At 43.0% G+C, this 144,179-nt stretch overlaps 1 protein-coding gene and 1 pseudogene across 1 annotated transcript; both read right to left on the bottom strand.

The window, feature by feature from the left end:
- Positions 1 to 57,637: 57,637 nt before the first annotated feature.
- TMEM244 (transmembrane protein 244) lies at positions 57,638 to 111,130 on the bottom strand. Its single transcript, XM_088451279.1, has 6 exons — positions 111,051 to 111,130; positions 108,393 to 108,478; positions 92,513 to 92,586; positions 80,695 to 80,820; positions 76,918 to 76,962; positions 57,638 to 57,732 (listed from the first exon to the last, which is right to left on the bottom strand). Exons 1-6 carry the CDS (start codon positions 111,081 to 111,083, stop codon positions 57,638 to 57,640), a joined length of 459 nt encoding a protein of 152 aa, XP_088307405.1. The 5' UTR covers positions 111,084 to 111,130.
- On the bottom strand, positions 73,166 to 74,973 carry LOC148543016 (uncharacterized; annotated as a pseudogene).
- Positions 111,131 to 144,179: the final 33,049 nt, after the last annotated feature.

Below are 144,179 nucleotides of genomic sequence, written 5' to 3'. Positions count from 1 at the left end.
CCTGGCAGAGCATCACCAGGGATGAAACCCAGCGTCTGGTGATGTCTATGCCTTCCAGACTTAAGGCTGTAATTGCCTGCAAAGGATTTGCAACAAAGTATTAAAAAGTGAAAGTTAGATTTAGGATTGTTTAGTTTGTCCCATTACTTTTGGCCCCTTAAAAAGTGGGAGGCACATATAGAAACCGATGTAATTCCTACACCGTTCACCTGATTTGGATGTAATTACCCTCAAATTAAATCTGAAAGTCTGCAGTTAAAGCACATCTTGTTTGTTTAATTTCAAAGCCATTGTGGTGGTGAATAGAGGTCAAAATATGAAAATTCTGTCAATGTCCCATTATTTATGCACCTGACTGTATATATATACACACAGTGTGTGTATGTATATATATATATATATATATATTAGTATCTTTAGCTATACAATAATGAACTTCAATAGCAATCTTACACACTAAACATTAATTTAACATGGATGATACAATATTTATGTTGATGCATGTAACAGAATAGTGTTTGAACTAAACATTTAGAAAACATTTGTAATGGACATGCCTCAATTATTGTAAAGTGATGTTAAAGACGAGGGAGGAATTTACTGCACGCATTACATCTTCGAATATGGGCCCGATTCAGTCCCGCTCGTTAGGCTGCGTTTGCACATAGCCTGCCGATGTTTGCAATCTGCGCATGCTTATAAGATGCATTGCGCGTGTGCGAATCAGTCCATGCAATCGCGAAGTGATCGCTCCTTGTATATAGACGTCTCGCCAGAATGAATGACAGGACAAGCCGTTTGTGGGTGGTGACAGGGGTTGATAGACGGAAACAGGGGTGTGGTGGTGCAAATGCAGGCGTGTCTGTGTGTCTTAATGCCATTTCAGAGGCGTGCATAATTAAGATGCAGCATCATAATACACGTCACATGGCTCATTCAGACCTGGTCGTTAGATGCAAGCGGTCGCTCTGATTGAGGGCGGCCACTTGCATCTTGAAGTGCGGCCTCCTGGTCGCTAGCTAAGCTGTGGGTTACCACCTACAGCTTAGCGACCGACCAGGGTGATGGTCGCGATGGTCAGGACCATCGCAGCCATCGGGGCTTGCGACAAGATGAGACCCTAAGGTTGGGTATCGGCACTTGCAAGCCCCAGGGAGCTTCCTGCTCTGATCGAGCAGGAAGCTCCTAACTGACATCATTGCTGATGTCAGTGGGGCCGCCCCCAAATGGCAAGCGTTCCGTCAGGAACGCCTCCATTTGGCCGGCCACCCCCCCGGCCCGCCTTCCAAATGGGGTGAGCTGTCAATCAACATAGACAGCTCGCCCCCTTTAGTGCGAGACCCAGAGTGACGGAGCGGCCGTCGCTAACCGGGTCTCGCGCATGCGCACGTCAGAGCCGGCACCGACATGCACATGCCCAGTGGGCAAACATCGACCCGGTTGTGAGCGCTCAGCACTTGCGACCGGGTCTGAATGAGGCCTTCAGTGCTTGCGGTAGGGTATGGTCAGCCACAAGTGCTGAGTATGGGTCTGATGTTACTCGATGTTACCGATTGTTGAATACACTTCCTGGAGATGACGTGTATTACTAAGGGAAAGTGGGCGTCTTAAGAAAGGTTGTTGGTCACCTAAATACACACTGCGATCGCACGCCAAGACATAGTGGGCGTGCTAATGCTTTGCCATGCGATCGAGGGATTTGCATACTTTGGCAGCTGGTGGCTGCGTGCGAACACATCTAGAGAGTGGGTCTGAATTGGGCCCACTGTTCCAAGACAACTTTGTTAAAAACCTGCATGCTTTTTATCCTCTCTCATAAACCACACCTACAATACTTTAATCCTTTCACCACATTAAAGAACATTCAACTCTCAATAAGCTCTGTACAATAGTTATTGTATCTAAACTGTGACAAAAAACAGAATTGTATCCGCACAGACTAGTATTCATTACAAGGTCAAATATGATATTTCCTTCCTATCCTATAATAGATATATATCTCTTTATTGTGGAAGGGGTGCACCCTGGAATAAAAATAGACTCAAAGAAAAACAAGAAAAAATGTATTCCTATTTGGGGCACTCATAAGATCATATATTATATTAGTGTAATTAATTAATCCTCTTGAGTATAAGAATAAAGACTACTGCTCAAGTAACATAAAATATAACTTTTATTTCATATTTATTTTAAAAAGCAAGCGAAATATTAAAATTTGGAAAAAATGAAAAACTCAAATGGTGATAAATTATCTTGTTTGTGATATAATATGTGAGATCTCTATCTAAGATCATATGTTATACTGGGTTTTTAATAAATTTCATGAAAATCCACAGATACAGATATACAATAATTAATAAAATTGTTGAGATCTGACTGATCTTATAATATTCACAGATTTCAAAATGTTTGTGACTGGACTATCCTATCGTAATCATTGGTAACATGGGTCCACGTTTAACAAATGGTCACAATACGACCATCGCAGCCAGAGAAATATACAACACATATGTGTCCTCCGTGGAGACTCAGTTATCAGTTGTCTCATTAAAAGGAATACTGTGGAGAGTCCAGAGAATCTCTACTGGAGTTAATGTACCATAATTACTATATCCCCCAGAGATACATAAAATCTCCAACAGTGCACAAGTCGGAGTGATACTTATAATAATCTGCACAATTTTGTGCCTCAAAACGGGATTGTATATAGCCGCTTAAATAGTTTTAGCTGCACCTCTGTTAATTAATCTCATATTCACCATATGGTTAAATATATTCATGTGTCTAGTTGTCATATAATAGTTATAAGTAGTATAATATTATTACTGTTCATTCAGAGGTATTTCAATTTATTAAAGGAGAATCAGTTGTAATTGCTTCCTGTTATACTGTAGCAAAAATAGCGCAGTATATCAATGTTACCACTATTCACATAAAGTGTCTCCTTATTCTTTGGGTATAGATATTAAACCCATTTAAATTCATGTGTCCCTTGTGGGCATTTAATTAACCCTCTATAGGATCCACACAATTAGACACAGTTGGACAAACCACGTGGAGTGATTGGCGTCTCTCCTCAGTTTCTGTATCTAAAATACGGACATTCACAATAGCAATTCTAAATATAAAGCCCTTGTGGCATATGGTTAAATATAATCCTACTGTTCATTCAGAGGTATTTTAGTATCCCTAGGTATAATGTAATACTTCTCACATAGGGTAATTCACATCTCTCCCTAGTATTTCTAATTGGATTGTAAAAGCTGTTATTCACAAATCATATAGAGTTGCACTGTTTTCAATTTATTAAAGGAGAATCAGTTGTAATTACTTCCTATTATACTGTAGCAAGAATAGCGCAGTATGTCAATGTTGCCACTATTAACATAAAGTCTCTCCTTATTCTTTGGGTATAGATGTTAAACCCATTTGAATTCATGTGTCTCTTGTGGGCATTTAATTAACCCTCTATAGGGTCCACATAATTATACACAGTAGGACAAACCACGTGGAGTGATTAGCGTCTCTCCCCAGTTTCTGTATCTAAAATACGGACATTCACAATAACAATTCTAAATATAAAGCCCTTGTGGCATTTCAAAAATAACCTTAGTCGGACCCAATAAAGCCACTAAACATATATATATATATATTAGGATTAGAAATACCTCTGAATGAACAGTAATAATATTATACTACTTATAACTATTATATGACAACTAGACACATGAATATATTTAACCATATGGTGAATATGAGATTAATTAACAGAGGTGCAGCTAAAACTATTTAAGCAGCTATATACAATCCCGTTTTGAGGCACAAAATTGTGCAGATTATTATAAGTATCACTCCGACTTGTGCACTGTTGGAGATTTTATGTATCTCTGGGGGATATAGTAATTATGGTACATTAACTCCAGTAGAGATTCTCTGGACTCTCCACAGTATTCCTTTTAATGAGACAACTGATAAATGAGTCTCCACGGAGGACACATATGTGTTGTATATTTCTCTGGCTGCGATGGTCGTATTGTGACCATTTGTTAAACGTGGACCCATGTTACCAATGATTACGATAGGATAGTCCAGTCACAAACATTTTGAAATCTGTGAATATTATAAGATCAGTCAGATCTCAACAATTTTATTAATTATTGTATATCTGTATCTGTGGATTTTCATGAAATTTATTAAAAACCCAGTATAACATATGATCTTAGATAGAGATCTCACATATTATATCACAAACAAGATAATTTATCACCATTTGAGTATTTCATTTTTTCCAAATTTTAATATTTCGCTTGCTTTTTAAAATAAATATGAAATAAAAGTTATATTTTATGTTACTTGAGCAGTAGTCTTTATTCTTATACTCCAGATGATTAATTAATTGCACTAATATAATATATGATCTTATGAGTGCCCCAAATAGGAATACATTTTTTCTTGTTTTTCTTTGTATCTAAACTGTATAAGGCCCATAATTGAGCAGGGTAATTTTGTGCCCTGTGCCAGCTTCGCCCTCGAACACGTAATGTCATTATGTCATTCCGAGGCAGCACAGCTGGCACCAGGCAATACAGCACTGCCTGGAAATCCTTAGGATGCTGAAGATGGCTATACGGCTGCAGGGCACTCTGGGCTGCAGGTTATAATTCCAGGCACCCTGCAAGTGAAATGCAGGTGCTGTTGGGCAGCGAAGGTGCCACTCCCAGGGCCCTGCATTCTGGATGACGACACTGCTTTCACATCCCTAGTTACAGCCCTGTACCTGTATGACACAGTAACTTTAGCTATACAATAATGTAACTTTAATAACATAATCTTACAAACTGAACATTCATTTAACATAGATGATACAATAAGTATGAATAGGTACTTTACTTTCTATTATTGATGTCTTCATACTGTCAGTCATATGACTGTTATCACCACATATATTTGTATATTTCCCAGGTATAAACCTTGCAACATTCCATTACTATGCTGTATTGTATTCATTGCAAATCTTTCCATGGGTGATATGGGTTTGGTATATTCTGTCTCCATTCATCATGTTAACATTCATAACGTTTGTGTAGCAGATATCACGAGATGTGCAGGCAGTCAGTCTTTATATATATATCATAAATTAATAGTAACAGTTGAATCTTAAACTGTAGAACTGCAGAATATGGAGCTGGAAATCATTTGTAGAAATGCATCAGCAGGAAATGATAAGCAGAATATCATTTGCAGAGCATCTAATGCATAATATCATTTGCAGAGCAGAATGTCCCAATCACAATGCAGTAAAAAAACAGGCAGATGTTATAGTGGTAGAAACTCACGGTATAAAATCAACAACATAGCAAAGTCCTGTATTATCCAGTACCTAAGGCAGACTCATAGCCCCTCAATATAGCTGGCCAGAGACCCCAACACAAGGTAAGTATACCATAAATTCTTACCACTCTAGGTGGATAGCGAAGAAACAAAGGGGGTCATTCAGACCCACTCGCGAGCGGCAGTACGCTTGCAAGTGGGTCGATGTTCCCCACTGCGCATGCACACGACGAAGGGAGCTCCGTCGTGCGCATGCGCGAGACCCGGCGAGCGAAGGACTTTCCTTCGCTCGGAGTGTCTCATCAAAGGGGGCGTGCTGTCGATGGTGACTGACAGCACGCCCCCTTTGGTGGGCGTGCCGGGGGCGTGCCTGCCAGACGGAGGCGTTCCCATGGGAACGCCTACCGTCTGAAGCCGGCCCCACTGACATCACTAGTGATGTCAGTGGGAGTGATTTTGGCTCTGATAGAGCCAAAATCACTCCTGGCCTTGCGGTTGGGAAACCCAACCGCAGGCTTTCACTCGCAGTTCCGATGGTCGCGATGGTCAAGACGATCGCGACCATCTTTTTGCACGCTCATATATGCTGTGGGTGGTGACCCACAGCTATACAAGTGTCCAGGAGGACGCTCCATTTTAATGGAGGTGGGCCCTGATTCAGAGCGAGCGCTCTGGTCAGAGCGTCCGGCTCTGAATCAGGGCCATAGTTCCAAACCCAGTCAGACCTGGGACAGATCCCTTTTCCAATGTTGTGCCTATCCGGGTTATTCCCGGATCTGCGCCATTCAAACTGCACACAGGTGCAGTTCCGGCGCTTGGAGATGACATCATCTCCTTGCGCCAGAATGCGGTTTTCCCTATGCTGTAAATGGGTCCCGGGTCAGATGACCTGGGTTACCCATTTACACTGAGCCTTACCCGGTCCTTCCCGGGAATAATCCTGCTTGCTAGCAGGGTTGGCTTCCAGGGTGACAGGACCTGGATGGAGTCATTTCCACTTACCAAAATACCAGGTTGATGCACGCTCACATGCAATAACCCAGTATTTTCAGGGTAGGGGAAAATGGGTATGTAAGGGGTATAACTCTGCAGGATTTGAATGCTGAGTACATGGCAGCCGAATAAGAAACACAGATGGTCAATCAAAACAGCCCAGCCAGGAGACAGAACCCGGAATAGCAGTAGGTACAGCCAGGAAACAGAACCTGGATTTATAGCAGCTATATCAGGAAACCTAGAGCAACAATATGAGGAATCATACAGCACAGGAACCAAGATGTTACCGCTGCAAGTAGAGATGAGCGGATCCGGTTCTCAGAGAACCAGAACCACCCGAACATTGCAATTTCAAGGCGGATCCAAGACCGGCTCAGGTTTTCCCACAAGACTCTGATCTCAAAACGAGGCAAAACATCATCCTCCCGCTGTCGAGTCAGCCATGGGTTTTGGATTCTATAAAGGTCCTGGTGTTGCTGTCACTATCTGTGTCAGTGTGTTGTCCAACTTGTCCTGTCGGGGTCTGGGGCTGAAGGCTGCTGCTGTGTTGTCCATAAAGGGGCTGGGGCTGCAGTATATAAAGGGGGACTTCAGTGGGTGCTGCAGCTGCTGTGTCACTTGTCCTGTCAATCAAGGGGCTGATGCTGTGTTATACATAAGGGCTGGTGCTGTGTTGTCCTGTCCATCAAGGGGCTAGGGCTGCCATCCATAAAGGGGTGCTGTGTTGTCCAGGGGGAGTACTCTGTCAATCGAGTGCTTTTCCCCAGTGTAAAAAAAAAATCAAAGTGCTTTTTTTTTGTGCGTTAGCAACTTAGCTGCGCTATTATTGTTTAGTGATAAAAACCGCAGTTTATCGTCCACCTATTTGTGATTCTGCAGGTGGTCTGTCCGCTCTTGGCAGGGGTGCTTTGTTGTCCATAAAAAAGGGGTGCTGTCTGTGATGTTCATCAAGGGGTTGCTGCCTTGTTCAGGGGTGCTCTTCCCCAGTGTAAAAAGTATAAAAGTGAAATAAAAGTAATATTATCAATCCACAAAAAAAAAAAAGATATTTTGTGTTACTAAAAAATTAATGAAAAACTAATAATCCTTCCGTCCTTTCCCTGTCTTCAGCCCATAATTGTATTCCAATTCCCTCACGTCTCTCATCTAGTTCTTGGTTAATGAAAACATTCTTGGTTTTTAAATATCCTATGGGTCGTATAGTTTATTAAACTGCCATCCTGTCTACCACTGCAGTGCCATGTTGGAAGCTGAACTGCCACATGTTAGTGCCGCCCTCTGCAGTTGCTTAGCTTAGTCAGCCAGCTAGCTGGATGCAACCTTCTGGCCTAAACTAGATGAAATCAATATTGTGAGCTGTGAGGTGGTCAAAATTGACTAGAAATAAATGTTATTGAGGTTAATTTAGAAAAAATACAGATCCAATACCAAAACACCCAAGGGGCGGTTTTGGCAAAACCAAATCCAGCTCCAAAACCCGAGGAAGATACACATCCAAAACCAAAACATGGGGGTCGGCGCACATCCCTAGCTGTAAGTAAACTATACTTGTCGACATTCAGCTCCCTTCTTCTGGGAGGGAGCTGAATGTCTGTTTACGCAGGGGGTTTGGCTGGGCAATGATGAAGTATTGGGGGCAGGGCTGGGAGCAGGGCTGGGGCATGACCATGCAATCGCATCATCGTGGCCCCGCCCCCTCTTCACAATGCCGAAATTAACGGCATTGTGAAGAAGGCAGGGCCACGAAGATGCAATTCAGCGTGAATCATGTCACCTGCCCCCCTCCACTGTGGGGGTTTCTATCTGTACTCTGGGGGGAGCTGAGAGCTGCACCCGATATTCTGGAGGCTCCAGGCCAAATCAGGAGGGTAGTCAAGCCTGAAGTAAGTGGGGAAGAGATTATGGTATACTGTTAGTCAGGGAAGGTAAAAATTATATGAGGGTTGAAGGCCCTGTTTGTGAGAACTTATAGTCTAATGGGGAGGGGTAGACAGACACAGGTGAGACAGGTGAACAATGAGCATAGAGTGGTGGGTAAAGATGAGAGCTGGAAGGCTATAATAAATTTGTGGCTCTTGAGAGCTCATCTGGACTTTTGCAGAGCGGTGGAGAGTCTCATATGGAGAGACTTTCAGTGGTGGGGAGCAGCACAGGCAACATTTTGGAGGTCGGAGTGGGAAGAAGTAATCAGTTTTGAGGAGAGGCAGCATGTATTTGTGGTGCCAAGTGGGTGGGCAGGAGTGTGAAGGGACATAAGGTCGGAGATGTAAAAAGGAGATGATTGGGTGAGGGCTTTGTAAGTTAATGTGAAAAGTTTAAATTGGGTTCTAAAGGGGAAAGGGAGCCACTGTAGGGCTTGTAGAAGAGATGAGGAAGATATAGTATGTTTAGAGAAGAAGATGAACTGATCAGCAGCATTGAAGACAGATTAGAGTGGAGAAAGGTAGGAGATAGGGAGGCTAGACAAGAGAAAGTTGCAGTAGTCCAGTATAGATTTGAGCAGTGAGTGGCTGAGGGTCTTAGTTGCATCATGACGTCTCTCCCATAGTGCGCATGGTGAGAGCCGGAAGCTAGAGTTCAGAATAGAACGCCAGCCTCCGGCTAATGCGGCACTGCAGGGAAGGAGCCTGGCGCCCTCTGGTAATAACATCTAAGCGGGCATCCGGCTTAGACCCTCCCTGAGGTGCCGGGCTGGAGGTCACTGATGCACCCGGCGCCAGTGACCTCCATTCCTGGGGGTAATGGATGGACAGCTGGGCATGCAATGATTCATATGCATGCCCGGCTGTCCGTCCATTACCCCCAGGAAGTTCAGTTTTGCCCCAAATGGGGTAATTTACCCCTGTTCCCCGACCACTGGTATAACTGGACGCTCGCTCAATCCCTCTTACTGCTAAGCATAAGTTGGTACTGGGGTTTGGTTTCTCTGGTTTTGAGTTTCTAAACTGGGGCTGTTCCTGAGATTCACGATCCAATTCCCTGGCTAGGGTGGGCTGCAGCTTTCAGGTTTGCCTGGCTGGTTCAGTCAGGGATTCCGGGTGCCAAATCACCATTTGTGGATTCTGAGTTCTGAATTCTGATTCCAATGCCAGGCCTGTGAATCGGGGTGTGAGTTCCAGGGCAATTCAACTGTTGTGGTTGTTTGCAAGAAGGGCCTGTTTCAGCATGGAATGCAGTTGCAAAGACGCATGCAATTGGTCGATTGTTGCATTCTGCGCATGCGTATGCGTGGCAGTGCGCATGCACAAACTAGCAATTGCAAACATAATTGCAATTGCAGAGGCCACGCAGATCCAGAGCAGAGTGATTGACAGGAAGTGCCATTTGTGGGTGAAGGGGGGGGGGGGGGCAAATGCAGGCATGTCAGTGCGTTTCAATGTACTTGCAGGGGAGTGCATAAATTAGCCACTGCATATTAGCAATTTCTGAGTAAGGTCAGGGCTTGTGCAAGTGTGTCTATGGGTCCGATGTTACCGATGGTTTTGCTATGTTGCCCTAGTATACAGATGCGAGTGAGGGGAAGTGGGCGTCCTTATGTCTGGCTGCATTCGCAATGTGAATGCACACATTTAAATAGTTCCACTTCGGTGCGTACGTATAAGCAGAATTTTGCTCCATAGTGAATCCTGAGTTCCTTCATTCTGACACAGGTTCTGATTTCTTAGTCTCTAGACTCTAGGAACCTCATTCAAAGCCGCTCGCAAAAAGTGAGCGCTCGCTCTGAATGAGGGCAGCCGCTTTTTTTTTTAAGCCGGCCTCCTGGCCACTCACTAAGCTGTGGGTGACCACTCACAGCTTTTGCGAGCAGCCAGGTGATGGTCGCGATGGTCACGACCATCAGGCTTGCATCGAGACCCTTGTGGTAGGGTCTCGTCTGCCGCAAGCCCCAGTGAGCTTCCGGTTCTAATAGAGCCGGAAGCTCACTACTGACATCACTGGTGATGTCAGTAGGGCCACCCACAAATGGCAGGCATTCCTCCAGGAACACTTCCATTTGTCCAGCCACCCCCCCCCCACCCCACCTACATAACGGGGCAAGCTGCCGATCAACATCGACAGCCGCCCTGTTTGTAGCAAGCCCCGGAGCGAGTGAATTTCTCACTTGCTACGGGCTTGCGCATGCACAACCTTCGACCCGTTTGCGAGCGGGTCTGAATGAGGTCCTAGGTTTGGTACTATGCACCTGAGTTTCTCCAATCATGTTAGACTGAGTTCCTAGTAGTGGGTACCAATTTTTAGCTTCTCTGTTGGGATCTGGGGTTGAGTTTCATGCAAATAGCTACAGGCCCTCTTGGCTGTGGTTCCAGTTCTGTATGCTTGTGCAGACTCCAGTCCAGAGTTCCAACCTGTGTGTTTGGGTTTAACATGGACACCTGAGCTTGTCAGCTATAGTCCATATCTCCATGAGCAGACCAATCATCATATCTCCTAGTTTCACCCACACTCCTGCTTCAAGTTGGTCCCAATGATCCCAAGACATATCTGGAAACCACAAGTCCCATGACACAGAGGGAGTAAAGATTTTGCAGGAGGAGAGGGTTGTCCCCAGTGTCAAAAGCAGCAGAGAGGTCAAAGAGAATCAGCAGTGAGTAGTGGTCCTTGGATTTGACAACAAGGAGGTTATTGCTGACTGTAGTGAGGGCAATTTCTGTGGCATGAAGAGGACGAAAGCCAGACTGAAATGGGTCAAAGCAGGGATTGAGAGGAAATAAAGATGGTAAGACAATCCGTTCAAGGTGTTTGGAGTCAAAGGGGAGGAAAGAGATGGGGCAGTAATTTGAGAAAGTGTCAGGATCAATGGTGGGGTTTTCAAGAATGGGGAAGAGAAGGGCATGCTTGAATGCAGAGTGGATAGTGCCTGATGAGAAGGAGTGATTGAAAAGACAAGACAGGAACAGCCAACATGAGAGAAGGAACAGATGAGGCAGGAGTGGATTGGTTCAAGGGTGAGGTGGAAGGTGGGGGGGGACCAGATTAGGGCCATGACTTTATTTACAGATATTGGGGAGAAATTCAGAGGGTAAAATGGTTCACAAAAGGACCTACAGCCTCCTGCTGCAGTTCCTCTTACCTGCCCCTCTGGGTACTGGCTCGCCAGTGTAGGGATGACCCGAGTGGACTGCTTTGTTTGGCCGCAGCCATGCCATCTGTCTTTTCAGTCCATCAGTGTCCTTGTGCAGGAGGTGCAGGTTGTATGGACGTCGTATGTGCAGTGATTCCCGCAGGCTACAGTTTCTGAATGCCACCATATTGGTCCCGATCAGGTGACCACAGATACTCCAGTCAGAGCCTACTTCATGGCCACCTGACTCCAACAGCCATTCTCTAGTCAGCATCTGCTATAAAATGACTTCCTGGGGCTTCTGCAAGTTGCCAGGCCAATGTCAGTCACAGCCTGCACTGTGTGAAGACTACCTGTGCTCCTCAATGTGCTACATTAGTCTCTACATTGATCTCACCATTATACTGCAATTCTGCTTCCAGCCTGGATCCCAGTCAGGCCTACTGTAAGTCTGGTTCCAGCCCGGTTTCAGCAAATATCAGTCCCAGACCGGTTTTCTGCAATTCTGGTTCCAGCTGGGATTCCACCAATACTGGTTCTAGTCAAGTTTTCTGCAATTCCGGTTCCAGCCCGAATTCCACCAATACCAGTCCCAGTGCAGTTTTCTGCAATTCTGCTTCCAGTCTGGATTCTGCTTCCAGTACTGTTCCCATTCCAGTTTCCTGCAATTGTGGTTCCAGCCCAGATTCCACTAATACCGGTTCTAGTCCAGTTTCCTGTAAATCCAGTTCCAGCCTGGATTCCAGTCATTTCAGTACATAGTCCTGTTCCAGAAGATCCAGTTCCTGTGACATTTCAAGTTGCTTCGCATTGAAAACATAGAAACTTCCAGCGGTTCAGTCCTAGCCGAATCTCGACTTTATTCCCACTGATCTGCAAGTCTATATGGTATATCCAGTTATTTCTACTGAGCTCTTTTCTTCAGTTCTGACTCAGCATCCAATGAGAAGGAATTTCATTAAGCTGCCCAGCATTGTTCAATCCAGCTCCAGACCGTTCAAGTTGTGACAAATGGATGGAGAAAAAAAGGAGGGAAAGGATAGAGAAGAGAGGTATGGGGTGATGAGGTCTGGTGGGATGTGATGTCCTTAAGTATAGATTCAGTTTTAGAGGTGAAGTGGGTGGTGAAGTCAAGAGCAGAAGAGAGTGAGGAGGGAGTTGAAAGTGATGAAGAGAAGAAAGGGTTGGAGGACTGGAAGGGAAATGGAAGAAGTCTGCACTGCAGTGTGATTTACTCAACTGTCCCTCTGCAGTTTGTAAACACTTTTGCAGGTATCTGGAATACCAAGGTTGAGGTGTGGATCTGCTAAGGTGAGTAATTTTATGATAGAGTGCTCTGTGTTTGTTAATAAAGTTTATGTAACGTTGTTATGATAACGGCACTCACTGTCTGTATTCAGAGCCAGCGTGACCCACATGACACCTGTGCTCCGTATGACCTCATTGCACCTGCAACAAGAAGTTGGATTGGGACGCCGGGTGGCTTTGCATATGGGGTGAATGTTTTATAAAGTAAGCTGGTTTATATTATTTGGGTGGGGTACGGGATGCCAGAGCTTGGGATCCCGGCCGTCAGAATCCCGACGCTGGCATCTCGCCAGGGTTAGGATACCGACTCTTGTCGGTCAGTATCCTAACCCTCTCCCTACCCTAACCCTCCCCAGCTGGTGCCTGAGCCTAACCTCCCATTAGTGCCTAAACCTAACATCCCCCTCCCCGCACCCTAAACCTAACCCTTCCCCTTAATGCCTAAACCTAACCTTCCCCCTAGTACCTAACCCTCCCCCTAACCGCAATACTTACCATCGGGATGCCGGTGCTGGGATTCTGACAGGTGTCGGGATTCCAGCGCAGTCATTCTAAGCGCCGGCATCCTGACTGTTGGGATATTGACTGGTTTGCTATTATTTGTATGGTTAAAGAAAGATGTATTAAAACGTCTGAAACCTATGGATGGTACTGTCTGTGTATTTTGGAAAGTCAGGGAGTGCTGCCTATATTTGGAACTATATATAGTTCCAAATATAGGCAGACAACATGTGTTTGGTTACCCCTACTCCATAGAAGGATTTTTTATTTATTTTTTACTAATATTCACATTTCAAAATGTTAGTAGAGTATTCATGAAATAATACCAATATCGCCTCTGCTGTATAGCAATAAACTTGATTATAACCTGAGCTATCTAGTGTTTTTGGACTGAAATGATAATTGTTCCAGCTTCATCCATTAATAATGATCATCCTTTTACTCACACAGTGAGCGTATATTATAAAGTAGGAATGACCAAAAGAGACTGACTAAATTTAAATGTACAGTAAATTATTAGCATATTGTATTTTTATTAATGGAATAAAAATACGTATCTACTTCCGGGATAAACAAATGGCATACTAGAACATTTTCTCTACTGCAGACAATAATTGATAAAACACTTACAATTTAAATCAAGAATTAAAACTACATAAATTTAAATCGCATCACATGGTAAAATAGGATATAATAATGAATATACCTAAATATAATGCATAAAATAAAGTTAACAACCACAATTAAATTGTGAAGTGTTTTGTGGCATCCATTGCCTTCCACAGGCAGTTGAACACTGATTCACTGTACAACTGCCTGAGGAAGCAGGTATTTTCAGTGGCATATTTCTTAAAGATTATTTGCAGGATTTTCCCCCAAAACATACATTTTCAGGGGTACCCACAAATACTATAGGATCCCTAGGATTTAGCATGGAGGGACTGTGGTAATATGCCCATTAGTACTAGATCCAAGGGAGAACGAATGGGGGTTTACAGTATCTAGACAAATATCAAGCAAAGAGTAATCCATAGTGATACAATATAATGTAAATAAATCTACACACACAATACACAGAACAGTGGAATTTCATTTTTCCAAACATAACAGCTGCTAAAAATAACATAAAGAAAAATGGTACTGTGCAGCTGACCATATGTACAGCATAGCAAAACAATCCACGATTGAATATTGGGCCTGATTTAGAGATGTACACTAACCCGATGGCTAGCGCACATCTCCAATTGTTAAAGGACTGCGAATGCGCAGGATGTGTACTGCGCATATGCAGCCCTCCAGCTGCGAATCTGCTCGCAATGCCTCCCGGCCACAGCCTGATTGATTGATTTAGGAGGCAGTGAGGGGATGTTCCTGGACAGCATTCCCAGAAATGTTGCCCCCTGCAACATGCTTCCCTGCTATCCTATACACCCAGCATGCATATATATATATATATATATATATATATATATATATATGTGTGTATGTATGTACATACATATATATATGCAGTATATATATATATATATATATATATATAAACAAATGGATTGACTGACTGACTCATCAATGCCCTCCCAAACCCCTGGACCTGGAAACATTAAAATCAGAGTGTATATTCCTCCCATGACAAAGGTATCCACTAAGCAGGCATTATTCAAAATTCAAATCCTAAGGGGGTGAAAAGGGGTTGGGTACGCAGGCATACTGACCAGGTTAGAATGCAGACGCTCAAAGGTAAGTGCATCTAACCCCTAACCCTCACCACAGCCTAAACCTAACCTCCCCCCTAGTGCCTTAACCTAACCCTCCCTCCTCGCAGCCTAAACCTAACCCCCCCAGCAGCCTAACCCTAACCCTCCCTCTAGTGCTTGCCACCTACCCTAACCCTGCCTCTAACCCCAGTACTTACCAGCGGCATTCCAGCAATCGGGATGCCGGTGCCGGTATTCTAACAAGTGTTGGGATTCTGGCAACGGCATTCTGATTGCCAAATTTCCTGCAGACGACATTTTGACCATATCCTGGTGAAACAGGCTAAAATTTTCCTCCCTCTGTGCGATGTCCTTACTGACTGACTCATCGTGGCTGTAGCACAGTTCAGTTTCCAAACACCAACTGCTACTCCAAGTCCTGCCGAACATCACTGGCAGTTTGTGTGGCTCCCCTATTTGAATAGTAAAGGAAAGGGAATGCGTTACAACATGGGTGAGGAAGAGAAATGTGTTACTACAGGGCTGAGCAGGGGTAATGTATTACTACAGAGGTGAGGGAGGGTAATGACTTACTATAGCAGTGATGCATTACTATAGAGGTGAAGGATTAATGTGTTACTGGAATGGTGAGATGGAAATGGAAACAGTTAATAGCTAAGGTCCACTCGGGTGAAACCGGGTACATCAGCTAGTAAATGTAATAATATTAATCTTTATTGGAATTTGTCATATGTACTGTTTAAAAAAAATTATTTTACTGAGTATTATTTTAGTGAGTTTGATTAATTGGTTACATGCACTAACTAAAGAAGATTTTGCTAATTGCCTACGGAATGTAGTCGGCATCCCAGCATGCGGCATGCCAACGGTCTGAATACCTGCGCCAAAATCCCGACAGTTTAGTGTTGGCTATACACCTGACACTACTGGGTATCAAACTATATTACACTGCTACTAATTGTTTTGATGTGATTATACATTCTGAGGGATAAGAGAGAATAAGTTATTAGCAATCGCAATTATCAATAAATGTTTTTCTATCTATCTTGTCATTGAATGGTTCAATAAAATTAGACATGCATTGATATAGAGGACAGATCTTGATCACAGTTCACTATATCTGATTTATTATTAATGTATTATTAATTGAGATATAGGAATGCAGCTCAGGAAATAAAGCGCTACAATCACAGGTTATTAGACAACATGCACATATTATTTATTCTTGAGGCTAGTTGCAACATTTGTTGCAATAATAGCAAATCACTGGTGACAGAAGGATTCAGTCTTTTTGAGACCAATTTATTTGTGATAGGACTATTTATTCTAGTGAATATAGGCCCTCATTCAGAGCCGTTCGCTATTTGCGGTCGTTCGTTCAAAAACAAGGGGTGGCTATTCAAATGATCCGTTCGCAAATTGCAGTCTGTTCACACCTCTAAGTCTGAACGAGCGAGCAAAACATACGCTCGTTTATTTGTTAAAAACGCCCCCTGGCCGCTCGCACCATACGTCATGTCCGCTATTTATTAGATTAATCGAGTACATCGACCAGCGTATGAACTGCTCGCTATTCTTGTGGTTGGTGTTTGCTACCACAAATTTGCGAGCAGTTCTGGCTATAAAATAACCCAGTGACGTGGTCAATGACGCTGCTGTATTAATTATGCACACCCATAATACGCCCGTTTTGACCTTTAAGCACGCCTGCGTTCGGATCTCCACTCCCCATTTTCAAGCACCTTCCCCTGTTACCACCCACATACGCCTCATTCTGTCACTCAAAATAGCAGGCACTCGCTATATAGCGTACAAACGATTTTTGGCCGCACTGACTGGTTCGCGCATGCGTACTAAAAACCGTACGCATGCGCTGATGTGCAAACATCGCTCGGAACGAGCGTACTGCCGCTAACGAGCGGCTCTGAATGAGGGCCATAATTCATTATCAGTGTATTGTTGTAATAATCCTGCCACGCATTTTAAGAATATCTTCTAACCCTACTTGCTTGAACCTTATACAATAAATGTAGGGTTATATTGGTGTTATGATTTTATCAATTATATTCATTTTTAAACAATAAAAGTTCTATTTTAATTTGTTGTGACCTAGTGCACCATCAAACTATGGACCTGATTCAGACCTGCTCGCTAGATGCGTACGCTCGCACCCAGCATATACAAATTTGGGAAGGCCTATGTCTTGGCGTGCGATCGCTCACTGTATGCAAACACCCACCAGCCTGTTTTAAGATGCCCACTTGCGCATGTCATCTCCTGGAAGTGTATGCAACCATTGATACATCGGGTACCATCGGATGCGATCGCAGCGCTTGAGGCGGACCATACCCTACCGCAAGCACAGCGAGCACTTCAGTGTAATAATGAATTAAACTTAACCAGTAAATGGGGAAAGCTGAAAAAGAATCTTTAACTAGGTGCACACGGGCAATATATCAGATATTAAAATATAGCTTTTATTATATCATATGGTAAAATATTACTCAATATACTACATTAATAACACATGAGAAGCAAGTGAAATAAAACAAAAATAGAAAAGAATGTGCAAAGAAATGAAAAAGTATTTAAAATTTTGTTCCGCTGGTGTTTGTAATTGTTAGTATCCCAACTATTTTAGTGCTGTCACACTATAATTTATAACTCATTTATACAAAAATGAAATGTTCTTGGTATATCTTATTCAGCTGCTGCATCAATATCAGTTTTCATTGATTTCACAATATGATGTTTAACCATAATTCTAAATTACTTGTACAATATAAAGTTCTAATGTGATAATTAGGTAGTATAATTGTTACAGAACTTCCCCTATGATCACAACAATGTTGTTATGAAGTTGTTACATAGAGTACATAGTAGTGTATTACACTGTTACATGTACATGATATTCAATTTGTCTGATAATTGGTACCACAGTGATTATAAGGAAATTGAACTGACATCCTGTTATCCTTGATATTAAAACCTTACAAAATGATATTTTACACTGATATCAGTTGTAATATTATCCTTTCACCTCCATTAATTATGAATGATATTCGGTGTGAATTGGAAACCTCATATATGGTAAATCAATCATATATCATTTTGAGATAAGTGGTTATGTTATGCGACTCCTCCAATTACTGCAGTCAGGGACCTGACACACAGCAGAATAAGTGTGTCATCAATTATTAGATGCAGTAGTGTGGGTACACAGTATACTATTCTAATGGTGAATCCCCCCGTATAGTATATAACTAGCAGCAGCCATCGTTCCTAGAGCTGTGCATAATCTGAGTAATTCTAGTCTCCCACAGCACAGCATCTCCATGTAAGAGGTAAGTTAGTGTGATATTCTCAGCATGTATTATTTGTAATGTGGTACATACTGTAGCATCAGCTGAACAGCTGAAGCGTGTTTCGCTATACAAATAGCTTTGGCCTGTGAGAGGGGCACAATGAGACATACTATAGGATGGAGGACAAAACAAAAGGAAATATTGCATGCTGGTAGGAGTTTGTGTACCTGGACTGGCTTCAGAGGTTGAAGTAGGAGATGATGCTGTGTGAAGGAAACATGCTGACTTCATAAAGTTCGAACGCATATATTGGAAATGACTAACAAAAAAGTTGGTGCTGTTAGAGGAGCATTAGCATAGAGTGTGCAAGAACATAATGATCTGCAACTGAAAGGCACTGACTAGTTGCGACAAGCTTTGGCCCAACTGAAATTTTGGGACTGATGAAATATTCGACTGATGAAGGTTCAAGATTTAGAGTGTGGAATTAATGGCTGCAGAATAAGTAGAGCAGTGTTTCAAACTGGACTTATGTCCAAAATTATTTGAAGCCGAACTGGAACCAAAATCACAATGGATAGGACTGGAACTAAAATGGAACTGAAGCGGGCTGGAACCATAATTGCACTGAACCGAGATGGAACTGGGATGGAACCGGAATTGCACTGAACCAGACTGGAACCTGGAATTGCACTGAACCGCGCTGGTACCAGAATTGCACTGAACTGGGATGGAACCAGAATTGCTCTGAATCAGGCTGGAACCGTTGTTGCTCTGAACCAGGCTGGAAACAGAATTGCACTGAATCGGGTTGAAACCAGAATTGCTGGATACAAGGTAGATACTTACTTTCCCAATGGTGGACTCAGAGTTATAATTCAGATGAGCACAGAGGGTCTGGTCACAGGGCTGCCTGTGAAAGACGTTGCACTGACAATTGACCAGCACTTCTAAAAGTCCCTTTATAGGTCCTGCTGGCTCTGGATTGGTTGGGATAGTCATGTGCCTTGATCCAGTAACCGCATTGGTGGTGCAGCAGTCACCACCTTGAACATCATGGTGGCTCCCACACTCACGCTCCGGCAGGATCCCCACCATGAGCAAAGCCGGCACACTCCCCACATGCAGCAGCCAATGGGAACACAGAGGACCAGCAGTAGCTAGCAACCGACAAATCCCCAACATGCCACAGAAATTACCTGATAGCATCCAGACAGGTAAGTGCCAGGATCTGTGACAGGGTCTCTGAAGCCTTATGTGACAGTAAGAAGGAAAGCATAATGTAAATAGAATATATATTATGAATGTAATAGTAAGTATAGAGGCTGTTGATCCAAATATATAAACCCTGAAAATCTTACAGAGAAGGTCAATTGGGACTATAGTCTGAATTCATAATGGTCAATTATTATTACTGGACCCCATTTACATTCTCTATGAGATGTACATCCATGGGGCCATTGAAGAATATGACCGTGTCTGTCACCAAGAGACCAAGAAGCAGCAATATCTGTAGCCTGCGTACAAGGCTTTGGCTACAATCAGATCAGCGTTGCATTCCAGAAGATATGTGGAAGAAGTCCTGGTCAGAGAAGGATGGGAGGAAACAAAAACCTTGCCAGCTGGTGGAGAAGATTGGTCTCCAGTATCCAGGACTGTATCACATCAAGACTTTGCTCAAGATCAGTTAAATGATGGTGCCTCCTAAGTCCCCCGGGGGGGTGCCTAACCCTAAGTCCTGGGGAGACTTAGGGTTAGGCACCCCCCCGGGGGACTTAGGTTTAGGCAGCGGGGAAGGGGAGATTAGGGTTAGGCACTTGGGGAGGTTAGGGTTAGGCACCCCTAAGGAGGGTTAGGGTAAGGGGGGTTGGTTAGGTTAGTTTATACTTGCCTTAGGGACGATCGGGATTTCCAGCGCTGTCGGGCTTCCGCTGCCGGGCTCTACTGTTTTGTCGGGCTGCCGCAGCCGGGAATCGAGCTGCCGGTCATGTGGCAGCCGGCTTTTCATACCGAATGCAGCTGTACATTTCTAAGGTTCCTGGCTATCTGTTACTGTATATCTGTGTAGTGAGTGTGTGGCTAATTACAGATCTTTCTGGATGGCTTCCATTCTTTACCTGGGTACAGCTGGAGAGCTCCTGCTGCCCCCCTGCCCCACTGCTCCTTCTTCAGGCTACGATTGGCAAAACTCTCTCCTTCAGCCAGTAGCTTCTTCTAAGGTAAGACCTAATTTGTTCACCATTGCTTACTAGCAGGTAAGGAATATTCAAAATAGGGCCAGGTAAGTGCAATGCTAGGATGTATGAATCTGGAAACATTTATTGGTTCTCCTATCTGGTCATAAGCGAGGACCAGACTAATACACTTGGGCCTATTCACATATTCTTGAACAATACCACCCTCACTAGCAACTAGAGGGGACTCACACTCTATTGAAATCCTTTCAACTTCTATCCTCTGGATGGAATCAGAAATCTCACTATTCCCATTAATTGACAGCTCCATTAGTACTTCAATAGCAGGAGTTTGAACAGTAACATCTATTGGTGTAGCAGCCTGACTAGGACCTGGTTCCCAATAGTAGTATCCCATACTATTATTTTCTTCCTCAGACTCTACCAGTAACTTAACCTGCTGACTACCCTAATGGCTGACTGCTGCTGCCTTATGAATGTAAAGAGAAAGGGATGTTTCATCCTGCTGGGTCTCCTCTCTGCAGCTGCTGCATATAGTGGACATGAGATCTGGCTACATGCAGTATCTACTGCCACCAGCTCTGAGCAGCCTATGAGGAGTAAAGAGACACACTTCAGCACTGGGCACACATTAGTACTGTGCACCACTGGGCACACCATAGAACTGTGTAGAAGTGAGCACACCATAATACTGTGCAGAAATAGGCACACCATAGTACTGTGTTGCACTGGGCACACAATTGTACTGTGCAGCACTGGGCACACTATTGTACTTGGCACACTTTTACTGTGCAGCACTGGTTACACCATCGGTGACCAGTGACTGGTGGGTTGTGACTAGCAACATTGTACTCAGTTACAGACATGTCCTCCTCTGATACATGCTCTATGGACCATTATCTAGGCTCATTTCTCAAATATCACAATCTCAGTAACTTACTGTGATTTTGCCTTTGTGCACTGCTGTTACAAGTCGCGGTCACGACTTGTAACAGTCGTGACTCTAGCAGTTTACCTTCTCATGATGCTGTCTTTCCTGTTCCTTCAGTTGCTAGGCAATTTGCATGCCTCAGGAGGTATCACGTGTTATCCACAGCACGGCGTGATTGGTTCCTCCTCCTATTTGTGCACGCTGGCCTTTTGCCGCCTCGCCAACTATAGTGTTCCTGTAGGTTCTCTAGGCTCAGCTACATGGTCAGTATTCCGTTTCTCCTCGTGGTAGTGTATTCTGGTTCTCCAGCTGAATTGCCTTGCCACTGGCTCCCAAGCTTCTCTGTTGACTCCCTAGCTGCACCAGCAGCTTCCGTGCTGCCACCGGCTCACCAACCACTCCATCAGCTCCCTAGCTGCACTAGCAGCTTTTGTGCTGCCACCGGCACAATAGCCCCTACATCAGCTTTCCAGCTACACCAGCAGCTTCCGTGCTGCCACCATTTCCCAAGCCACTCCATTGGCTTCCCAGCCACACCAGCAGCTTCCGTACTGCCATAAGCTCTCAAAGCCGCATCGCAAGTACACAAACCTGTGTAATGGCTCTCAAGCCGCATCTAAAGTACACCTACTTGTGCACTGGCTCCCTATCTATCTATATATATATATGTGCGTGTGTGTGTAGAATGCGTTCGGCATCTCAGTGGTTTGGATGCCAATGTTTAACTTCCCAGCACTGGTCAGAAACCCGATGCCGAAGGTAAGTAGCAGGGTGGGGGGAAGGGTTAGGTTTAGGGGTTAGGGTTAGGCACTAGGGGGAGGGTTAGGCTTAGGCACTAAAGGGGAGGGTTAGGTTTAGGGTGCTGTGAGGGGGAGGTTAGGTTTAGGACTAGGGGCAGGTTAGGTTAGGTTCAGTCACCAGGGAGGGAGGGTTAGGGTAAGGAGAGGGGGAGGGTTAGCATATTGACCACCATCGGTATGTTAACCCCGTCGGGATCCAGGCTTCGGGATTCTGACCACCTGGATCCCATCTGTCAGTATTATATATGGGTTCCATGTGTGTAAATATATAATACATCAAGTTCCAAGCTATATGCACTCCTCCTTTAAGTTCATAAATAAGGGTGCCTTGTACTGTCCCAACACAAATGACTGAAACCACAAAAATCTGTTTCAAAAACAGGGTACCCACCAATCCACATGACATTTAATTACTTTAATAATTTTCACCTTTAAAAATTTCTTAAAAAAAAATTGCAGGCTTTTGTTATTCATTCCACTGTGTACATCATCACCACCACATAGGCTTTTACAGTGGGTCAACATGTATGTCGTCGTGTCAGACCACGTTCAGTCCATTTTCAAAACCTCTAGCTTCACAGCAGCCGCCTTTCACATGCAGCATCACCATTAAAGGGAGGAGGGTATGAAGGGTTTCATAATTCTAATTAAAATGTCATAGAATGATTGTATGGCAGTATACAAAACCCAGAAAGTTATGTGAATGAATTTCAAAGGAAAATAAATAAATGGAAGAAGTGATAAATAAAAGCAGCGTGTTACATTGTCCATGTAGGGAGATAGTGAATGCACTTTCTGGATATACAGATTGTTAATTGTAGCTTTCAGATATTCAATATTTATTGACCTAAAGTTGTTTATATGTGATTCCTCATACCTTCGTAAAAAACAAAACGTGACTGCATTTACATCAAGCAACTGCATCTAATAGTCTAGACTGATTCTAATAGTTGTTCCCATAAATCCGGGGTGGCCAAAATGTCGATCGCGGTTGGCCTGGGAGCAGCCAGCAGCAGCCAATAAGAGTCAGGTGTATCACCAGAGCCAATAAGAATCAGTGTGATTCTAATTGGCTGCTGCGCCAAACTGAAGCCGCGGTTAGCTGTACCTGCGGCTGATTCTAATTGGCTGAAGCCAGGGTCGGGCTGGGCTGGGGGCAGGGTGCCATCTGCACCCTGCATGGCTGGTTATCCTCTTTGTAACAAAATGAATGGCTGGGGAGCATCATCTGCATTTCTCCTGTCTGCCAGACATCAGGGACATGCAGTCAGGGTAGGCAGGGAGGCAGAGATTCCCCTGTCATACGCCTGAGATTTGATTTAAAAATGATTAGAAAAACACAAAGAAGATAATTATAATTTATAAACAACTTTTTTTATTGTAATCATTTTTATAGTTAACACTGAGAGCCGGTGGTGCGGCTTAAGAGCCGCAGATGCAGCATTGTGAGGAGGTGGTGAGGCTTTGAGAGCCAATGCTGCTTGAGAGCCATTGGTGCGGTTAGAGAGCTGGTGGTGTGACTTGAGAAATGGTGGTGCAGCTTTGTGAGCAGGTGTTGAGGCTTAGAGAGCCTATGGGCTCGATTCTATTCAGCGCGATGTAAATGGCTCCGGGAGTGAGCTCCCGGAGCTATTCAATACACCGCGCTGACAAGTCCGACTAATGATTTCTTCTCTCATCCCTCCAGGGATGACAGAAGAAATCCGACAAAAGTCCCGGCGCGAGGCTGTTTTCTGTCCTTAGCGCTGGGAAAACAGCCTCGCGCTGGGAAGTTAGGTCGGGGAATGCACGTTATCGCGCCTAAACACCCTGTTTAAGGCGCGATAACGAGCCTTCCCCGACCTAACAGCGTGATGAATTGAATAGCTCCGGGAGCTATCTCCCGGCGCTATTTACATCACGCTGAATAGAATCGAGCCCTATGAGGCTTGAGAGCCGGTGGAGCAGCTTGAGATGGCGTGGAAGCTTGAATTGTGGCTTGGAAACCGAAGGAGCAGCCTGGTAGCTGGTAAGTGAGGGTCCGCTTGGAATAAGGAACAAGAACAAACACTGACCATGCAGCAGAGGCGAGTGATCCAAAAGGAAATGCTATAGTCGGTGAGGCGGCAAAAGGCCAGCGTGAACAAATAAGAAAAGGATCCAATCACATTGTGTTTTGGTTCATATGTGACATCTGCAGTGTCCGGATCGCCTAGCAAATGACTGAAAGACTTCAGGCAAAATACTGGCAAATGATGGTATATTGCTGGAGCTTGATTCCCTCGACTTGTAACACAAGGGTGGGGCAGAGAGGGCATGTACCCTCAGCGCCACCATATGTGGGACGCAGTGACCACGTCTTGGCGTGCATGCCAATCATCCCCCTGGCACTGTGTTGTCACAATCACCAGGCCCTATCTTCCCAATACAGCCTTTTATATTTACACTAACTCAATCTTAGTCTACCCTGCCGGGGCAAAGTGTTTTGTACTTTTCTGATTCTACATACCTGGAGAAGAGGACCAACCAGCGTAAGGGAGTAGGTAAGTATGTAGTGTCAGTGCGGGTGAGTGAGTGAATGTGTAATAAAGTGATTAAACATTCGGTATGTGTGTACTGATGGTTTTTTTTATATTGTTTACACAGTGAGTGTACAGGTGCCAGCAGCCTGCTGACACTTGTGGCTCTACAAGTGTCGCAGTGCAGGCTGGCTGGGACCTGCAGTTCCACTGTGAAGTACAATATTATTACTATAATTAACCCATTTCCCTTTCACTCACCGCCACCAAGGGTGCAGGGAAGAGCCCCACATTGTGTGTTTCACTGCTGTAGTGTAAGCCAACCTGATGGTTCAGCCCAGTGCTGGTTATAGGAATATAGGGGAAACCATCCCAGTTTTTTCCTTGATTTTCCTGTCCCAGACCAGGCTCAGAGGTCCAAGGCTAGTTATGCTTTTGGGGGGACCCCACCTATTTTTTATATTTTTTTAACCCTTTATTTTATAGCGGACAGAATCACTGCATAGATCACAGTGATTTAAACTTCTATTTTGGTCCGAGACTGCTCCATTTACAATCATGTTTGCAGTCACAATTCTTGGTAAATCCCCATTACTGTATTTCAGTCTAAGGAAAGTGCTTGCGAGTTGGTTTTATGGTGTTTTAACTTCTATTTGTGTGATCAGCCATGTTTTGTAGAGAGAATCGTGTTTTTACACCCGTGTTTGCCTTTAGTAAATCTCTGTGTTTGAAAATCAGAAGAAACTCTCATGGGAATGCTCACTTGGACAGACACAATTCTTGGGAAATTTACCCCTTTGAGTTGGAAAGAGATGTGTGCTAGTTTCATTCTTAATTTCTAAAAACAAAGCTACCCAGTTTTTGTCCTCTAGATGCAAAAGCAGTCAGTATTTTCCCTGAAAGCAAAGTAAATGCATTTGCACCTTTTGCATTGCAACATAGTTTGTTTCAATAACAAATTACTTCTATTTTGATGATTTTCTTTTAATTTTCTCCTAACTCTGAACAAGGCCCTAAATGTTTTATTACATATGTAATATGTAATAAAATGTTTCTAATAGTGCATACACAGATTTAGGTATGTTTGTTATATTTTCTGTTTTCCTGATTAAATATGTCAAACATGTTAGCCATTTATTACACATCAGCTAAAAGCAATGTTGAAGACAAATGCCATGGCTGCATAACGGTGGGTTTCGTTCTGATCGGAATGAAATAGTACACATGTGACCAATATGAGTGAGTACAAATAAACACACTTTATTTACAAGTAACAAACAAACAATAAACAAACAACATACAAAGTATAGAGTATACTCAACTTTTGTCTATGTATTCAGATGACACCGGTAAATCATCATCTTCAGCATAAGATGTACTTCATCTTATCTTCTCTCTGGGGAGCCCTCGTTTTCCAACGCCCAGATAATTCAATTTACATTGCAGGCACCTCTACTGCAGAGTCTTAGGTCCATACATGAGCTAATGGGTCCTTTGTGTACCTCTGGTTTATATACCCTAAAATGGCGTGTTGGCTTGCCGGATATTAAGCCCATATCAATTACATACAGTGCTAGGTATCAAGCACTCATTGGTCCAGCATAGCATTGACCAAACTTATCTCTATTGCACATGCTCCGTAAGCACTAAGATGTTCAGACAAAGAGAATACAGTAATGACGTATCCTAATGTCTGGAGATGAACTCTATTTCAAGGCTCCTTTGTATAGAGTCTGGACATCACTGTTAATTACCCATAATGCATAGCATCTCTACAAATCTTAGAGTGGAATGTGGTTCACTACTGATAAGAACATGTAGGCTATGAATGGCTCATTATACTTATAGTTGTAGAAATGGCAGGTGGGAGCTAGGCCTCAATTTATGTCTTCTTTGACCCCAAAAGGTCATTTGACCATTCTATGGTAAAACAGCAACTGTATTAAGACAATCTCATTTCAAACCTCAAAGAGGCCTAGCAAGGGGTATAGGTGTGTGTTACAACTTATATGCCTATGTAGAAATTAACTATTTCACCACTGGTAACATTCCACCCTTTGATTTCTACATATCAAATATAAGGAACATGATCCCCATTGCATAATCTAAACCTCCATTGAACTTTCACTACTTATCCTAACACACTATGTAACAACATATAATATAACAAGGTTAGTACTATGATTACATATAACAAATAATATAAAATCACTAAAGCAACATTTCCATTCAGGACTTGACCACTCTGGCTGTATTGCAGAATCCTGGCAATAAGCATCACTGAACTCTTGTTTCATTTCTAACTCTCTACATATATATATATATATATATATATATATATATATATATTCCTATATATCATGTGAATATTCTAATAAAACAATGAAGAATACATATGATTATATCAAATATATGTTACTTATGAGATAATATCAGTAAAGTAAAGCAAAGATCAGTTCAGTTAAATGACATATTGAAAAAGTCTTGAGAATATTGGTGAGTGTGGATCCAACCAATATAAGGCACAAGTTCAGTCTTGCAGAATACACATAGATGTATGTAATGGTTGTGCTGTCAGATCTTATAACTCTTTTATCCTCTTGGACTCTCTCCTGTATAAGAAATCACTCTCAGGTCATCGCCATCCAGCGACGTTCTCTCACCTCCAGCGACGATCATCAATCTGTTGGCTTAGACAAAGAAACAGTGTGAGATAAACCATAACAACAACACAAAATAAGCATTTACTTATCCTGCTGCAATTATCTATTACACCTGTCTCTATTTCTCTTCCTACTAAACATTTCTTAACAACCTCATCATAAGTGTTTGTGTCTGTGCACCAGATATCTTACTTAAAAAGTTCCACCTTTTACCACCCTCCGGTTAACAAAATATATATGTACTGTGCACAGCCTGCTCTAAACACCCAACATTGTATATATATGAACATTCCTGTTTCCTAAACAACACATTCACTCATTCAATCATACTGATGTCAGAAAACCAAATACACTCCATGTTTCTGTAAAATGGGCGTCTTTGTCTGCTTGAATCTTCTCAGACATCCCATAATATCAACAAATCAGTCTGTGTCACATGTTCAGGAAAGTCTCTTATCTTGTATCACTCTGCTTGAGACAACTTCACTCCTGACTGACAGTGTTCTGTAGCTGTTCAGTACAACACTCGTCCTCCATCTTCTTGGTGGCAAACGATGAATTCAAATTGCCAGACTTGTGCAGTCATTTCACAGTAAATTATGCCTTCAGTAGCAAGCAAGGTAGGCCACATGTCCAGCTGTTGGCAAATGTAACAGGTTTTTGCAAAGTCTCTGACCATGGTTTGGATATAAGGAATCCCATTGATTTGAGCTTGCTCGAATGCAGCGTCAGCTCCGTCATGGCTTAACAGCATTAGCACCATCAGTGCTGTCTTTGCGGTGAATTGCACACCATCTTCTGTGCTCAGTTCACTTGTGCACACACCATTGAAGCTGTGGGTGTGTGTATCAGCATGTCCCACGTCGATCTTTCAGCTTTGGACAGCAGCAGTCCATGTAGACTTTGTGTCAAATGTCCATTTCTCAGTGTGAAGACTTACAGGGCATCCAGTCTTGTCAGTGACTTGGAAAACAGTCATAGATGCAACAAGTTCTCTAGTCCCTTCTTCTGTCTGTCGGCTGTCAGCTTGTAAAGAAAGCTGCTTTGCTTCAGCAAAAATCCACAACAGTCCTGTGTGGGTGCAGATAGCACCATAGTCCATGAACCAATAATGCTCTCTGTCTTGGAAATCTTCCCACCACCGTGGAGCTGTGATCATAAAGAAAACCAGTATGGACAGTTCAAACATTGGTTTAAATTTCACTCGGCCAGCAAGTAGTGCTTTGAACTCCTCAATTAGCATGAGAGTTTCTGCCGTTGTCGTTAGCAACTGTGTGTCTTTCAGCTGCTTCAAAACCTTTGGCTGGTAAGGCTTTGTAAGGAAATACACTGGGATGCGAATTTCATTACCAAACACAAAATCTGCAACTTTGTCACTACACAAACCCACAGTCAGTGTGTCTGTACTGCATGTATGCCCCTTGTGGTTAGTCAGTGTGTACCCACCAACCCCTCCTTCACAATGAACAAGTAAACCATGAACACCATTTGCAATGGATGTTTCATCAGAAAACACATCTTGTTCACTTTTTGTATCGTTAAATTCAACAATGACACGTTGATCATGCCATGTAAAAGTAATGTTGTCATGGGGGAAGTGTTCAGTCTCAGGGGCATGGTCTATAACTGCAATCCTGCCCATTTCCCACCCCTTGGCTTTGGGCAATGCCCATGTCTCATTGGGCAAGGCAAAAGGCATCATCACCACCCCTTCACTCAGCGACACCCCTTCGAATGGCCATGCAAACACATCTTTTTTTTCAATCAGTTCACAGTGTATAGCAAACGGGACAGTCCTATACAATTCAAGCATACCATCATTCACCTCAAGAGTATCACTAACCAATGGCATGTTATCAGAAACCTCATTTGCATTCAATTTTGAATCTGATTTCTGGACATATTCCCTGCATTCATGGATTTCAACATTTTGTTCATATTTTATGAAATCATCAGAAATTTTAATCACACAATCACTGCTCTGATCAAATATATTTTCTGTAGTGTGAATACATTGTTTAATTTCTGTTTCAAGTTCTTTCTGCGTAACTTCACACACTTCTCTTTGTATTTCAAGCTTACAAATTTCTACACTTTCTGTGTGTAATAAATCAGCACTTATATCTGCGCTAGCTGGCATCTCAACTCTTGCTTGTGAGGATTCCCTCCTCCCCCCTATGGAATTTCTCAAAGGCAAACTTTGAGAAATCTCAGGAACACATAATTGCAAAACTTCATCATCTGATGCAAAATCATTAGCTTTCAAAAACCTCATATCACTACATTGTAAAGGCGTCCCCAAACATGTTGGATTAAACTGAGATTTTTTAACACATTTCTGAAATTTCACCAACTTTTTCTGTAATCTACCCTTAGCATGTTTCACATGTTTCAAAAGTTTGCAAAGCATTTGGAACCAAAATCACAATGGATAGGACTGGAACTAAAATGGAACTGAAGCGGGCTGGAACCATAATTGCACTGAACCGAGATGGAACTGGGATGGAACCGGAATTGCACTGAACCAGACTGGAACCTGGAATTGCACTGAACCGCGCTGGTACCAGAATTGCACTGAACTGGGATGGAACCAGAATTGCTCTGAATCAGGCTGGAACCGTTGTTGCTCTGAACCAGGCTGGAAACAGAATTGCACTGAATCGGGTTGAAACCAGAATTGCTGGATACAAGGTAGATACTTACTTTCCCAATGGTGGACTCAGAGTTATAATTCAGATGAGCACAGAGGGTCTGGTCACAGGGCTGCCTGTGAAAGACGTTGCACTGACAATTGACCAGCACTTCTAAAAGTCCCTTTATAGGTCCTGCTGGCTCTGGATTGGTTGGGATAGTCATGTGCCTTGATCCAGTAACCGCATTGGTGGTGCAGCAGTCACCACCTTGAACATCATGGTGGCTCCCACACTCACGCTCCGGCAGGATCCCCACCATGAGCAAAGCCGGCACACTCCCCACATGCAGCAGCCAATGGGAACACAGAGGACCAGCAGTAGCTAGCAACCGACAAATCCCCAACATGCCACAGAAATTACCTGATAGCATCCAGACAGGTAAGTGCCAGGATCTGTGACAGGGTCTCTGAAGCCTTATGTGACAGTAAGAAGGAAAGCATAATGTAAATAGAATATATATTATGAATGTAATAGTAAGTATAGAGGCTGTTGATCCAAATATATAAACCCTGAAAATCTTACAGAGAAGGTCAATTGGGACTATAGTCTGAATTCATAATGGTCAATTATTATTACTGGACCCCATTTACATTCTCTATGAGATGTACATCCATGGGGCCATTGAAGAATATGACCGTGTCTGTCACCAAGAGACCAAGAAGCAGCAATATCTGTAGCCTGCGTACAAGGCTTTGGCTACAATCAGATCAGCGTTGCATTCCAGAAGATATGTGGAAGAAGTCCTGGTCAGAGAAGGATGGGAGGAAACAAAAACCTTGCCAGCTGGTGGAGAAGATTGGTCTCCAGTATCCAGGACTGTATCACATCAAGACTTTGCTCAAGATCAGTTAAATGATGGTGCCTCCTAAGTCCCCCGGGGGGGTGCCTAACCCTAAGTCCTGGGGAGACTTAGGGTTAGGCACCCCCCCGGGGGACTTAGGTTTAGGCAGCGGGGAAGGGGAGATTAGGGTTAGGCACTTGGGGAGGTTAGGGTTAGGCACCCCTAAGGAGGGTTAGGGTAAGGGGGGTTGGTTAGGTTAGTTTATACTTGCCTTAGGGACGATCGGGATTTCCAGCGCTGTCGGGCTTCCGCTGCCGGGCTCTACTGTTTTGTCGGGCTGCCGCAGCCGGGAATCGAGCTGCCGGTCATGTGGCAGCCGGCTTTTCATACCGAATGCAGCTGTACATTTCTAAGGTTCCTGGCTATCTGTTACTGTATATCTGTGTAGTGAGTGTGTGGCTAATTACAGATCTTTCTGGATGGCTTCCATTCTTTACCTGGGTACAGCTGGAGAGCTCCTGCTGCCCCCCTGCCCCACTGCTCCTTCTTCAGGCTACGATTGGCAAAACTCTCTCCTTCAGCCAGTAGCTTCTTCTAAGGTAAGACCTAATTTGTTCACCATTGCTTACTAGCAGGTAAGGAATATTCAAAATAGGGCCAGGTAAGTGCAATGCTAGGATGTATGAATCTGGAAACATTTATTGGTTCTCCTATCTGGTCATAAGCGAGGACCAGACTAATACACTTGGGCCTATTCACATATTCTTGAACAATACCACCCTCACTAGCAACTAGAGGGGACTCACACTCTATTGAAATCCTTTCAACTTCTATCCTCTGGATGGAATCAGAAATCTCACTATTCCCATTAATTGACAGCTCCATTAGTACTTCAATAGCAGGAGTTTGAACAGTAACATCTATTGGTGTAGCAGCCTGACTAGGACCTGGTTCCCAATAGTAGTATCCCATACTATTATTTTCTTCCTCAGACTCTACCAGTAACTTAACCTGCTGACTACCCTAATGGCTGACTGCTGCTGCCTTATGAATGTAAAGAGAAAGGGATGTTTCATCCTGCTGGGTCTCCTCTCTGCAGCTGCTGCATATAGTGGACATGAGATCTGGCTACATGCAGTATCTACTGCCACCAGCTCTGAGCAGCCTATGAGGAGTAAAGAGACACACTTCAGCACTGGGCACACATTAGTACTGTGCACCACTGGGCACACCATAGAACTGTGTAGAAGTGAGCACACCATAATACTGTGCAGAAATAGGCACACCATAGTACTGTGTTGCACTGGGCACACAATTGTACTGTGCAGCACTGGGCACACTATTGTACTTGGCACACTTTTACTGTGCAGCACTGGTTACACCATCGGTGACCAGTGACTGGTGGGTTGTGACTAGCAACATTGTACTCAGTTACAGACATGTCCTCCTCTGATACATGCTCTATGGACCATTATCTAGGCTCATTTCTCAAATATCACAATCTCAGTAACTTACTGTGATTTTGCCTTTGTGCACTGCTGTTACAAGTCGCGGTCACGACTTGTAACAGTCGTGACTCTAGCAGTTTACCTTCTCATGATGCTGTCTTTCCTGTTCCTTCAGTTGCTAGGCAATTTGCATGCCTCAGGAGGTATCACGTGTTATCCACAGCACGGCGTGATTGGTTCCTCCTCCTATTTGTGCACGCTGGCCTTTTGCCGCCTCGCCAACTATAGTGTTCCTGTAGGTTCTCTAGGCTCAGCTACATGGTCAGTATTCCGTTTCTCCTCGTGGTAGTGTATTCTGGTTCTCCAGCTGAATTGCCTTGCCACTGGCTCCCAAGCTTCTCTGTTGACTCCCTAGCTGCACCAGCAGCTTCCGTGCTGCCACCGGCTCACCAACCACTCCATCAGCTCCCTAGCTGCACTAGCAGCTTTTGTGCTGCCACCGGCACAATAGCCCCTACATCAGCTTTCCAGCTACACCAGCAGCTTCCGTGCTGCCACCATTTCCCAAGCCACTCCATTGGCTTCCCAGCCACACCAGCAGCTTCCGTACTGCCATAAGCTCTCAAAGCCGCATCGCAAGTACACAAACCTGTGTAATGGCTCTCAAGCCGCATCTAAAGTACACCTACTTGTGCACTGGCTCCCTATCTATCTATATATATATATGTGCGTGTGTGTGTAGAATGCGTTCGGCATCTCAGTGGTTTGGATGCCAATGTTTAACTTCCCAGCACTGGTCAGAAACCCGATGCCGAAGGTAAGTAGCAGGGTGGGGGGAAGGGTTAGGTTTAGGGGTTAGGGTTAGGCACTAGGGGGAGGGTTAGGCTTAGGCACTAAAGGGGAGGGTTAGGTTTAGGGTGCTGTGAGGGGGAGGTTAGGTTTAGGACTAGGGGCAGGTTAGGTTAGGTTCAGTCACCAGGGAGGGAGGGTTAGGGTAAGGAGAGGGGGAGGGTTAGCATATTGACCACCATCGGTATGTTAACCCCGTCGGGATCCAGGCTTCGGGATTCTGACCACCTGGATCCCATCTGTCAGTATTATATATGGGTTCCATGTGTGTAAATATATAATACATCAAGTTCCAAGCTATATGCACTCCTCCTTTAAGTTCATAAATAAGGGTGCCTTGTACTGTCCCAACACAAATGACTGAAACCACAAAAATCTGTTTCAAAAACAGGGTACCCACCAATCCACATGACATTTAATTACTTTAATAATTTTCACCTTTAAAAATTTCTTAAAAAAAAATTGCAGGCTTTTGTTATTCATTCCACTGTGTACATCATCACCACCACATAGGCTTTTACAGTGGGTCAACATGTATGTCGTCGTGTCAGACCACGTTCAGTCCATTTTCAAAACCTCTAGCTTCACAGCAGCCGCCTTTCACATGCAGCATCACCATTAAAGGGAGGAGGGTATGAAGGGTTTCATAATTCTAATTAAAATGTCATAGAATGATTGTATGGCAGTATACAAAACCCAGAAAGTTATGTGAATGAATTTCAAAGGAAAATAAATAAATGGAAGAAGTGATAAATAAAAGCAGCGTGTTACATTGTCCATGTAGGGAGATAGTGAATGCACTTTCTGGATATACAGATTGTTAATTGTAGCTTTCAGATATTCAATATTTATTGACCTAAAGTTGTTTATATGTGATTCCTCATACCTTCGTAAAAAACAAAACGTGACTGCATTTACATCAAGCAACTGCATCTAATAGTCTAGACTGATTCTAATAGTTGTTCCCATAAATCCGGGGTGGCCAAAATGTCGATCGCGGTTGGCCTGGGAGCAGCCAGCAGCAGCCAATAAGAGTCAGGTGTATCACCAGAGCCAATAAGAATCAGTGTGATTCTAATTGGCTGCTGCGCCAAACTGAAGCCGCGGTTAGCTGTACCTGCGGCTGATTCTAATTGGCTGAAGCCAGGGTCGGGCTGGGCTGGGGGCAGGGTGCCATCTGCACCCTGCATGGCTGGTTATCCTCTTTGTAACAAAATGAATGGCTGGGGAGCATCATCTGCATTTCTCCTGTCTGCCAGACATCAGGGACATGCAGTCAGGGTAGGCAGGGAGGCAGAGATTCCCCTGTCATACGCCTGAGATTTGATTTAAAAATGATTAGAAAAACACAAAGAAGATAATTATAATTTATAAACAACTTTTTTTATTGTAATCATTTTTATAGTTAACACTGAGAGCCGGTGGTGCGGCTTAAGAGCCGCAGATGCAGCATTGTGAGGAGGTGGTGAGGCTTTGAGAGCCAATGCTGCTTGAGAGCCATTGGTGCGGTTAGAGAGCTGGTGGTGTGACTTGAGAAATGGTGGTGCAGCTTTGTGAGCAGGTGTTGAGGCTTAGAGAGCCTATGGGCTCGATTCTATTCAGCGCGATGTAAATGGCTCCGGGAGTGAGCTCCCGGAGCTATTCAATACACCGCGCTGACAAGTCCGACTAATGATTTCTTCTCTCATCCCTCCAGGGATGACAGAAGAAATCCGACAAAAGTCCCGGCGCGAGGCTGTTTTCTGTCCTTAGCGCTGGGAAAACAGCCTCGCGCTGGGAAGTTAGGCCGGGGAATGCACGTTATCGCGCCTAAACACCCTGTTTAAGGCGCGATAACGAGCCTTCCCCGACCTAACAGCGTGATGAATTGAATAGCTCCGGGAGCTATCTCCCGGCGCTATTTACATCACGCTGAATAGAATCGAGCCCTATGAGGCTTGAGAGCCGGTGGAGCAGCTTGAGATGGCGTGGAAGCTTGAATTGTGGCTTGGAAACCGAAGGAGCAGCCTGGTAGCTGGTAAGTGAGGGTCCGCTTGGAATAAGGAACAAGAACAAACACTGACCATGCAGCAGAGGCGAGTGATCCAAAAGGAAATGCTATAGTCGGTGAGGCGGCAAAAGGCCAGCGTGAACAAATAAGAAAAGGATCCAATCACATTGTGTTTTGGTTCATATGTGACATCTGCAGTGTCCGGATCGCCTAGCAAATGACTGAAAGACTTCAGGCAAAATACTGGCAAATGATGGTATATTGCTGGAGCTTGATTCCCTCGACTTGTAACACAAGGGTGGGGCAGAGAGGGCATGTACCCTCAGCGCCACCATATGTGGGACGCAGTGACCACGTCTTGGCGTGCATGCCAATCATCCCCCTGGCACTGTGTTGTCACAATCACCAGGCCCTATCTTCCCAATACAGCCTTTTATATTTACACTAACTCAATCTTAGTCTACCCTGCCGGGGCAAAGTGTTTTGTACTTTTCTGATTCTACATACCTGGAGAAGAGGACCAACCAGCGTAAGGGAGTAGGTAAGTATGTAGTGTCAGTGCGGGTGAGTGAGTGAATGTGTAATAAAGTGATTAAACATTCGGTATGTGTGTACTGATGGTTTTTTTTATATTGTTTACACAGTGAGTGTACAGGTGCCAGCAGCCTGCTGACACTTGTGGCTCTACAAGTGTCGCAGTGCAGGCTGGCTGGGACCTGCAGTTCCACTGTGAAGTACAATATTATTACTATAATTAACCCATTTCCCTTTCACTCACCGCCACCAAGGGTGCAGGGAAGAGCCCCACATTGTGTGTTTCACTGCTGTAGTGTAAGCCAACCTGATGGTTCAGCCCAGTGCTGGTTATAGGAATATAGGGGAAACCATCCCAGTTTTTTCCTTGATTTTCCTGTCCCAGACCAGGCTCAGAGGTCCAAGGCTAGTTATGCTTTTGGGGGGACCCCACCTATTTTTTATATTTTTTTAACCCTTTATTTTATAGCGGACAGAATCACTGCATAGATCACAGTGATTTAAACTTCTATTTTGGTCCGAGACTGCTCCATTTACAATCATGTTTGCAGTCACAATTCTTGGTAAATCCCCATTACTGTATTTCAGTCTAAGGAAAGTGCTTGCGAGTTGGTTTTATGGTGTTTTAACTTCTATTTGTGTGATCAGCCATGTTTTGTAGAGAGAATCGTGTTTTTACACCCGTGTTTGCCTTTAGTAAATCTCTGTGTTTGAAAATCAGAAGAAACTCTCATGGGAATGCTCACTTGGACAGACACAATTCTTGGGAAATTTACCCCTTTGAGTTGGAAAGAGATGTGTGCTAGTTTCATTCTTAATTTCTAAAAACAAAGCTACCCAGTTTTTGTCCTCTAGATGCAAAAGCAGTCAGTATTTTCCCTGAAAGCAAAGTAAATGCATTTGCACCTTTTGCATTGCAACATAGTTTGTTTCAATAACAAATTACTTCTATTTTGATGATTTTCTTTTAATTTTCTCCTAACTCTGAACAAGGCCCTAAATGTTTTATTACATATGTAATATGTAATAAAATGTTTCTAATAGTGCATACACAGATTTAGGTATGTTTGTTATATTTTCTGTTTTCCTGATTAAATATGTCAAACATGTTAGCCATTTATTACACATCAGCTAAAAGCAATGTTGAAGACAAATGCCATGGCTGCATAACGGTGGGTTTCGTTCTGATCGGAATGAAATAGTACACATGTGACCAATATGAGTGAGTACAAATAAACACACTTTATTTACAAGTAACAAACAAACAATAAACAAACAACATACAAAGTATAGAGTATACTCAACTTTTGTCTATGTATTCAGATGACACCGGTAAATCATCATCTTCAGCATAAGATGTACTTCATCTTATCTTCTCTCTGGGGAGCCCTCGTTTTCCAACGCCCAGATAATTCAATTTACATTGCAGGCACCTCTACTGCAGAGTCTTAGGTCCATACATGAGCTAATGGGTCCTTTGTGTACCTCTGGTTTATATACCCTAAAATGGGGTGTTGGCTTGCCGGATATTAAGCCCATATCAATTACATACAGTGCTAGGTATCAAGCACTCATTGGTCCAGCATAGCATTGACCAAACTTATCTCTATTGCACATGCTCCGTAAGCACTAAGATGTTCAGACAAAGAGAATACAGTAATGACGTATCCTAATGTCTGGAGATGAACTCTATTTCAAGGCTCCTTTGTATAGAGTCTGGACATCACTGTTAATTACCCATAATGCATAGCATCTCTACAAATCTTAGAGTGGAATGTGGTTCACTACTGATAAGAACATGTAGGCTATGAATGGCTCATTATACTTATAGTTGTAGAAATGGCAGGTGGGAGCTAGGCCTCAATTTATGTCTTCTTTGACCCCAAAAGGTCATTTGACCATTCTATGGTAAAACAGCAACTGTATTAAGACAATCTCATTTCAAACCTCAAAGAGGCCTAGCAAGGGGTATAGGTGTGTGTTACAACTTATATGCCTATGTAGAAATTAACTATTTCACCACTGGTAACATTCCACCCTTTGATTTCTACATATCAAATATAAGGAACATGATCCCCATTGCATAATCTAAACCTCCATTGAACTTTCACTACTTATCCTAACACACTATGTAACAACATATAATATAACAAGGTTAGTACTATGATTACATATAACAAATAATATAAAATCACTAAAGCAACATTTCCATTCAGGACTTGACCACTCTGGCTGTATTGCAGAATCCTGGCAATAAGCATCACTGAACTCTTGTTTCATTTCTAACTCTCTACATATATATATATATATATATATATATATATATATATATTCCTATATATCATGTGAATATTCTAATAAAACAATGAAGAATACATATGATTATATCAAATATATGTTACTTATGAGATAATATCAGTAAAGTAAAGCAAAGATCAGTTCAGTTAAATGACATATTGAAAAAGTCTTGAGAATATTGGTGAGTGTGGATCCAACCAATATAAGGCACAAGTTCAGTCTTGCAGAATACACATAGATGTATGTAATGGTTGTGCTGTCAGATCTTATAACTCTTTTATCCTCTTGGACTCTCTCCTGTATAAGAAATCACTCTCAGGTCATCGCCATCCAGCGACGTTCTCTCACCTCCAGCGACGATCATCAATCTGTTGGCTTAGACAAAGAAACAGTGTGAGATAAACCATAACAACAACACAAAATAAGCATTTACTTATCCTGCTGCAATTATCTATTACACCTGTCTCTATTTCTCTTCCTACTAAACATTTCTTAACAACCTCATCATAAGTGTTTGTGTCTGTGCACCAGATATCTTACTTAAAAAGTTCCACCTTTTACCACCCTCCGGTTAACAAAATATATATGTACTGTGCACAGCCTGCTCTAAACACCCAACATTGTATATATATGAACATTCCTGTTTCCTAAACAACACATTCACTCATTCAATCATACTGATGTCAGAAAACCAAATACACTCCATGTTTCTGTAAAATGGGCGTCTTTGTCTGCTTGAATCTTCTCAGACATCCCATAATATCAACAAATCAGTCTGTGTCACATGTTCAGGAAAGTCTCTTATCTTGTATCACTCTGCTTGAGACAACTTCACTCCTGACTGACAGTGTTCTGTAGCTGTTCAGTACAACACTCGTCCTCCATCTTCTTGGTGGCAAACGATGAATTCAAATTGCCAGACTTGTGCAGTCATTTCACAGTAAATTATGCCTTCAGTAGCAAGCAAGGTAGGCCACATGTCCAGCTGTTGGCAAATGTAACAGGTTTTTGCAAAGTCTCTGACCATGGTTTGGATATAAGGAATCCCATTGATTTGAGCTTGCTCGAATGCAGCGTCAGCTCCGTCATGGCTTAACAGCATTAGCACCATCAGTGCTGTCTTTGCGGTGAATTGCACACCATCTTCTGTGCTCAGTTCACTTGTGCACACACCATTGAAGCTGTGGGTGTGTGTATCAGCATGTCCCACGTCGATCTTTCAGCTTTGGACAGCAGCAGTCCATGTAGACTTTGTGTCAAATGTCCATTTCTCAGTGTGAAGACTTACAGGGCATCCAGTCTTGTCAGTGACTTGGAAAACAGTCATAGATGCAACAAGTTCTCTAGTCCCTTCTTCTGTCTGTCGGCTGTCAGCTTGTAAAGAAAGCTGCTTTGCTTCAGCAAAAATCCACAACAGTCCTGTGTGGGTGCAGATAGCACCATAGTCCATGAACCAATAATGCTCTCTGTCTTGGAAATCTTCCCACCACCGTGGAGCTGTGATCATAAAGAAAACCAGTATGGACAGTTCAAACATTGGTTTAAATTTCACTCGGCCAGCAAGTAGTGCTTTGAACTCCTCAATTAGCATGAGAGTTTCTGCCGTTGTCGTTAGCAACTGTGTGTCTTTCAGCTGCTTCAAAACCTTTGGCTGGTAAGGCTTTGTAAGGAAATACACTGGGATGCGAATTTCATTACCAAACACAAAATCTGCAACTTTGTCACTACACAAACCCACAGTCAGTGTGTCTGTACTGCATGTATGCCCCTTGTGGTTAGTCAGTGTGTACCCACCAACCCCTCCTTCACAATGAACAAGTAAACCATGAACACCATTTGCAATGGATGTTTCATCAGAAAACACATCTTGTTCACTTTTTGTATCGTTAAATTCAACAATGACACGTTGATCATGCCATGTAAAAGTAATGTTGTCATGGGGGAAGTGTTCAGTCTCAGGGGCATGGTCTATAACTGCAATCCTGCCCATTTCCCACCCCTTGGCTTTGGGCAATGCCCATGTCTCATTGGGCAAGGCAAAAGGCATCATCACCACCCCTTCACTCAGCGACACCCCTTCGAATGGCCATGCAAACACATCTTTTTTTTCAATCAGTTCACAGTGTATAGCAAACGGGACAGTCCTATACAATTCAAGCATACCATCATTCACCTCAAGAGTATCACTAACCAATGGCATGTTATCAGAAACCTCATTTGCATTCAATTTTGAATCTGATTTCTGGACATATTCCCTGCATTCATGGATTTCAACATTTTGTTCATATTTTATGAAATCATCAGAAATTTTAATCACACAATCACTGCTCTGATCAAATATATTTTCTGTAGTGTGAATACATTGTTTAATTTCTGTTTCAAGTTCTTTCTGCGTAACTTCACACACTTCTCTTTGTATTTCAAGCTTACAAATTTCTACACTTTCTGTGTGTAATAAATCAGCACTTATATCTGCGCTAGCTGGCATCTCAACTCTTGCTTGTGAGGATTCCCTCCTCCCCCCTATGGAATTTCTCAAAGGCAAACTTTGAGAAATCTCAGGAACACATAATTGCAAAACTTCATCATCTGATGCAAAATCATTAGCTTTCAAAAACCTCATATCACTACATTGTAAAGGCGTCCCCAAACATGTTGGATTAAACTGAGATTTTTTAACACATTTCTGAAATTTCACCAACTTTTTCTGTAATCTACCCTTAGCATTTTTCACATGTTTCAAAAGTTTGCAAAGCATTTTTCTCAATTTTCTTTTTTTTTAAAAAGAAAAAGACAAAACAACATACAGTGTGATTTAAGCTAATTCACAATCTTCTTTCTCATAGGAATGAGACAGAGAAAACACAATGCAATATACAGGTCAGCAGAGAAAAAGCAAAACATCATTTTGCACTTTTTTTTTTTACAGAATCAGTCAATTGGTCACAAACTAATTAACCCTTCCGATCCCACTTCTCGACACCAAGTGCATAACGGTGGGTTTCGTTCTGATCGGAATGAAATAGTACACATGTGACCAATATGAGTGAGTACAAATAAACACACTTTATTTACAAGTAACAAACAAACAATAAACAAACAACATACAAAGTATAGAGTATACTCAACTTTTGTCTATGTATTCAGATGACAACGGTAAATCATCATCTTCAGCATAAGATGTACTTCATCTTATCTTCTCTCTGGGGAGCCCTCGTTTTCCAACGCCCAGATAATTCAATTTACATTGCAGGCACCTCTACTGCGGAGTCTTAGGTCCATACATGAGCTAATGGGTCCTTTGTGTACCTCTGGTTTATATACCCTAAAATGGGGTGTTGGCTTGCTGGATATTAAGCCCATATCAATTACATACAGTGCTAGGTATCAAGCACTCATTGGTCCAGCATAGCATTGACCAAACTTATCTCCATTGCACATGCTCCGTAAGCACTAAGATGTTCAGACAAAGAGAATACAGTAATGACGTATCCTAATATCTGGAGATGAACTCTATTTCAAGGCTCCTTTGTATAGAGTCTGGACATCACTGTTAATTACCCATAATGCATAGCATCTCTACAAATCTTAGAGTGGAATGTGGTTCACTACTGATAAGAACATGTAGGCTATGAATGGCTCATTATACTTATAGTTGTAGAAATGGCAGGTGGGAGCTAGGCCTCAATTTATGTCTTCTTTGACCCCAAAAGGTCATTTGACCATTCTATGGTAAAACAGCAACTGTATTAAGACAATCTCATTTCAAACCTCAAAGAGGCCTAGCAAGGGGTATAGGTGTGTGTTACAACTTATATGCCTATGTAGAAATTAACTATTTCACCACTGGTAACAATGGCTCTGCCTAGTCTAGTAATACAATGGTAATAAAGAGGAGCACATTTCCTTACCAAAAATTGTTTTTACCACAGAATTATTAAATTGGTGTAACCCTGGTTAAGGGTTGTTAAAGTCAGATAATTGGATATGATCGCTTGCAATTATTATCTGACGATTTAGTCGTCTATGGTCTGATGACGAATTGCTTGGATGCTACTCTGCGTCAGTGCAATTTCCAAAACGCACAAATATATATTTATATTACTACAAGGTTTAGTGTGGAAAACAGGTTTAATGTGTATGTCTGTGGGTGTTTGCATAAGTTTTGAGAGACTCCACATACTGATACAATATGCCTGTAACAAATAATTAAAAATGTAACAGTCTAAATGCAAGGTTGGGAATCATTGTCAGGAACCTGCAGATCATTAACAATTGTATACCTTTTTGTTCAGTGCTGTTTAGGTTCATAGGAACTGACACCTATACTCTAATTAAGTGGAGAGGGGCCTGTTGCAAGTTACCAGACAAGGTGGCAACAGCAAACAGCTGGGGGTCTCCCCCTGCTTAGAAATAAACCTTTATTTACAACTTAGAATTTGGTTCAGACAATCTCTAAATATTAAAATATGCCAGAAATGGATAAAAGTTGGGGAGATATATATATATATATATCCATTACATATACTCTGATGCACATAACACACACACATAAAACATACATGCATACACATAGATGCTCACATGCGTACTCACATACATACATACGAACATTACACAGATGCACATATGCGAACGCATATGTATACAAAAGGTTCCATAACATTAAACTTAATATTAGAGGTTTTAGTAGCATATAATTATTTTATGAAATGTATGTATATGATATTTAAGGTACAGAAGCTAGTGGACACGTCATGTTTGATACCATTCTAAATCCATGTTTATTTGTAGATCATTGGTTCTATCGGCAAGGAAATCGCAGCATGCGTTCACAAGATATGAATTATAGGTTAGAATGTATCTCTGTATGTAGTGTCTTTTTTATTAGTTCTTCGGAGGAAAACCTGCACAAAGAAGCAGTTGGAAAGCTGATCCATACTCTGATGACACCATATGAACTAACCAATGAATGGAGTGACCTGAAGCAAGAACCAATGAGCATTTGTTATTCTGTGTCTTTGTTGTCTCTGAAACCTGTACCGAATATAGGCTTGTGAGCTGGGGCAGTAGTCAGTCATTTTCTCCTTATCCTTGGGTGACGGTGACTGCAAATTCAGGATTGAAATACTGCATACTGGGCCAGTGCGCATGCATAAGTATTGGTTTGTACCTTTGTATTTACTTGCTTTTTGCACTAATTGTGTTAGATCTAAGCGTGTAACTTTCTTTTTATTGCAATATAATTTTTTGTGCGTTGGAACCACAATTGGATTGGAAAGCAATTATTTCTTATGCGACTTGTAGCGCTAAATAGCGACATTTTGGGTATATAGATTTAGGGGTATCAATATGGTTGAAGACCATGCTGTATTAATAAGCATATATATCAGGTAAAATATATATGTACTGTAGTCATAGTTTATGAGGTGAAATGTGTGTGTGTGTGTCATGTATTTGTAGTGGAGTATTGTGGTTCATGATATGTATATATTTGATGTATTTGTCTACTGGTTTGTGTTGTGCTTTTTTCTCTGTCGTGAGGATGTACCCCAGTGTGTGGGATGCACATGCACAAAGGAAGAAGGGAGCGGAGTGATATGGCTGGGAGTGGTTGGGTTAAAATGAGCTGCTGGCAGACTGAGAGTTAGTCTGCTGATCCCTCCCTTCAGTGCCCACCTCCTTGTGTCCTGAATGGCAGCTTAGCGATAGAAGCTGCTGGGTGCAGGGGGGTGGAGCTGGAGAGGGAGCTTGTGGGATTGGTGGCCGGGTCCAACTTTCATTGGCGATGGGGTGGAGGAGTCGCATGTGGCTGCCCGGGAGCAAGGGACTGGAGAGTGTAGTGTTCAGTGAGCAGGTGGTCAGTAGTACACAACCATGGAGCAGATCAACGCACAGACAGGTCCCTAGCTATTCAAGGAGGTGGTGAGCATAAGAGCAAGGAGAGTATTACAGCTTACACTGACAGATTCAGTGAAGGTAGAGGAGACGGATAAGCACAGGCTCAGTGTAACCAGGAGGTGATAAACACTAAAGGCTGCTTAGAGAAATAAGCCCCCTGTGACATGCAGTTTTGAACAGAGCTACCTTGGGGAAGCACATATTATGCTGCACATACTGTACATGCAGTGTCATCCTGTAATTTGGGCAGACTGTATTATTATATCTACTTCAGAGAAGCAAACAGTAAGAAGTGACTTATAAAAGGAATCAGAACCTGGATGACCTAGGGCTGTTTAGTTTTCCATCACCACCTCTTTTACTAATAATAGCAAAGCGGAGAGAGTTTGGGGGAGTGGGGTCTTAAGCTGGCCACACAACTAAAGATTATCTGTCCAACCAGCCAACTAGTTGGTTGGTTGGAATGAAAATTTGGTAACATATGGGAGTAACTGATAATCAGCAATTTGCTCCTAAATGCCAGAAAACAGATGATAATGGTCGTTCAGACAAATTTGTTAAATGTTTGATCTAAACAATTTGTTCAAACAACAGTTTTTGTCCATTTTCCGACGTTTGGGAGCAAATTGCTGATTGTCATTTGCTTTCATACCTTACCAGATTTTCATTCTAACCAATAAACTAGTTGGATGGTTTGACAGATAATCTTTAGATGTGTGGCCAGCTTCAGACCCACACTGTGAAGCAAGATATATAGACCAAACCACGTGGAGTTTCATTTACTGAAACAAAAGCAACTAGTTAACATAGACATTTTCAGTAACCATAGTTGGTAAGAAAGTACTGTATCCGGTAACAGTTGCAGAGAACTTCTAACATCCTCTCTAAATTGAAGCATGTTCCCAAAATATTCTGAGAGCATAAGGAACATTCTACAAATTGCAAATGCACCAGGAGCACTGTTGTCAAACAAGATGCAGCGGCAGCTTGTGACAGGGACTTCACTTGTGTACTATTGCATGAAATGTAAGTTTACTTTTATCTAAGTTAACGGACCGTATATATGTTTTTATATGATATACCTAATTTGTTCAGTTAACATATAAACACCATATGCAAAATGCTTGGAATGATAATGTTGAATTTGTGTTAACATTAATTTACAACCATCTTACTAAAGTATAAGAACTTTTCAAATTGTATTTTGTGTTTCACTTTCCTGGAGGAGCAGTGGAGGAAAGAAGGACCAGATTATTCTGGTAAAATGTATATTCATTGTGTGAACCAATGTTACATGACACACCTATAATTCAACACTTAAATGAGGGATTTCCCAAGTAGGCCCATATTACTTACCTATACTTTGTCACACGCCGGCCTGGAGACCCCAGAATCAGACCCCGTCGCTTACCTGTGCGGGCGCTGACCCGCGCTGTCTTCCGGCTCCCGCGCTGTACGCTGTTGTCCTCTGGAGGGTCCCGCTGCTGTGCTGCTCCCACGCCGGCTCCTGCTCACCGCTGGTCCCCGCTGACTACCTCCAGGAAGCGCTGTCCTCCGGTCCATGGGCGTGGCCATCTTGGATTGCCCATGTGACCCCACTTCCACCAATGAGGAGCCTTCTCCTTCTCCCTCAGCCTGTCAGCTCCCAGTGTCCACTATAAAAGGATCCCCAATGCTCACACAAGTTGCCAGTGCAACTAGTTTCTTAGTTTAGCTAAGTAGCCTACCCACGGCTATCCAGCCGCTCCACGTAGCCTCTCAGCTACCAACGTATACACACGGCTATCCAGCCGCTCCACGTAGCCACTCAGCTACCAACGTCCACCCACGGCTATCCAGCCGCTCCACGTAGCCTCTCGGCTACCAACGTCTACACACGGCTATCCAGCCGCTCCACGTAGCCACTCAGCTACCAACGTCTACCCACGGCTATCCAGCCGCTCCACGTAGCCACTCAGCTGCCAACGTCTACCCATGGCTATCCAGCCGCTCCACGTAGCCTCTCAGCTACCAACATCTACCCACGGCTATCCAGCCGCTCCACGTAGCCACTCAGCTACCAACGTCTACCCACGGCTATCCAGCCGCTCCACGTAGCCACTCAGCTACCAACGTCTACCCACGGCTATCCGGCTGCTCCACGTAGCCACTCAGCTACCAACGTCTACCCACGGCTAACCAGCCGCGCCACATAGCCACTCAGCTACCAACGTCTACCCTAGGCTATCCAGCCGCTCCACGTAGCTTCCTAGCTATCTCGTTACTGCCGCATTCCTCAAACTCCTGTCAGTTCGCTGCACCCTCTCATGCGGAGAAACTTCATTAAGCCAAGCCTCCTCCAGCGAGCGTCTGCGCCAAATAATACAGATCCAAGGCCCAGTCCGGGAACACAGCTCCCAAATTCCACGTTTGTGACAGTTTGCACTGGCCAGATGGACTCGGCAAGTGGTCAAGGATCTGGGATAGAAGCCTCGCAGGATGTACTATCCCATCTGGAAAGACAGGAGACCTCTCAGGCTCAGCTGATCCAATTTATCCAAGATATGTCGTCACGCCTGGACAACATCCAGTCCTTACTGGCTCATCCCGCTCCCGCTGGCTCCCAAGCCGCCTCTCCTCCTGTGGTGTCACCTGCTCCTCCGGTTCTACCTCCTGCTCGTCTTCAGCTCTCCCCTCCGAGCAAGTTCGATGGCAACCCCAAATTATGCAGGGGTTTTTTAAATCAATGTGAAATCCAATTCGAGCTACAATCCGCCAACTTTCCGACGGCCAGAACCAGGGTGGCATATATCATCTCTCTACTCTCTGACCAAGCACTCGATTGGGTCTCGCCCCTTTGGGAGAAGTCGGATCCCCTGCTCTCCAACTACCCCGAATTTGTTGCTACATTTCGCAAAATCTTTGATGAACCCGGAAGAACCACCTCCGCATCAGCTGATATTCTACGCCTCCGTCAGGGCAGCAGGACCGTCGGCCAATACGTAGTCCAGTTCCAGACTCTGGCTTCAGAACTCAATTGGAACGAGGATGCCCTCATCGCTGCCTTCTGGAGTGGCCTTTCTGAAAGGCTCAAAGACGACCTGGCTTCCCGTGACCTTCCAACCAGTTTGGATGGGTTAATCTCCCTCTGCAACAAGGTGGATCTCCGTCACAGAGAGCGTGCCTTGGAAAGAGGCAGATTTGATCGTGGAAGGCCACGTCCAGTTTCCCGCTTACCCTCTCCTCCTCTGGGTGAAGAACCCATGCAGGTCAACCGCTCTCATTTATCGGCTGAGGAGCGTCAGAAAAGGCGGAGGCAGAACCTCTGTATGTACTGCGGATCTCCTCAACATTTAGTTAAAACTTGTCCCATTCATCCGGGAAACGCCTCCTCCTAACTTATGAAAGAGAGGTTAAGTTAGGAGTTGCCATTGAATCACAAAGGAAGTCTGATTCCACCATCCAGGCTCATTTAAAGTGTCCTCGAGGTTCCAAAGCTGTATTAGCTCTCCTGGATTCCGGAGCGGCAGAGAACTTTGTCATTACTGAATTTGTCCAGAAGCATCAAATCCCCATGGAAGCGTTGCCTCGAGTCATCACTTTAACCGCCATCGATGGTAGTCGCATTTCTAGTGGAACCATCACCCATCTAAAACACCACTTAAACTTACCATTGGGGTGCTCCATTCCGAACAACTATCCTTCCTAGTGATTCCCAAAGCCTCTCATTCTTTAGTCCTCGGATTACCCTGGCTACAGAGACATTCACCTCAAATCAATTGGACCACCATGCAAATAATCTCCTGGGGTTCCAATTGCTTCAAAGGTTGCCTTCAGTGGGTAATACCTATCAGATCTTCCGTTGTACGGGATTCTACAGGACTGCCCAAAGCCTACGATGGGTTTCAGGACGTCTTTTGCAAACAGAGCGCAGACCTGTTACCTCCCCATCGTGATTGGGACTGTCCCATAGATCTGATTCCCGGGAAGAATCCTCCTAGGGGCCGAACCTATCCTCTATCTCTCCCTGAGACTCAGGCCATGTCGGAGTACATTACGGAAAACTTAAATAAAGGCTTCATTCAACCTTCCACATCTCCAGCAGGGGCTGGATTTTTCTTCGTAAAAAAAAAAGATGGTGGCTTGCGCCCGTGTATTGACTACCGGGGTCTTAATGAAATAACTATTAAGAATCGCTACCCTCTTCCTCTCATTACAGAGTTATTTGATAGAGTCAAGGGAGCCACAGTTTTTTCCAAACTCGACCTAAGAGGAGCCTATAATTTAATTCGTATCCGTCCAGGCGATGAAAGGAAAACGGCCTTCAACACCAGGGATGGGCACTACGAGTATCTCGTTATGCCCTTCGGCCTCTGTAATGCTCCGGCCGTCTTCCAGTTTTTCGTCAATGAAATCTTCCGGGACCTCTTGTACAAGTGTGTGGTCGTTTACTTAGACGACATTTTGATTTTTTCTCAAGACCTCCAAACTCATCGAGACCAGGTCAAACAAGTCCTTCTGAGGTTGCGGTCCAATCAACTGTTTTGCAAATTAGAGAAGTGTCTGTTTGAGGTCTCAAGTGTACCATTCCTGGGATACATTATCTCCGGAACAGGCCTTCAAATGGATTCGTCAAAACTACAAGCCATTCTTGATTGGTCTCTTCCTTCTTCCTTAAAATCCATACAAAGATTCCTAGGATTTGCCAATTACTATCGCAAGTTTGTAAAAGGTTACTCGACTCTGGTAGCTCCGATTACAGCCCTCACCCGCAAGGGAGCAGATCCAACTATGTGGCCCGTCGAAGCTACCTCTGCATTTCAACTTCTTAAGCAAGCCTTCATCTCCGCTCCCATCTTAAAGCAACCAGACTCCACCCGGCCCTTTATCCTGGAGGTGGACGCATCCTCTGAAGGTGTCGGTGCAGTGCTTTCCCAGCGATTTAAAGATGAAAAACTTCATCCCTGTGGTTTCTTTTCCCGGAAGTTTTTGCCTGCAGAGAGGAACTACACCATTGGAGATCAAGAGTTACTCGCCATGAAACTAGCCCTCGAAGAATGGCGATATCTTCTAGAAGGAGCTCATTACCCCATTACCATTTTTACTGACCATAAGAACCTCCTTTATCTTAAATCTGCAAATTGCTTGAACCCTCGTCAAGCCCGGTGGGCAATGTTTTTCTCCAGATTTAATTTCAAAGTCTCCTATCGCCCCGGTTCACAAAACCTCAAAGCCGACGCACTCTCCCGTTCCATTACGAGCAACCCTGATCTACCCATGGAGCAGCCCCAACCAATCTTGAATTCCGCTTCCTTCGCCTCTACTCAACTATCTTCTATACCCCCGGTTGGGAAGACTTTCGTCGCTCCGGAACTCCGCAAGAGTTTACTGCATTGGGCTCATGCTTCCCGGTTCTCTGGTCACCTGGGTATGGATAAAACCCTAGAATTTATCCAGCGGTCCTATTGGTGGTCTTCGATGAAAAAGGACGTCAGGTCTTATGTGTCTTCATGCATCAAATGTGCCCAACACAAGATACCTCGGCGGGTTCCACACGGTCAACTCCAACCTCTTGCAATTCCATCTAAGCCATGGACTCACCTAGCTATGGATTTCATCTCTGATCTTCCTCCATCTCGGGGCCACAACACAATTTGGGTTATCGTGGATCGTTTTTCTAAAATGGCTCATTTCGTACCACTTACTGGGCTTCCGTCTGCACCTCTACTCGCCCAGAGCTTTATAAACGAGATCTTCAAGCTCCACGGCCTTCCTCAAGAGATCATCTCCGACAGGGGAGTACAGTTCGTAGCGAAGTTCTGGAGGTCACTCTGCTCAGCCCTTCAGGTAAAACTCAAATTTTCTACCGCTTATCATCCCCAGACCAACGGTCAGACCGAAAGGGTCAATCAAGACCTGGAACAGTTCCTGCGCACTTTTGTCTCCTCCTCCCAAGATGACTGGATTGAACTTCTTCCTTGGGCCGAATTTGCCCACAATAATCATTATCACACATCCACCAGATCAACTCCTTTTTTTACAGTTTTTGGTCAACATCCTCGAGTGCCAGATTTCCCTCTTCTTCCCACATTAGATGTGCCTGCGGCCAAAATGTCCCTTCAATGATTCTCCAACATCTGGGAAAAGGTTCGTTCCTCTCTGACTAAAACGTCAGCCCGGTACAGGAGATTTGCTGACCGCCAAAGACGAGCGATTCCAAATTTCCGACCTGGGGATATGGTCTGGCTCTCTACCCGAAACCTAAGACTCCGAGTACCCTCGATGAAATTTGCTCCACGATTCTTTGGTCCATTCCCAATCATCAAAGTCCTGAATCCTGTGGCTTACAAGTTAAAGCTTCCTCCATTTCTTCGCATTCCAAGTTCCTTCCATATTTCTCTTTTAAAACCACTAGTCTTAAACCGATTTCAGAAGGTCCTGCCTAAAGCTTCTAGTGTTCAAACACAGCAGGGAGAGGAGTTCGAAGTTGACAGAATCTTAGATTCCCGTTGTCGATACAACCGTCTTCAATACCTTATCGACTGGAAGAATTATGGTCCGGAGGAACGAATCTGGATAAATGCTTCCGATGTCCATGCACCCCGTCTGGTCAAAGCGTTCCATGTGAAATTTCCTCATAAACCAAGGAAGTGTCCGGTGGCCACTCTTGAAGAAGGGGGTACTGTCACATGCCGGCCTGGAGACCCCAGAATCAGACCCCGTCGCTTACCTGTGCGGGCGCTGACCCGCGCTGTCTTCCGGCTCCCGCTGCTGTGCTGCTCCCACGCCGGCTCCTGCTCACCGCTGACTACCTCCAGGAAGCGCTGTCCTCCGGTCCATGGGCGCGGCCATCTTGGATTGCCCATGTGACCCCACTTCCACCAATGAGGAGCCTTCTCCTTCTCCCTCAGCCTGTCAGCTCCCAGTGTCCACTATAAAAGGATCCCCAATGCTCACACAAGTTGCCAGTGCAACTAGTTTCTTAGTTTAGCTAAGTAGCCTACCCACGGCTATCCAGCCGCTCCACGTAGCCTCTCAGCTACCAACGTATACACACGGCTATCCAGCCGCTCCACGTAGCCACTCAGCTACCAACGTCCACCCACGGCTATCCAGCCGCTCCACGTAGCCTCTCGGCTACCAACGTCTACACACGGCTATCCAGCCGCTCCACGTAGCCACTCAGCTACCAACGTCTACCCACGGCTATCCAGCCGCTCCACGTAGCCACTCAGCTGCCAACGTCTACCCATGGCTATCCAGCCGCTCCACGTAGCCTCTCAGCTACCAACGTCTACCCACGGCTATCCAGCCGCTCCACGTAGCCACTCAGCTACCAACGTCTACCCACGGCTATCCAGCCGCTCCACGTAGCCACTCAGCTACCAACGTCTACCCACGGCTATCCGGCTGCTCCACGTAGCCACTCAGCTACCAACGTCTACCCACGGCTAACCAGCCGCGCCACATAGCCACTCAGCTACCAACGTCTACCCTAGGCTATCCAGCCGCTCCACGTAGCTTCCTAGCTATCTCGTTACTGCCGCATTCCTCAAACTCCTGTCAGTTCGCTGCACCCTCTCATGCGGAGAAACTTCATTAAGCCAAGCCTCCTCCAGCGAGCGTCTGCGCCAAATAATACGGATCCAAGGCCCAGTCCGGGAACACAGCTCCCAAATTCCACGTTTGTGACAGTTTGCACTGGCCAGATGGACTCGGCAAGTGGTCAAGGATCTGGGATAGAAGCCTCGCAGGATGTACTATCCCATCTGGAAAGACAGGAGACCTCTCAGGCTCAGCTGATCCAATTTATCCAAGATATGTCGTCACGCCTGGACAACATCCAGTCCTTACTGGCTCATCCCGCTCCCGCTGGCTCCCAAGCCGCCTCTCCTCCTGTGGTGTCACCTGCTCCTCCGGTTCTACCTCCTGCTCGTCTTCAGCTCTCCCCTCCGAGCAAGTTCGATGGCAACCCCAAATTATGCAGGGGTTTTTTAAATCAATGTGAAATCCAATTCGAGCTACAATCCGCCAACTTTCCGACGGCCAGAACCAGGGTGGCATATATCATCTCTCTACTCTCTGACCAAGCACTCGATTGGGTCTCGCCCCTTTGGGAGAAGTCGGATCCCCTGCTCTCCAACTACCCCGAATTTGTTGCTACATTTCGCAAAATCTTTGATGAACCCGGAAGAACCACCTCCGCATCAGCTGATATTCTACGCCTCCGTCAGGGCAGCAGGACCGTCGGCCAATACGTAGTCCAGTTCCAGACTCTGGCTTCAGAACTCAATTGGAACGAGGATGCCCTCATCGCTGCCTTCTGGAGTGGCCTTTCTGAAAGGCTCAAAGACGACCTGGCTTCCCGTGACCTTCCAACCAGTTTGGATGGGTTAATCTCCCTCTGCAACAAGGTGGATCTCCGTCACAGAGAGCGTGCCTTGGAAAGAGGCAGATTTGATCGTGGAAGGCCACGTCCAGTTTCCCGCTTACCCTCTCCTCCTCTGGGTGAAGAACCCATGCAGGTCAACCGCTCTCATTTATCGGCTGAGGAGCGTCAGAAAAGGCGGAGGCAGAACCTCTGTATGTACTGCGGATCTCCTCAACATTTAGTTAAAACTTGTCCCATTCATCCGGGAAACGCCTCCTCCTAACTTATGAAAGAGAGGTTAAGTTAGGAGTTGCCATTGAATCACAAAGGAAGTCTGATTCCACCATCCAGGCTCATTTAAAGTGTCCTCGAGGTTCCAAAGCTGTATTAGCTCTCCTGGATTCCGGAGCGGCAGAGAACTTTGTCATTACTGAATTTGTCCAGAAGCATCAAATCCCCATGGAAGCGTTGCCTCGAGTCATCACTTTAACCGCCATCGATGGTAGTCGCATTTCTAGTGGAACCATCACCCATCTAAAACACCACTTAAACTTACCATTGGGGTGCTCCATTCCGAACAACTATCCTTCCTAGTGATTCCCAAAGCCTCTCATTCTTTAGTCCTCGGATTACCCTGGCTACAGAGACATTCACCTCAAATCAATTGGACCACCATGCAAATAATCTCCTGGGGTTCCAATTGCTTCAAAGGTTGCCTTCAGTGGGTAATACCTATCAGATCTTCCGTTGTACGGGATTCTACAGGACTGCCCAAAGCCTACGATGGGTTTCAGGACGTCTTTTGCAAACAGAGCGCAGACCTGTTACCTCCCCATCGTGATTGGGACTGTCCCATAGATCTGATTCCCGGGAAGAATCCTCCTAGGGGCCGAACCTATCCTCTATCTCTCCCTGAGACTCAGGCCATGTCGGAGTACATTACGGAAAACTTAAATAAAGGCTTCATTCAACCTTCCACATCTCCAGCAGGGGCTGGATTTTTCTTCGTAAAAAAAAAAGATGGTGGCTTGCGCCCGTGTATTGACTACCGGGGTCTTAATGAAATAACTATTAAGAATCGCTACCCTCTTCCTCTCATTACAGAGTTATTTGATAGAGTCAAGGGAGCCACAGTTTTTTCCAAACTCGACCTAAGAGGAGCCTATAATTTAATTCGTATCCGTCCAGGCGATGAAAGGAAAACGGCCTTCAACACCAGGGATGGGCACTACGAGTATCTCGTTATGCCCTTCGGCCTCTGTAATGCTCCGGCCGTCTTCCAGTTTTTCGTCAATGAAATCTTCCGGGACCTCTTGTACAAGTGTGTGGTCGTTTACTTAGACGACATTTTGATTTTTTCTCAAGACCTCCAAACTCATCGAGACCAGGTCAAACAAGTCCTTCTGAGGTTGCGGTCCAATCAACTGTTTTGCAAATTAGAGAAGTGTCTGTTTGAGGTCTCAAGTGTACCATTCCTGGGATACATTATCTCCGGAACAGGCCTTCAAATGGATTCGTCAAAACTACAAGCCATTCTTGATTGGTCTCTTCCTTCTTCCTTAAAATCCATACAAAGATTCCTAGGATTTGCCAATTACTATCGCAAGTTTGTAAAAGGTTACTCGACTCTGGTAGCTCCGATTACAGCCCTCACCCGCAAGGGAGCAGATCCAACTATGTGGCCCGTCGAAGCTACCTCTGCATTTCAACTTCTTAAGCAAGCCTTCATCTCCGCTCCCATCTTAAAGCAACCAGACTCCACCCGGCCCTTTATCCTGGAGGTGGACGCATCCTCTGAAGGTGTCGGTGCAGTGCTTTCCCAGCGATTTAAAGATGAAAAACTTCATCCCTGTGGTTTCTTTTCCCGGAAGTTTTTGCCTGCAGAGAGGAACTACACCATTGGAGATCAAGAGTTACTCGCCATGAAACTAGCCCTCGAAGAATGGCGATATCTTCTAGAAGGAGCTCATTACCCCATTACCATTTTTACTGACCATAAGAACCTCCTTTATCTTAAATCTGCAAATTGCTTGAACCCTCGTCAAGCCCGGTGGGCAATGTTTTTCTCCAGATTTAATTTCAAAGTCTCCTATCGCCCCGGTTCACAAAACCTCAAAGCCGACGCACTCTCCCGTTCCATTACGAGCAACCCTGATCTACCCATGGAGCAGCCCCAACCAATCTTGAATTCCGCTTCCTTCGCCTCTACTCAACTATCTTCTATACCCCCGGTTGGGAAGACTTTCGTCGCTCCGGAACTCCGCAAGAGTTTACTGCATTGGGCTCATGCTTCCCGGTTCTCTGGTCACCTGGGTATGGATAAAACCCTAGAATTTATCCAGCGGTCCTATTGGTGGTCTTCGATGAAAAAGGACGTCAGGTCTTATGTGTCTTCATGCATCAAATGTGCCCAACACAAGATACCTCGGCGGGTTCCACACGGTCAACTCCAACCTCTTGCAATTCCATCTAAGCCATGGACTCACCTAGCTATGGATTTCATCTCTGATCTTCCTCCATCTCGGGGCCACAACACAATTTGGGTTATCGTGGATCGTTTTTCTAAAATGGCTCATTTCGTACCACTTACTGGGCTTCCGTCTGCACCTCTACTCGCCCAGAGCTTTATAAAAGAGATCTTCAAGCTCCACGGCCTTCCTCAAGAGATCATCTCCGACAGGGGAGTACAGTTCGTAGCGAAGTTCTGGAGGTCACTCTGCTCAGCCCTTCAGGTAAAACTCAAATTTTCTACCGCTTATCATCCCCAGACCAACGGTCAGACCGAAAGGGTCAATCAAGACCTGGAACAGTTCCTGCGCACTTTTGTCTCCTCCTCCCAAGATGACTGGATTGAACTTCTTCCTTGGGCCGAATTTGCCCACAATAATCATTATCACACATCCACCAGATCAACTCCTTTTTTTACAGTTTTTGGTCAACATCCTCGAGTGCCAGATTTCCCTCTTCTTCCCACATTAGATGTGCCTGCGGCCAAAATGTCCCTTCAATGATTCTCCAACATCTGGGAAAAGGTTCGTTCCTCTCTGACTAAAACGTCAGCCCGGTACAGGAGATTTGCTGACCGCCAAAGACGAGCGATTCCAAATTTCCGACCTGGGGATATGGTCTGGCTCTCTACCCGAAACCTAAGACTCCGAGTACCCTCGATGAAATTTGCTCCGCGATTCTTTGGTCCATTCCCAATCATCAAAGTCCTGAATCCTGTGGCTTACAAGTTAAAGCTTCCTCCATTTCTTCGCATTCCAAGTTCCTTCCATATTTCTCTTTTAAAACCACTAGTCTTAAACCGATTTCAGAAGGTCCTGCCTAAAGCTTCTAGTGTTCAAACACAGCAGGGAGAGGAGTTCGAAGTTGACAGAATCTTAGATTCCCGTTGTCGATACAACCGTCTTCAATACCTTATCGACTGGAAGAATTATGGTCCGGAGGAACGAATCTGGATAAATGCTTCCGATGTCCATGCACCCCGTCTGGTCAAAGCGTTCCATGTGAAATTTCCTCATAAACCAAGGAAGTGTCCGGTGGCCACTCTTGAAGAAGGGGGTACTGTCACACGCCGGCCTGGAGACCCCAGAATCAGACCCCGTCGCTTACCTGTGCGGGCGCTGACCCGCGCTGTCTTCCGGCTCCCGCTGCTGTGCTGCTCCCACGCCGGCTCCTGCTCACCGCTGACTACCTCCAGGAAGCGCTGTCCTCCGGTCCATGGGCGCGGCCATCTTGGATTGCCCATGTGACCCCACTTCCACCAATGAGGAGCCTTCTCCTTCTCCCTCAGCCTGTCAGCTCCCAGTGTCCACTATAAAAGGATCCCCAATGCTCACACAAGTTGCCAGTGCAACTAGTTTCTTAGTTTAGCTAAGTAGCCTACCCACGGCTATCCAGCCGCTCCACGTAGCCTCTCAGCTACCAACGTCTGCACACGGCTATCCAGCCGCTCCACGTAGCCACTCAGCTACCAACGTCTACCCACGGCTATCCAGCCGCTCCACGTAGCCTCTCGGCTACCAACGTCTACACACGGCTATCCAGCCGCTCCATGTAGCCACTCAGCTACCAACGTCTACCCACGGCTATCCAGCCGCTCCACGTAGCCACTCAGCTGCCAACGTCTACCCACGGCTATCCAGCCACTCCACGTAGCCTCTCAGCTACCAACGTCTACCCACGGCTATCCAGCCGCTCCACGTAGCCACTCAGCTACCAACGTCTACCCACGGCTATCCGGCCGCTCCACGTAGCCACTCAGCTACCAACGTCTACCCACGGCTAACCAGCCGCGCCACATAGCCACTCAGCTACCAACGTCTACCCTAGGCTATCCAGCCGCTCCACGTAGCTTCCTAGCTATCTCGTTACTGCCGCATTCCTCAAACTCCTGTCAGTTCGCTGCACCCTCTCATGCGAAGAAACTTCATTAAGCGAAGCCTCCTCCAGCGAGCGTCTGCGCCAAATAATACAGATCCAAGGCCCAGTCCGGGAACACAGCTCCCAAATTCCACGTTTGTGACATACTTGGGTGGAGGCACTGATTTAAAAATGAGGTACACCACTTAGCGGGAGGTAAAGGGTGGGTACACAAGACTACATGGGAGTTAGTAAACTCATGTCCCTTTAGAGAGTGAATATCCTAAGGACGTATATGGCCACAGACATGGGCGTCATGTGGTTGCCTGATTTTCTCTGTTATAATCTGCAATGCATAGGCAGTCTGAAGAAATAATATGGCACAGAGGGAGGGAGGCATAACATAATGAATGCATTGCAGGCTTGCCTACCCTCCCGATTTGGTCGGCAGCCTCCCGATTATCGGGTGCCGCTCCCGCCCCCCCGGGAAGGCAGGCAAGCCTCCCGCAAGCCGCCATCCCTCCCTACCCCCCGCAGAGTTAATAGCAAAACCCCCGCAGCAGGGGGGCCCGGTGATGTAATTCGTGCTGAATCGAGTCATTGTGGCCCCGCCCTCTCTTTACAACGACTTTTACTCAGGAATTATGAAGAAGGAGCGGAGCCACGATGATGCAATCTCGCAGCCACGCCCCCGGCCCACACTGGCCACACCCCCACAACAGCATTATCGTGCGGCCACGCCTCCTGCTGTAAGCTGACATTCAGCCTCCTCTCGGAAGGAGGGAGCTGAATGTCGGCAAGTATGATGCACTGTAGTTCTACAAATTGGGTCAAATGTTATGGAGATTACATTTAGTCAAACCCAGAGGTGCAGAGAATGTTACCCCAGGCATAAGGTTAGGGTAAACTAATTTTTAGAAATAGTTTGTTAACAAAACAATTTAACCTGAGAATGTCCTAATTCTTGTATTTTAGAATATATATAAAATCATTAAACAAACATTCACATAAAAACATCTATATACTGTACCTAGGAACAAACACTTAAAACAAACATAATTTACAAAACATAAGTAAGCACTTTTCATTTGTATGCAGAATACTGTGCATATCTCAGGCCATCTTAAAAATCTTCAAGATCTGGATAGATGAAGTTGTCTTTGTAGAGAAGATAAGCCAGGATTTGTCCTCCACATATCGTTGTGGTCAAACCAATACCTAAATACAGACAAGAAAATGACATTTGTTACATTGTAAGATAGTTGACAAAGATAAATGTTAAATATCACAGAATATATTTATTGTTGTACACAAACATGTCAGCTTTGATAAATGGATTTATCTCCATGAGGAGATATAGATAATGTATACCTAGTTCTATATCACAGCACACAGTGTTCTAGGGGCCTGAGTGCATGCCCCCTGGGCATGCGCACGACGAAGCCGGCTCCGACGTGCGCATGCGTGAAACCCAGCTAGTGACTGGTGCTCCGTCGCTCCGGGTCTCGCTCCAAAGGGGCGAGCTGTCGATGGTGATTGACAGCTCGCCCCGTTTGGTAGGCAGGCAGGTGGGGTGGCTTGCCCGAAGGAATGCCTGCTGTTTGGGGATGGCCCCACTGACATCACCAGTGATGTCAGTGGGAGAGCATCCGGCTCTATTAGAGCCAGAAGCTCTCTGGGGCTTGCAGCCACGAGACCCTACCACAAGGGTCTCGTCGCAAGCCCGATGGTCGCAATGGTCTTGACCATAGCAACCATCATCCTGGCCGCTCGCTGTAGCTGTGGGTGGTCACCCACAGCTATGCGAGCGGCCAGGAGGCCGCAAAACCCCCCCAAAAACGCCCAGATTCAGAGCAAGCACTCTTTCAGAGCGTCCGTCTCTGAATCAGGGCCTAGGTACAATCCAATCATTTCAGTGATTGCAAATGTTCGGTGTACTCTGTATCTTTTTATTTAAAGATCTGTGATCTAGTGCAGGTATGTACAGTACACATGTTCTAATGCTGCCTTCCATTATTTTTTGCCAATGCTGACTATTTAAATAGTATAGTTGCTTTATTGGTACATTTTTGTAGATATACTGTGTACTGAATAAATAGATAGATAGAGATAGATTGAGAGATGATAGATAATTCATTTGTTCTCCATACATATTTTTTTTAATAAAACCTTAATGTAGTGTATGAAAAAGTCAGTAGGGTAAGCAACCTTTGCCTTTATATGAATAAGTGATGAACATATTACTGCTATTGTTTTTTTAATCATAATAGAGCATAATACAGCTTGTCACTTGAGGACACTAGATGGACCTATATTTTATAAAATCTGAGACAATTTTGATGTCTAAACTCAATGATTAACAAAACAAACCTCTTCATTTAGATTCAGAATATTTCAAGTCAGTTATTGGCTAGTTACAAAATTGGAAATAGTTTATGTATCCTGTATTACATGGCCTCTATTTAGAAGCACTTTGTTCTTATTATATAAAAAAATCAATGCAAGTCGTAATGATATCTCAGAGCCAGCTTTAGAAATGCTTACTCTAAAGGTCTATGCTGCTGATTACATATGCCTTATCTATTACACCCTGCATCATCCCTCTTCCACTCACCTCCATCATTTTGTAGGCTCTTGGCAGTGATTTTTGTATAATATATTTCTCTAATGATAACACGTTCTGATGCTGTGCACATTTAACTTCGTATCATAATCTGGAAACTGTCACATTTATAACCTTAAAAATGGTATCCTGAGTGCAGCTGTCATTAGAGTCTCAATTTAATCACTGTACTCTGATGGAAGCTTTTAGACTATATACTGTAGCAACTCAAAAAGCCTGGACAAAGTACAATCATAATGTAGATTTCTAGGAATTTACCTGTGACTGCCATAAATATGCCAATGGGTTTACCAGAGGGAATCGGTATGATATGCCGCTGGCTGAAATGCCGACACTGGAAGCCTGCATGGAGCAGAATCCCGACAGCAGTAGGTAAGTACCCTAACCTCCCCCTTCCCCCTCAAACCCTCCCTTGCTGGTGCCTAACCCTTACCTCCTTAGGGGGTGCATAACCCTAACCCCCCGCCTTCCTGCAGCCTAAACCTAGCCATTCTGCTTTGTATAGATGTATGTCATAAGATATACATTTATATATGTCTGCTGGTACGGGTAGTCAATTTGTTTTTTTTGCCACGACCCCTGGGCACCACTAGAGAAGGGGACAGACCCGTGCCAGGAGGTAGGTGAGTATTGGAATTTTTTTTCATAGGTAAACCATGGGAATTCTGCCTGGACAAGGGGATGGGAACATCTGGTAGAAGGTATGTATGTGTGAGTGTGTTAGGCATGTAATAAACTTTTAATTTATATGGTGTGTGTGTATTCTGTGGTTTTTTTACAATTTTTTTTTTACGGTGGGAATGGGTGCTGGCCACCTGCTGGCACTTGTAGTTCCACAAGTGCCAAAGGGCAGGCATGCTGGCACATGTAGTTCCACTATGAAAAACAATAGTTTAATTCTATTTTCACCACTATTACCCCTGCACCCACCAGCCAGGGGTGCAGTGAGAACCCCGTGCTTCAGCGTAAGCCTGGGGTGCTCAGGAGAGGGGGGACCTCTTTATTGAGGGGATCTGCACCTCCCCTGAGATCCCCGGGTTGGGCTGACTAGCTTGGGCCAGGGCTGTCATTGCTTTGGCCAGGGTGACCCGGTAAAGGGTCCCCTGGTTGTGGCATTACACCCTGGCTAGAATTGAGTACGGTGCTGGTTTTAAAAATAGAGGTTACCCCACGCATTTTTTCACCTTATTTTTTAAAACCAGGACTGGCCCGGAAAGCCCAGTGTCGGTTTATAAAATATAGGGGAACCCTACTGGTTTTTTTCCCCGCATTTTAAGAACCAAGACTATCTCAGGAGCCCGGGGCTGGTTATGCTTTTTTGGTGGGACCCTACGTCATATTTTTTTTTATACATTAACCATTTAAATCCATTTATAACACACAAGCAGGATGAACATATCTCATTGACATGTGCGGGTTGCTTGTTCAGGAGCGTTTGGCTGTGGTCGGATTGAGGGAGCCTGGTTGAGAAATCTCGATCACATACACCATCGGAAAACACGATGTTACCTAATCACGATTCTTGGTAAATTTGAGTGTTTCAGCTGCCTAAAATCACCCGAGTTCCAGCGATGCAAATCGAGTTTCTAATTGGGCAATCTCGATTAGACAAGATTCTTAGTAAATTTTCCCCAATGTATCTCTCTGCACATTCTAAATCTGCACCACTTACAGTGCAAACAAAAAATATGGTAGTTGCTAAAATCAACTTAATGAATTTTTTGGGGTGCCTTGCTTCTCGGACGTGAACCCATTAATGTTAGGGACGCCAGTATAGAGGAGCCTTCATGATTGGCCTGGCGCTCATTCATATATTTGCAAATGTATGCAACTAATACCTCTGAATCTCTATCATCATGTACGATTTAAGTATTTTTGATTTTGCTACAGTGTGCTGGGGGGCAAATCCCTGTTTTTCCACTTACAATGCAACATGGTTTTGCCAAGGTACACATTTACTTGCTCTTTATTGCTTGACTCTAAATTAAGAATTAGGCCCTATGTGTGTCAGCCCCCATGTCCATTTGCTTTTTTCCCTTTATTCATCAATCCTGCCACTACCCTTTGACCCACCCAGAGCCAGATTGCCGACAAGGCGGTACAGCCAGGCACCTAGGGCTCGGTGGTCCTAGGGGGGTCTGGCACCTGCCTTCTGCCACCAAAATGCTTAATTCATTATGCACAAAGACCAGTCAATAACACAGAGAACCCCTTGACAGCTGCTGACCTGTGGCATCACAAGGGGTGTGTGAGCTGCACCCTGGTGTCACTGTCAAGAAGTGACACCAAAGTCTGACTCCTCAGTGACAGGAGCTGGGAACTGCACTGTAGCAGTACATGCAGCACTCGGCTCCTAACACAGAGAGGGAGCCGGCAATGCACACAGAGTGGTCCCCAGAGGCAGTCCACACCTACGGGACCCCCATAGTGACTAAAACTGGTGTTTGGGCTGTGAGCCCATGCCCCTTGCCTGTGAGGCCATGTCCCATGTTTACCAGTGCACAGCTTTGCTTTACAACCCTCCCCGCACCGGGTGTCACTACGGGGAGGGACATCACTGCTGCTGACAGAGAGTTAGCAGTGACACACAGCTATGGACCAATGAGAAAATTGTTCTCTAGTGATGGGCTCGGTGAGGATTGGTGGTCACACAATTGGCTTCCCTCTTACAGAATACCATTATGTGATGCGAGTGAGAGGCCTGCCACAGTCACACCATTCAGTTGCGTGTTGGTGTATGTAGGAGTATGATCACACTGCGCTATATGGTCTCCCCACTGGCAGCCTACTCTGGTTATTACAGCACTGTTGCCTAGTACGGACCCTGCTGTGTGACTATGCTGTACACTGACCCCAGCACCATCTCAGTGCTACAATGCAAGATCAGTGCTACAATGCAGCCTGTCTGTTTTCAGCCTTCAACCACCATCTTGCCTGTAGCAACAACAAACTGCTGAGGTCAGGCCAACTTGGGATGCACCATGTTGGGAACTGGGCACATAGGAGAGAGCCCCCTGCCCCAAGGGATTACTGGATCCTTCATGTGATAGGTCCTGTTCCTAATAGATGATGATGATGATGATAAGGATACCTTGCTATGTTTAATGCTTACTAGTGAAAATATATGCTTGGTGAGGTCACGTAACCCCCACACCCAAGAAAAGTGCTCAGGCCACTGTGATTATAATTACTGCATGAACTATGGGTCTGATTCAGCATGGATCGCTATAGCAATTGCAGCTGCGATTATGCACGAAGGTCTTCTGCGAAAATATGCTAATGAATGCAACTGCAAAGCCGTTGCACAGCCAGCATAGCGATGCTCACTGCTGCTATCTCACATCCGTAATACCCTGCAGTTCTGCATATACATCTGACCTTCTGCAGAAACTTGTTGAACGCAAGCTGCATATGCCATCTCAGTGGCTAATTTATGCACACCCAGAAAAACGTTGGTCAAATGGACAGACACGCCCTAGGGGTCTATTTACTAAGCAGCGTTAGGAGACAGAGTGAAAAGTGATTAGAAAGTGATATGGTGCCAGCCAATCATCTCCCAACTGTCATCTCACAGGCTGAGTTTGAAAAATGACAGTTGGGAGCTGATTGGTTGGCACCTTATCACTTTCTTATCACATTTCACTCTGTCTCCTAACACTGCTTAGTAAATAGTCCCCTGAGTTTCTCGGACCACTCCCCCATCACCACCTCCAAACACTCACAGCCTGTCACTTACTCTGCAATGACTTTCATTCTGCTTGGGTGATTGCAAAGCGATCACAAATCTAACTCACGCATTCACACTGCGCTGCATATGCATGCAAAGTATGCACCATCGACTGTCTGCCTACGATGTTGCAATAGTGATCCATGCTGAATCAGACCCTATATCCTTTCTTCTGCCCCTGTTGGAGTTGTGCATTACCTGTGATGCATTTCTTCGCCTTTATGAGTGACCTAGTAAAAGCCTGACCTTTTGCTGAATACAGTATTGAGTGTCAGATTTTGTATTTGTTGTGGGCACAGAACTGGTACCACTGGGCAATGTTGGTGAGCAGGAGCACCGAAAGGGCCCAACCAATCAGCTCCCAACTTGCTGGAGGTTCCCGGCTGGGGTCCAGTGCCACCCCCCTCCCGCTTACCTCACAGCAGCCTAGCACATGCTGCTGTGCGCTGGGCTGCAGTGGGAGACTTCTCACTGCTGTCGAGCAGCAGCCGCCGCAGTCTCCTATGCACGTGGGGAGGGGAGGGGGGGGGGGGCGATGACACTGATTAAAACATCATCACAATGATGAATACCCCCAGGAATTCATGGAGTACATTGTTAATTAGCTCTTGGAAAACTGCAGGAGCATTGCAAGGGCCAAACAACATGACAAGGTATTCGTAATGCCCCGACTGGGTGTTGAAAGTCATCTTCCAATCATTTCCTGTCTTAATACGGATAAGATTGTAAACACCAAGTAAGTCTATCTTAGTTGACCTTGTTTAATCCTTTATAATCAATACGGGATCTCAGGTTCCCATTTCTTTTGACCACAAAGAAAAACACTGCTCAAGCAGCAGACTTGGAAGGCCTAATGAAGCCTTTGCTTCTTTTATATATTCATCCATGGATTTAGTCTCAATTACTGACAAAGCATATAATCTACACTTAGGTAGCCTGGCCTAGGAATCAGATTGATGGCACAATGATAATCACAATGTGGAGGCAACATATCTGCCTTACTCTTAGAGAAGACATCCATTTATTCATTAGTCTTGGTCTTTTCCTGAATTATTGGGGCAGATGCAAGCCAAGTGACTTTTGCCTTCACATTAGAGACAGAGGCCCAAAAAGTGTCCTCTGGACTTTTCTCTTAAGGAAAACCTGTATGCCCCAAGCTGCATCATTCCAAAGGTATCCTGAGTGACAGAAGTAGGTAAGGCAGAGGAGGTAAGAACTGGTGACTCCTTCTCAATTTTTCTTCCCTTAATATGCCTGTCATCCAGAGCATGAGCTTCTCCAAAGAATTCTGAACAGGGTATTGGATTAAGGAATCCTTAATCTGTTTGGACAAGCCGATACAAGATTGAATACACAGGGTCGGGTCATTCCATTGACTGTCAGCAAACCAGCGTCTAAGTTCAGAACAATATTCCTCCTGCTTGAGATTCAGTGGAAGTGATGTCTTCTGGGTCATCACATAGTAACCCTAACTCCTCAAATAAGGCCTCAACAGACCATAATGCAGGATGAGCAGACCCATGTCGGTGGGTCACCTTGTAAAAAGGAAATAATGATTCCTACCCTCTGCTGCTCTGGGTTTGAAAAGAGGGGTCTCAGAGTCTCATTCAGACCCGCTCACAAGCGCTTGAGCGCTGGCAAGTGGGTCGATGTTGGGCTCTGCGCATGCGCAGTGGCCGCACTGCGCATGTGCAAGCGTCGGAGTGAGAGAGAAATTCTCTCGCTCCAGGGCTCAGTACAAAAGGGGCGTGACCAACAACCTGGCCGCTCGCTAAAGCTGTGGGTGGTCAACCACAGCCTAGCGAGCGGCCAGGAGGCTGGCCCGGATAATAGATGCGGCCGCCCTCATTCAGAGCGAGCACTCTCATTTTGCGAGCGCCTCTGAATGAGGTCCTCAGTCTTAAGTATAATTTGAAACTCTCCTTAAAGTTTCAAAAAAGCTTTCATTCTCCAGCGAAGCAATCTGGAAGATGTAACTTAAGTTTGGATTTTTGACCTGCAGGAGTCAAACTGAGAACCTCTTCCTGGGTAGCTACCTATAGAGCTAACTCTTGAACTACTTGTGACAAGATTTGTATCTGATTAACCAGTACTTGAGTAGATTCCATGATATATTTAGAAGCCTACCAACTGTTTTTTGTGGCTGGTTCACCTAGGAAACTACATTAACTACATCTTAGAATCATGCTACAGAGGTCTTCATCTATAATAGCTTCCATTCTCCCATAGAGAATAATGCTCTCACTGGAATTAGGATGCCGCCAGGTCTTAATTCAGGATACAACCAAAGCAAATATAATTCAGGCACATAAGAACTTCAATTCAAAAGTAAAATTAATTGAAAATACTTCCTTTTATATTCATATTTTGCTACTACTACCGAGTATTTATGTAATACTCCAGTTAATAATACAGGCTAACGTTATTTTACAATAACAAGGAGCGCAAAAAAGTACATAACTCAATATTTAATAACAATGAATACATATACATATAAATTTAAAAATATGCTTCAATATATAGTGTCACAAAAATACCACACTATTATATTTGATATTACAGTACAACTTTCAATCTCCAATAATGTTGATGTATAGAAGGTGCATAGAAAGAATTTATTATTAGAACATAGGGCCTGATTCAGAGCCACTCGTAAGCGGCAGCTCGTTCGCTCCGAGCGATGTTTGCCCAACTGCGCATGCGTACGGATCGTTATACGCATGCGCGAACCAGTCAGTGCGGCCGAAATTCATGTGCTCGCAAAATAGCGAATGCCTGCTAATTTGAGTGACAGGATGAGGCGTATGTGGGTGGTAACAGGGGAAGGTGCTTGAAAACGGGGAGTGGAGATCCGATCGCAGGCGTGCTTAAAGGTCAAAACGGGCGTTTTATGGGTGTGCATATTTAAAACAGCAGCGTCATTGACCACGTCACTGGGTTATTTTTAAGCCAGAACTGCTCGCAAAATTGTGGTAGCAAAAACCAACCACAAGAATAGCGAGCAGTTCATACCCTGTTCGATGTACTCGATTAATCTAATAAATAGCGGACATGACGTAGGATGCGAGCGGCCAGGGGGCGTAGTTTCCCAAAAAACGACCACAGGTTTTGTTCGCTCGTTCAGACATAGAGGCATGAACAGACCGCAAACAGCGAACGGTTCATTTGAATAGCCACCCCTATTTTCAGGACGAGCGAGCGCAAATAGCGTCCGGCTCTGAATCAGGCCCATAGTTCAATAGCCAGAAATCTAAGTATCCTTGTCTCCAAATATTAATCCCAGGTATAGCACTTTACTCCACCTCCCTTTTAACTTGATGTAAATCATAGTATCCAGACCACAAAGCCCCCCGATTATAGCGGTATTATAAAGCAAAGCAAAGTCCTGAGAGGAATACTTTTTTCTCCCTTGTTTAGATCTTACCGGTCCCTTGTTTAGAGTCTTTATGGGCTATGTTCTCCCCGGTCCCTCGGTTTGTGCAGGGCAAGCAGGTCGTGTATAATGGAGTCAGTCTCCGGGAGGGAGTATGCTGTGTAGTTATGGCAAAAAGCAGGCGGAATTTCCCTTATTCCTTAACGTGTACTCCACTGTTATGGGTAGTGGTGTCTTCAGAAGGCAGAAAGAGTGTGATTGCTAGGGCACTTCTGTAAGGTATTTAAAAGTCCTCCATCCAATCCAAAGGTACCATTGATTTAGGCATCGGTGTTAAGGTAATGAGTGTATATGACTGAAATCTGTGTCTATTATTTAAACCATTCCACTTAATACAAAAGGAATATAATATATTAAAATCTAACATATTAACAGAATATTCAAATACATATCACACAATAACATTTATCAATAAAAACAGCATTACTGAGGAAATCAATATTTAATCAAATATATGTTGTAATATATATTATAGAGTTGAAAAATAAGTATAATGAATTTCTCACTTTATCATAGCTGAGCTTCAATAGTTCAGTGGGTTAATGCATTCATTCTCCACACATGAGTTGCCAGGTTCTAATCCTAATCTGGGATGGAATTTGTCGTAATTTTAATTTTCACAAAAAAAAAAAAAATTTAATTTTCCTTTTATATTCTTTTAAAACTAGTCAATTGGATAATTGCTGTTTTTAGTATTTACCAATTATCTACAGATTAAACTCAAACTACAGTAACTGTAGTTATTCAAAATACCTATTATTCAGCATCCTATAATTCCATATAATTTATAAACTTGTCTTATTATCAACAAATACAGATAAAAAATAGAAATAGTCTCACCAAGTATTCTTTCACCCACTTGGAGTATAAGCAATACTCTTAACCCTAGGAAGATCTATGAAAAGATCCATGTTCTTATTTAAAAAATATACCTATATTACATCAAGTTTAAAGGGAGGTGGAGTAAAGTGCTATACCTGGCGTTAATATTTGGAGACAAGGATACTGAGATTCCTGGCTATTGAACTATGGACCTCATTCAGACCCACTCACAAGCACCTATGCACTTGCAAGCGGGTCGATGGTGAGGCCCTGTGCACGCGTAGTGGCCGCAGTGCTCATGCGCAAGCCCCAGAGCGAGTGACAAATTCACTTGCTCTGGGACTCGCTACAAACGGGGCGGCTGTCGATGTTGATCGACAGCTCACCCCGTTTTGTAGGCGGGGAGGGGGCTGGCCGGACAAACGGAGGCGCTCCTGAAGGAATGCCTGCCGTTTGTAGGCGGCCCTAATGACATCAGCAGTGATGTCAGTAGGTAGCTTCCTGCTCTGTTAGAGCAGGAAGCTACCTGGGGCTTGCGGGAGACGAGACCCGACCCTAAGGGTCTCGTCGCAAGCCCCGATGGTCACGATGGTCTTGACCATCGCGACCATCACCTGGTCACTCACTAAAGCTGCAGCTACAGCTTAGCGAGTGCCCAGGAGGCCGGCTTTTAAAGAAGAAGCGGCCGCCCTCATTCAGAGCGAGCGCTCGCATTTTGCGAGCGGCTCTGAATGAGGTCCTATGTTCTCCTAATAAATAAGGTTATAATTGGTTGCCCTAAATTGGGTTTATGCAAGACGGATTCTTTCTATGCTCCTTCTATACATCAACATTAATGGAGATTGAAAGCTGTACTGTAAAATCAAATATAATAGAGTGTATTTTTGTGACACTAAATATTGCAACATATTTTTAAATTTATATGTATGCATTTTATTAAATATTGATTTATGTACTTAACTCAGGATAGTAGGAGTTTATGGAAGTAACCAGGTAGCTACTAGGTATAAGGCCAGAGTAGGCGACTAGAAGCTAGGTAACTGGAGCCAGGTAAAAATGGGTAACAGGAATAAAGGGCTGAGACCAGGGTAGAACATCGGGCTGGAAGAGGTGGAGCCATGAGCTTCATGGCTCCACATCTTCCAGCCCAATGTTTTACCCTGGTCTCAGCCCTTGATTCCTAGGAAGACTGAAGGTCAGCAAGGCACAAGAATATAATACGGTGACATGGACTGAAGTTAGCTGAAAACCAAAACCAGGAACCAACAGGAGGCTTCAGGGAGCAGGTCGGCTTCATGCAGTTCATGGATGCTATAACCGGCAGGGAGGCTAAGCCCTCCCTGCTATTTTCCTCCTAGGAATCAGCTTGCCTGCTGGACCCAGCCCCCTTGTTAGTGAGACATATGCGAGCTGCTGAGGTGGACCATTACTCTCCATGGCTGATGTCCCCACGTCATCCGATGTCCTTGGTTGCTGCTAGGTTGCATGAGCCACTGTGGCAATCTGTTTATCGTGAACTACCAGTTATAATTTCTGCACAATAACAATGCAAATACAAACAATGCGTAAATTACAGACTAATATCCTTATAAGCTAAAATTACTGCATTCAAAACCTTTTGAACTTAATACTAAACTTTAGTTAACTAAATTAAAGTCCTGCCTGGCCAGGGCAATGTCGGTGCACTTATCAACTTATCAAGTACTAATAGTTGACTGCGGACAGTTGGTAGCTACTGGCACTCCTTACGTTTCCTTCCTCAATTAGGGTTGCATGAACAGTTTAAATAGTTGCAAATATTGTCCGCCTGTTTTCTTATTTCCCCCCAAGAGCAGCCAAAGACTCTTTTTGTTGGATGCTATATCTGTATCTTCAGGGGGTGGGATAAATCTTTAAACTGACTGCTCAACTCCTTTCCTTAAAGTCTAACGTTGTTCTAGCTGGTATGGTGGCTAGGTACCATTTAACTGATTGTCGTTGAAAGGATATGGAGAGGGGTCAGTGATATTGAAATCCTAGCAGTGTTCCTGTAGTTAGAATATATTTAGGTATACAGACGGTGACTAACTGACTAGTGATCTCCTTTTCGGGTGGATAATGGATCCCTATCCAAAGGTTCAAAGTCTTAAAGCCTTAAGGGAAACAGCGGTGACAAGTGCTTCTTCATTTACTCACTGTCTTGAAGTTCAGCACCTCTGCTGGATGGACAGCAATAGCTGCTGCTGCCTTTTCCTTGGGATCCACTATTTTGTCATCCCCCCTCTGCTTTGCTTTGGCTCCGCCTCCACATGTTGTGAATCTGACTAGGGTCTCCGCCTCCTGATCCACCGATTGAAAGCCAGGTAGTCTCCGGTCAGCTTCCAGTGCAACGCTACCACCGCGAACTGCTGGTAAGTCCCCTCTTATATCAGGCACCAGTACCCGGATGCAAAAAATGGGCAGTGTTCACTCGCGACTGTGGTAGTTGTGGTAGGGCGCGGTTGCACGCGCCAATTTGTTCAGCTCGGGAAAGGGAGCATGCGAACATCAATCATGCACCCTGTCTCACTCACTCAACAAGGGCCCTATCTCTGGGGCTGCAGGGGACACACAGGATGCCTCCAACTGGGGTCCTGCACTGGGGCACATATACACTGTCCTTATCTGGGGTATCACATACTTCCCTGCTTGAACTATGCGTGTCCTCACGCATCTCCTTTACCTTTACATTCTACAGGAATTCGATTGTTTCTTACAAACCCATTTACAAGTTTACACAATAAGTCTTAAAATTAAAAGGTGAGTACCAACAATTATCAACGAATACATTTTACTCTCTGTATCGTAGTGGTAGGACACCATTTTGATTTCGCTATCACCTTCTCACCACTGACTCGGGTATTCCCGTTTCTGAGACGTCAATGGTGTGAACGATGTCAGTTACACATTCATCTGCGATAGACAAAGGACATTCTTTGCTAATTTTATATTCAATTCCCCTTGCTACAGACCCACACATAAACATTTGTAGATCTGTGGGGTCATTAAATGGGTTGGGCATCTCCGCCATAGTTGAGTTCTTGGTGATCAGTAAGTTTTCATTAAAGTTCTCTAGGTCGCTGGTGCATAGTTTAAGTTGGTCTCTAGGAACGATGCTTTGTTGTTCATGCCTTTGCTTTTGAATTCGATAGGCAGCTACTTCTTGATTTGGTACTCCCACCACTACATAAGGTTCAGCTTCCCACTTGTCATCCAATTTATTACGCCGACAATTTTTCTTCTTCCATACATGGTCTCCGACATTTAAAGGAGCAGCCAATGCATTTCGGTTATAATTTCTTTCTTGTCGAAGATGCACAGTCTGCATGTGTCGTTCTACTATTTTCTGAGCCATCTTGATTCGGCGACGATGTTCTGTAATCCAATCTCTCTGAGATAGATCAGGGTCTTCTTGTATTGGTTGTATCTCAAGATCTATGGGCAGCTTACTTTGTCTTCCAAACATTAGATAGAATGGAGTAAATCCAGTTGAAGAATGTTCAGTATTATTATATAAGAAAGTTAGTTCTGGTAACAGGATGGGCCAGCGCGAACGTCGTTCTAATGGGATACTTCTCAACATTTCTATCAGGGTTTGATTCATTCTTTCACATAGCCCGTTTGATTGAGGGTGGTAAGCCGTTGTTCTTGTTTTCTTACAGCCATACATGGAGCACATTTCCGCAAAGAGTTGGGATTCAAATGCCGGTCCTTGATCAGTTAGTATCTGTTCTGGGTATCCGTAAGGTCTCACAAAACTCTTCAGGAATATTTCAGCAGTGGTTCGGGCTGTAAGATCTGGTACAGGAACGGCCACAGCAAATTTAGAATAATGGTCTATTATAGTCAGGGCATATTGATATCCATTGTACCCTGTCTCTAGTTTAACGTGATCTAAGGCTACAATCTGGAGTGGGTGTCTGCTTTGGATGGGATTGAGGGGAGCTTTCTGTCTCGAGACAGAATTTCGTTTCTGAACACAGACGATGCAATTTTCACACCATTTTTCAATATCTGTTCGCATATCCACCCAGAAGAATCTTTGCCGTATGATGGCTTCAGTTTTCTTTGTACCAAAATGTCCCGATTGGTTATGGTATGCTGTCATTATTAGGTGTCCTTGTTATTTTGGAACTACAATTTGTGTCACTTGTTGGTGAGTGGTTGGTTCAATACTGCTTCTTATTAATATTCCTTGCTTGATGGACAATCGCTCCCGATGTCTGAGTAATTTAACTAACTCTGGATCGGCTTCTTGCCTTTGAGACTTATTTAATCTGCTTCTGGTATTTAACAAAAGTACTAGTTTTTGTATAAGAGGACTTCCTTCTTGAATTTGTTGACAGCGAATATCTGATCCAATTTGCTGGTGGTTATCAGTTGCTTGCTCTAATAAAGCTGTAGCAGACAAGGTAGACAAGGTTATCATCTGTTGCTGAAGCGATTTTGAGCAAAAAGCAGGAATCTCTACTGTTTCCCAATCATCTCTTTAATTCTCTGGATCCGCCGTACCAGGCAAGCGTGATAACGCATCTGCGTTACCGTTGGACTTTCCGCTTCTGAACTTAATTACATGTTGGAAATTTGCTAACCTTGATATCCACCTCTGTTCTAAAGCTCCCAGGCATGCTGTCTGAAGATGGGCCAATGGATTGTTGTCCGTGAATATAATGCATGGTGTAGCAGCTAAATAGCTCTTACATTTTTCTGTAACAGCCCACACAATAGCAAGGAGTTCTAGCTTGAAAGCGCTGTAATTTTCGTCGTTACGCTCTGTTCTCCGCAGGCCTCGACTGGCGTAGGCAATTACTTTCTCATGCCCATCTTGTTCTTGAGCCAATACCGCGCCTAATCCCCGTGTGCTGGCATCTGTGTATACATGAAAAACCTTCTCATAATCAGGGTAGGCTAACAGTGGGGCTTCTGTCAGAGGGGTTTTTAGTTGTTCAAATGCTGCTTGCTGTTGGTCCATCCAGTTTACAGGAACATTTTTGCATCTCCTCATTTCTGGTTTTCCTCGTAATAACTCATGCAACAGGGCAGCTATTTTTGCAAAGTTTTTGATGAATCTTCTGTAATAGCCAACGAACCCCAAAAACTTTCGGACATCACGGACAGTCTGCGGGGTTGGCCAGTCTTTGACCACACTGATTTTCTCTAAGTCGGGTGTTACTCCTTCAGCGCTAACAATGTGTCCCAAATATCGCACTTTTGGTTTCAGAAGATGACATTTAGATGGCTTGACTTTAAGACCATATTTGGTCAGTTGTTTGAAAACTTCATCCAAATGCTGAAGATGTTCACTGTACGTTTTGGAAAAGATAACGATGTCGTCTAGATAAAGCAAGACCATCTCGAAATTTCTGTGTCCCAAGCAGTGTTGCATTACTCTTTGGAAAGTCGCAGGGGCATTGCACAACCCGAAAGGCATACGGTCGAACTCAAACAACCCCATAGGAGTTGTAAAGGCGGTCTTTTCTCGATCCTCCGGAGCCATAGTCACCTGCCAATACCCGCTGGTGAGATCCAATGTAGAGAAATACATAGCAGTTTTCAGGGCAGCCAGCGATTCCTCTATTCTTGGTAAAGGGTAGGCATCATGATGAGTAATCTGATTGAGTTTGCGGTAATCGACACAGAACCTTAAACTGCCATCTTTCTTTCGTACTAGCACCAAAGGTGCAGCCCAAGGGCTGTGACTTTCCTTTATGACTCCGGAATTCTTCATTTCTTCTATCATTTGTCTTACAGGTTGGTAAAGGGCTGGAGGCAAGGGTCGATGTCTTTCGCGAATAGGAGGAGCCATTCCCGTGGGTATAAAATGTTGTACCCCCTCTACTTTACCGAAATCAGTAGGAAATTTACTAAAGGTTTTTTCATTTTGTCGTACTATCTGTTCGGCTCCTAATTTCTCCTCTTCTGGTGTATCTGGGCCTCCTATCTCAATTTCCTTCCACCAAGCAGATTCTTTCAATGTCTGCGACCGGTTGTCATTAATCATCTTCTGTTGACACTGAAATATGGTGGATTAAACTCCTATGACGTCTTGGAAGGTTGTCTGTAGTAATGTAGCTACGGGACAATTTTTGAATAATCGAATGGGATGATTATGTGGGTTCAGGATCCTTATAGGAACTCTCCCTTGTTCAACTCGGGCTAGTGTGCGGGCTACCGCAAATTGATTCACTCCTCCCTCTTCACAGGGTTCTACAGTTACCTCATAATCTCTTCCACCGGGTCCAATCCTAGCCTTACACCAAATCATATTCTCTGAGTTGGGTTGTAGAATTATAGGTCTGCAGTCGGCAACTCCAGCTTTTCCCACTTCTCCTTTGGCGTTGGTAAATTTGCGTTGACTTTGAAGGAGTTGAATGGTCTGTCGTAATGCTTTTCTATTGATTGGTGTCACTGTCTGTATTTGGTTTTTCAAAGTGGTGATCAGTTCCTCAGGACAATTCTGCAAAATATTCATCCCAATGATCACTGGTGGAAGATTATCATCTTGGAGCGTTGTAATAAGGCAACCTTGTTTTGATAATGTTGTCTGTCCGATCTTCATATCTGCTTCCCAGTATCCCTGACAAGTGATTTGTAAACCATTACTGGCTATTAGATTTAACCAGGATGGGGGTGGTGATGTTACTTCTCTCTCTTCCCAATGCTCTATAAATGTTGTGAATTGAATCGTCGTGACTTGTGATCCGGTGTCAAGTAAAGCGGGCAGAGTGACCCCGTTTATCTGAACCTTCATCGATGGGCAATTTCCTACAAATTGAGGCCACCATGCCCCTGACATCGGACCTATTGATGGGATGTTTCCCGAAGATCGGTCCCCGGCCTCGGGATCTCGGAGTTTAAATTTTCACTCTGAAGGCAATTACGCTCTATATGTCCACTCTGTTGAGAACGGCGGCAAATTGGTCTTCCCTGCGCATCAAATTGATCTGTCGACCTTCGTCCTGGATTCCGAGAGACATCCCATCTAGTTCTGTAGAATGTTCTTCTCTCAGGCCGCCATTCCTCTTCTTGAAAAGAAGTCTGCTTCTTCTTTATTTCTTTCACCTCCCGACATAAATTATTCAAGCTTTGAGTAATTCCAGCAATCTGTTCCTTCAGAGTATTGTTTTGATCGGGCATCACTGATGCTTGTGCATTCTGTTTCACTGTATCTTTAGCTATGAGTGGATTTACACCTGCTCCCGGCACACATCCATAGGACGTTATCAGATCTTGATATTCTGCCGTAAGCAGGCTCGGGTCTAGTTGTCCCCGTCGCTTTCCTACTATTCTTATCGCTGTTTCTTTAAATTCTAAAAATGGATCATCGGGAGCTTGAAGTCTCAACATTCTAAGTTGGGTTTTAATGTTTTCTTCATAAGTTCCCTCGATAAATTGACTCGCTAGGACTTCATCCTCTTGCTGAACTTCATGAGGATCCACGTTAGCAATGGCCCGAAGGGCTTCCTGAAGGCTCAACGCGAACTCTCGTAATGTCTCTCCTGGTCTTTGTTTTCTAGCATAAAAACGCATCTTGAGTTCGGATAGAGTCCTGGAGTCAAAGATGGTAGCCAAACGTGTAAACATTTCTTTGACTGACTTCTTTTGCTCAGGTGGCCAAGAGTTTACCTCTCAATGCGCTGGGCCCTTCAGTTGTCCTGTAAGGATTTCCACTTTCTGTTGATCATTGAGAGGGTATAGCCTAAACATGGCCTGTATCTTTGTCTTAAAGTCGAGAAAAGTACTGGTCCCAGGCGTCGAAGGGTCTCCAGAATAGCTAGGGAGCCACGGAGCCCCAAAGTAATATGGCAATGTAATTGGTTTTGTTGCACTAGTCATGGTCGTCTTGGGCGTCTCCTCTTTCCAAACTATTGGATCGCTCTTGACGTGACATCTTTAGCTTTGCTGGGAGTATCACTTGCTTTAGTCTCTTACGGGATGTATCCTGTTCGTGATGCCAAGTTTCAATGTGACACCCCCGAGTAGCTTTCAACTTCCAATGGGATTTTCTCTCTCACCTTAATGTTTGTTCCTGTGACTTCATCTTTTTCCCTCACTTAACGGAGAGGCAAGTTACTCCCAGCACCCAACACAGTAACGGCACTCAGTAAGAAAAGGTAATATTTTATTCAACAGGAACTCTTCCACAATCTGTTTATCGTGAACTACCAGTTATAATTTCTGCACAATAACAATGCAAATACAAACAATGCTTATCCTTATAAGCTAAAATTACTGCATTCAAAACCTTTTGAACTTAATACTAAACTTTAGTTAACTAAATTAAAGTCCTGCCTGGCCAGGGCAATGTCGGTGCACTTATCAACTTATCAAGTACTAATAGTTGACTGCGGACAGTTGGTAGCTACTGGCACTCCTTACGTTTCCTTCCTCAATTAGGGTTGCATGAACAGTTTAAATAGTTGCAAATATTGTCCGCCTGTTTTCTTATTTCCCCCCAAGAGCAGCCAAAGACTCTTTTTGTTGGAGGCTATATCTGTATCTTCAGGGGGTGGGATAAATCTTTAAACTGACTGCTCAACTCCTTTCCTTAAAGTCTAACGTTGTTCTAGCTGGTATGGTGGCTAGGTACCATTTAACTGATTGTCGTTGAAAGGATATGGAGAGGGGTCAGTGATATTGAAATCCTAGCAGTGTTCCTGTAGTTAGAATATATTTAGGTATACAGAGGGTGACTAACTGACTAGTAATCTCCTTTTCGGGTGGATAATGGATCCCTATCCAAAGGTTCAAAGTCTTATAGCCTTAAGGGAAACAGCGGTGGCAAGTGCTGCTTCATTTACTTGCTGTCTTGAAGTTCAGCACCTGTGATGGATGGACAGCAATAGCTGCGGCTGGCATTTCCTTGGGATCCAATAATTTAACACTGCTCCCTCTGCCCTGCTTCTGCTCCGCCTACGCTTGTTGTCAGCGCTGTAGAATCTAACTAGGGTCACCTGCTTCCGGCTCCACCCCTCTCCGGTTTGCAAAAAAGGCAGGCAGTATCCGGTCGGCTTCCAGTACACAGTTCAGCGATTCACCGCTCCTCCGTCTGGTAAGTCCCCTCTTATATCGGGCACCAGTACCAAGATATAAAAAACGGGCAATGTTCACTCGAGGGGGTAGGCGCGGTTGCACAAAGATTTTTGCCCGCAGCGGTGCACGCCTCATGCTCCTCACGCATCAGTCATGCTCCCTGTCTCACTCACATGCGCGCGGCAGGGAGCAACAAGGGGCCTATCTCTGGGGCTGCAGGGGACATACAGGATGCCTCCAACTGGGGTCCTGCACTGGGGCACTTATACACTGTCCTTATCTGGGGTATCACAATAACACCAACCAATCAGCTCCTAACTGTCACTTTACAGGCTGCATTTGAAAGAATATAGGAGCTGATTGGTTGGTATTTTATCAACATGAACTTTACCGCTCTACAAGGCTTAGTACAAACACGCCTATGTGACCTCCATCAACAACCTGCCACCATCAAAGTGAACTGAAAGGCAATCTAAACTCTGTTCCAAAATATATTAATTACATAAAGTAGAAAAGAGTCAGTCAGAAAAGTGCAAGCAATGTGTGAATCAGAATTCTATAACAAAGTGCATCACACCTCATATTCCCTTTTTATGCACATTTGTTTCATGACATACTACTTTGTATATTTGAATTATACACGGAACTCACAGAAGGCGCAAGAGGATACTTTCTAACATACAGAAATAAAACATACACTTTATGTCAATAAGCTCTGAACATATTGTAGTAACTAAAAATCTTTACCTATGGAGGTCCACCAATGTGTCACGGTTGGGAATTCCATCATAACTATAGAAAAAAATGTAAATCGTATTTTACAATCTAGGATTTTAATTAACATGTTAATTCAGGTATAATGTAAGGTCAAATGCAAGGAAGGAATTCAAGCTTTAACTTGATTTAGTCTTCATTGGCTTATACAGTACAGTAGTTACAATAACCTCAACAGAGCATGAAATGTGCTCACTAGAAACAGACGGTAATATTCATTGTGTCTAAACCTCAGCAGAGCGCATCACAATACATACTGGGGGAGATTGTACTAAGCTCTGGAAAGTGATAATATGGAAAGTGATATACTACCAGCCACTCAGCTCATGTCATCTAACAGGCTGTGTTTGAAAAATGACAGTTAGGAGCTGAGAGGCTGGTAGTTTATCACTCTCCATTTTATCACTTTCCAGAGCTTAGAAAATATGCCCCACTATCTTTTCAACACAATTTATATACTTATAATTATTCTTTGATAATCTATTAACTTTTTTCTTTATTTACATAAACTAAGCAAAAACAATAAAAGAAAAATAATTTCCTCCTTTTCTTTTTTTTCATATAAGATTCTCAAATCACTAAAACTGAAATTTGTTTGATTACTACATCGGATGCAACAGTAGCTGCTCTGCTACTTTCTCCATATAATGTGTTAGCCAATAAACAGTATTTTACAAACCATTTTAAATCTCACTTGAAGGCATATGTTTAAGGTCATTTGATCCTGGGGGGTATATTTACCAAAGTGCAGGTTTTTAGAAAATGGACATGTTGCCCATAGCAACCAATCAGACTCTACTTAACGTTTATCTAGCACCTTCTAGAATATAAGAGTTAGAATCTGATTGGTTGCTATGGTCAACATCTCCACTTCTAAAAACCCCCACTTTAGTAAATGTACCCCTGTGTGTAGAAGTAGTAAATTTACTAAGCATTGGTTTCGTTTGTGGATTGCAAACTGCCACACATTGGATGCAGTTCTCAAATCCAAGCCGTATAATTTATATCCTACAGTTTGGACGATGAAACTCAAATTGTATCCAATGTGTTACAGTTTGAGTATTGCATGTTGTTTAGGTCAAACTGCTTGTTAAAATGTATGTAAAACTTCAGGTCTAATTTTAAATATGTGGAGTGCTTTGACTTGACAGGCCAGACAGGTGCCATTCTGACAGGCTCGCTAGTATAAACACATCAAGATAAACAGAATTTCTCTGTAAAATGTCCTCTCCTTTCTCCAGCAGCTTAGCCTACTCAGCGAGAACCACTGATCTAAAATATTTTCTTTATTGGTCTGTAATCCAGTGGGAATGTTTTGATCCATAAGTGAAAGGAAGATATGAAATCCTATGTAAAGGGACAGCTCCCAAGGAGCACCAGATGCAAAATGAATGAAGCTCATTTGAGCCTGGCTAGTTAAAAGCTGGACATCAATCGGGAATGCCAATCACAGATAGCTGGTGAAAGATGAATGTCTCATTGGAGCATCTTACATTTTCCTTCCCTCTTATGAAATACAAGATTCCCATTAGATTATGGCAGACCAAGAAATAAGAGATTTTATGAAAGTATTAATTATGGAGAAAAATAATTGATTATGGGTGACAAAAACAAATATGAGGACATATTTGTTTTAAATACAGGAGTAGCACTTATTTTAATAATAAGAGGCAACATTTATTTAAATAGGGTGACATTTAGTTTAATGATACAGGGGCAACATTTTTAGTGCACACTACTATGGCACCATTAGTCTGCATATTCATGTGCGCCAATGAACATGTTGGCGCTTGAACAACAGTCAGCTTGCAAAGACAGTCATAGACTTGTTACAAGAAGTTGCACTATGGGCCTGATTCAGAGCCGGACGCTATTTGCGCTCGCTCGTTCATTAAAAAGGGGTGGCTATTCAAATGAACCGTTCGCACTTTGCGGTCTGTTCACGCCTCTATGTCTGAACGAGCGAACAAAACTTGTGGTCGTAATTTTGAAAAAGATGCCCCCTGGCCGCTCGCACCATACGTCATGTCCGCTATTTAATAGATTAATCGAGTACATCGAACAGCCTATGAACTGCTCGCTATTCTTGTGGTTGGTTTTTCCTACCACAATCTTGTGAGCAGTTCTGACTATAAATCAACCAAGTGACGTGGTCAATGAAGCTCCTGTATTAATTATGCACACCCATAAAACGCCCGTTTTGACCTTTAAGCACGCCTGCGTTCTGATTTCCACTCCCCGTTTTCAAGCACCTTCCCCTGTTACCACCCACATACGCCTCCTCCTGTCAATCAAAATAGCAGGCATTCGCTATTTAGCGAACAAACTATGTTCGGCCGCATTGACTGGTTCGCACATGCGTATTAAAATCCGTACGCATGCGCAGTTGTGCGAATGTCGGTCGGAACGAACAAGCGGCTGCTTATGAGCGGCTCTGAATCAGGCCCTATATCTTGACAATTTCACCCTGTTACCCAATGCCAAGGAGTACTAAGAGGGGCCAAGAGCTATTCATCATTGGGCTATACTATAGGTGTGCCACCCAAATCATTTGTTCAGACCTCCTAATGGACCAGGCTATTAGGGAATGTAAACTTTTATTATTGTCTTTATCTATTTAATTATCTTCTAATAGGTGCAACCATTTTTTTTGACTGTTAAGCGACCATCACCATCCCACTTTCCCCTGTCATTTCCTCATGCCATCATCATTTTCTCCCCCATACTTTCCTCATTCATCACTTTGCCTGTCTATTGAACCACCTTTTAACTTTTAACCTCTTGATCAACCACTTTATCATTAACCAACTTTCAATTTTTATTCCCTTTGAGCAATTTTGTAATTGGCACTCCAGAATGCTGGTTAAAAAGCATTCTGAGGTTACAAAATTATATTTTATGTTATTAGTAACAGCAGAGATGTAATGAGGGCTAAAGGCTTTCTATACGTACTGTGTATGCTACAAACTGCACTTAATCAACCCATATTAAGTATCTCCCAATCGCAACTACACTTTCCCATTTCTATACTGCAGATATAAAGACATATGTTTTTTCAAAAGACATTTGTTGAGGTGAGGAGGAATAAGGGGAACATTAGTGATCTGTGAGGACCACTGCCAGCTGGGACTAAACAGACTCAGTCTGACACAGTAATGTCTTTATTCAAAAATACAGCATAAAAGACGATTTTCACAAATTAAATATGTACTATGTATATTACAATAGTAAAGCGTAATTTCTTGTTTATTGTTTTTTACCATACTAAACTACTCTCCTGGAATTTATGGGAGGCTACCAAATTTCAGGTTGGTTTCCCAGAGTCTGTGGAGAGTAGACCAGTCTCCTACATGATGCTCACTGCCACCTATTTTCGGAGTGAAATGGGCAGTCCAGGCTCATTGATGATGACATTGGCATTGAATTACATAATTGTGGCCTCACCCCATCATTGTACATTGCTGGGAATCAAGGCTTTCTATAGAAGGGGGTGAGGCAACGATGTCATGATTGCATTATCACACCCACGGATGACCCTATTCAGGGATCTATGCTATTTAAAAATAATTCACCATCTGTCTGCAGAAGACCCATCTGGTTTTTATTAGGTGATTAGACTTTGTAAAGTATTTTGATTAATAGCTATGATGTTCGCCTTATTCAGGTCCCTTGGTAGTTTTAAACTTCCAATGTCTGCCTATGTTTTTAATAAGGTTTTGCTTTTTAAAAAATGTTTTTAGTTTGACTTACCGAGTGATGTTACTGCAATATGAATCACTGTAATTGTACATGCATAGTCCCAAATCCATTCCTCCACAACCAAGACAAAAAGCACACTGCTGACCAAAAATGTGGACTCCAGGGAAATAAAATTAGCTACAATTAAAAAAGTAATGATGTAGAAAAATATATTACATTTTCACATTACTCAGAAAAGAAATATGAAAAATAAACATTTTATAAGGTCCCTATTAAATGGGCACACATGATTGACAATTATGAGTAATGTAGATGAATGGGACCATGTATGGAGAGGCTGGTAAGGTAGAGTATGCTGTTTAAGCTATCTGACCAATCAGATGGTGAGAAATCACAATATACTTATGAGTGCTATTATTATGTATTGAATAAGAAAGCAAATAACTTAATAATAATTATTTTACTGTATGTGGGCAATATAATTTATAAGTACAGTATTTTAGGGGGGCAAATTCATATTTTTCTTTTTTAGCAGTGCAAAATTATGTCTTAATTGTATTAAAGGGGCAATATAAACTAATTGATAATTGGCATAAGAAAATGTATGGCAGGTGAAACATTTATTATTTTATGATGTCGGCACGAACAATTTATATAGTCATAAAATAATAAATAATTTTTTTAAACCAATAATGCCCCTTTAATATAAATAATATAAAATACTTCTTTTTTTTTAATTCCGAAACATACACATTGAATTATTACATTGCCATCAAACACATACAACTGAATACAATGTAGCATAATGGGCGCAAACACATTCATGGATGTTGTGATCCTTCTCAGGCAGAGCAGTCACAAGAAAAAAGTTAAATTACCTGGTGTGTGTGCTGTGTAGAGAATACAAAGTCTGTTTAAGTGAAAAAACCTAAGAGGCCACAAACAAGAACTGAGGTGTGTTCTGCATTGAGCAGACTTGGCCAAAAGGTATGAGGTCCATCAGCCCATCATGTAAGTGACTGGCTAAAAAGAAGAGATTAAGAAAGCAAGGCCTGTAATCACTGTCTGTGATCCACAGGGGTAGATACTGAAGCGTAATGCCCCTGATTAACTTTGCTGATCCTGAATCTCATACAGAAGAAGCCATGGACAACTGGAACCCTTCCCAAAACTGAGGGGTATAGTAAAGGGGGAAGGGGATGGGAGAGGTGTACAAATAGCAACATCATAATTATACTGTAGGCGGGTACAATGGTAAAGTTTTTAGGAGATCGCTCTGTGATGTCTCCTCATATCTGTCGGTTTCCCATAGCAGCAGAAGCGCTCTGATGTCACTTGTGTGACAAAAGTGGACTGACCTCCATCACACATCTGACACCTATTAACAGGCTCTGCCAATACAATGAGCATGATACCAAACCTGGAGAATGTAAAGCATAAACCCCAGATTTGCCCCTCTCTCGAATTCAGGCACCAGGACGAGAACAATGTGAGTTAAATACAAATTCTAACAAAGTTCGAGAATTGGGGGGAGAGTTGCTTTTGTATTGTATAAATCTCGGCAGTGGCATCACAACTCACCTCCCACAGTGCCTGGTCTCAACCCGGACTCACAGATTTTTGCACCCAGGATGCAAACAAAAATCTGTAAGTCTGGAGGTACTGTACAGTAAGTGCAGCATACAGTCGCACTTACACCACAAGGGAACTCGCGGCTAATAGAATTGACCCTATTAAGTTAAATATATCACATACTTATAGTAGAGGTGAGTGAACAGGGAAAACACAATTATAATAACAAACATACAGACATGTAAACAAATAAAAAACAGCTAGAACTGTAAATTTGGGTTTCAGTTGGCAACCCAAGCTTAAAACAATCCCAGATGAGATAAATAACTTAAAAGGAAGCTTTGGAGAGATGAAGACTGCTACAGCTGTATACCTCAAAGGTGTGATCACTTGGATCCCCATAAAATAGTAGCAATGGGCAGTAGATGCAGACTTGTGCCCGGAATAGCGGGCAGACTTGTCACAACCATCTTAGTAGTCTGTGTAAGATGCAGTAGGCAGAAGATTGCTGCTCTTTGGTTTTCTGGTTAAACAGGGAAAGATGGGGAGAAGGAGCCAGAGCTGTGATGGCAATAGTGCAAATGGGATGTAGTTTGTATGCCAGCTGTTGGGGTGCCGGCGCTCAGAATGCCTGCACCGGAATCCTGACGCCAGTCAGAAACCTGGCGCCAGCATCCCGACCATCAGCATCCCGACAGTAAGTATTGGGGTTGGGGGGTTAGGGTTAGGCAGTAGGGGGAGGGTTAGATTCAGGCTGTGGGGAGGGAGAGTTAGGTTTAGGGGCAGGGTTAGGATACTTAGACAGGTGTTGGTATCCTAACCTTGTCGCGATTTTGACCGACGGGATCCTGAGCGCCGGTTTTCCATACCCAACCCATGTAAACAGTTGCAGAGTTTGAACAGATTTCAAAACTGTACTCAGATGACGTGTGGTCCAGTCAACTCAGTCAGAGAACCATATTCTGAAGAAAGAAATGCGTTAAGAGTGTCCCCGTATCACCTGGCAGAGTTGCACACTTGATCTTTATCACTGAAGCCCCTTGGAGCAGTGTGGATATCAGCGCTTATTATAGCCAGTTACGCACCTTGGTGCAGCACGTCTAAACTTTGGTGAGCAAGCCTCGGCAGGGCTAATAACCAGACGGTGAGGTGATATAAGGTGACGATATTCCTAGACCCAATTAATCTCCATATACCATGCAGACGGGGAGAATACACCCCTGTGCAGGGGCTCACAGGACACAGCCACTACCGCGGGTCTATGACGGATCACACCAGATGAGCAGATACCTTTGTATACAACAGCTCCCTGGGTGCAGACCAGGTGAGTAAATACTTTTACATACAAACAGCTCCCTGGGTGTGCCCACGACCACAGGGCACGGTGGGGATTTTACATTCCGGCACTTCATCTAAAGCTGAGAAGAAAAATGACTGTTGCACTTACCATCTTATTACTGTGGAACTAGGCTCTAAACCACATATAAAGAGCTCTATATAGAACACTCATTGAACTGGTCTACCGTGTGGAGATTCCATTTGAAGCATATTATAAGGCTAGATACTTTGTTTAGGCTAATGTGCTACATTGGATCCTCAAATGTTGCTTATTTCCCAAGGCTCAATTGATACATTTTAACCACCACTGGATCTGCACTAGAGTATTCAACTGGTACTCTGTGTTATCTGCAAAACCAGATTGGGACTGGAATCTATACTGCTGATGCTTCAATTTTTATTATTATTTTATATATTTGCTTCTCTACATGCTGAATGGTTTATTCGATTTAGATGTGTAGCATACTGAGATTTTTATATTATTTATCAAGACATGCTCATTGAATTATCTTTGGAATAAATTGATACATTGTTAAAATTTGGTGTGTCTTTGGAGTCCGGTATAGGCTGTAGGGCGCTCTTTAATTTTTGTGTAGTTTACCTTTTGGGACTAGGGCGGGCATTGGTGGATGCCTTTGAGAGCTGCCAGCCACAATCACGTACAACAGGTGGGTGCCCGACTATTTTTCTATTGGTTAGAGAACCGCATTCCTCTGTGGGTTAACACTAGTGTTAACACTGAGCAGGTAGGTTTCGTTGAACAGCGACATTCCTTTATAAAGGACATTGCGATGAGAAGCAGGAAGTTTGCAAAGGGAATCACAGATCTACTGGACCAACCTTAGGACAATCAGGGTCAATGAATACATTGGCCAACAGTCATGCCATTTTTCCACTGCCACCAGTGTTAGAGAGTAATCTCAGTGCTTCCATGGTAATTGCCACCTTGAATGGGAGTCTGACCATAGCAGGAGTTTCAGAGATGACAACTTGGATTGCAGATGTTGATGGCTCTCCAAGATATGCAGATATTTGTCCCACTCAGACACCAAAGGGAGTTTATGGTTACAATAAGCAAAGTGAGTTGGTATGTCCCTGATTCAAATTCTATAACAGGAAAAATTAGCCAGAGGGTGCTGACAGCTTAAAGTAATTGCTCCCAGTTCGTGCCCAAACAATATGATGAGTGTTCAAGCAGGCCCTATCAGCTTGGGCCGGACTCTGGCAGAATGTACTGACAGATTGAGTCTGAATCTGTACAATGGAACTTGGCATGAAAAAAGTCACGGCCACTGCATCATAGTACTTTGTATACAAATTCAAATTCTCACATATCAAATCAGTGCAGTCTTGTGATCAACACAAGCTGAGCCGCTATGGACCTGGCATGCCAAAAAGGGCTGTTTGGTGCGACTACGACAATAGTGTATGAGGACACCTCTGTAATGAGCGCTCCAGGTTGAGGCTTATTACCATTTCTAGAAAGTGGTGTAGGGACCTACAACAGATGTCCAAGATGAGAAAATGTGGCAGATATGAGCTAATGGTAGCGGATTTCTAGTCTCGGAGCTCAGGTAAGAGGTTGCCAAGCTTGTTGACCCACTTACCAGAAGTCATATATTTGCACCCATAATATATTAATAAAATGATATTGCTCACATAAAGATGTTACAATATTAATCTGAGAGGTAATTACATTAATTTATTAAGCATATATGATAGTGTAGGGACTTGCAGAGACTAAAGTCTGTTCATGACATGCTACAAGCTTAAATATTTTGATTAAAATATGAACAATATCCCCATGTTTTATTTCCTAAATACACACAGATTTGCAGTGCTACAGTAGAAATAGCGCTGACAACAAAAAGCTTTCTATTGCCCGCATAAGAGAATTCTTAATTTAATTGCTTCCTTTTGCAATAAATGAATGCCCTTATTGAAGGTGTATTTTGTTTCCAGCGGTCTTGACCATCTAAACCGCTGATTAGTAGCTTGGAGATCAAAATCACAGGCAATATGCAACGTTTGCAAACCCCTGACAAAAATGGCACTTAGTAAATGCCTGGACAAGGGAGATATTGAGAGTGCACGAAGCATGCTTATGATGCTACAGGTGGTGGCTTTCTAGTCTGCAGGGTGCCAATCCAGATACACTACATGCCAAATGCAGGTACAACTTGGCAGCAAAAGTGCCACTCCCTAGACCCTGCACCCAGGGAAGCGGAACTTCTCACCTAACCCTAGTTATGGCACTGTCTGATGCGACTAGTCTGCACTACCAGGCTTGTGTTACCTAAACAACTAGGCTTATTTTACTTTATTGGGGTATCTCCTACTTTTCTATATTATTGATACAAGATGTCATTTTTAATGTCTGTGTTCAACAGTTTGTCCATAAAATATTGATAATGTACATTGAAGTACAATATGCTTACTGTATCATACTTTACAATTCAGTAATGGTGATAAGATACAGTATATACAATTTCAGTTTCTGCTATCATTGAATATCAAAGAATAAGGTCATTTTGGATCATCTTTATAGCCTCTCTATAACACATGGGGCTTATGTAATAGGATGCGAGCTGTCACCGCTCTGGGAATTCATGTGAGTGTTCCTATATTTCAAAGCTTGATTTTGCCTTTAAAATGATTGCTGCTTTAAAAATACAGGAGCACTCACATGAATTCCTACAGCGGTGCCAGCTCACATCCTATTACATAAGCCCCATCATTTTTAATCTTTCATCTGTCCATGCTGTCATGGACTTCTTGCACTTGGGGCCTGATTCAGAGATGGAAGCTAATGCCATCACAGTTGAGATCTTGTATGCAGTGACTGTGCACAAATATTCAAATATCGCAGCCGTCTAGATTTGTATTGAGACGTCCTCCAGGGGCATTGCAGATCCTCCGTTTGTGCACAAAGACGCAACCATCAGACACACATCAGTCGATCATCAGACTTCTGAGTAACACTATGGCTGCGTAGAATGACTGATGGATATAAGACGCCGGAGCCATTTTGACTGCATATGGGTTTGCAGTCACAAGCTGTGGCATGCCCCCAGCTATGACATGCCTGTGTTTTAGCAAATAAATCTCCCGTTACCTACCACAAACACCCTCGATCTGTCAATCAAACTGCAGGCAAATACTTGCTATGACCGATGATGGTACTCATATACATGAATAGTCCATTGATGATAGCTCAACTGCAAATATCTTGGGTTTGCACCCATCTCTGCATCAGGCCCAAGAGCCAGACCAGTACATGCTTACATGAGGAAAAAGGAGAAATTTCCCATGCAATAGTAACCAATCAGATTCTATCATTTATCTAGTATATTCTGTAAATTGATAGCTAATATCTGATTGGTTGCTATTAGGAACTTTTCCACTTGTCCTTTTAAGAAGGTTTGATACATTTCCCCAAAGTCACTATCTTAGTTGATATCTGTAAAGCGTCAAATATTCATCAAAATTGCCAGTCTTTTTAAGACCTCATAAACTGAGATTTGCTGCAAGTTTGGTATATATTGGTATATATATTACATAGATAAATATACAGTATATATACTGCTCACACCTTGGGAGACTACACATGGAGAAGTATCATTCTATAGGAAGGACTATTGTCTTTTTAAGAATCACTATTGATGTACTGTAAACCATTTGGAGGGCTTGATGTGGTCCTTCACCCTTATGAATGTTTGAGGTCATATGTTTACAATCTTTGCATTTCACCCCTGATGAATTCTGTCTAAGATGAAACATGTCAGTGGAAGGGGCAGGCTTTAAGCAGCATTGTGGGACAGTAGCCACTGCCAGAAGTGCATACCCAGTAGAATAGATGTAAATCACCTCCTAGCGCTCCCCTAATCACAAGTGCACATAAGTGATAGGAAAAACCATAAATCGAATCCACTTGATATAGGATCACATAACCATATAGAACTTGCAGTCTCTAATGGTAAATGGACATAGCTTTTCTTATCCTCCAGTTAATTTGCGCTGATAACAGCAATCCTTATATATGGGGGTATAGAAAAAAATACAAACATAGTATAGATCAAACTAAAACACAGTACGTTTAATGATAACTTACACTCACAAATTGCAGAAAAAAATCAGGCATGTAAAATCCATTAAAAGTGGCACAGCAGCAGCGTTTACACAAGCTCCCTTCTTGTAGTCCTTGGATGGTAAAAGGACGGCAAAAAACACCAGCTCTGGATGCAGGGGTATGCCCAAGATGAAGCAAGTGAAGCCAGTTGTCCACCACACAGTAATGGGTACAGTCTTTAAAGCCCATGCTTAACGCTTTTCAGACCTATTAGTCCTTCATTGGAAGCGTGTTTGAGGCTTTTTCTACAAGGTTATATATACCCTATCTAATACACGACACACCTAAGTACATTTACCGCTAATCGGCACTAATGGGTATGTGCGCATGTGCATTACGTCACGGACCCGGAAGTCTAATGGCCGTGCGTTCCACCAGACAGGAAATGGTGATGCTGTGCGTTCCACAACCTCCGCGAACCCGGAAATAGCACCGTTTTTGCGTTCCAAAGTCCTTTAGAGTTCTCCTTTCACAAAATGAAGGAGTGTTGCATTACACAGCCTCTACATGACCAAAGATAGATAGCGTCCAGTGTCTGAAAGATGTTTGAAAATCACAGCCAGCTGTAGAATTCATATAACTCCTGGTTGTCAAATCTCACAATGGAAAGGTCCTCCATATTATACTCATCAGTCATGAGTAACAGCACAAAGATGATATCAAGTCCATAAATAACGTCCATTCATAGATGACATAAAACACATAAATATAAAAAATAGTTAAAAAAATACATCACAGACAGAATAAAAGACATAGGATAAATAGCAGAACAATAACATTAATTTAAAAAAACATTTCAATTCAAAGTCACCATTTAATCCCTTGGGTACAAGGGTTTTTAATTGATGAATCCATTTAATCTCGGATTGAGACAAACGTTTGTCTAAATCTCTAGTACGACACTTGGGCAAGATAACTTGTATGCCCAAAATACTTTTTATATGGCATTCTTTGGAATTATGTAATTGTTTGAAATGCATAGAGACTACATGAGTCTCTAATCCTTTACGGATATTATATATATGTTCCGCCCACCTAGTTTTCAAGTTTCTACTCGTTTTACCCACATAGAATAAGCCGCAAGCACATTCCAAGATATAAATAGCATTCTTTGAATTTTTAGGAATTGCCCGATGGTATTCTTAGGAATGTTGGATGGTATTCCTTTCGGGCAATTCCTAACAATTAAAAGGAACTGTACCGAGGATGAGATTTGCCAACAACAATTGGATGAATTGTCAGATCATTTTAGAGTAAAGGGATATTCTAATTAATTTCTAGATAAAGCAAAATCTAGAATAGGAACACTTCAGAGAGCTGATCTAATCAAAGAAAAGAAAAAGGTAGATTTAAAAGATGATTTCCAGTGGGCCTTTATTACACAATACAATGCTTCCTATAAAGAGATAGAGAAAGTTATAAAAAAGCACTGGAATATACTTAAACAAGATCCTATTATTGGTGATAAAATTCCAGAGAGACCCAAATTCATATATAGAAAGGCCCCTTCTTTGAAAGAGAAATTAGTTAAAAGTAGTATAGAGACGGAAAAAAGGCAAAGTATAAGAACTAAGGGCTTTCATCGCTGTGGAAGTTGCTTGATGTGTAAAACAGTAAGATCAAGTACAAAGAAAATCACTGATTTCACAGTCAATGGTGTAAAATATCCCATTAATGAATTTGTCACCTGTCATTCTAAGAATGCTATTTATATCTTGGAATGTGCTTGCGGCTTATTCTATGTGGGTAAAAAAAAAGTAGAAACTTGAAAACTAAGTGGGCGGAACATATATATAATATCCGTAAAGGATTACAGACTCATGTAGTCTCTATGCATTTCAAACAATTACATAATTCCAAAGAATGCCATATAAAAAATATTTTGGGCATACAAGTTATCTTGCCCAAGTGGCATACTAGAGATTTAGACAAACATTTGTCTCAATTCGAGATTAAATGGATTCATCAATTAAAAACCCTTGTACCCAGGGGATTAAATGGTGACTTTGAATTGAAATGTTTTTTTAAACTAATGTTATTGTTCTGCTATTTATCCTATGTCTTTCATTCAGTCTGTGATGTATTTTTTTTAACTATTTTTTATATTTATGTGTTTTATGTCATCTATGAATGGACGTTATTTATGGACTTGATATCATCTTTGTGCTGTCTCTCAGGACTGATGAGTATAATATGGAGGACCTTTCCATTGTGAGATTTGACAACCAGGAGTTATATGAATTCCACAGCTGGCTGTGATTTTCAAACATCTTTCAGACGCTGGACGCTATCTATCTTTGGTAATGTAGAGGCTGCGGAAGGCAACATTCCTTCATTTTTGTGAAAGGAGAACTCTAAAGGACTTTGGAACGCAAAAACGGTGCTATTTCCGGGTTCACGGAGGTTGTGGAACGCACAGCATCACCATTTCCTGTCTGGTGGAACGCACGGCCATTAGACTTCCGGGTCCATGACGTAATGCACATGTGCACATACCCATTAGTGCCGATTAGCGGTAAATGTACTTAGGTGTGTCGTGTATTAGATAGGGTATATATATCCTTGTAGAAAAAGCCTCAAACACGCTTCCAATGAAGGACTAATAGGTCTGAAAAGCGTTAAGCATGGGCTTTAAAGACTGTAACCATTACTGTGTGGTGGACAACTGGCTTCACTTGCTTCATCTTGGGCATACCCCTGCATCCAGAGCTGGTGTTTTTTGCCGTCCTTTTACCATCCAAGGACTACAAGAAGGGAGCTTGTGTAAACGCTGCTGCTGTGCCACTTTTAATGGATTTTACATGCCTGATTTTTTTCTGCAATTTGTGAGTGTAACTTATTATTAAACGTACTGTGTTTTAGTTTGATCTATACTATGTTTGTATTTTTTTCTATACCCTCATATATGAGGATTGCTGTGATCAGCGCATATTAACTGGAGGATAAGAAAAGCTATGTCCATTTACCATTAAAGACTGCAAGTTCTATATGGTTATGTGATCCTGTATCAAGTGGATTCGATTTATGGTTATTATATTTTTCCTATCACTTATGTGCACTTGTGATTGGGGGAGCACTAGGAGGTGATTTACATCTATTCTACTGTGCATGTACTATTTGAGTAGTGGGTGCAAAGCCGTAACTAGACTTTTTGGTGCCCTGTGCCAGAAAGATCATTGGCGCCCCTCTCATTTTTCAAAGGGACATAATGCACCCAAAAAAGGGCCATGGCTTCATGGGGAAGGGCCAAGGAAGAGATAGGAGAGGCCAGGAGATGCTGGGGATGAAATAAGAGGAAGCTACAAGGAAGAATGATAATAAACAGAAATTTGACAGGCTCAAGCAGCGCCCCCTGACCTGTGGTGACCTGTGCGTTGGCACCGGCTGCACTACCCTAGCCCTGAGTGGGTCTCTACTTTTCTGTATTTTCACCCCTTGCTGCATCCTTGATTTTATTGAGCACTAATTATCACTTTTGTTTATATTAGAAGTGCATACCCACGGTAGGAAGAGGTAAGTGGTGACGTTATTCCCAGCAAGGATTAAAACCACATTTGTATGTGAAAGTTGTGTAAGTGGAATCATAAAAATCTTTCTAACAGAAGGTTTTAATAAATGTAAGATTTTTTAAAATATTTCCAACAGTGGGCTATTTGCCATTTCTGGATTTTTTTTGGCATGAGGGCATGCGGGTCTACTTATGGATCCCTTTTCAAATTATTAGTCTATGGAGAGCCTATAAATGGGAATACCATTTATTTTTAATCTGTCTTCAGCAAAGGAAATATAATTTTGAATACCAGTCCTATTTAATCGATCTTCAGTGAAGAAAGTTTTCATCACATGAGGACTTTGGTCATCTCTGCATTCCATTGAATTGACTTATTTTACTATTCAAGGACATTTGAACTTCAGGACTTTTAAATATAATTAGGTTTAAAATTTATCAACTGACCATTCAAAGTATAATGGCTTTATAAATATCTATTCTAGTGCCCCTTGTTCCTTATTGTTTCTACATGTTTTGTTGAATCCCTAGCTGATAGAGATCCAACAAGGGGAGCAGCCACTACAATGGAAGATTGTTTTTTATAAGCTGACACACATCTGTTTACATTCATAACTGTATATATACACACACGTGTATATAACTTCTGGGATACTGTATTTAACTATATGGTAATGTAAAGCTAGAATTTAACAAGTTGCTTTTTATGAAGTGCCCTCACATGCTGGCATATTTTGTCTACTGTAATCTGTTTTTGTCACACTACTATAAAAATGGATAAGACAACATGATAGACAGATAAGGGGACCCTATATTTCTGTTAAAGAAAAAACTTACAAAATATAAAAAGTCCAGGGAAAACATGTAAACAATGTAATAGCAGTATCCCCATGAAGAGCAATTAATAATAAATGTCAGGATTCTATAGAAACAACTGTGCCTGCAAATTCTTTCCAAATTTTACTGACTGCTTATATACATGGACTGATCATGTTGCTCAGAGTAAGGGTCAGGCGCCAGGATGCTCTTCCAAACTTGCCAGAGAGCTAGGTGGCCAAATTGTATGACACCAGACTGGACTGCTAACAGCACATTTGCACACATGCCAATATTTGCTATACTGATGTCATCTGTGAAATCCCAGCATGTGGTATGGCCATCATCAAAAACGCTATAAAATAAGGAAAAATGTTTTGTGTTTTGCCTGGTATGGATGTAATCTTACAGTTCTTTAATGTGTGTATTTTGCCTGGCATGAATTTTATATGAAAGTATGGTATTTAAGGAAGATAAAGCAAATTGTAAAGGATTTAAAAAATTACCCAGATACTTTTTATTTGACCAGGAAGGAGAAGTTTTAAAATCAAAAGGTGCGAGTTCATCAAAATGATCCAATCTGTGAAAACAAAGAAAATATATTATGATATAAAGCTTTAAGTGCAGATGAATTCAGATTGCAAAGTAAGCTGTAATTTAGTGGTTTCTTAAGGTGGGTACACACCTGACAGATATATCGAGTGATCAGCAGATATATCTGCATATGATGGTCGTTCATACACACTGAACGACCATCATCTGTATGCTGTAGCGGGTCCCGGCGGCTGGGGGCAGGTAGGGGGCGTGACCTAATCGCGGAAGGTGTGGTCATGCCCCCTTCAGGAAAAAAAACAAAAATTTGTGGTGCTGGGGAGGGGGCGCTGTGTGCCCCTCAGCCCGGTGCACAGCCAATGGAGGGTGCGATCAGTGTGATCTCTCCCCCCTTTGGCAAAGGAGACTGCTTGGACTGCTTCTTTAGCAGCCTCGGACAGTCTCCCAGTGCAGCCCAGTACACAGCAGCGTGTGCTGGGCTGCTGTGGATGGGGAGCAGTGCCGGACCCGGGTCAGTAGTACCAGCTCGCGGCTCCCCTCCCCCCTCTCTGCACCCCTGTGTATGGGCGATCAGCTGATCGCCCGTACACACTTGCCGATGGACAGATATGTCTGCAGACATATCTGTTCATTGGCTTTGCAGCAGAGCCAATGCGGTATGTCTCTGAACGACGTAGTTCACAGACATATCATCTGTACACACTGGCCGACGGGGGCAATTGATCGGCCAATATATCGGCCAGTGTGTACCCAGCATTAGACAATAAAATTCCATGGGTCTTAGATTTATGGATTAACATTAGGGTTGATGCAGAGTGAGTACTATACATATCATAGATTATTCTTTTATGTGTGTGTTTAAGCTAATTATTGTTTTTTCATACTTGAGATAGCCAACTGTTTCTGCTGTAGCAGAGAGACTTTTGTAGTTTAAGCTTAATAGCAAATATATTTGTTGCACATAAAATAAATGTTTTTCTACATTACAAAATTAATGCAAGTGGCATGTAGGTGTCTGAAGCGTGCCTGCAGTAAACCATACACATACTGTATGCTACTGTACTTTATGCCCAATTTGCAGCCAATGGTACATCAGTCCATTTATGTGCAATTCAGGTCTCAAATGCCACAACTATGAGGTATTGTACACAAGGAACACAATACAGTAATTTTGTTTATTAACAAAAATACAAAGCTTATTAATTAAAACACAACAGGCTAACTGATACATCATAAATGATACATTGCCTAGATCAGTCTTTCTCACTTAGGTCTGAGCAATCTCATTGATTAGTTATTTAGTTGTTGTAAAATAAACCTATCATAACAATTACACTGGGGAACAAAAAAATATATATTTTTTTCTTGCCAAGGATTTAAGATCGGTTTGAGAGTACTCTCAGTTTCTCTTCACTATAGCTGAATTGGCTCAGGTTTTCAAATTAATGAAAAATTATAAAATTCAATTATTTTCTCCATTTGAAGTACCTTACTAGTCTAGGTCTGCTTTACTTAACAGATTCAATTTAGTTTTGCTTTTTTAATAACTACCCTTTTTCAACAATAGCAAGAATTTGTTTTATTTGTGATAACGTAGCTGGTAGTCACGTTTGAGACACATACAGTAACACATTCATATTTCCTCACTAATGCTGGGAGGAGGCGTGGCAGTGCACTGCTGAGCCTGCTGGGACATCCTCAATAAAAACTTCCTATGTAAAAGCATTGGACAAGTCAAGCGATTGTTTCACGTATATTTGTCGAACATTTCCATCTCTTAGTATTGAAAAATTAAAGACAGGAATTTTTGATGGCCCACAGATATGGAAACTGGTGAAGGATCCAAATTTTACCACCTCTATGACTGAAACAGAATCTGAAGCATGGCTGAGTTATGTGTCTGCCATTCAAATTTTTTTTAGGCAATCACAAGGCAGACAACTATCATGAATTAGTCCACAACTTGCTAAAATGTTTCGAGAAAGTAGTGCCAACATGAGTATTAAAGTAAATTTTTTGTACAGCCATTTAGATCACTTCCCGTCCAATCTAGGAGATTTAAGCAACGAACAGGGTGAATGGTTCCACAAAGATATTTAGGTAATGGAAGAAAGATATCAAGGAAGGTGGGATCGTCACATGATGGCGGATTACTGTTGGAGTCTGCATAGGGACTGTCCGCAACAAGAATACAAAAGAAAATCCTACAAAAAACGTTTTTCATAGCTTCCTAACACTTATGTATGTAATTATCTTGTGTCTTTTTATAACATTTTACGAATCAAATTTAATCAGAATAAAAAAAATATCTTTTTAACTATTTTTAACATTGTTTAATTAAATTTTTCAGAAATATTAAAGACAAAAACTAGAGCCAATTGAAAAATAAGCATGGCATATTCATGATCAGGATCACAAAATTAATCGAAATTGACTCTTAAATCCCATTGTTATTAAAGAGTTGAGTTGAAGTTGATTCAGTTAAAAGATAAGGCAGAAATAGTTATCCAGATAAATGTCTCCCCTATGAATTGGGCAATGTTGGAATGGCTGCACACATGAACACACAAACAAATGTGTGCCAACATGAACATATACTGTAGGGCCTGATTCTGAGTTGTACGTAATGCTCTTGTAATTCCATGGCCTACAGTGATGCTGAGTCCTTTCGACTATCAGCTCATATTCTGAGTTACATGTACAGAATATATGCTGCCCACACTAGAAACTGCACTTACACTATGCCTGGGCTTGTCAGATCATCCCTTTATTAAGGGACACTTATGAATTACAAAGGTTCTGTGACTGAACCAGGTGAAATAGAGAATTGAAGTCAGCCAGCCACATAATCTGTGTAATTCATATGTGTGCTTTATTAAAGGGATAAGGTGGCAATCCTAACTACCCCTATCTGAAGCTTGGTGTAGAAGATGTGACTAAATTGGCATGCACTGTGCATATGCATGGCTCAGAATTTTTACAATTCTTGAGGTTCCTGAAAATTATTTTCCACACTCAATCTGTAGACTGTAGTACACAGCCCCCTTCTGTCAGTAACCATGTTAAGATATGGGTCTGGGAGTTACATCTCTCTCTCTCTCTATTTATATATATATATATATATATATATAATAAAACCCCCAATTTAGGGGTATGTCTGTTCTTTCACGCTAATATCTTGAACCACTGAATGGATTTTCATGGGGTTTTCAGTATTCTACTCAGCATTGGTCAAGGAAGGTTTATGTTTATAAACCATTCATTTCTGACAAAAGGGAGCTGAGCAGTGACTATTTTAGTGAAGCAAGTCACAGAAGAAAATCTTGTACCAAGCTGCTGTATATAGGCTGGCCAGAGTGCTGAAAAAGAAAGCAGGCATATGAAACTGAGGCTTGAAATAAAGCAAGCCACAGAAAACACTTTTATGCTGTGTGAGTGACTGACTGCTGCTCCAGAGCCAAGAACTGCACTCTGATTGGCTCTCTGAGACAGTGAGAGCCAATTAGAGATAGCAATGTGCCCTGTTGCTTAGCAGCAGCCTAGTGAGGAGAGGGAGTCACAGACTGAGCAGGGTCATGTCTGAGGCAGACAGAGAGTGATAGACAACCTCCAACATATCCAGGAAGATACCCTGATGCAGACACAGTAGCAAGAAACAAACCAAACATAGCTATCAGGAATAAAATAAAATAAAAACACCATCAGACTGCCACATTCAAATTGTAAAAACATTACCATTAGAAGAAAAACATTGATGGTTAGTAACCTTCGGATTCCAATGTCCATCCCTACACATTTCTGCAGGCCTGACTCCTGCCTCTCCTGGTGCCAATCGGCCTGGGGCTATCTGGAATCATGGTAGGGAGACCCCACACTGTGGGGACCACCTAGATGGTTCCAGCAACCCAGCTTTAGTTACCACAAAATCAGAGGGGACCCCACATCATTTTTACGCCTGATTTTGAGGTATCCAGTACTAGTTTGAAAGCCCATTTAGATTTTTAACAATGCCCACAGTTACAAATGTTTTTTTTAACACACACATATTTATTTAACACATGCAGAAGTAGGCCAACACTGCCCGTCTACTTCTGTGACATCACATGTTGGAGAAATTTTGTCTTCTGAAAAAGTTGGCTGGTTGGATGGTCTGCTGGAAAAGTTGATTAGATGTATGAATCACCATTTTAGTTGGATGGTCTGCTGGAAAAGTTGATTAGATGTATGAATCACCATTTTAGTTGGTCAGACAAGGAGGATTGTTAGATACTTGGATGAAAGTTGGTCTGGTGTACTGCATGGCCAGCATATGACCAGAAAATTGTGACCTTTACATAAATCCAGGCTACTTGCTTTGCACTGCACTTGTATTTGTCGTGGCCCTGACAATAGACCTCAGAATTATACCTTGCTACTTACCCATACGGGCACTGCTGGGTCTCTTCCGTGGAGCATCAGGGGTCCATGGCATCCGATCTGGCTTCTGTGGATGCTCCATCTTCTGGGTCTGCGGTGATCGCTGCTGGTCTCCTTCTGTCACTTCGGCTCCTGCTCCCTGTCTACCCTGATGATCTCGGACTATCCCATATGGCAATCCCCCCACCGTCCAGAGTGTGTGGGCGCAGCCATCTACGGAGAGGTCACCTGATGTTGGAGCTGCCAATGAGAGTGTAGTTTCTGGTTCTCCTTCAGCTTCAGCTAATCAGCAGCAACTAGTACCTATAAAAGGACTTCCTGGACACCCAGCAGATGGCCAGTGCAACTATTCTCATAGCTTATTGCACGAGTCCTATCCACACTGAGGACCTCATTCAGAGCCGGTCGCACAGAGCGTGCGGTCGGTCTGAATGAGGGGAGGACGTCTTGAATTTTCAAGATGTCCTCCTTTGCGGTGGTAAGGCTGTGGGTTAACACCCACAGCCTTACCACTGCCTAAGGTGATGGTCGTGATGGTCAAGACCATCGCGACCATCTGGACTTACGACGAGACCCTAGGGTAGGGTCTCCCTTGTCGTAAGCCCTGGAGAGCTTTCGGCTCTGTCTGAGCCGGAAGCTCTCCACTGACATCACTAGTGATGTCAGTGGGGCCGCCCCCAAACGGTAGGCGTTCCCATGGGAACGCCCCCATTTGGGCTGCCACCCCCCCCGACCCGCCTTCCAAACGGGGCGAGCTGTCAATCAACATCGACAGCTCGCCCCCTTTGGATCGAGACCCGCTACGACCGGCGCTGTCGGTCGTAGCGGGTCTCACGCATGCGCACGACGGCGCCGTCGTGCGCATGCTCTGTGGGGGGCCATCGACCCAGTCCGAGCGCATCGGTGCTAACGACCGGGTCTGAATGACCCCCTGAATCTTCTGGACCCACTACGAATATCAGTCACCAGATTTATATATCTGTATCAGCAAAGTCTGCTCTGGCACCAGCTCGGAGTTCAGCCTCTCCGATACCAGCCCAGAGTTCAGACTCTTCAGTACCAATCTGGAGTTCTGAGTAAAACTTCAGTAGTGATACCAGTATTTCCGCACTTCCAATCTTGCTGCAGGGTTCTGTCCTACTTCCATTGGACCCTGGCCTGTGATACGCCTTTGCTCTTCCTTAGTGACCCAGCATCGGCTTATTCTCCATGAGTACCAGCTTGGGGACATTCTACATACCGTATCTCCATTCAGCAAAAGCCTTACTATCAAACCATGGAAACTGTAGGTTTCTCTTCCGACTGCTTTCTATTGCTCCAAACTTGCCCCTAAAGTACATAGGCAGAAATGACATCAAGCTTTCTAGTTTCCAGCATATCACTGGCCCATCCCCTCCAGTCCGATTCCAGTCCGGAAACACAAACTAGCCTTTCTCTGACAGCATTATTGCTATATGTATCCAGGAACTGTAGAAATGCTTACTTTCAAGCATTGATATATTTATGTAGATCAGAATCATGTAAATGTGATGTTAGAGGTCATTAAGAGCTATAATTTTCAGACTGTATATTAATAAAATAAAGCACATTAGCCAAATTAATCAAAGATTATCAGCATGCTTGCATGCCTAATTTATTATTTGTGAACTTAGACCTAGCTCATCCCCATTTACTAAATTGCTTTTTATGACCTACTGGACTCATGGCATTTAGAAATACTTTTTATTGGAAAAAATACATTAATATAATATAATTTTTGCTAACAACATCCTACAAGCAATTCTCAAAAGAGATCTTAATAGTGGTCTAAATATGTGTATCACATATAAATAGCAATATTGTAAAACTGTTCACAAAATACAGCATTTACCTCATTTATCACTAGGCTGAGAAATGTTGAATATTTTGCCTATAGTTTCCAGTCATATTGCAGAGCTGACTGACAGCACCATAGCTTTTTTCTTATACAAAATATGAATTTACAAATACAGGGCAAGATGCTGACTTGAACATACGCCAGTTTACATGGTGTAAAGTATATAAAATGGCTCTGTGCCCACCTAGAAACGAGGTCACACACTTACAGTATGAAGATTGTGTGAATCTGACACTTGTGCTCACTTGCACCTTTAGACGCAGCATGTGGGGGGAAAAGGGTGGGGCTGTATCCATGTAGGTGCCCGAGGGCAGAGGTAAATGCATACTGATGAGGATGATAACAGCCACCAGATCTACCAATCGGATTCTGGGCCTGATTAAGAGGTGGAATCAGTGGCGATGCTGTGGGGGAGTGGCAACTAATTACCCGAGCCCAGGATTGCTGGAGGTGCCCTCTGGGGCTTGGGTCAGCTGCGCTGAAGTGGATATTGTCAGGTACCAGCTAGTGTACCGTGTCAGCCATGCCCTCTTATGGATTCTGACCGATCATAGGCCTGATTCAAATGTGTACATAAACTGGTGCCGGGCCGTAGTGAGCTTTGCCGGGCCTGGGTAATATTTTGGGCATGGCATAATGTATGCGTGGCCACACCTCCACAGGGGGGGGTGCCAGGGGCATATATGGGGGGGAGGCACGATCAGATTAGATCCTGCACAGCCAGAGGAGACTACTGCTGCTGATCAGTGACAGCAGCCTCCTAAGTACCACTGCAGCCCAGGCCAGGACACAGCAGCATGTGCTGGGCTGAGGAGACACAGGCTGCTGCGGGGGCCCCGGGTCTGCCACCCATCTCTCCCCCACAGACAGGGGGGAGAGATGGGTGGCAGTCCCGGGCACCCGCTGGTCCCCTCTATCAAGCCCAGGAAATTAGTAACCACTCTCAGCAGCCTTGCATACATATCCAATTCTTGTGGGTCTGCGCATGTGCAGAATGGATCCGTGCATGATCACTCACAGTCCCCACTTAGTCACAGCATGATTGACATGCTGTGGCATTTGAGAGGTGGTGACCAGGACTGTTGTACAAAACAGGGGCGTGTTGCCCCCATTTTGTAGTAATGCCAAGCCCAGGGTCTGCTATGTTGGGCGCAGACATTCTGGACCTGACAGAGGGGTTCTGACGGCCAGGCTGAGAAAGCTTTGGCTTATGCAGACTAGTCAAGGGCAGTGACCATTGCGACCGATGGTTTCCTGAAGCAGTGTCTGCGGATCCTGCACTCGAATCACAGATGCATGCAGGAGGTCCTACAGACTTCTCCTGCTACGTTTGCATTTTAGTTGGACAGTATTGCACAGTCACTTCCCTGCAGCTGTGCAATAACATTCACATCAGAATTAGGCCCATATTACGCTTGAACCCTATCTGACAGCAAAGCTTGGAACACAACTGGAAGCATCGAGATGGAGTGAGGCATATGTGCGAGAAGTGAGACATGGCACTGCTGCCTTAGTGACACATTTGGAAGAAGAAGTTCAGAGCTGGCAGCAGAGATGGAGAGGCAGCAAATTACAGGTAACCGCAACTGGGGCAATACACAAACTGCTCACATGATGCACACTGCAACATTGCACAAGAGTAATATTGTCATCATGGGTTAGGGCCCTACATTTAACTACAGAAGGGAGACATCATGGAGCCGTGCATGGTGGCCCGAGTCAGCTGCTGAAGGGGACAATTAAATATTAACATATAAATTATATGTTTGTCAATGATAAAGCAACAATCTGACTTTTAAGAAATGTTGATAATTTTATTAAGCCTCTATGATTTGATCATTGGCTGAAAATCTGTAAATAACTTTGTTATACTATAGGTGGTCTCTAAACATAATATATTACCAATTGAACACCACATTTTATTTACATTTCTAGTAGGGATGTGCGCCGACCCCCGTGTTTGTTTTTGGATCTGTATCTCCTTCGTGTTTTGGATCTGGATCTGGTTTTGCAAAACCACCCTTCCGTGTTTTGGTTTTGGTTTTGGTTTTGGATCTGGATCTTTTTTCAAAAAATTATAAAAACAGGTAAAACCACATCATTTGGGCCTGTATTTGTTCCTACAGTATTATTAACCTTAATAACATTTATTCCCAGTCATTTGCAGTTAATTGTGACCACCTCACAGCTCACAATATTGATTTTTTTCATCTAGGTTAGGCCTAGGGCCAAAATGTTGCATTCAGCTAGCTGGCTGACTAAACTAAGCAACAGCAGTGGGCGGCACTAACATGTTGCCATTTTAAAAAAATGAAAGGGGCACACAGGAGATTCTGAGTGTGGCCATTACAATACAACCAGGCGGCAGCGATTGACGACACAGGCAGCACTAGGCTGATAATAAGTGCGGCTAATGCACACGCACGCACACAGAAAAATATACACTTTTTATTATTTATTTTTTTGTCCAGAACTAGGGGCCCAGAGCCCTGACCGAGGCAGCAGCGATTGATGACACAGGCAGCACTAGGTTGCTGCTGTCTGACAATAACACACACACAGAAAAAAAAATACACTTTTATTTTTTTTTATTTTTTTTTCCAGAACTTGGGGCCCGGAGCACCCTTAACTGAGGCAGCAGCAAATGATGACACAGGCAGAATGCTACCAGCCCAGATGGACACAGCACAGTAGCCCAGTTGGACACAGCAGACAGTACCAGCCCCGATGGACACAGCAGACAACACCAGCCCAGATGGACACAGCAGACAGCACCAGCCCAGATGGACACAGCAGACAGCACCAGCCCAGATGGATGCAACAGACAGCACCAGCCCAGATGGACACAGCAGACAACACCAGCCCAGATGGACACAGCAGACAGCACCAGCACCAGCCCAGATGGACCCAACAGACAGCACCAGCCCAGATGGACACAGCAGACAACACCAGCCCAGATGGACACAGCAGACAGCACCAGCACCAGCCCAGATGGACACAGCAGACAGCACCAGCCCAGATGGACACAGCAGACAACACCAGCCCAGGTGGACACAGCAGACAGCACCAGCACCAGCCCAGATGGACACCGCAGACAACACCAGCCCAGATGGACACAGCAGACAGCACCAAATGTGCACACATGTCGTTGTGAGTAGTGATGTGTTGTGTTAGAGGTGCTTAGTGTCCAACTTATTGCAGTGAATAGTACATAAAATGTCTTCTAGAAATTAAAGAGTGTATGTGATATGCGACTGGTTTCAACTTGATAGAAATACACTATAGTTGTCATTGAGTATTTAAGGATCTTCTAAGTGTGATACCAAGAGGGAAAGTAATAGGAGTTTTGGCTGTGGTTTCATCTCCATCTGCCTGGAAAGGTACACCACGATTTAAAAAAAAAAATAAAATAAATTGTTGTACATACAGTATGTTTTATTATAATGTATATAGTCTTCCAGTTATCTCATGGCTTCACACATGTACATTTGTTTGGGCCAGATGGCCATTGCCTAGCTTATCTGAGGGTTTTATCAACATGTCTTTCCATTTTTTTAATCTCACATAGGGCTTTCTTTTAAATGGAATTTAGGTTCCCTTTTTGGATAAAGCCCATACTTCTATGGTCCATTTCATCAAGATTTCTGGATACCAGGACAATGAAGATTTTGATTATAATTTGTTTTCAGTGGTCTTGTTTGTCCTGACATGATATTGGTCTCCTCAATTGTTTCCCAATGTAGGTCTCAAAGTTTTGTAGAGCTTCTAGTCCTACCAATGTTAAGTAAGTAATCCAGAAGGTCGGGAGATGTTGTTTCTCTGCTGTATCCTGGGTCAGTCTATCATCATTCTTGGATGCCAATAATTTTGTTAAAAGTCATTTTCTGCTGAATAGTCTCGTTTTTTTTCCCAATTGGAATCTATTGAAAAATGTAGATGGTGAGAATGATAATCCTTTACTCAATATCCTGATTTAATCATGAGTGAGGGTAATGTCTGATAGATTTAATATTCTTAGATCTGAAAATGGGATAGTGATGGGAATTCCCATTTTGAATCCTGGCCTTTTCTTGATGCTCCTCCACAATTTCCTCTTGCAGGTTAATATTTTTCTTTTGAATTTCTCATATTCCCTAAAAAAAGATGCACCAGGGATGTAGCACCTCTGGCTGTGTTGAGTTCAAAATGAGCTGTGTCAGTATTTTTTTTGGCACCTGAGGATTCGACTTCTGATGATGTATGATTGTCAGTATATTTTGTATCAAAAAGCAACTTCATTTTACACTCTTCATGCACTAGATGGTTATTGTCACAAATTAGGGTTCAAGTTCATGTTACCTGGTCCAACGGTGTCATATTACAGCCCTCTGTGCCCCTACTGGCCACAAAGGTCTTCTCCAAAGATTATGCTTGCCAACCAGCATGTGTGGTTGGAATTCTTTACTGTTCATTCCCCACACTTGTGGAGCACGAGCGCAGCCATCTTGGTTGCGATCACCAAACCTATACTTATCAGATTACACCAACATGGGTCACCTGCTCAGCCTATCAGCACTCAGAGTACCCTATTTAAACCTAGACTTGCCCTGTGAACATTGGGCCTGATTCAGAGCAGCTCGCAAGTGCTGTGCACTCGCAAGCGGCCCGATGGTTGCCCACTGCGCATGACCCGCATCCAGCATGCGCGTGCGTGAGCCCTGCTGAGCGACTGAAGTTCAGTCGCTACGGGGCTCGCAACAAGACTGGGCAGTTGTCGATGTTGATTGACAGCTCACCCCGTTTTGTGAGTGGATACGGGGGTGGCCGGACAAATGCAGGCAATCCCTTAGGAATGCCTGGCATTTGTAGGAGGGCTGACTGACATCACTACTGATGTCAGTAGTGGACTTCCTGCTCTAATAAAGCAAGAAGTCCACTCGGGCTTACGGCAGCTAGAGCCTACCCCAGGGTCTCGTCGTAAGTCCGATGGTCGCGATAATCGCGATGGTCTCCTGGCTGCTCGCACAAGCTGTGGGTGGTCTCCCATAGCTTTGCGAACGGCCGGAGAAAAAAATAAATAAATACAATTCAGAGCATTCTGCAGCGAGCGGCTCTGAATCAGGGCCATTGCCAGACCAACTTCTCTCCTTAGAGATCAGAACCATGGCTCCTGATCCTGTTTGCTTTCTGCAGGCCCAGTTTCTACTTTAGCATTGCTACAAGTTTTCAACATTGCTAAACAACCCTCTGCATTTGTTCTAGCTAATATCTCCATGCAGTGCTATTACTACCGACACATTTTAGCTCCAGTCTTCTGTATCATTATACTGCTGTTCATTCTTTACATACAGCAAGTGCCAGTATCCACTCCAGGCTGTGTGCTGCTCACAGCTAGTATTACATTAAGATTCCTGGTGTTGCGCATCACTACTCATTTTCAGTGTCTCTAATTTATCTGGATCTGTTACAGGACCCAAGGGAGTTATGTGCCTGGAGGATATGTGATGGAAACTGGGAGGTCTAACAAAGCTCATTCTCATAAATGATAAATGCAATTGAATGACATAAATAGAAGAATATGCAGAGCACAATATACAGTGACAGACTACCTGTAGGATCAACAGGAACTGAAATAGTGCTCAGAACTGTGCATAGAAAGTCTCTATAGCATAGGTTCTCAAACTTGGTCCTTAGGACCCCTCACAGTCACATTTTCCAGGTCACCTAGCAGGTGCACAGATGTATTCTTTCCTTATGCTGGGCATACACTATACAATTATCTGCAGATATCTGTCCAATCTGGCTGGTTGGAATGAAACTCTGGTAATGTATTGGAGCCAATAACAATGACAAACAGACAAACAATGTCATTCAGATTAATTGGTTAAATCAAATGAATTTAACCGATTTGACCAATATTTTTTGCTCATTTTCCAGTGTTTAAGACCATATGGCACGCCCCATATAATGTCATTTAGGGGTGTTGCCTTTGTTAATTAGGCCATACCTCCATTTTTGGTCATGTACTCTAGCACCGGGTGTCTTTTTTGCATCTTTTTTTTTGCTGAAAATGTCCCTTAGTCGTGATGCGATGTGACTAGGATGCACCAGAAGACTATGCCAGTCACCACAAGCCACGTGGCATATTGAGGCTAGATATGTGAGGACGCATCTGTAGGCACAAACACATAAACAGAAAGCAAAAAGTGCTGAAGGTTACCCTCTGTGTCAGGGCATTTCAAGGGAGATGGGAACCCGTATGCAGTGTCCCCCACATCACATGCAGCAGGTCCGTCCAAAATATGTTCTGACATTCCATCTTTCCTGTAAATATTCAGGAAGATGGTGCAGAAGAGAAACTCTGGCACAGTGATAGTCATTGGTAGCTTCTGTCAAGGTGTCATCTTTGCAAATATTGAGGGGTGCCGCCACTCTCGTACAGTAGCATACCATTCCTGAGTGCTTGGTGTGAAGCACAGAGTCACCCTTGATATTCCAGTGTGCAGAGCAATGGTATCAGCAACCAAGCCTATCAGTAAAGCTGGAATATGCGGATAGGCATATGACGGTATACAATCGGGAAGCCGGCTGCCGGTATCCCGACAGCCGGCTTCCCGACTGCTTTATCCCGGTGTGGGATAAATGACTGGCGTCTATATCTAGACGCCTGTCATTTCCCCGATGCCGGGAGACCGGTGCCCGGCATCCCGATCGAAGGGATGCCGGGCGCTGCGAGTGGACAGCCGTGGGGGGGAGGGTTAGGTTTAGGCCACCCGGGGGGGACTTAGGGTTAGGCACCCCCCGGGAGGGTTAGGGTTAGGCTAGGGGGAGGGAGGGTTAGGGTTAGGCACCCCCGGGGGGGACTTAGGGTTAGGTACCCCCCTGGGGGACAGCTTTAGGCAGCGGGGAAGGGGGGGTTAGGGTTAGGCACTTAGAGGGGGGATTAGGGTTAGGCACCCCTAAGGAGGGTTAGGGTTAGGGGGTTAGGTTAGGTTAGTTTACTTACTGGATCCAGCTGTGGTGGTCACCACTTTCTGTGCCGGGCAGGTGCTTGAGCCTGCCTTCCTGTATTGGCATTCTGCAGACAGGCAGGTGCCAGGCTCTGATCTGTTGACATTTCCCCTCTCCCTACAGAAGCAGACACATGGCTCACTTTCTGCATTTCTGTGGTCGAAGGCTGAAATGTAATTTGGTGTCAAATTAAAATTCTGCCTCCCATATAAACCCCTCTCTGGCACTAACACAGTGCCAGGGTGTCCGGCTCACTTTCCTAGCATTACTATTCCTTCTGTAGGTCCTGATTTCTTCTCAATATACTGAGACAGCACAAACCAAAGACAGTGAAGGTGCTTCCCCATCAGGTCGTGTTGAATATATATTTTTAGCAAGTTTACACATTCACATCTTTTACTATAGTAGGAGCTGGTATATGTAAACTTTTACAGTAAATATACTGGTTAAAAAGCACCTGATGGTATTTTTAACTATAAAGGTTCTCTATGGCTATATAATAGGCAGACATCATGGGCCAATGGTAACAACTTAAGCTTTATGGGTGCTGTAACCAGTAGGGTTATTGTTTTATTTATGTGATTCTTGCCACATGTTAACCATCTGTGAAAACATGTGTATATTCTCATATTATTAAATACTTCACTAGATAATGTATCAACAGAGTGTTGTATGTAGAACAAAGGTTTGCTTGTCTGGTCACATAGTGACTTGCACATACAGTACAAGTTGTTACTAAGCTTAACAAAATTGGCTGTATAAGGTACTGTAGTTTTCATAATAACACCAACTGTGGCTTTGACAATTCATAGATAAACAAGCAGAAAGGGGGCCCTAGACTGCGCACCCTGAAAATATATATAATGGGAGGTGCTACCTGTGGAGACTAAAGTTGCAAACATACAAAAAAGAATTACAGATGCACAACTCCAACATTACTCATTATATATAATAATACATTTGCAATAGAATTTTGCAAATAATAAAAGAGGTTTTGGCATAATCATTGCCATGGTTATGGGCCTACCCACCGCGCCCAGGTAACCTCTGAGGGTAGGTCCTCAGAGGTTACCTGGGCGCGGTGGGTAGGCCCATAACCAGTAGAGTATTAACATATGTATACTGGGGAGACAGGGGCATATATATAAAAGGTTCAAAATGTTCAGTGCACCTATCAGTGCACCCAAGGGGGCCCACACCGCACACCGTGCACCCATTTATTCAACACTTACCTCTCCAGAGTCCTGCATCAGCAGTAGCATCGCTGTACAAATCACCTGGAAAATGGCAGCATCAGCCATTTTCCTGCCATTTTTCACATGCACACTAGGGAAATCACCTGGAAAATGGCTACTGTGCTATTTCCCCTGTGACCAGCGCATGCGCAGTAGACTCTGGCACAGACTGGTGCCGAGAGTCTACTTCTGCACTCAGTGTGCTGCCGGCCCCCTCCTCTCTTAATACACCCCTGTGGGGAGACATCGCCCCATACTCAAGGAGATAAAAGGTGAATTCATGTGACACATGTTGGTCTCACTTGGGACCATGCAGATTGTTGGTGCCCCATCTTCTGAAACTTCCTGCTGACATCTCTACACATTCTTAGATCTGGGGATTTCACTGACTGTGACAATACAGGGCTCCCCAGGCAATCATTGAATACAACTGAATAAGAGATTAATATATATTTTTATATTCTGTGTATATGATATGAACCTTATTCTGCTTATACACATTTTTGCATACTGACACAAAGATAAGAGAGAATTTGCTAATGTATGGAAAATGGATGGTGTCCTATGAGGAGGTTGACCTAATTTTTGGAAAATGATAGGCATGCTCTATATTAGGTATCTACTGTTACTTGCACCAAGGTGGAAGAGGGGAGGGAGAGCTGCCATTGTTCTCTCACCTAGGGCACTGACATGTCTAGTTATACCTATGTGCAAGTAAATACAGTAAATGTGACCTTACACTTCCAATCATTTTGAATAGCCAAAGAGAAACACTTTTATTCCACTTACACAAATTCATGCAACTCTGCAAGGGTTATTTATGACCTATATATTACACATATGAGCAGAACTTTTTCATTGAGCCCATGTGACAGCATTGCACATTCAGTAGCTCCACACCTACTTCCAGCCTTTGGTTAGCAACACTGCACAAATGTGTTGTACAGATAATAGCAGAATGCCGCCACTGGGTCAAATGTAATAGGCTGTGATTTGGCAAAAGGGCAAACACTATGGTGATTTAGCAGTAACATTTAAAGTGGCAATTTTATTAAAGCCAAAACTATGTTTAAATTGCTGCTTTAAATAGTGTGGCAATAAAAGATACAAATTTGTCACATGTCAAATCTCACCATATTTCATTTGGCACTCCAATGTTCAATCCAGGAAAGTAGAAATGTCATAACTCCACCTTTTACATTTGTACTTTGTTAATATTTTTATTACATTAAAAATGCTATTATTTCATAATGATAATGAAGCCATACAGTGCCATTGTGTTATCTTTATAATCTGCCTTTATGTCACAGTACTTACCCCAGTATCATGAAACAAATGGTATGGGCTAAATAATACACCGTATAGAAAATTACAGTGCAAGTGATCAGGTTCTGAAGGATAATCTGTTGGGAAGAATATTTTTATAATGAAAAACACACATACAAACACGAGCTATAATGCATGCCTAGAAAGCATTACATAGGGCCTGATGCTGAGCAGGGTGCATATTATATGCAATTTTTACCAAAACAAAAAGACATAAAAATTAAGTATTTACTTCCATATGCTGAGGTATATGCAGGCCTGGACCAGTACAGTATATGCCAGGCAGAGCTAGCCACACTTATACCATTCTATATTGATAGCGAAATATGCATTCATGATTAGTTTGAAATAAAATTTAAACAATAACTTCTGAAATGCAACTAAAAGAGTGTCACAAGCACAGTCTGTCTTCACTTATTGCTGGTAGCTGATTTTTGAAGGGAAAATAACATGTACAGAATTGTTTATGACAATAAGTGAGGCGTGCCAGACTAGTCGATACAGAACATATTCCTCTGATTGGTCAATATGTGAGACAGCTGCTCTGTATTATTAATAACATACAGTATTAGTATGCTTTATACTTACACAAGATGTGTACAATTCCGCATATTAAAGCAGATATGCTATTTTGCAACCTTTAAAGTATAAATTATGCCTTTTTGCGTCAAACTAACAGGCCCATTATGTCCTAATACAACAAGCAGTGTTCAGGTCTGGTCTTCACATGAAACAAATATCTACTGAGAGAGAGCTACATGCACCCATGATTTTAGTGATCTGATTCATTGAGTTGCAGTAACTTAATACTGATGCATGTTTCATTTGTAGTGGGTATGTATCCAAACATAAGTCTAAATGTACAGTAATCCAGAGCAGTCAATCACTTATAGAATATAATTTTATTTCTTATAAATTTTTTTATATTGTATTAAATAGACTGGGTAATAACTGATAGAGAAGTAAGAGGGCCTTACTAGCAAGCTTACAATTGTATAGGGAAATATACATTTAAATCATGAGGTTGTGTTACATATTTCATACTATTCCGGCCAGATTGCAAGAGCAAAAAGTACTTAGTGGGCTGTATTATCTAGTCATAGAGCAATATTGGCAGCAATTTTATCCTGGGGTCAGAGTAATGGGGGAGATCAGAAACTTTCCTCTAGTGTAGAGGAGTCAGTCTATTGGTGGAGTCCATCACAGGATGTTTTAGAGAGTAGTTTGGTGGCACGGGAACAATGTGAATAAGGATGTTGAAATCACCAATAACAATGGTGGGGATGTCAGAGGAAATTTTATTGAGGGATCACAGCAACACGCAGAGAGAATGGGTTGAAAATTTGAATAGAATGTACCTCAAAAGATAAGAATGTGAATGAAGACATATTTAGTAGAACAATGAATGATCAGTATGGGAAAAGGATTAATCCAAACCCATCTCATTGTCTGTTTCCAGGCCTTGGGTGTGAATAAAGTGGAGACCAAAATGAATGTGAAAGGGCCGTAGTGATGTAAAACTTAGGGACCCAGTATGGAGGAGAGGAAGTCCTGAGTTTGTCCAGGAAGCAGGTCTAACTGGCTTCTACAAGAGTTAAAAGTGAGAGAAAAGAGGGGATGGGATCACTGCATGAAGATTACATATCGGTAAATAAACTGCTGTGAAGCCCATGTTGGAAGAGAGAAGGGGAAGAGTCCCTATACATATGTCATTACATACAATCTCCCCAGAACCTGAAAGCCATCTACAGTATCTGCCACAGAGGAGCACTGCTGCAGAGCAGACAGACAACATAGAAGTAAAGAGTAGGGAAATAGCAACATGAGGGAAACAATATAGCAGGGAGATATTAAGGATGGGAATGCCATGAACAGTTTAAGAATATATAAGGAAAATTCACTGTAATGTAGAACATTTTAATCATGATGATCCAAATTATAGAGAAATCCCTGTTCCTAAGTTCTGAGTATCCTATATACCAGCCCTGTTCCTTAGCTGGCTTTACCTATGGGATATTATCTATGTGTGTGATTAATAAGCATCTTTGTTACCTACAGATACCCAAGATTCAGATTATCATTAAGTTTGATCTTATTTTAGGAGGTACTGTGAAAAAAAAAACATTCTGGAGAATACAGCAAAGGGTATTTGTATGACGATATCTTATAGAGCTTGATATTAAATGGATGCATTCCTAGTACTAAACATTATATTATACAACCACAGTCAGTTAAATTGCATCAATTGAAATACCACTAAAGCAGGCTTGAAGTTTCCTTCCAACATAAATGTGAAGTGACTGGATTTGTCATTCCAAAGAGACCATCTGGACTTTAAAGTCATTACAAATGTGTATGAAAGAGTAATAAACCCTTTGGCATGCAGTATGCTAAACATAAAACCAACTTGTCATTACTTCAGCAAAATGAAGTGTGTTACTAAGTAATGTAAAAAACTGTCTAATGTGCATTATAATAGAAAAATACATACTTATTAAATAACTAATTATATTACAAAGTACATACTTAACACTCAAATTCTCTTTATTTCTTTTAAATGAATGTACTAAATTATTAATTTACTAGTATGTATTAATATAATTAAAGTGATAAAACATTATACAGGTTAAGTTACATTGCTCTCTTTACCTGGGTCGTGGGTACTTTGATCTTGAGCGCCATCCACACATTCTACAACATATAGGAAACTGTTGGACAAAGACATATAAGCACTATGTAAATCATTGTAGCTGTTGTGATATACAGAATAATGCGTATCTTGGCAGCTTAGCAGGATTGAACCCAGCAAAGACTCAAACCATCTGGTAGGATAATCTGTAAAGCAATGGCCTGTGCATTTTCCAAGTAACTGCTGGACTGCAAAGATATTTTCCAAACTTAGCAGAAGAAAGCATAATGCTTACTTAGAGATAAAGAAATGCAGTTTAGAAGTTCCAATATCTCTAGAGTACTGTACTGAGTGCCACTCTGAGAAAAAAAACACATTTAAATTAGAGTAGAAATCAAAATATTACTTTGTTACAGAGAACAATAATAATAATCATAAAGAATAATACTAATTGTTCACTATTTCTGATCCTGTGTAGTCATAGAGTTCTGTATATAATATTAACATAAGGTAATTCCTTATATCCAGACTAATTTTAACATTTTCTCAAACTTCTGTTTAACCAGAAAAGCAATTTTGTAGTGTTCCCACTAGGCTGTCTTAGCGGGGCACGCAACCTGTCCATTTTTAAAAGGGTAAAATGCACCCTGCCCTTTTAACAGTTCCCCGCTAAAACAGCCTGCCTTGAATCTTCCCCACCTGCGGGACACTGATCGGGTTGATTGATTGATCACTGTCAGGTGAATTGATGCTATTTGCATGTGAAGGTGTGCGTAGAATCTCCCTGCCGGCCCCCCTAGCACCCTGCCCTTTCCGCAGCCAAACAGGAACACTAACATGCCTTCCTCTACGGGACAGATTAAACTTCTTTTGGTAGCAACAATATCTATTCTATGAAATGTTGAATCTTGTGGTGTGTGTACATATATATGTATATGTATATGTGTTTGTGTGTATATATATATATATATATATATATATATATATGCACAGTCCAGGCGGCACTCATGTGTAAATAATGTAAAAAGCTCTTCATTAGGAATTACATGCTGAATCCCAAATATACTTTCAGATGACGAAGGAGTAAAGATCCATTGAAACGTTGGAAGTATTTACTGGCTCCATAGTGTGTTTGTGATCCGAGTGTCGCCGACATCTTAATGTACATATACAGTATATATACATATATGTATATGTGTGTGCATATTGGAGTCTTAATAAAAAGCTTATATCATTGCTATGTTAACAACAATGTAAGCTTTTTTATAAGGACTATTATATGAGAGATATGCCAGTTTGTTGCAGATAAGCAGATAGTTGTACAATGTACAGGCATTTTTATTTTTGCCTTATGTGTAGTCTTTGGGAAATTAAGCAATATTATGCTATATGCTATTTCATGTTTATTCCCAAAGCTCATGAATATTGACCTGGAAGATATCTGTGATTCTTAGAGGGAGATTTGTCAAACTATAAAGATGCCTCACATGTACATGTTATAAATGTTATATACATTTAATGGTACGAGGCTCGGTATTACTAGGAGATGCTACTCCTCCTTATGTTATACTACACCATATATCCCCTTCTTACCTCTCCCGTACAGTAGTTTGTACTGCATTATACTATATATAGTTTTGGAAATCTTTATTCCTCCATCATCAGGATACAAATACATTAAAACAATCACTTACTTTTATCACCAACACCACCCCACGTATCAGGCGCGGCTCTCTGTGTTCGGCGGGACGGTGTACATACATAACGTCAGCACCGCCCATTCATCACCTTGGAGACCACCCCACACAAAACAAACATAATGTGAATCAGAACATGATGATCACTTGTAATATAAACATCAGCATCTTATATAATTGAAATCGTAGGATCTAATTGACATGTAAACATAAACACTGCAAAGTGTGGATGCTGAAGACATCCTACATACTCATAATGACGAACCACATGCAAAAATCTCTAGCATAAAGCCCAATCCATTAAAGTGTTAATGACATTCTGTTACAAATAGCAACCGCAATTTGCCAATAATTGAGATGTCAATACATGAATAGAGGCTACATAGAGTATAATAAATCAAAAAATGTATATCCAATCACAAAAAACAAAATAGCCCCAAGCTCTTATTGAGACCTTGAGGAGCTAAAGTCTCCAATCTAAAAATCCAGCGTGTCTCGCATTGTAAAAGTTTGAATGATCTATCTCCTCCCCTGGTCAATTTAGGTATATGATCAATGATGATTTAACGCAAGGCGGAGACATTGTGCCCTGCTAATGTGAAATGGCGTGCCACTGGCTGGAAACTGCCACCACTGCCGATAGCAGCTCTAATGGCCAACTTGTGTAACGCCATTCGCTTGCGAAGGGTCATGTCGGTTTTCCCGACATATGCGAGAGCGCATTGACAGGTGATTAGGTATACAATATATCTAATAGTACAGTTTACTCTATGTCTTATGTTATACCTCTTACCACTATGTGGGTGACAGAAGGCATTGCTAGCTGTCAAATAACGACAGGTAAGACAATTCAAACATTTGTAACAACCAAGCTTAGGTCGAAAAAAGTGATCTGAAATACTCTGACAGAGATTGGTAATGTCAGTTCTCACCACCCAATCTCTAATATGACGCCCTCTTGTGTTGATGGTAAAATATCAACATTCTGTAGTTTTAAATCACAAGCTGACTTAATAATTGGCCAATGTTTCCTAGCAGATTTCCTGATGCTATCACTGGCAACATTGTAATGATGGACCCAAAGAATTCTCTCACAACTCTTAACCCTATTACCACTGCTAGGTAATAATTTACTGCGTGGGATAGAAAGGGCCATTTCCAGATTGTCCTCATTGTACCCCCTCTCCCTAAATTTTATCATCATGGCATCAATCTGTTCATTAGCTGATGTCACGTCACTGCAAATTCTGCGTGCACAAATAAATTGGGAGTAGAGTGGAGGAGAACTCTTTTCAAGATGCTGTATTGACAAGTTCCAGAGAAAGAGACCTCTAAAGTGCAAACACAGAGTAAAACTAACAATGTGTGTGGTCTGGTCAGTGTTTGGTGCCAGGTCTTTCAGGAGAGGACTATAGGCCTGATTCACTATGAATATTGTGATCACAGCTGCAATTACTTATGTAGACCAGCTGCGAAAATATGCTAATGAATGCAGTCACAATACCGTTGCAGGCCAATATAAAGACACCCACTTCCCTTTACACAAATCCGTAATAACATGCAAGTCTGTGAAAACATCGGTACCATAGAGTAACATCGGAACCTCATGCACAATTACACAAGGTAAGACCTTACTCAGAAATTGCTAACCTTTGTGTACGCAGTGAGAGCTCAAGCTGCGTATGCCATCACAGTGGCTAATTCTTACACGCCTCTGTAACAGTGTTCAAATGCACTAGCATGCCTGCGTTTCACCGAACCCCCACCCACCAACACCCCCAAATGCTCACTTCCTGTCAATCACTCTGGAATGGGTCTGCATGGTGTCTATGATCGCAGTGTAATCGCAGTGATGCCTTCGTGCACTGCGAAGCATTCGTTGTACGCAACGATCAGATTGGTAGTTATAATTAAACTACTTGAGGAGGCTGAAGTGATAAGAGACCCTATACTGAAAAAAGAACATGAAAATTGTGTTTCTTTCAGAGAAATAGCAATACATTTTTGAACTGCATGAAAAGTGTGCGGTATATTAGCAGGAATTGGATGTGTTCAAATAATGTGTAAATAAATATCAGAGTGATGCAGCCAGAGCTGTAACTAGACTTTTTGGTGCCATGTGCCAGAAAGAGCGTTGGCACCCCCCCTCCCATTGTTTTTCAAATGGGGACATAAGAAATTCACCCGAAAAAGGGCCATGGCCTCATGGGGAAGGGCCAGGGAAGAGATAGGGGAGGCCAGGAGATGCTGGGGATAAAAGAAGAGGAAGCCACAAGTGAGAATGATAATAAACAAAAAATTGACAGGCACGAACAGCGCCCCCTGCCTTGCGGTGCCCTGTGCCATGGCTCCAGCACCTACACAAGGAAAAGTGGCAGATTTAGCATTGTTGTTGAAAGAAAGACTCTTTATTGGGTGTTTCCCAAACTCATTCCTCAGGGAGCACTAACTGCATGGTTTCCATTTTCCTAGTTGATGCATAGGTGTATTCATTACTGGCTAACACATTTTAAAATATCTACATTGGAGCTAATTATTTCATGTGTGATCCTGTGGGTAGTGGTTGGGTATGATATCCCAGCTGTCGAGATACCGCAGTTCAGAATACCAACAGCGGTATCCCGACAGCCAGGATCCTGACACCCATAGAACCGGTGAGTACTTTTCTATCCCCTATCCTAACCCACCCACCCCAGTGAGTAAACCTAACCACCCTTCATACCCTCCTCTTCCCGTACCTTAAACCTAGCACCCCCTCCCCGGTGCCTAAACCTAACCTCCCCCCTAGTGCCTAAATATAACCGCCCCCTCCCCACACCCTAATCCTAACTGTCCCTCCTCAGTGCCTAACCCTAACCCTCCCCCTAGTGCCTAACCCTAATGCAGCTAGCTAATGCTACCCTCCCCCTGCACCCCGATACTTACCTTCGGGACGCCGACAGTTGGGATACTGGTGTCGTTATTAAGACCGTCAGCATCCTGCACGCCAGGATGCTGACTACATTCCGTGGGTAGACCTGGAAAATGTGCACTGTTACTGCTCATTGAGGAGTAAGTTTGGGAAACACTGGTCTAGAGGTTCAGCTCAGGTCTAATGGCAAACTGTGTAAAGGTTCGTGCACACTAGACAATATTTTACACGATTCGCCTGATTTTGACGCATCGGAACAACAAATCGTGTAAAATATGTCCACTCACGATCATGATGCCAATGCGTGGACCTGCTGGACATAACATTGCATCTACAGATCTTGCCTTATCCTTTTACCCCTACAGTAGTATGTTGGTTATTTAAAACAAGTACAGTAAGCTTCATTATTCCCCAAGCAAGGCATAATCAAAAGAAACAGACATACCAGTACATACAAAAGAAAGGCTAGTGGTGGCTAGCTGCTCCAGCTGCTAAATCAACTTGTGATAGAGGAAACACTGAGGAGGAACAAAAGTTCCTTCTTCTAGTGGGAAAGTAGTTCTGCTCCTCAACATCCTTATTAGTGCCGGTGTCAGCTACACAAATATCCCCCTCATCCTCTTGCAATTCCTTGGTGGCATCCTCAATTTCTATGTCATCAGCTATACTGTACTTCTGCTGCTCATCTCCACATTTGTAGAGGGAGCTGAAATGGTGGAAGGTAGAGTTTATGTGAGTACAGAATCAGAAAGATCAGGCTCACACATAGCACTTGACGATATACTTAGACTCTCCTCAGGAATTTGTGACATTTCTGTTTCTGAATGCACAGTTTGTTCTACTGCCTTTGTGGTTTTCATTTCTTTTACACCTCTTCTAGCCTTTAAGTGAAACGGTCTTACATTGTCATTGGAGGCAGAAGAAGATGCCTCACTGACAGTTTCAGAACCACCACTCATAAATAAAGGCCAAGGCTGAGTCTTTCATTGCCACTGCATGTGGTCAATGGCATGTTGCCAATTTTATGCTTTTCTGCACTAAACTTTCCTTTTAATAGAGGTGTTTTTGTCTTTACCCCTGTAAAATATATTTTTTTTATTTCAGATGCCCTGACTTAAACCCACTGGGCCCTTGAACATCAGCTTTAGATGACGTTGAATGACTAGTATTATCATGACTGGTTGCAGCAGCTGCAGCTATAGTATTTGGTTGCTTCTCTTGCTCGTTATCCATTTTTTAACTGGCAGCGCAGCTCACACTGCAAGGAGTAAGATTACTATTATGCATGCACAATGTGGTACATAGCATACTGGGGTAGGTAGAGCGCACAGAACAGTACAAACAAATTATACAAAAATATCATATCAATATCGGCTAACACTGCATGGAGTCACAGGGCTTACGTAAAGTGAACAAAGCACACTGAAATAAAGCATACCGGGTGTGCAGTGCACAGAACAGTACAAATTATACTATTTTTAAAAACATTTTTCACTTTTTTCTAACATTTTTAAAAAAAAATTACTTATTTTGCAACTGACAAACAAAACGGAGTCACACTGCTAATGTGAATGCAGTGGGTGTGGCACCACTGTGTGATGGAATTAGACTAAGGGGACTGTACACAGCTTGTGGATGGACACAGCTTGTGGATGGACATAGCATGGCCACTTGTAATAGATTGACACCGCACAGCCACAGAGATGGACATCACAAAGCCACTTAGATGAGCACTGCACAGCCACTTAGATGAGCACCACACAGTTACTTAATTGGGCCCTGCACAGCCACTTAGATGGGCACTGCACATCCACTTAGATGGATACCACACAGCCATTTAGATGAGCACCGCACAGCCACTTGTGGATGGACAAAGCAGTCCAGAGCTCAGCACATGGCAGCGTGACTGGAGTGAAATGGAGTCCCAGCCTAGGCACCCTTGTATCGAATCCAAAACCCATGAGAAAGCAACACTTGGAGGATGATGTTTTTCCTCATTTTGGAATCCGAACCTTGGTGGGAAAACCTGAACCAGGACTCGGATTGACTCAGAAACCAGGAGTTTGGGCCGGCTCAGATTCAAGGTATTCCGAACCACTCATCTCTAGTAAATATGATTATGCTGCAGGAGGCGTCTTGTGTAAATAGATGCTTCCTGCAAGCCTCTGTGATCTGTGGCTGCATCCGAGGATGCAGCATTGGATCATCTGTGAAAACATCTGAGTAACCTTCAGGTTACGCAGGATGGGCAGTGTTTTCACTCTGCCGGTTCCAGTGAAAGCTGTGTTGGAAGATGCAGCCACTGGCCTCAGCACACCTTGAAAACAGGGCAAATGTCCCCGTTATCAAGAACACTGGTCATCACCATCCCAGTAGAGATCCCAAACTGTTGCAGCATGTCATTCATTAAACAATGGAGTTAAGTATAAACCATCGATTTACGTACAACTCTGGGTCAGGCCCTAAATCCACAATATGCTGAACCCAAGCATAAGAAACTGCAAACTGTTTGTTATTCATGGTCCTGGTGACAGGTTATCCTACAGATATGTCCTTTCTCCTCTATCCTCCCTGTGTTATGAGTCGTGTTATACAGGGCGCAAAAGAGCCGCCGGCTCCCATGCGAATAGGCAGCGCCATGCCTCTTTTCTCCGCAAATGCGTGTTATTCACAATGCGCTGCAAAGAAGTCGCACAAGCAGACTTTGTGATTAACCTGATATGCTGTATGTGTATGTTCTGTGTGCGACCAAGTCTGTAAAATCATCACAGCGGAACATGTTGTGGAAAACAGCCGCCGACACTGTAATGTAGCATTTTATATGCAGATACAGCTGCAGTTGCACACAGAAAATACACATGCCACATATCATTGTGCTCGCATGGGACTAGGAGCAACTAGAAGGGCTGTATAACGCGACTGAGGACACATCTGTATCTGTGCACCTAATTATTGAATCCTCTACCACTATAAAAGTCTGGATTTCATTACATCAATCAAGCCTCCTTATAATGAGTATCTCATTATACATTTTGGTATTGGTAATGGCTTAGCTTTCTTCTAAAGTTCTATTTTAGAAATATGTCAAAACCATCTTATTTTTTTCATTGCTATTTTGCATTACTATCTCAATCTCCTTTACAGATTTGTTCCTTATAGACTGCTTGTCAAGACTGTAGTGCATCTTGAGACAGTGGTCTGTATGCTAATTTGGAAATATATACACTTGCAAATATATGCAATGCCAGGTTCTTTTTTAAGGAACAGTTGTAAGAAATTGTAGTTTTTTTTTATATCTTGGCAAAAATTAATTAAGTAATTACAGGTATATTTTTAATTAACTGTCATTGATGTTATTGCATTTTTGGGTAAAACGTTCTTTGCCATGCACTTTTTTTTAATTATATACTGTAATCAAGGAGGTGTTGTGAAGTGTTTGTTGAGAGAGGTTGTGAGGAGCAAAGCTTGGACACAGTGAAATCATGAGTGGCAAAGGTTAGGTTGATGGTTTTGAGAAGATAGAATTGTGCGGAATGAAGCTAAAGGCTACTGTATAACCTGGCAGCAAGCAAGACTCTGAACAATCAAAAATAAATTACAAATCTGCATGAGTAAAGCTTGTCAGAAGTTCATAATAGGCTGCATTGAGGTGAGGTCTCATAGTCTTGATTGCTTTGACCCCTACTAAATTGCTGTACTCATCTTTTGCTATGCTGATTGAGTTGCATTTTTGAATCATGACTCATTTACCACTTACTGTATGACTTCTTGCATCAAGGGTTCCGAGATAGTTTGTAGATAGGAAAGCTATTGAAATGTTTATCATTGCATACTTAAAAACTTAAATTATGTACTGTAATGTATATGCTTTGGATACTGATATTTAAGTATTTTTCAACATGTGGAGTTACACTTTCTGTTGTATTCCAGGCATATCTGCTTCTATTGTCTGCTAGATTAAGTAGGTGCTTTTTGTTAGTCTTGCCCATCTCCCACATCTCACATTTGTATGCAGCTCTGCATGTATAACAGAAATGTGCATTTATCCTGCACATGCTCAATACCCCAGCAGCATAATCATGAGGGGCTGGGTGCTGGACCAAGGACAGAGATGGGCTGCATTTAACTGGAGGAGGCAGAGCAGCTGCAGGACAGGGCACTGCCGCTGCAGCCAATGACCCGAGTGACACAAAAGCCATGGTCAAGGAGGACAGTGACACAGCAGTCACTACTACTATCACTGACAACAATCATAGTAACTCTCACAAACATGGCCAAAGGTACAAGAAAAACCAATCGCACAGGTCATATATACTGTGTGTCAGATACACCGAGGGTTGCACTCGGCTGTGATCATGTTATTTAACATAGGCTTTAACACCCCGTTTTTCCTTTTAGGTCTTTTGCAGCATTTTGTGTTTATGTTCACCATGGTGATGGTTCACGTAGTTTGGCCACGCCCCTTGGATGCGTCTGTAACGTGGGTGCGGGGTCGCACCAGTGACGTCATCAGATCTCCGACTGGGTGCTGTGGTGAGTTCACAGTCACGTTGGTGTCTTCTACAGGTATATATGCTCTGTCTGTTTGTGTATTTTTAAGTCTTGATAAAAGGGAGTTGTCCCTGAAACGTCGATTTACATTACGACTAGTGTCATGGTCATTATTTGTAGCTGTCCAGTCTCATGAGTGCCGTCTTTACATATCTGTATATGTATATATATATATATATATATATATATATATACAGAATCACCAAAGATGGTGATGATGAGAAGCTATTTCAGTGTGGGGTTGGAAGGATCCACCCACACAGGAAAGAAAAGCCAGGTGTGTGCACGCCTAATGGCTGCTGTAGTGGATAGTCAGTGTGTAAGACTCTGCAGTCAGGACAGGCTGTGGCCTGTGTATCCTGCCCAACTGACATTGGGAAAGCCAGTGAGCTAATACCTGTAGGAGACAGAGAAAGCCATCAAGACTGAGCTGTGTTTTGAGTAGAGATGAGTGGGTTTGGTTTTCAGAGATCCAAACCCACTCGAACTTAGGAGATACGAGGCAGATCCAAGTCAGCTCGTGTTTTCCCGCCTGATTCAGATCTCAAAACTAGGCAAAATGTCATCATCCCGCTGTGGGATTCTCATGGGTTTTGGATTGTATAAAAGATCCCATGATCACCACCATTTTTCATTCTGGCTGTGAAGACGGAGGGAGCTGTGAATGTGACTGCTGTGCTATGTTGTTGCTGATGTTGTGCATAGGGGCTGGCTACTTTTGTCACACAGGGGCTGGCTCCTTAATGTCAATAGGGGGTGGAGCTGGCTGTTGTCCATATAGGGGCTGGCTGTTGTCCTGTCCACTCCATAGGGGCTGGGTGTTGTCCATAGGGGCTGGCTGTTGTCCATATAGGGGCTGGCTGTTGTCCTGTCCATAGGGGCTGGCTGTGCTGCTGTGTTGTCCAGGGGGTCCTCTGTCCATCAGGGGTGCTCTTCACCCCCCCAGTGTGAAAAAAAAATATTTTTTTTTCTGTGTGTGTTTGTGTTAGCCACACTTATCAAAAACGTAGGTGCACAGGGGTGCTGCCTGTGTCATTTATCAAGGGGTTGCTGCCTCATTCGGGGGCTCTTCCTCCCAAGTGCCCCCAAAAATCAATCAATGTGTTTTTTTTCCTCTGTGTGTGCATGCGTTAGGCACACTTATCACCAGCAATGTAGCTGCGCAGGGGTGCTGCCTGTGTCATTTATCAAGAGGCTGCTGCCTCGTTCTGGTGCTCTCCCTCACAAGTGCCAAAAAATAATTAATCAACCAATCAATATGTTTTTTTTCTGTGTGTGTGCGCGTTAGCCATGACATCACAAATGCCTCAGCTGAGATTTGCATAAACTTTTTCAAAAGGTGAAAATAGAGGATATGGTTTAAAAAATGAAATAAAGCAGCTAAAACTGCATTTTCTAATGATAGTGTCCCTACTCCCTACCCATGGCCCCTCTATCTGAATTTCAGCGAATCAGAGTGGCAACTCCATGCAACCATATTGCAGAGTGCAGCTGCTCCTCCTGTAGCCCGGGTCAGAAGATATGCAGGTGCCCGGTATGCTGAATGTGATATGGATTAAAATGGAGCTCACATCCACTAAACTGGACAATGAATCCCCAATCTAACAGGGAGCACAGCTGTAATTTATTCACAACACAGGATGGGATGATGATATAGGCTTGGGTGATGGTATAATCTGGGGTGATGTACAGTACACATCATCTTCACACAAAATTAATTTGTCCCTGCTGGAATCCACCATTACAAGTGCCTCTGTCATTTTTGCACACAAATATTGACATTAAAGGTCTTTCTCGTAGAATTTGTAGTTCATATTGATGAACATCATCTTTTCCACATTTTGGGGAAATAGTCTCAGGCTAATCACTGACAAGGTTCCCGGCTGTGCTGAAAGCTCTTTCTGAGTACACACTGGAAAGTGGGCAGCTCAGGTAAAGCAAAGGCAGTTTGTGTAAGGGACTACAAATTGCCACTTTTTCCTACCAGTAGTTCTTAACATCTCTTCAGATCTGTGTCCATTGGGAAGATGAAACAATATCTTCATCCCTTCTGGAATGAAATCCACTCCAAGTAGCAGGCATGGTGCTCAAGAACGACACAACGTAAGACTTAAACATTAAATCTGAAATGTTGCATTTGCTGCTCTGTTCCGCTTGTCCACATATCTGCTATGGTTAAATGGACAGTGGGTACAATGGCCGTTTGAAGGCCACTAAATGTGAGCATGTGATAGGGAACATAGGCCCTCATTCAGAGCCGTTCGCTATTTGCGGTCGTTCGTTCAAAAACAAGGGGTGGCTATTCAAATGATCCGTTCGCACATTGCAGTTTGTTCACACCTCTAAGTCTGAATGAGCGAGCAAAACATACGCTCATTTCTTTGATAAAAACGCCCCCTGGCCGCTCGCACCATACGTCATGTCCGCTATTTATTAGATTAATCGAGTACATCGTACAGCTTATGAACTGCTCGCTATTCTTGTGGTTGGTTTTTTCAACTGCTATTTTGCGAGCAGTTCTGAGTTAAAAAAAAACAAATGACGTGGTCAATGACGCTGCTGTATTAATTATGCACTCCCTTAAAACGCCCATTTTGACCTTTAAGCACGCCTGCGTTCGAATTCCACTCCCCCGTTTTCAAGCACCTTCCCCTGTTACCACCCACATACGCCTCATTCTGTCACTCAAAATAGCAGGCACTCGCTATATAGCGTACAAACGATTTTCGGGCGCACTGATTGGTTCGCGCATGCGTACTAAAAACCGTACGCATGCGCAGATGTGCGAACATCGTTCGGAACGAGCGTACTGCCGCTAGCGAGCAGCTCTGAATGAGGGCCATAGATTGTAAGCTCCATTGGGGCAGAGAGTGATGTAAATGGATAAATAAAGCGCTGCGGAATATGTGTGCACTTTATAAATATCTGTTTTTTTTAATGTCCCTGTACAGGTTGGGAAATGCTTTTTCATGTGGAAGCTTTGCAAAGGATTATGTAACAGTCAAGTGTTTTGGAAAGCACTACTAGAAGTGTTCCTGGTCCTCTTCTGGGATGAGAAAATCCACTCCCAGCAGCAGCAGGCATGGCGCTAAAGGATTCTTCTGGGGCAAGGACTGATGTGAATGAGCAAAATAAATTTTTTGAAATGCCTCCCCTCCTCTCCCCTTCTCCCTCATAAATTTACTTTGGAATCAAAAAATTTAATTACATTTACTACCAATCAACCCTTCCTGTCCCTGCCTTCAACTACATACATACTCCAACTCCCTCAGTCCTCTCTTGAATAATAAAAACATTTTGTTTCCTGATGTGCCATGTTGGAAGTTGAAGTGCCACGTGTTTGTGCCGCCCACTACTGCCGCTCAGCTTAGTCAGCCAGCTAGCTTGGTGCAAATTTTGGGCCTAAACTGGATGAAAACAATGTAGTGAGCTGTGAGATGGTCAAAACTATCTGGAAACTAGTGGAAATAAATGCTATTGAGGTTAAAAATACTGTAGGAAAAAAACAGACCCATTTTATGTAATTTTAGCTGTTCTTATGATTTTATAAGAAAAAATCCAGATCCAAAAAAAAAAAAAATACGGAAGAGAGATACAGATCCAAAACCAAAACACGGGGGTTGGTGCACATCCCTAGTTTTGAATAGCTGTGGCAGCCAAGCCAAGCCAGGCTGGAGCCCGTGATAGACCTGCAGAGAAGCAGGTAAAGACTTGGTAATGCAGACTATCTGCCCAAGGTTAGTCAGGGAAGAATAAGTAGGTAAGTGTCCTGAATGTGGTCTAGGCATTTGTTATTTTCCCTTGGATGCCTACAGTAAAGCTATGTGTGGAGCCTGATTCAAACACCTAACACTGCACCAATACACCCCTCCACTGAGCTAATTAACCCAGTGGCATCATATATATATATAATATATAGTGGTGAGATGGGTTGTCTCGTAACTGAATTGCCCACATTTATGGGATCAGCTCCCTCCAAGGGAGGCTGGAGTGAAGCCGCATCGTTACAGTGGGAGAGGAAAATGAGACCGGCTCATTCTGCCGTTGCAATAGAATATGGGACTCCGGGTTTTTCATGTTGCCCAGAGCCAGCTGGAAATAAGCAGAACAGGAAGAGTTTGAAACTGTTATCTGTCTGATGCTCTGGGCTCTGATGCTGACTAGGGGCCAGTTTAGTATGCCTTAGTTGTTGGAAATGATGGTATTTCTCAGAGCCAGTGAAAATAGACATAAAGGGGTAAATTTACTAAAATTCAAGTTTGGTCGAGTTAGTACTCTCTGGAGAGTTTGTGCATTTTTTTCCAATCGCAAATTTTCTAATGACAAACTCAGGAAAAATTTCCTTTGCTACGGGAAAATTCTGGAGAGTTAGCAAACTCTCTTCACTTCACCATCGGCCAAACTCGAGTAACTTTTCACTAGTGACGATAGGATTCTGGAATTGACCAAGATAATAGTTTCTAAACTCTCATGAGAACGATCAATAGTCCTGTAAAAAATTGCCTTTGAGCTGCGAGTTTGGCAGAAACATACACAGATCAGTGTTATCCATGTATGTTTCTGACTGTATATAGTAAATGGGTTAATTTGTTAAAAAAAAAAAAAATTACATGGGATCCCCCCTCAAAAGCATAACCAGCCCCGGGCTGGAAAAAAAACGAGTAGGGTTCCCCTGTAATTTAGGAACCAGCACCAGGCTGCAGGGCCAGTATTGGTTTTGAGTATAGGGGGAAAAAATGTGTAGGGGTCCCCCTATATTTAAAACTAGCACTGTACCCAAACCGACCGGGGTATTGACACAGCCAGGAGACCCTATCTACAGCCAATGCATTAACAGCCCGAGTCAGTCAGCCCAAGAAGGGGTTCCCCCTCTCCTAAAACCCCAGGCTTAGTCTGAAGCCTGGGGCTCTTCCTTGCATCCCTATAGCGGTGGGTATGGGGGTAATAATGGGGGAAATAGATCAAAACTATTGTATTTTACAGTGGAACTACAGGTGCCAGCATACCTGCCCTTTTGCACTTGTGGAACTACAAGTGCCAGCTGGCGGCCATGAACATCTGGCACTTGTAGTTCCACAAGTGCAAAAGGGCAGGCTTGCTGGCAACTGTAGTTCAACTGTAAAATACAATAGTTTCAGATTAAGTTTGGGGAGAGGGAGGACCCTTTCTTGGGGGGTCCCCACCTCCACTGACACTGGCTTGGGGTGTTAATGCTGGTGATAGGGTCTCCTGGCTGTGGCATTACACACTGGTTTGTTTGGGTCCGGTGCTGGTTTTAAATATAGGGTGACCCCTATGTGTTTTTTCCTCCCTGTATTTAAAACCAGGACAGGCCCTGCAGCCAGGTGCTGGTTCCTAAAGTATGGGGGAACCCTACACGTTTTTTTCCCCATAATTTTAGGAACCAGGACTGGCTGTGCAGTCCGGAGCTGGTTATACTTTGGGGTGGCCCAATGTCATTTTTTTTTATATTTAACCCTTTTTTTTACAAGTATAACACAAGCAGCCTTCACATATCTCACTGATATGTGCAGGCTGCTTGTTCGGGAAACTTAGGCAGAGAGAATGACACTGCAATCTTGGGTGAGTAATCTCCTTCAAAACTTGCTACTTGGGGGAGAAATCTCGATCTGCTTCACCATCGGCCATCTCACTCTCAACTAAACTCACTTCTTAGTATATTTGTAAGTGTCAGGAGCCTCAAATCACCCGAGTTTTGGCGATGCGAATCGAGTTGAAAAAAAAAACTCCACCAGACTCAATTCTTAGTAAATTTACCCCAAAGACTCTTGGTATATACAGTTTGCCCCTCTACTATTGGGGGATGCCCAGGTGCACCAAGGGCACTATGAAAAGGCAAAGTCAACCATCTGTGACTGTCCTGCCCTCTATCCAGAGATTTATTGACAGCTGTCTCAGTCAAAGTGTTATGACTCAGGGACCTTGTGCAGAAACTCACAGACATGCAACTCCACTCAGAGCTCTATACAGTTGATCAGGTAGTGGAAGCCATAATCTTGGAACAGGTTATTGTGTTTTGCTTCAGGAATTGGCTTGATGGGTCTGGCTTTATGACAGATATTTTGGTTGGCTTGATGGGTCTGGCTTTATAAGACAGATAATTTGATAATGGCTATTAATTTAGTGGAAATGTCTTGGCTTTCCAACAATTTTACTAATGGAAAGCAGCAATGGGGGCAGAAGGATTTATGTTGCCTTTTTCTTTAGCCATGTTCAGCAACTCCCCACTTACCACCACAATAGAATTTCTACAGGCCAAAGTCTGGATCAGCTGGCCTTGATATTTCCTGGGACCAGTGCCATCACCAATTTGCTTTTTCTTATGGAGGTTGGGGGCATAGTGATGCCGACTGCCCACAGATGGACTGTTCCTCATTAGAGATGTTGACTAAAGTTATTTTTGGGCTATAATCACTGGTGATTCAGGTGGTGTGGCAAACTGAAAATAAAGTGGTTCAGGGCATAGCAGACTTGGGTTCTGGAAATACGCTGGTTCTACAGGCCTTACTCCCACCAGTGAAAGTGTGTTAGCACTGCCTTACTTGTATTGGTTGCACCTATGGGGTTGTCAGATCCTGTCTAACTTCTATAGTTTATCTAACCACCTGATAAAAGACTGCCACATTGAGTGTACGGGTGTTGTCCATATTTACTAGCTCCTGTTTTATTGGAACAAGAAAGGCTGGTTTCCATATACTCTGTGAAGGAGAAAGGGAGTTAATTCTTATGTGGCTGAGCCATTTCCTATTTAAACTTGACTTGTTTTACAATATGGTAAACAGTCCCTAAATCCTGGAAAAAAAAAGTTACCATAATAACTGGGTTTCACATAAAGTTCTGGCGGCAGGGGAGAGAGGAATGCTACCATCTAGTATCCAGCAATAATGATGATAGCAGATTTGATGCAATCCGTATGATTTACCGCCGGCCGCGGTTCAAATCCCGACAGTGGCAGCCCGACAGAGGAGGAAATCCTGATCGTCCTAAGGTAAGTACTTATTAACCTAATTCTACCCCCTAACCCTAAGCCTCCCTTAGGGGTGCCTAACCCTAACCTCCCCCCTCTAAGTGCCTAACCCTAACCCCCCTCTAAGTGCCTAAACCTAACCCCCCCCTTCCCTGTAGCCTTAACCTAAGTCCCCCAGGGGGGTGCCTAACCCTAACCTCCCCCCCGCTGGTGCCTAACCCTAACACCCCTTTCCCTCAGCCTAAACCTAACCGTAGGTCTAAAGACAGGCATCGGGATTTTGATGCCTGTCATTAGTGCCTTGCCGGGATTAGACAGTCGGGAAGCCGGCTGTCGGGATTACATCCGACAGCTTCTCGACTGCTTCCCGTTTTGATTAACAACGGAAATGCTAACCCCTCTTCTTGTGCCCCTTTATGATCTTAGGGTTACTCAACAATGGGAAAAGTCACATTTTGGCCAAATATAAAAGTGTGAGAGTTTAGAAACTGTGAGAGTTTAGCAGTAATCTCTCACATTGGTCAAGTTTTATCTTCAAAATGGGAAACCAACTGGATGAGAGCTTAAATCATGAGAGTTTTTTGAGTCTGAAAAACATGTGAGTTTGCTCTGTTGCTTTGTTCTTGGTTTCTATTACTTTGGGCGAGTTTAAAAAGTGTGAGAAAACTCTCACATTTTCCAAACGCTCACCCTATTACATTTGGCACTTTGTGTCAAAAGGAGCAGTATAAACAAACATGAGAAGTTATATGATAAATGATTGTGACAATCATCTACTATACTACATATACTATAGAAAATAAGTGCTGTTTGATTTATTCAATTACTTTGAATGGACTCTTACTCCAGTACAAAACTGTGGATAGATACACATCTAGGTTTCTCTGTCCAGGGGGTATATTTACTAAAGGGAGAGGGGTTTACTTTTTGGTGGTTTACCTGTTGCTTTCTAGCAGTTTTGCAATCCAAACCAACAGGAAATACTTTACAGTGCTTCCCCGGAGAATGACAGGAACCACAAGGTTTCCTGCACTCTAGCCATGATTGGCTAAGAGTCAGAGCTTTCTATTACAGAGCCCACTGATTGACTAAGAGCAGTCTGACTACTAGCCAATCATGGCTATAGTACAGGAACCCACAGAGTTTCTGTTAGTCGGTGCACTATACTATATTACAGTTTAGCATGTCCGTAGGAATCGGAACTTCTATTTTTTTTTTCAGAAGACCTTGGATTCTACCTGGAGAAAAGGACCGATCTCCTTCAGAGAGAAGTTAAGTATGTAGTATAAGGGGTAAATTTACTAAGAATCGAGTCTGGGAGAGTTTGCTTTTTTTTCAACTCGATTAGCTTCACCTAAACTCAGGTGATTTGAAGCCTGAGACTCACAAATTTACAAAGAAGGGAGTTTAGCTGAGAGTGAGATGGCCGATGGTGAAGCAGAATGAGATTTCTCTGCCGAGTAGCAGGTTTTGCAGGAGATTTCTCCCCCGAGTAGCAGGTTTTGCAGGAGATGACTCACTAGAGATTGCTGTGTCTTCTCTCTGCAAAACTCTCCAGAGCAAGCAGCCTCCACATATCAGTGAGATATGTGTAAGCTGCTTGTGTTGTATCTGTTAAAAAAACGGGTTAAAAGTTTTAAAAAAAATTACATAGGGCCTCCCCCTAAAGCTTAAGCAGCCCTAGGCTTGAAATCCTGTCCTGGTTTCTAAAATTACGGGGAACAAAATGTGTAGGGTTCCACCATAATTTAGAAACTAACACCAGGCTGAAGGGCCAGTCCTGGTTTTAAATATATAGGGTGGAAAAATGCAGTAGGGTCCCCCCTATATTTAAAACCAGCACCAGACCCAAAACGGCTGGGCTGTAATGCCACAGCCCGGAGACCCTTTCACCGGGGCTCTGGGGCCACAGCATTATCAGCCCAAGCCGGTCAGGCCAAGCCTGGGAACTCAGGGGAGGTGGGAACCCCCCAAACAAGGGGTCCCCCCTCTCCCTTAAACACAGGTTTGGTCTGAAGCCCGGGGCTCTTCCCCGCACCCCTGAAGCATTGGGTATGGGGGTAATAAAGTGGGGAAATTTAAGTAAACTATTGAATTTTACAGTGGGACTACAGGTGCCAGCATGCCTGCCCTTTGGCACTTGTGGAACTACAAGTGCCAGCAGATGGGTGGCACCTTTACCCCCACTGTAAAATAGGTAAGTATGTGTGAATGGATAAGTGTGTGTAATAAATGTGTGTGTTTTGTCTTTATTTAACTATTTATTTTACAGTGGTGGTACAGGTTCCGCCCGTCTGCTGGCACTTGTAATTCCAAGTTATGGTGTTTGATTTCTAAATTACGGTGGAACCCTACACATTTTGTTTGTTAATTTTAGAAACCAGGAAAGGCTGGCAAGCCTGGGGCTGGTTAGGCTATGTAATTTTTTTCAGATATTTAAATTTATTTTCTATATTTACAGGCAGAAACATACATGGATCACAATGATCTATGTATGTTTCTGCCAAACTCTCAGATCACAGGCAGGTGTATTTTTTTCACAAGTTTTTACAGGAGAGTTTAGAAACTCTCTGCTTGCACAAAAACAGACAAATCTCAGGTGCACAACTCCAAATTATTGATAATATATAAATGCAATAAAATTTTGCAATCAATAGAGGTTTTTAGCATAATCTTGGCCAAGGTTATGGGCCTACCCACCACATCCAGGTAACCTCTTTTGGGTAGGTCCCTAACGTACTAGGATTCAAATCCAGAGCGCAGGACACCCCCAAACTGGCCCAGCTAAGCCGCCCCAGGGCACCACCATTGTAAGAAAAGTGCAGTGTAAAACAGATAGTTAAGAGCAGCCACTGCTGCATATAAAGAATGAAAATAAAAAAGTGAAGTACATATATAATAAACAAACAGTGAAGGGTTAAAATGTGTTATAAAAGAAAAATGTGTTATAATGCGGTGCCCTGAAACAGATCAACAAAGGCAATCCAGGGGGACCCACGCCCCAAAAATGAACCGAAGTTGCACTACAGTATATAACTTGTAGGACTTACCTAGAATTGTGCCTAATACCAGTGTGCATATACTATACCAGACTCCATGCTTTTAAACCAATAAGGTAGGGGTGCTAATCCAGACTGAGGGCGTCTCCTTTCCCTCAGGTATGCAATAAAGCACATTAAATGGAGTATATGGGAAAGATTTCTGGACTGCACACCCTGTAATATATATATAATGGAGGTGCTACCTGATGAGACTAATTGCAGGCACAAAAACAGACAAATCTCAGGTGCACAACTCCAAATTATTGATAATATATAAATGCAATAAAATTTTGCAATCAATAGAGGTTTTTAGCATAATCTTGGCCAAGGTTATGGGCCTACCCACCACATCCAGGTAACCTCTTTTGGGTAGGTCCCTAACGTACTAGGATTCAAATCCAGAGCGCAGGACACCCCCAAACTGGCCCAGCTAAGCCGCCCCAGGGCACCACCATTGTAAGAAAAGTGCAGTGTAAAAGAGATAGTTAAGAGCAGCCACAGCTGCATATAAAGAATGAAAATAAAAAAGTGAAGTACATATATAATAAACAAACAGTGAAGGGTTAAAATGTGTTATAAAAGAAAAATGTGTTATAATGCGGTGCCCTGAAACAGATCAACAAAGGCAATCCAGGGGGACCCACGCCCCAAAAATGAACCGAAGTTGCACTACAGTATATAACTTGTAGGACTTACCTAGAATTGTGCCTAATACAGTGTGCATATACTATACCAGACTCCATGCTTTTAAACCAATAAGGTAGGGGTGCTAATCCAGACTGAGGGCGTCTCCTTTCCCTCAGGTATGCAATAAAGCACATTAAATGGAATATATGGGAAAGATTTCTGGACTGCACACCCTGTAATATATATATAATGGGAGGTGCTACCTGATGAGACTAATTGCAGGCACAAAAACAGACAAATCTCTGGTGCACAACTCCAAATTATTGATAATATATAAATGCAATAAAATTTTGCAATCAATAGAGGTTTTTAGCATAATCTTGGCCAAGGTTATGGGCCTACCCACCACATCCAGGTAACCTCTTTTGGGTAGGTCCCTAACGTATTAGAATTCAAATCCAGAGCGCAGGACACCCCCAAACTGGCCCAGCTAAGCCGCCCCAGGGCACCACCATTGTAAGAAAAGTGCAGTGTAAAAGAGATAGTTAAGAGCAGCCACAGCTGCATATAAAGAATGAAAATAAAAAAGTGAAGTACATATATAATAAACAAACAGTGAAGGGTTAAAATGTGTTATAAAAGAAAAATGTGTTATAATGCGGTGCCCTGAAACAGATCAACAAAGGCAATCCAGGGGGACCCACGCCCCAAAAATGAACCGAAGTTGCACTACAGTATATAACTTGTAGGACTTACCTAGAATTGTGCCTAATACAGTGTGCATATACTATACCAGACTCCATGCTTTTAAACCAATAAGGTAGGGGTGCTAATCCAGACTGAGGGCGTCTCCTTTCCCTCAGGTATGCAATAAAGCACATTAAATGGAATATATGGGAAAGATTTCTGGACTGCACACCCTGTAATATATATATAATGGGAGGTGCTACCTGATGAGACTAATTGCAGGCACAAAAACAGACAAATCTCAGGTGCACAACTCCAAATTATTGATAATATATAAATGCAATAAAATTTTGCAATCAATAGAGGTTTTTAGCATAATCTTGGCCAAGGTTATGGGCCTACCCACCACATCCAGGTAACCTCTTTTGGGTAGGTCCCTAACGTACTAGAATTCAAATCCAGAGCGCAGGACACCCCCAAACTGGCCCAGCTAAGCCGCCCCAGGGCACCACCATTGTAAGAAAAGTGCAGTGTAAAAGAGATAGTTAAGAGCAGCCACCTCCCATTATATATATATTACAGGTGTGCAGTCCAGAAATCTTTCCCATAAACTCTCTGCTTGGTAAATTCCAGAATCCTATCTTCACCAGTCAAAAAAGGTTCTGGAGTTTTGCCGATGGTGAATTGAAGAGAGTTTGCTAACTCTCCAGTATTTTCCCATAGCAAAGGAGATCTCTCTCCCGAGTTTGACATTAGTAAATTTGAGAGTGGGATAAAATGCCCAAACTCTCCAGAGTTTGCAAACTCTCCCAAACTCTCAGCTTAGTAAATTTACCCCTAAGTGTGTGTGTGATAAAGGCATAAATCATACAGTGTGTGTGTGTACTCTTTTTTTAAAATATTTTCTTTAGTGGGGATACAGGTGCCAGCTGCCTTCTGGCACTTGTGGTTTTACAAGTGCTGCAAGGCAGGCTTGCTGGGACCTGTAGTCCCACTGTAAAGAACAATATTTAAAATTTTAACACTTTACACCTGAACCCATCGCCACCTGGTGTGCGGGTAAGAGCCCATGGCTTTTTGATCCTTGAGAGAGGAAACCCCACATTTTTTTTAGATCCCCACTTTTTGAGGGTTGTCAGCCCTGGGCTGACCAGTTTGGGGTTGGCTAATGCTTTGTCAGGGTGACCCCACGATGTATCTCCCTGCTATGGCATTACTAGCTCAGCTGGTTCAGCCTGGTGCTGGTTATAGGAAAATAAGGAGAACCACACGCTCACACTGATCTGTGCAGTGCTCAGCAGAGTCTATTTTGAAGGGGCAAAAACATCTGAACTTGCACACGATACAACATGATCAGTATCACCATTGAAACAAAATAGACAGGCAAACATGATTCTTAGTAAATCCGTGTGTTTGACCTTGAAAAACACATGCGAGTCTCAGCGATGCCCAGCCTGTTTTTTCATTACCAAACACAATTTCTAATAAATATACCCCTCAGGCTGGTGTTTAACTTGTGTGTTAAAAACTGATTTAATTTGTAATATAAGACTTTCTTATTTTTTTTATTGCATTATGCATAATATATTGATTAATTGCCTTTCTATTTATATTGCTATGTGTTCATTATAACTGTTATAGTAACTGTTATACTAAAATATATATATACTAAAATAATATATTAGTTTAAGCAGTTGTGTATTTATGTTTTCTTTGTTCACCTACTCTCTATCTTAGACCTGGAAAGATAGCACCGGAGGACACCAGAGCACACTCTGGAGACAAGTCTTGCCATATTTGTTAGTGTGCAAACAACTCCCAGCAAAGGAATAAGCAGGGAAGAGGGGAGATCCAGAGGGAATAGAGCCAAGAGGAAAGGGGTGCAGAGTGAAAATAACCAGGGAGGGATGTATCTACACTGTGACTTGTATTCCTTAAATTTTGTAAAATTAAATCTAGAGGATCCTGGGAACAAGTAGGGATCCTGTGTATACATTTTTAAACTGGTTGCAGCAAGACTAATTGTACTATTCATTCTGCAAATTTTGTGCACTTAATATTTTGAAAAGGCTGTGCATGTATTTTGATTCTAATCATATCAAAAATTAAGTAAGCGAAGAGTCACCCATTGTCCAATACTAGCTTTCAGCCAGGTTTTCTAATCGGCCACTGGTGCAGTCAGCACACATAAATAAACAACAAAATAAAGGGGGCAGCATCTAAACATTAGGAAAGGCGAAAACAACTAAGTAATGGGCATGGCTATTGTGATATTTCTCTAAAAGTGAGGCAACACCTAACCTACCTCCCATACGGACGATTCAACCAGGCTCTGTCTAAAGCAATTAAAGATATGTTTTTCCCACTTATACCATGTGCCAGAGGTTCCCAAACGTGGTCCTCAAGGCTCCCCAACAGTGTAATGAAGTATTCGGCAATTCTGCACTGGTTAATCCCATTGCCATATCATCGTCCAGTTGTATATCCTCATGAAGTGTTACCCTGGAGAACAGCCAATCCAGCCCACTGATGCCACCAGTGCTTTTTGATGACATCACAGAGATCATTGACACAGATTTGATGTCTGCCATGGGGGTCCCAGACACCTATACAGTTGAGGGTAATGTTGAGACGAGTGGTAGTAGCGCAGGGACACCGGCAGGGATACTGATTGGGACACCAACTTTTGCACAGACTGAGACCCCGACGTTGCATATGAACAGTAAGTTTTTTGTATTTACTATACACCCACTTTTTAGTACACAAAATACAATTATACATTATGGGCAATATTGAACAATGTCAGTAGGCCACATTAGAAAAATGGTAGGCCACCATTTATGACTAATAACGATTGCCAATAACAACATTTCCCGGATAAACACCTGCATGCTAATAGCACCAATGGTCCGTGATGAAGGTATTTCGACGTGACCATAGTGCTGTTTGGCTGTCATTATAGTTAGAGATGTGCGCCAACCCCCGTGCTTTGGTTTTGGTTTTGGATCTTATCTGGTTGTGGATCTGGATTGGCTTTACCAAAACCTAACCTCCATGTTCTGTTTTTCAGTTTTGGTTTTGGATCTGGATTTTTTCTTAAAAAATCATAAAAATAGCTAAAATCACATAAAATGGGCCTGTTTTTGTTCCTTCAGTATTATTAACCTCTATAACGTTTATTTCCACTCATTTCCAGTCAATATTGACCATCTCATAGCTCACAATATTGTTTTCATCCAGCTTAGGCCTAACATTTGCACCAAGCTAGCTGGCTGATTAAGCTATGTGGCAGCAGTGGGCAGCACAAAACATGGCAGTTCAAATGCTAACATGGCACATCATGAAAAAAATGTTTTTATTATTCAAGAGAGGCCTGAAGGAGCTGGAGTATGTATGTAGTTGAAGGCAGGGACAGGAAGGGTTTGGTAGTAAATTTAATAAAAAATTTTATTCCGAAGGAAATTTATGAGGGAGAAGGGGAGGAGTCATTTACAAAAAAATATTTTACTCATTCTCATCAGTCCTTGCCCCAGAAGAATCCTTGAGTGCCATGCCTGCTGCTGGGAGTTGATTTTCTCATCCCAGAATGGGACCAGGAAGACTTCTAGTAGTGCTTTCCACATGAAAAAGCATTTCCCAACCTGTACAGGGACATTAAAAAAACATAGTTAGTGGCCTCCAAACTGCCACTTAACCAGTACAAAGATATTAAGGGGTAAATTTAATTTACTAAAGACAGAGTTTTTAGAAGTGCATTTTAGAAGTAATGTTGCCCATAACAACCATTCAGATTCTACTTAACATAACTTTCTAGAAGATAATAGCTAGAATCTGATTATTTTCTATGGGCAAGCAACATCACTTCTAAAACTCACTTCTAAAAACTCTCACTTTAGTAAATTAAATTTACCCCTTAAGGTCTTACGTTGTGTTTTTTTGAGAATCCTGCACCAACTTCTGCTTCTAGGAGTGGATTTTCAACTCAGAAGGGGACCAGGAAGAGTGCTTTTCAAAACAATTGACTGTTAAATAATCCTTTGGAAACCTTCTGAAAAAGCATTTCCCAACCTGTACAGGGACATTAAACAAAACATAGTCAGTTAGTGGCCTTCAGTTCAAACTGCCATTGTACCCACTGTACACTTAACTGGAGCAGATTTTGTGGACAAGTGGAACAGAGTAACAAATGCAACATTTAAGATTTAAGGTTTAAGCCTTATGTTGTATCTTGAGTGCCATGCCTGCTGCTGGGAGTGGATTTTCATCCCATAAGGGATGAAGATATTGTTTTTTTCTTCCCAACGGAAACAGATCGGAAGAGATGTAAATTAGTACTGACAGGAAAAAGACAATTTGGAGGCCCATACACAAAACTGCCTTTGCTTTACTTGAGCTTCCCACCTTCCAGTGTGTACTCAGAAAGAGTTTTCAGCACAGCCGGGAACCTTGTCAGTGATTGGCCTAAGACTACTTCCCCAAAATGTGAAAAAGATGATGCCCATCAAAACGAACTACAAATTCTATGAGAAAGACCTTTACCATCAATTACATGCAAAAATTACAGAGGCACTTGTAATGGTGGATCCAGTGGGGACAAATTGATATTGTGTGAAGAGGATGATGTATACCTCACCATAGATTATACCATCACCCAAGCCTATATATCGTCATCCCATCCTGTGTTGTGTATAAATTACAGCCGCGCTCTATGTTAGATTGGGGATTCATTGTTCAGTTTAGTGGATGTGAGCTCCATTTTAGTCCATATCATCACCACACCCCCTACACATCTTCTGACCTGGGCTACAGGAGGAGCAGCTGCTCTCTGGTATACGGTTGCATGGAGTTGCCCCTCTGCCTCACTGAAATTCAGGTAGAGGGACCATGGGTAGGAACTGGGAGTAGGGACACTATAATCAGAGAATGCAGTTTTATCTGCTTTATTCCATTTTTTAAACCATATCCTCTAATTTCACCTTTGAAAATGTTTATGCAAATCTCAGAAGAGGTGTTTTGTGATGCCATGGCTAACGCACACACACACACACAAAAAAAAACCCAGATTGATTGAATTATTTATTTTGGGGCACTTGGGAGGGAGACCACCCGAACGAGGCAGCAGCCTCTTGATAAACGACACAGCCACACTCCTGACACACACACACAAAAAAAGATTGATTGATTGAATTACTCTTTGGGGGGCACTTGGGAGGGAGAGCACCCAAACTAGGCAGCAGCCTCTTGATATATGACACAGGCAGCACCCCTGACACACACAAAAAAAGATTGATTGATTGAATTCATTTTTGGGGGGCACTTGGGAGGGAGAGCACCCAAACGAGGCAGCAGCCTCTTGATAAATGACACAGGCAGCACCCCTGACACACACACACACACAAAAAGATTGATTGATTGAATACATTTTTGGGGGGCACTTGGGAGGGAGAGCCCCCGAACGAGGCAGCAGCCTCTTGATAAATGAATATTTTTCTAAATAGATATATATCCAGCACTTGCTGTTAATAAATACATGTGCAAACACACAGTTAAAATAATGAGAGCCATCTTCCATCTAGAATGAATTATCTGATAGCTGTGCACCTGTAAAGGATTATCTAATTACCAATGAACTTAAGTATCAATCGCTAGCAGTATAAAAGAGCATCATCACAGGAGAGCAGAATCCCTAACATAGCCTGACGAAGCCCGCTGTGATGGGTAAAACGCGTTGCATTGTGGGAAAAACGGTACACGCTGAATTCATACAGCGTGCTAACAGTCTGCCGGCGGACGTCCTACCACTGCATCCTGCTACTTGATGTGCTCCTCCTTGGGACAGCGCAACTACTTTGACCGGAACCTGCTGTATCGTGGAGCCGGTGAATAAATAAGCTTTTCTCCATCATCACCATACTCACACTACAATACTGCCTATCAGTGATCTTGGACAGTATTCTCTTGACCGGGACACGTTGCACCTGGGAGTGGGTGAATTATCACTGTTTACCCTGGAAACTGACACCACTGATAAATTGCCTACACACACTAAGATCTACTATCAATTCTGCATATTGTTTTCAGCACAAAGTGTCAACTATATTGCATAGACTTTATTATACAGTTTACTGGATTTTTCTATTAGCGGACTTGGAATAGAATTTATACTTATATGTCTTTATGTTTGTTCTGTTAAGTGTTTGTATACCGGTATTAGAAACCCCATTTTTCTTTTATATTTGATAAGCATTATATATGCACAAACTTTTACCTTGCTCTTGTTGATTAATTCAACTGGATGAATTCATATACATATTTTAACATTATTTAATAAATTTATATATACATAAATTGACAATTTGTGTTTGTTCATTATCACACCTTGGTGAGCGCTGGCTCTCTGCACAATTTGCATCTTGATAAATGACATAGGCAGCACAGCACCCCTGCGCACCAACGTTGCTGATAAATGTGGTAACGCGCACACATAAAGAATTGCTTTTATTTTTTCACTGGTAGTATGGCTAACACGCACACACAATTTTTTTTTTTTACACTGGTGGTGGGGCAGGCTAACACGCACACAACAAAAATTTTTCTATTTTCACACTGGTGGTGGGGCAGGCTAACACACACACACAATTTTTTATTATTTTTACACTGGGGATGAAGAAGAGCACCACTGATGGACAGAGCACCCCCTGGAAAACACAGCAGAACAGCCAGCCAGCCCCTATGGACAACAGCCAGCCAGACCTTATGGACTACAGCCAGCCAGCCCCTATGGACTACAGCCAGCCAGGCCCTGTGGACAGGACAACCAAACAGCCAGACAGCCCCTATGGACTAGAGCCAGCCAGCCCCTATGGACAGTACAACCTCAAAACAGCCAGCCAGCCCCTATGGATAACAGCCATCCAGACCCTATGGACAGGACAACCTCAAACAGCCAGCCCCTATGGACAACAATCAGCCAGCACCTATGGACAGGACAACCTATTATGCACAACAGCAGCGCAGCGCATTCCGGCTGTCTCCACAGCCGGAATGCAAAAATGGTGGCGATTGCAGGACCTTTATAGAATCCAAAACCCGCGAGAATCCGACAGTGGGATGATGACGTTTTTCCTCAATTTGAGATCCGAGTCAGGCGGGAAAACTTGAGCCGGCTTGGATCTGCCTCGTATCTGCTAAGTTTGGGTGGGTTAGATTCTCAGTGAACAGTACCCACTCATCTCTATTTATAGTGTGTACCCGGACTGACTGTACTGAAATCCAAACTCATAATGTATCTGTTGCAGTGTTAAGCTACTCTGCAGGAGGGAGAAGGCCTCAAGCACATATATGCTGACATCACTGCTATTTGATTTGTAATTTTTTTTTCTTTTCCTCTATTTCTGGTCTTTGATTGTACCTGTACGGAAGAAAAAACTTCAAAGATGGAGCTAGCAATGCGCACAATGACAAGAATCCTGGTCAATCAGCCTCGAGATTCCAATGCTGAAACCCAGGCAAAGGAGGATGCTACAGCGCTTCTTTGACAGTGGGAGAGAGTTACAAAATTATTTTGTCTTGCGGTAGTTGGTGCGTCCCTTGGTGAGTGCTGGGGTGAGAAGTTCTAGCAGGTAGTTGAAAGTACCACGCACAGGCGCGCATGCAGGGGGGGTTTCTAAGTATCCAGAAACCCCCCCTGAAAGACAATTTTTTTTTTTCAGAGACGGAGGCAGCCTTGTCTGCGTCTCTTCAGTCTGGACTGGCCACGGGCGTGACAGAGCTGCCGCAGCTCCACAGATTGGCAGAGCTCTCTGCATAGGATATGGGTTTTGCAGAGGGTGCTGCTAGACATGCTGAGCAGCAGCAGCTCCGCTCACATGGGCTCCGGCAGTGACCCGTCTCCTCATCCCTTGGTAAGTATGCTAATGTTTATATGTGTGAGTGTGTGTAAATATGTATGTATGCTGTGTGTGTATGTATGCTGCGTATGTGTGTGTAAGTATGCTTGTGTGTGTATGTAAGTATGCTCATGTACAGTATGTATGCTAATGCTATGCGTAAGTATGCTTTTAAGTTATGTGTGTATATGATGCATTTGTGTATGCTGGTATGCATAGATTTTATATATTTATAAAATATGTATGGACACCAACCCTTAAAAGTCCTGCATTTGCCAATGACATGGCATACGAAAGTTTACCATCCACTGCTCTGGCGCAAAAGCTTCTACGGTCGCCCAGGAAGCTTCTTGATGACTACGTTCTCTGGTCCACAATGATCGATTTGTCGTGCTGGTAAACCTCAGTATAGATGTAATGCTGCCTAAAATCAGGGCTCTCCTCCTGCGCAAATACCTGCATTGAGTAGAAGCCCTCTCTGTGTAAAACAGCAAAAAATAGCATTAACTCAGGAACATCGGGCTATTCCGTAGTAACTCGACGGCCATGGTTAATGCAATGCAGTGAGCAGTCACCACCCACTTTTCATGACCTCATCTCTGTGTGCCATAAAAGCAGTCCATTTATTATGAGTCTGACACACAGTATATTGTAGGACTGACCTGAGTTCAGTGTGAAAGGGGTTGACAAGGGAGTTACCCGGGTCTAATGTGCTGTGTGAAAGGGGGTTAATGTCATGACCAGAGTTTCTCGGCATGGTGGTTGACGGGTATTACCTGTGAGGTCACCATGGCGGGGTGCATCTGGCAGTGGCGCTGGTATTTGGCGAGGGGCGTTGGCTGCACGTGGTTCTGTGCGGGCATGTTGTCACTTTGGGCTGGTGAGGCCTGGTGTTGCTTCCGTTCCGCTCCAGCATGGGTGCCACCATCTTGTCTCCAGTCATGTGACCTAATGGCCCAATCCTGGTTTGTCACATGCTCTCTCTGGCCAGTCACGGCACAGCACTTGGTAGGGAGTTTCAGAGCCTCACTTCATTCCCAGTGCAACGTGTTTCTCAGCATAGCTGAGAAAGAGTTCCCTGTGCTCACCATCTGTTCCTGTGAAACGCTACCTGCCTGCCTGCTTGTCTTCTCCAAACCCGCTGGACTATCCTGCATCCTCCATTACCTTCCCCTTGCCTAAGAACCTGAGTCTGCTGTTCACCCTGCACCTTGCCTCCACTGACACTCTGCTGGATGATTTTTCCTCAGCCGGCATTTTTCATTTCAACCACTACACCTGATTTCCCCTGCCTGTCATTAACTAGACATTTCCATATTAACCAGAACCTCACACTGCTGGACAAGTCTTTTTTCACCACCCTCACAAGACCCGGATACTGGACTGCTCCTATCTACCACTACGTGGACTTTTCTCATTGCATTCCCATTTGCACTTTAGTGCCATCCCTGGACTTATTTTCTCCCATTGTTCATGCCTGCCAAATCACTTATTAAAAGTTCTACGTTTTGTTTTAAATCTGCTTCTGTGTCTGCTCCTATCACCAGCCTGGGCCCACAACAAAACCAGAACATCACAGTTAGGAGAAAATACCCAGGTTGAAAAATATGGAAAAAACACGTGTTTTAGAGATTTTTCTGTCTGAATATGGTATAGGGCGGTTATTCTTTTGCCCCTCTGGTGATATATCCCACTTTTTCAAGCAATTGGCCATAACACTTAAGCTTTGCCCTTCATGCCTCAACAAATAACAGGAGACAACGTTTGGCTTTAATACCCAGAATATGAATGTGAGATCACCTTTCAAAACATCTGCTCTGCATTTCATTGGTCCTTACAAACCAATGCTGTATCATTCTGTATCAAATTTCCTCCTTCTTTACAAAATGAAACATCTTCCATAAATCATTATATCTTTGTTAAGACCTCTTAATCATTTCACTCTTCATTTTCCTAAAAGCCACTCACAGTGAACATTTCAAGATGTACAGTTGACCTAAAGTCTGTCTTTTCATCAATTACAGACAAATTGGGTATGACTGTTCAAATGGTGCTTCGTTAGCTATCTTTAAAGATTAAGATGCTCCTCTATTTATATTTCTGTATAAAGATCTTAAAAATAAATATCAACTCTTGTTAAAAAGTCGCCACCTGTTTGGATGTGCAACTGAACATCTTTATAATGTAAGTGAACAGTGTCTCAAAATGTTCAGAATTGTATACTGTATATATAGATTGAATGGATATGTGTACATATTAGCACAGCTATGTAAGTAAAATACTACCTCTTTATCACAGATTGATAGTTCAGGCAGTAATGTGCTAAAGGTCTGAATATAATTGATGGAAACTTTTGTCAGACAGTGCAATTCAAGATTTTCCTAGGGCAGCACAAGTACAGTATTTGTTAAACTTAAATGTACTATTAGAAAATGAAGGATATATCATTAGAAAGAGTCACTAGCTGTGCATCCCTATTGTGTACTCTTGTTTAGAAGCTAAATTATTATTCATTACATGCCTGGCAGCAAGTCTACAGTATTACAGACTCAAATGATTGTTTTGCTTTATTTCTAAATAATGTGGGTTTTCTTGTGCAGTTACTTTTATACCTATTAAAATAAAGTATATTATATGTAACTATTTCAATAATGTCCATTTGACAATCAGCTATTAAAAAATTCTACGTCCACCCACACTAACATTCTGTTATGTGGACTGTGAGTCATGAATGTTGTAGGTCAAAATAATGAATTAGCTTTTGAAGAACTACTTGTTTTTGTTATAATCTAGCATGCATTTAAAAAGGTAGCATGAATGGAACGCTAACATTAGCTTACACTGTGAAAGAAAGGACATTGCAAGCAATCCATCATTTACCACACAATATGACAGTGTGGCATTTCATTATAGTTATTTAATCCCACTTCTGCATTATTATGTATGTTATTACTCATAGGTGGATGTATTTTCCTGCCACCTTATAATTTACCATAGAAATAAGAGAAAGTGCTAAATGGCTTTAGACACATGAAAATGTGTGTATATTGGTATTTGAAAAAAAGCTAATGCTTATAATTGTTAGCATTTTTATTTATTTTTAATTTACAATGTGATTTAATACAGTTTAGAAAAGTAGGATCCTTATAAATTACTGTTATTATTTTGATGATGATCAGCCTTATTACCTGGGATCACAAGTGTCAATGGGCTCCATGTGCTAAAACTCCACTTACTGTGGAGATAAAGGTAACATGATTTTTGCTTAAAATAGCCCCATTGAGGAGAGTGAACGCTAAGTCACTCCCTCTGCGGTGTCAGCAGAGAGGCATTGCACATCTTGACACTGTGCACACCTGTCACCTATGGTTCCCGTCCCGTGCATCTTCAGTGAGATTTTTTATTTTTACAAGATTTATTAACAACCAGACAAATGTGACAAAGCTCACTTCCTGGAAGTTTCGGCTTCTCACTGGTCTTCATGTGAGGAGAAGCAGATGCCACTAGCAAGAGTGACAAAGTTGGCACTGGAGAAGAGAGCTGAGAGTAAGCAGGGCCAGATTATAGGGTGTCAGATGGGGCAGTTGCCCTGGGCCCTCAAACATTGGGGGTCCCCACACTGCAGCAGATATTGCCTTGACCTGGCCGGCTCCTGGCAGCAGTGTATAACACCACAACTGCTGCTGGGAGTCAATTCCCGGGACTTGTAGTTCTGTATGTGCAGGTTTTCAACTTCAGTGCATGGAGGCAGAACTACTCCCCCCAGCATGCACTGCGGCCACAGCTCGGTCAGTGATGGAGCTGAGTGTTGCTGAGTGATGGATGCGGGTGGGCGCAGATAGACCCCTGCGTTGTGTGCTGTTGGGTTTGTGTCAGGTTCCCTGTTACTCACCAGGGGAATAAGTACCCGCCAACCACCTTAGCCAGGATCGTGATGCTGTGTTTTTAGCACCAGCCCCATTTTAAAAGCAAATTGATTTGATAAGTAAATACTGTTATCATTTATAACTAAATTTTTACATAGATTAGCATAATGGCGTGGTGCTCGTGGTGTCAATTTTATTGGTAGCATAGTGGCATGGAGTTGGAGGGTGTGTGTCAATTTTATTTTCTGGGGTCCCCCACAAACCTTAATCCGGCCCTAACAGTAAGTGACCTCTCCTTTTAGTAATAGCTAGGTCACTTATTGCTACCATAGGTGCCTTTGGAAGTGCCATTATTCTAGCCCGCTATAAGCGCTAGCAGGCAGAAGGCAGAGGAATCCCTTTAGTGCATATCAAGAAGCGAGATGTACAGGTCCTTTTTAATTTGTCTCCTTTATATCTCCCTAGTGCATGGAGCCCAATGTGTCTCACTGACTGCACACTTCTGTACCTGCATTTTCCACTTACACTGCTATATTTGTATATCTATCTGTCTCCTCCCTTAAACAAGCACTTGCTACATGTTAGATATTTTTGTTATTGCAACCACTGTTCCGTTGGACGTGCAGATATCATTAGTGTTATGATGTTGATAAAGTTAAGAAAAAAAAAGTCAGATAGTTCGAGGGGCTTGTTATATCCAGGATTGCAACATGTTAATAATCTGTTTCTTCAATTAAATGTGCCTGCCTGTGTACACCATCTGTGTCCTATAAGCATTTCAGCTAACAACATCCATCCTAAATAAACCCTCACTTCATCCTGACACTCTCTTAAATCAGTCCTATTTCTCTCCTCCCTTTTGCCTCAAAACTCCTTAAGGATTATTTATACA

The sequence above is a fragment of the Taudactylus pleione genome, unplaced genomic scaffold (genome assembly GCF_031769625.1).
Source record: "Taudactylus pleione unplaced genomic scaffold, aTauple2 ptg000006l, whole genome shotgun sequence".
In the NCBI taxonomy this organism is placed as follows: domain Eukaryota; kingdom Metazoa; phylum Chordata; class Amphibia; order Anura; family Myobatrachidae; genus Taudactylus; species Taudactylus pleione.
The sequence above is the reverse complement of the archived record's forward strand: the minus strand, read 5'-3'. Positions and strand labels throughout refer to the sequence as shown.

Excerpts from the sequence above, each read along its gene's own strand:
- TMEM244 (XM_088451279.1), bottom strand. The coding sequence starts at position 111,083 with ATGGCGCTCAAGATCAAAGTACCCACGACCCAG. Across the intron at positions 108,479-111,050 it reads TCAAAGTACCCACGACCCAG|ATTATCCTTCAGAACCTGAT; the intron begins GTAAAGAGAGCA and ends TCTTCCCAACAG. Across the intron at positions 92,587-108,392 it reads ATTTGTTTCATGATACTGGG|ATTGGATCATTTTGATGAAC; the intron begins GTAAGTACTGTG and ends TTGTTTTCACAG.